Genomic DNA, 121,854 nt, shown 5'->3' on the forward strand with positions numbered 1-121,854 from the left:
GTTTGAGTGACCGCCATCAAACCTGGCCTACATGTTGTGTTACGATCCACCTCCAGCGGATCGGTGTAAATGTGCAGTTTACTTATTCTGTTTGCAGTTTGTATGTTTTCCCTGAATTCTGCTCCCTGGGTTCATCTCATCTTGTGTTTACTCGCTGGTGGCCTCCACTGGTCAGCCTGTGCCATTGCAGCTTTCTCAATAATGTGTCAGTTGGGCACAGGTGTGTCATTATCAGGCTGCTAGCTTGGAGTGCACAGCTGCGCTAATTACCAGAAGCCTTGATAAAGGATCTGGACCAGTGTAGCCCTGCCAGTTATACTGTCTTGTCAGCCCTCAGTCAGCCGTGTGCAAGCCTGTAGTTCAGAGCTCCCAGCCAGAGTCATGTGTGCTACTTGTGCTGTCCCAGCTTTCTGGACCCTGCTTAGCAATCCCTTGGTGTTCCTGGTTCCCGAGTCCTCCAGAGTCTTGCATCGTTGGTTCCTGCATCCTGCCCTGCTGCAGCTAAGTGTTCATTGGACTTTTGCCTTGTATTCCTCCTGTCTCCTGGTTTCCCTAATACCAGCCTGGGTGTCTGCATTGTGGGGCTTGCCCCTCGCAGTTGACAGTTGAGGTTTATTATTATTGCATACCATGTTCTGAGCATTGTTGCCATTGTTTATTATTGCATACCATGTTCTGAGCATTGTTGCCATTGTTTATTATTGCATACCATGTTCTGAGCATTGTTGCCATTGTTTATTATTGTTTATTCATACCATCTTTTGAGCATTGTTGCCATTGTGTATATATACCTCCGTCACGCATTGTTGCGTCCAGCCATAGATTACCTTGTCTCATCACCTGTGGGAGCATTCCCAATCTCCCTGTGTAGTCACCCCCTTGGGGTTCTGGGGGCCCCTTGCCTCATGTGGGCATTAGGTAGCTGGTCCCCTTGCTCTCTCCTGGCCTTGGTGGGCGCGTTGTCACTCTTAAGACCAGGTGGCATCGGGGTTGGAGCTAGACTAACTGGCTCCTTTGAACACGGCTATTATTGGCGAAGCCTAGTTCTGCACGTGCCCGCCAACCCTAGTCTGAGGCAACGGAGGTAGGGCAGGTGAGGTCGCCCCCAAATCATAACATGTTGCCGCACCAAATCTCTATTTGCATCTCAAATCAGCTTATGGGGCTCCCAGTGTGCAGAAGCCTTAATCAGACCAAGCTTTTTCATGGAGTATCAAGCGGATGGATTTTTAACTGGGCCATGGACACCCTGGCATCCTCCTCACCCTGTACATATCGCTTCTCAATATGTACTAAAAAGATTTTCTCTGCCTTCTGCCTGCTGGCGCTAATAGCAGGCTAGAATAACATGCTGCCACAGCCACCTATGCGTTACTAAGGGGAGAGGTCATTTACCATCAGATGAATTAAATAGGTTGGCTGATTAATGCAAGGTGAAATGCTGTATTGAAGTCAGCCAGTCACAGAAATTGTGTATTTCATGAGTGTCCCTGTTTAAAGGAAAGGGGCCCATTTATCCAGGGCCGGCACCACCACTAGGCAGCTCTAGGCATTTGCCTAGGGCGCCAGCCACTGGAGGGCAGCACTTGGGACGGAGCAGGTGTACCTGGAGCCAGGTGAGGTGAGCTGCAGCAGTGCCAGAACCCGCACCCCAGTAGAGTGACCCGGCGGCGGTCTCTCCTCACGAAGCTGGGTAGACTGTCACCCAGCCCCCCCCCCCCTGTGGAGTGACCCGGCGACGCAATGCGCTGCATCATATGATGCTATGATGGTGCCATGATCATCCGGCCGACGGCGGTCTCCCTTCACGGCCCCCCCCCCCCCCCCCGTGGAGTGACCCGGCAGCACTAACCCGGCGGCGCATGACCACCCCCCAGCGTGAGAGTGGCGGCGGGGCGCCCCTCCCCCCAGCGGGTGAGCAGCGCCTAGGGCACCGCAATGACTAGCACCGGCCCTACATTTATCATTCAATATTTGCGGCTAAATCCCGGAAAACACCCATTTTCTGGGGTTAGCCGCGAATATTAAGTATTACTGGAATGTATCAGGAGGGACCACAGCAGGAATCTCCAATCCCTGCTGCGATCTCTCCTGTATCTCCGCCGCCCGCATCCCCCATAGGTTTCTATGGGGGATGCGAAGTTGCCCGATGTATCAAAATTTGGGCAGCACTGCTTCTCATCCCTGGGCTACCACCATTTTGAGATGGCGGTAGCCCATTGTAGCCTATGGGCTACGGATGGCACTGCCGCCCGGGCAGTGGGGTTGGCGGGGGGGAGGGTGTCGGCATCAACCGCACATGCGCACACACCCCTTTTGGAGCCCTGTCCCTGCACGTCAGGCATCATGCATTCAGGTGACGGGTAATATTCCGCCCAGATCGCATTGTAACTGCGATCCTTGATAAATGGGCCCCATAGTGTGGTAAGCCTACTTGTAGGTTACTGTTATCAGCCTCTTCTCTCTGTAAAAGCAGGATGTGAGCTCTCTCTCACTTCATGAGTTGCCTTTAAAATGTTGAGAGCTGCAGCTCTTCGGGGGAGTGGTTAGTCCAAAGTCTCTGCTGCGGACTCCGCCGAGAAGATGACTTAACGCTCACTCTCCCCGCTAGCTGAGCATACTGGTAGGTTAGGGAAGGGATGCTAAGGAGTACAAAATAGGTCATCTCCCGAAAATCACCGATATCTGAGATTTTGTTTATTGCTGCTTCATAAATAGATTCTCAGTTTATTCTCTACATATTTCTCTTTATCTAATCTGGTCAGTACATTCGGTTATTTATGTGTTTGACTGTGTGTTCTTATGGAAGAGACCTGTAACAGATTTAAATGTACATAGATTTCAATCAGAATAAGAAGGCTCGCTGTATATATTTATTGTGACTCAGGGGCCAATGCTGCGTGTCTGCTTCTGTACAGCAAACACATGCAGTGTAATGGTGAAAGGTGTCGTTATTCCGCGCCACACGGGAATTAGAGCAGGTAGCAGGTTTCACTTCCTGATCCAGGAAGTCTCACTCCCTTCTCCCATTTCCTTAATAGCCCTTATTTTACCAATGAATATCATAGGTACTCATTGCTCCTCTATGGTGCCTATGTATTACGTTCAGTCCCCTGTGTGTGTTTAGAACATCTATATTAGTATTGTTACCCCGGTCACCGATCCTCTTGCCCCTAACACCTTCTCTGCGGCACTGCTCAAATATTTCAGGAAAGGAAACATCCGACCGGTGAAAAGCTACCATTCATTCTTATCGCTGGCTAAAAACTGATTTCCAGATAGGCAATGAATACCTGTATTTTATGGTTACAAGCAAACCTGTAAGAAAACGCAGTCAGGCCAATGAATACTTTGCATCATTTCTTTCCTGACAGAAACATATTTGTATTATTCATGTTTGCCTCTAGCCCATGAAAGAGAAGACTGTATGGTTTTGGTCTGGTGATCTAGTAATGGGAAGGTGTTATGTAAAGTAAAAGAGATGACTTCCCAGGACTCCAATGAGCTATATTCCAGGTTAACTCATGCAGTGCCACATAAATAAACTACAAAATGTCTTTTTTAGGACCAAGCTGTATAAATAACATGAAAATAGACAATATAATTGCTTAGTGTATACAATGACCGCTAGTTTACTGTGCCCCGATGCAGGACATTCACTGAAAAAGAGTTACACTAATCTTCACTAAACGTTTCTTAGAGGACTGTACATATAAGATATTATTATTGATTTGTAAGCTGCCGCGATGGTCTGCAGTGCTGAGCCGTGGCAGAAACAGAACCTATACAAAACAGGTTCATACAAAGCATACTTGCCTACTTTTGAAAACTAGTTTCAGGGAGATTATAGTTGGTAGTAGAATTTTGCACAGCGTCTCGTTGAGGGGGGTGTCATGCTCCGCCCAAAGGGCGTGTTTAGTTCCATATACAGGGGTGCCGGGAGGGGGGGGGAGCAGGTACACTTTACCCGGGCCCGAGCCTGTCAGGGAGGCCCTGGTCTGGACACACTGTTTTTTTTTTTATTTGGTGGGTCTGAGTGCTCAGCGACAGCATTGGGAGTGCAGATGTGGGGGCAGCAGCATCACAGAGGTCCTTTTGAGCATCGTTCCGCTCTCCGCTCTCCGACTCCAGGGCCTGCTGAGAGCCAGCCATGTGACTTGGGAGTTTACCGTGGCTCAGCGACAGGAGGATACTTAGTGTAGGTAGTCCCTGGGTGCCGGGAGGAACTGGGTCAGAGAGAGGCCATGCTGTTGGGGCTGAGATCCAACTCTGGAAATCAGCATGTAACCCCTGGCAGCGCATGTACTGTAACTCCATGACAACAAGCATGTTAACCCCTGGCAAAGCATGTAACCCATGTCAGAGCATGTCAATCCATGGAAACGAGCATGTTAACCCCTGGCAGAGCATGTAACTCCTGGCAGAGCAGGTTAATCCCATGCCAAAAAGCATGTTAACCCCTGGCAGAGAATGTTAACCCCTTGCAGAGCAGGTTAATCCTATGGCAACAAGAATGCTAACCCCCTAATATGCAATGAGCATTACGGTGTGTGGAATAACGTGTAATGGGCATTATGGCATGTGGTATAATATGTAATGGGTGTGGGACATGTGTAATAGGCATTACGGTGTAAATTTTTGTCCATGTATTGTTGTACCGGGGCCCAGGATTTATCTTGGCAGCCCTGACCATATATTGAGAGATTGTGACAAGAGATTGTGAACATGGCACCTAGAAGTGTGGGTGTGTACTGCTACATCTGAGAGGAATATTTTAAAATGACTTATCTCCAAATGTAGATGAGCCCCAAAGCAGGTAGTAAGAGCTACTATACTTGGTAAAGTGTTGTGAAAGGGTGCTGATGATTCAATGTAAATACAGGTTGAGTATCCATTATCCAAAATGCTCGGGACAGGAGAATTTTGGATAACGGATTATTCCGTATTTCAGAATATTTCAATGATGTATTTTGAAGTATCTTGCTGTATAAACATATCAACCACATGAAATACACAAATATTTGTGCATAAAACAAGGTTTCAAAACAAGAAACAAAGTTTCAGGCACTTAATTTAAATGCCAAGCAATCATTGTCTTGCACATATTTAGTGACAGTTACATATCATGTCCCCAGCAGTGCTGTTACAGATGTCCCCAGTAAGTTTTTAGCAAAAAAAATTTAATCTTTTTTTACTTTCTGGAATGTATGGTTTTTGGAATAATTCGGATAACGGATATTCAGATAAGGGATACTCAACCTGTATATCTATTGCTCATTCCTTTTTACACCAAAATATAACAGTGTAATGTGGGCTAGGTGAAATTAGGGAGATTGCTAGACTAATGAGGGAGATTGCGGCTATTTCAGGGAGTCTCCTGCAGAATGCAGGAGGGTAGGTAACTATGATACAAAGTGGACAAAACAAATGCAGACATGAAAACAAAGACATGAAGAAAAACTGAGCTATAATAACAGAGCTATTAGAAATCAATGTCCTATTAGAAAGTTCTCTGTCCTGAAGGGGAGGTAGTCCCCAAAACGTAGACAGCAGAATAAAACACATTTTCCTTTTGCTCTATGGCCCTTTATGTGTGGGACATAAAATGGTGTCAGCATCATAATTGTATGGCATAATATGTAATAGACATTAAGGTGTGTAGCATAATATGTAATAGGCGTTACTGTGTGTGGTACACTTCTAAAAAAGGACCAGTGCATCCGAAAGGTGTAAAGTAGGGGTACTTACCTGCATTTATCCGGAGTGGACTGCTGATGTTCCCTGCCTACTGTGCCTGACAAGAGGATCCTATACCAGTTTATTTGAGTCCTCCCCTTCCTCGTGGCTTTCCGTCATTATCAAGGTGGCCTGGACCCAGGGCCGGTGTAAGGCTTCTCAGCACCCTAGGCAAAATTTCAACCTACTCCCCCCCCCCCCCCAATACTGCCACCAGTACCCACTTTCCAACCCCTTAAGGCATACTTGCCTAACATTCTGGAAAAGCAGGGAGGCTCCCAAAAATCAGATGGTCCTCCCAGCCCCTGGGAAATGTGTGTAAGTGCTCTGCTTTCCCTGAAGAACCCCTTTGCCACCCACAACGGAGTACAAGGAGGAGGGCCAGCAAAGTAGGGAAGTATACCTGCATTAAGTACAACAAGGATCCTCATAGACATCTTTGATTTTTTGATTAGCAGATTGGTGGCACCCCCCAGATCCCAGTGCCCTAGGCAGCTGCCTAAAGCTGCCTAACGGTAGAGCCGGCCCTGCCTGGACCCAGAGGAACATACGCTACAGCAATATTGCATTTGTAACTTTGGTTTATGCGCTTTTAAACGTCAGCCTATTGTGAGTTTTATGTATAAAATTAAATTGTTTTTACACCTTAAATATGCTATGATGGCTTTCTGTTATTCACCCCTAATGTGAAACCCAAATATTTTAGGCTAAGGGTGTCTATTTTTTGTCTTTGCAGGCAAATCTGGTTTATTATTGATGGAAAACACCATACTTCCTGCTATACAAGTGATGTATACTTGAACTATTTGTCACTTAAAGGTGTCACTTACTGCATGTGAATATACACAAGTAGCACTAATCAGTCACAGACCTTTATACTGCACCAGTTATGCCCCTTTCCCACTGCAGCTCAAAAACGGTAAATTGCAGATTTTTTAGTGCAATTTACTGTTTAAGGCTGCAGTGGGAAAGTGCCAGAGTTGAAATACCGTTTAAAGCTAAATGGTATTTCAACCCGTTTTTAAAGCAGAGTCCTACACGTTAAAATAACGTTTAAGAGGCAGTGGGAATGCCTCTTAAACGTTATTTAGCCTCCAGGCAGTCCCTGTGCCTGATGAGACCTAGTAGTTCTCACTTTGTGCATGTGTAATGAGTGCACGTCCATAATAAAGAGCCGCTCATTACATATGCGCATAGTGAGAACTACTAGTTCTCATCAGGCACTGGGACTGCCTGGACCCCGCATGGACCCTGCATCCCCGCCTGGATCCCCGTGCAGGTAAGTACAAGGGGAGGGGAGGTGGGGGCACAGGGCAGGTACGGGGGGTTAGGCACTCTTTACACTGGGGGGGGGGGATTAGGCACTCTTTACACGGGGGGGGGGTGAGGCACTCTACATTTTACACGGTTCACTGCAATGGGAATGGTACTTAAATGGTATTTAAAACGGTAATCTGCTGCAGTGGGAATGCTAATACCGTTTTAAATACCATTTAAGATTACCAGTACTTTAAACTGCAGTGGGAAAGCAGCATTACTTTCCTTTTTGAGTGTTTTGACAAATACTAACAGTGTACTGATAGCTGCATGTCTTGTTACTTGCGCTATTTTTTAGCCTAATTTTATTGTATCCTTATCCATATTGGAGAGAAAGTTATTCCATGGGGAGTGATCATTCACAAAGGTGGCCCAGCATTGCGGGGTATGAAAAAAAATTCAATTAGACTAGTCAGTTATCAAAAGCCTGAGCGTCACATACACCCTGCATTAGTCCCTTAAAACAGCCAATACCAAGCTACAGCAGTTTTTCATCCAGGCATTTTCAACATATTAAAAGGAAGCTAGTGCTCAATGATGGAGCTGTTCCCAGGTTCCATAAAGCTCACCCAGTACCAAACGCTGTCAGGCAGAAAATGGAGCTTGGGCACCTCAAGTAGTTCAGATCGTGAAAAAAAAAAATGGCACAGTATGGCTGTGTGGGGATTTCAAGGTCACCATAAATCCAGTATTACAAACCGATCACTACCCATAAACAAGAATGTAACCATTTGGGTGCCAAGTGAATTTGTCAAAATTGGTGTAAAAATTTGCAAGCAAACATTTGTATTCATCATAATGACCTGTAATCGGAATCAGCTTTATTGGCCAGGTATACTTGCGTATACTAGGAATTTGTTTGCTGTGCAGCAGCCAGTTGGGTAACAAGTAAACAGCATACAGTATAAACAATGTCAGCAATTGTTAGCGGAGGAAGACCAACAGCCTTCTTCCTAAAGTCCACTACCATCTCAACGGTTTTGAGTGGGTTGTGCTCTAGATGTTTGCTGCTGGGGTAATCGGTCCACTTTTTGTCTGTAGGCCGATTCGTCCCCGTCCTTGATAAGGCCAATGATGGTAGTGTCATCGGCAAATTTGATTATCTCTACTGATTTTGCCTCTGAGGTGCAGTCGTTGGTGTACAGGGAGAAGAGCAGGGGTGAGAGAACACAGCCCTGGTGGGCTCCTGTGCTGAGGGACCGCACTTGGGAGGTGAATTCCCCTGCTTTCACAACTTGTTTTCTCTCAGTCAGAAAGTCCACAATCCAAGAACACGTAGCTTCAGGGACTCCTAATGTTACCTTATATAGGAAATATAATCTTTTCTTACACAACACTTTTTACTTGAAATTATATAACAAATGTGAGCAACGCTGGCATTTTTACTCAATATTCTATTCCTCTTTTACAGAAATGTTGCCATTTTTAGCAGATATTTTTCACATCTCTCACAGAGATGCTGGCACTCAAAGGGTGAAGATATATATGCAAATCTGGAAGGAGGGCAGAAGGGGTGCGGTATGGGAGCCCGACAGTCGGGATCCCGACTGCCCGGGCTCAGACGGCGGGGGGAGCACTACAAGGACCCTTGTGGGCTCACTGTGCTCGCAACGCTGCAAGCACAGTGGCTCACTACACTCACCACCTATTCTATTTTCCCTCTATGTGTTGCACGCCGCCGTCCGGGAGTCCCTGCACCCGGACGGACGGCGGATGCAGCATCGTGTGACGCGGCGGGGGACGTTGCCGGGCAGCGTCCCAAGCCTCAGTCTGAGGCCAGGCGTCGGGGCGTTGCTAGGCAACGTCCCCGAACTTCCGCCCGGCGGCCGGGTACGCGCGCGCCTGACGTTAGTCAGGCGGCGCGAATTTCAAATAAATAGCCGGCGTCTGCTGGGCACAGACGCCGGTTATAGCTTTTGGCTGTGAGCACCCAGTTTGCTCTCTCCGGTCCCCTTGGCATCCAGTCCTGTGGTCCTTGGTCCTGCAGTCCTGCTGCCTGTCCTCCCTCCTGTCCCAGCCTTCCGTGGAGTTCTTTGCCTGGGTCCTGCTTCTGCCTGAGCCTACGTTTGGCCCACCGCTTCCATCTTTCCGTGGGTCACGTAAGTGCTCCTGTGGAGCCTCAGTCTTTTCTTTGTATCTCCTGTGGCCCGCCGTGGCCGTGCCCCTCCGTGGGTTCTTTCTTTTCTCTCCCCTTCCATCTCCGGTGGCCAGCCGTGGCCGTGCCCCTCCGTGGACACATTATTCTCTTTTCAGCCATCTCCAGTGGCCCGCCGTGGCCGTACCCTTCCGTGGGTTCAGTCTTTATCATCTCGTATTGTATCCTCCTTGTCCTCTGGGTCTTTCTCTTTTTGTCCTGACTAGTATCTTTCTAGCAGGGAGTATCCTCTGGTTCTATCCTAGTTTTGAGGGGTCGCCGTTCCTGGGGCGTAGCCCGCTGGGGACTCCTCTTCCTATTTATTTGTGTCTGCGACTTGGTCGCATCCCGGCTTGGCCTGGTGCCAGCAGTCAGGGGTCCACTCCCAGCTAGGCCCTGTAGTTAGCGGTCCTCTTGGGTACCTTGTGGCGATCGTTTACCCCTTGTTATCACTTAAGACCTGGCTGCATCGGGGTCGGAGCGGGCCTAACTCGCTCCTTCGGACGCGGCGGCCACAGGTGAAGCCTAGCTCTGCAGGGGTTTACCATCTGCCTCAGGGACTCAACAGAGTTAGTGTAGCATCCGCTGTGGCCATCCTAACCGGCGGTCCCGGCTATGGGCTCATGCCTGACCACCAGCCTTCATCAGCCAGCTGTCACTCCCTGAGCCCCAGGGGGCATCATAACACTATGGGGGTCATGTTCCCTCACGAGGGAGAATAGCCGGTGGCCATCGGGACCCCGAGTGTCGGGGTTTTAACAGTCGGGATTCCGACGTCAGTGTAATGACAGTCGGAATCCTGACTGTCTGTCAGCCATCTGGCACCCGGGCAGAAGTTTAGCAAGATTGAGCTAGCTGATGCGTATCTACAAGTAGAGATAGAGGACGACTCATCACTCTCACCATTAACACACAAAGGTCTTTACAGGTACAATCGGTTAGTGTTTGGCGTTGCTTTTACCCCTGCCCTTTTGGAACAAGCCATGGACCAAGTGTTTTACAAGGGGTTCCTGGTACCCAATGCTATCTGGATGACATTATTGTGACAGGTTTGTCTGATGCAGAACACCTTCAAAACATTAAGCTGTTTTTGCAACTGCTTTAATAATAATATAGGCTCAGAGTCAAAAGAGAGAAGTGTGAGTTCTTCATGGACATGTCACATACTATGGGCACACTATTGATGCAAATGGATTGCACAAATGTCAAGAAAAAGTGGAAGCTGTGTTAAAGACTTCCCCCTGCCAAAAGACGTCTTCCAGCTTCGCTCATTCTTAGGGGTCCATTAATTATTACCACAGATTCTTGCCTAACTTAGCAACAGTTCTGCATCAATCACATCAGTTGCTCCAGCAGGGTCAGAATTGGCTATGGCCTACAAAATGTGATCATGATTTTACAAAGGCAGAACAATTGATTACATCAGACACTGTGTAAACCCATTATAACTCCTCACTTCCTGTTAGAGTGGTCTGTGATGCATCATCTTACAGCATTGGAGCTGTCATGTCACATACTATGCCAAATGGACAGGAGCGTCCAATAGCTTTTGGATCTTGGGCATTATCCAAGGCTGAACACAACTGTGCACAGATTGAGAGAGAAGCTTAAACCTGGTTTGGGGAGTAAAACAGTTCAATCAGTATTTATATGGCAAGAAATGTATGCTTGTAACTGACCACTAACTGCTTTTGTCCATCTTTACCCCCAGAAAGGGTGTTACGGTGGCTGCAAGGATGCAGTGCAGGGCCTATTTTAGGACTTGGTCTTAAAATTGCCGGGATTTGAATCCCTGGATTGGAGTTTCCAATCCCGGGATTTCGGAATCAACTGCGTATGTGCAGCCTAATGCCAGGCAGCACCTGAGCACTCCCTCAGACGCTGCCCGGCTGCTCCCGTATCCGGCTGTGCAGTGTGACATGGTCAGAGGTCATGCTGTGCAGCCAACCGTCCATGCTGCTGCACCACCGCTTTGCCACTACTGGCCAATCCCCGGAATCGAGCATTTTTTAATCCTGGAATTTAAAAGATGCCCTGGGATTGGCATCCCTAGCCCTGCTTTTAGGTGGACATTGCTATACTATAGAATTCAAGCGGACTGCACAACATGCTTCTGCAGACCGGTTGTCTTAATTCAGTGGTCAGGGAACTCGGTCCTCATTACCCCACACAGTGCATGTTTTGCTGGTAACCCAGCAGGTGCACAGGTGTATTAATTACTCACAGACACATTTTATAAGGTCCGCAGGTGGAGTTAATTATTTCACTTGTGATTCTGTGAGGCGACCTGCAAAACATGCACTGTGTGGGGTAATGAGGACCGAGTTCCCTGACCACTGTCTTAATTGCTTTTACAGACTGCCTCGAGAACCTATCCTGGCTCCAGGGGAGCTCTGCACCTGATGGGCTATGCGCTCCTCTATAGGCTTTCATGTTATGAATTTAACATGTAAGCCTATAGGCAGTTCGCACCGTAGGACTCTATATTAAAAGTTTAACATGAAGTCCCTTGGTGGGAACTGGCAAATGAGAATGACTGCAAAGTCAATTGAGGTCAACCACAAAGGTGATCCCAATTTACTTTTTGGTCAGCCTCATTTGCCGACCCCACACCATTTATTTTTTCTTATTTTTACACATAGAACCATGCATGGTCTGACTGATTGGCGCATGCTTCAGCAAAATATGCATGGAAATGTAGTCTATTTTCCAATTGAATTTTGAGCTGAATTCAATGACAAATTGAGCCATACGAATGATTGTAAATATACTGTCAGAAACTGCGGTGCACATTCGCATCTGCGTCCACGTTCCTTACCTGCTTGCTGGTGTGTCTTTCAGCACAGTCCCCTGTCCTGTTCCCTCCCTGGGAACTTTCCAAGGCAGGATCTGAATGGCATTACCCCGAACTCTTGCCAGCATCCCACGCTGGTCCTGGGCTGGGCCCACACCACATGGGCACCGCCATGACACCTGCAATCCTATGACTCTGTTGTCCAATGATTTCCCTGTGACCTTGATAATCTGACCTGTGCACTGACCCATGTGACCAAAGGTGTGCACAGGTACTTCCTGGACTTAATTGCTGCTGCGGTTTGCAGCCAATCACAGACCAGCAGGGGGGGATATAGCTGAGGCCTTTGGCCCATTTTGCCTGCCTTGAACAACTTGTTTGATCCCTGTGTGTAGTCAGTCCTCAGTGGTCCAAGGCTCCAGGATCCTGTCCAGAGGGGATACGGTCATTAGGTCCACAACAACTAGGTCGACAAGCATTGGGTCGACAGGGGTCAAGGTCAACATGACATTAGGTCGACACAAGCATTAGGTCAACATGGGCTAGGTCGACAGTCAAACGGTTGACATGGGGTTTCTCACTGTTTTTTGAGCTGACATGTGCCGAAAGGCATGACTTCGTAAAATGGGGGGTTGGTGGGGTTCCTGTTGCGCAAGATAGCAGCAGATATCAGTGAAGGCTTGGAGGAAACACAACACCTCCAATATGGAAAGGTAAAAAAGATATGGATGCCCTCCACCAAACAATAGCGCTAAACAGATAAATAATACTTCCCTGTTTAGGGGCCCGTTTGTGGGTTTAGATCAATTGCGGATGTTTTGTCGTGGGATATGAAAGACAAAAAGACAACAAGGACCTTCGTCCTCGTGTAATACTGTTACTTTAAAACACAATGTGCAATTCTATTGAATTGCACATTGTGTTTTAAAGTAACAGTATTACACGAGGACGGAGGTCTTTGTTGTCTTTTTGTCTTTCATATCCCACGACAAAACAGGCGGGATATCATGCCCTACCATCCACTAGGGCATGGTGGAAGAATAAAATAGTGTGCTCGAAGCGAATCGAGTGTTGCAAGGGCATGCGGTGCACTTCAAACTGTGTCCATGTTGACTGTGTCGACATTCGGGTAAAAAAAGGTGAAAAACCCCATGTCGACCTTTTGACTGTCGACCTAGCCCATGTCAACCTAATGCTTGTGTCGACCTAGACCCATGTCGACCTAATTGTTGTAGACCAAACGATCCACACCCATCCAGGGACCCTGTGGATACCCTGTGCAAAACCCTGAACAATCTTCTGCTGTCATGTGCTGCTGATACTAAAGCTCCCTGGCTCTCCTCACCTGCCAGGTTACCTTCCTTGCTGTCTGCCATCCCCAGCTCCCAAGGGAAGAGGATAGAGCACTCCAGCATCTTCCAGCAGAGTTTGCTATTGCCCTTAAAGGGCCATACCACTTTTTGACTCCCAAGTCAACACAGGTGTCAGCTCTCCAGTGTCCTGTCATCTCCCGTGTCGGCTCCCAGGCCATCAATACCCCTCCAGGACCCAGGCTGTCAACACTCTGTGTCGGCTCCCAGGCCGTCGACTACCCATTGGCTCCCAAGCCAATGTTATTTCTCCGGCCTACCAGGCCAGTATCCAGTTCCAAGCTCCAAGTTCACTGCCACTAGTCACCGTCCAGCTCCCATGACTGGCCAGTTAGCAGTTGGGAACTCAGGTCCGAACGCAGCGGAGTCCAAACCTCCTTGCGGGGGTCCCTGGTGAAAACCGTTTGGTCAACTCCCCCCACCTATCTGTGCCTGCAGTGCCAGTGATACTTCTATGAACTGTCCATATCTAAAGTCTCCAGTGTTCCAGTTCCCAGCATCCACCACTGGGCCACTGCTGCCACAGCCGGGAACACCAGAGACCGGAGCCCTGACATATACGATGTAATAGAACTCTATGGCCATTTGCTGCTAAGGTCTCTTCATTTGTACATCTGAATTTGTAAAAATGGCAAATCAGCCAAATTCTTCTGTTTGCAAATTTGCCGGTTACCGTGTCCCAGACGTGATTGAGATTGAAAGGGTACGAATGGATGCCAATTTGATCTTAGTAAATTTCCCCCTGTTTCTGGTGTTGGTAAATGCCTGTTCCAAATGGCCTGAAGTTTAAGTTACTTCTACTACAGCCACACACGGTGGATGTGTTGAGAATACTTTTTGCCAGAATGGGGTACCAGAGCAGTTGGTCAGCGATAATGGGCCTCAATTTACTGCTGAAGAATTTCAGACTTTTCTAAAGAAATATGGAATTTGTCACCATATCTGCCCCATATCACACCACCACAAATGGACTGGCTGAACGCTTCCTACAAACCTTAAGCAAGCTTGCCACCCCATACGCACAGACAAGTGTACATTACAGCAAAAGATATCCAATTTCTTGCTTGCATACAGGAATGCGGTTCATACCAGTGAATCAAACCCCAGCTATGCTGTTCCAGGGTACCAAAATGTGAGTTTTGTCTGTAGGCCAGATTGTGTGGGCACTTAGCTATCGTCGGGAACGGAAATGGGTAATCGCAGCTATAGTTACACAATGTAAAGGCCCGTTGTCTTTTATTGTGTAAATTGAGTACTGTGGCACAGACACCTGGATCAACTACGGTAGCATAATGGAGGACCTGCGCTTGATGGAGAAAAACCTGCAACAGAAGCTCTGGTGCCAATACCCACACCAGTAGACACAGCAGCTTGTTCAGGTCTCAAGTTGAGTTGCACAATTGTTAGAACCTAATGATAATGTTGAAGTGAACACTGAAACAGTTGAGTCCACAGACATTATAAGTGCTCCGCACTGCACCTAACTGCCACTACCCTTCCCATGTTAGACATGCACCACAAAGACTGAACGTGTAGAAAAGGATATAAGAGGCATTTATTTTCATGGGGAGAGAATTGCGATCATACCACTTTATGGGTCTGATTCTGCAAGGCTCGCTAAGCAGCGGTTGTTTGCGTCGATCTTTTGCTTGTGCCGGCCTTTTCACAATGATTTCCTTAGGTATGTCAACCTTTTTCATGTGTCAACCAATAGTGATCGACCTAATGACTGTTGACCTTATTAGTGTTCACCCTATGACCCAAACCCGATCTTACTGAGCAACAATGCTGAGGCAGAGCAGCAGGCACCAGGGGTGACTCCTACTTACATTTGGCAGGTGGGCTGCTATTACTTCTCTGTCAGCCCCACGATCCAGCACTTGCTCAATGGATCTGTGGTGCGACTGCGAATGAGCAACCCTCAGCTTCTATGGACTGTACTGATTGCAGCCCATAGAGGTTTGATTGGGCTTCACGGCAATATGATCATGATCCATGCCCCCGTTTTTTCCTCACTGTGGGGTGCATGGCCAGCGCTCTGTGAGATGCTGGCCATGCCCTCTGTCACCTGCTAGGCAGAGCAGAGACTGACAGGGGGACACATAACTGCCCTCAACTGGGACACAGTACAGTTGCAAAAAAAAAAAAAATGGTGACTCCTGCACTGAGTATTGATCTTCATTAGATAACCTGTAAGTCAGCAACCAGCATCAGCTGTGAGCAGCATGCAGAACTGATGTCGGTCCCAGTAATGTGGGCAGTGTCATTCCATCTATACTAGAACTCTTATGCAATCTGCATATCGGCATTCATACATAGTGTTGACATACAGGAGATCAGCAACATTATGCCGACGCCAGTATAAGACACAGTTTGCAGCTTAGAACATTTTAATGGTGTCAGCAGAATAGAGTAGCTGTATACATGTTACCATGTAGTGCCCTGCTTACTGTCTCACATCATTTGTCATGATATTAGGCTTTCTTATAATTGGCTTACCTAAGTCTCCTCTCTGGGGAGAGGCCGGTGCAACAAATGGTGGTGAGGGAGGCAACAGCTCCTCCAAGTAGCTGAGTTTATATTTCTCAACGCTGATAGTACAAATGGAACTGGTATTGCCTGAATCACTATATACAACACAACTGAACCTGAAATGAATGATCCTCCTTCCAACTGGAAAATGTGTTAAAATCTGGGACACATGGCGCTTTGTTAGACAGAAGAATGGTTGCCTAGAAGATGGTTACACTCCCTGCGTATCCAGAATTACCTTGAGAATGGGTGATTATCTCGGGTTCTGCATGGGAATAGGAGGCCACAGCAGCAAGCGTCAGCATTTTTGCTAGCTGACAGCATACAGTATGCATATGCCAATTTAGCAAACAGTCACTGAACTGAGCAACAATTTAAAGTTTGATGTCAAATTAAATAAAATATTTCAGAATGCCAAAGTCCTTTCTAATGCTGCATATTACAGATTATCATTCTGTGTGTGGTTTTCACGTCTATCAACCGCCGAATGCTTTAAAGTGTACTGAAAAGGCAAAGTAATTATATTCTGTAGTTAACACTTCATGGGATGTGCGGCAAGGTGCCTTACAGTTGTCTGACGTAAACCGTTATCAGAATGGGGCCAAGGAACACAACAAGGACTGATTGTGATTGGGGCAGGTAGGTGCTTGTAGACCATACACTGTGACACACACAGATGTTCTCTTACACAGACACACTCATACTAAAACATAATATTGTCTAGACTTATGTGGTGGCCTTGTGCCAGAGCAGCTGTTTGAGGGAAACCCAGCAAGACTGAGAACAATTCATGGTCAGATCATTTCATGTTACGGACTGCCACAGCAGGAATAGAGAAAGAATGCAGTGACTCACTGGGAATTCTTGTGTTTTTCATTGGTTTTAGCCAGGAAAAGTCCCAATAATAGAATTGTTAGTATACTATTGTAGAAATGCTCTCAGCAAACTGACAGAGCTGAAAACTGCAGCTAGAATACATTTTTGTTACTATGCAAAACAAAAGCAGAATAGCAATATCTAATAGCCTATGGACTTGGTTCAACATACATTTTTTCTTTCTTACCCAAAACAGCTTCGACCCCTAGCAACATCTACACAAACACACACGCAAACAGCACATCTTCTTTGTCCTTGTATGTTTCCTGTGCTGCTGGCCTTTTCACCGACACCTCTTGTTTGCATCACTTAGCTCTGAGATGTTCTCACCTTCTCTATAACCTCCTGTTTCTTATCTACCTCTATATTGTGTGTTACCACCCATCTGTAACCTACTGGTCTTTCTCCCCGACCATTAGACCGATTTTGGAATCCTGACTGTCGGGACTCCGACAGGGGAGGTGAGCGCTACGAAGCCCCTTGCGGGCCCCGCTGTGCTTGTCATGCTCGCCACAGGTTCCATTCTCCCTCTATAGGGGTTGTGGACCCCCAGGAGGTATAATAACCCCTGTAAGTCAGGATACCCGCTGCCGGGCATTTGACAGTCGGGAATCCGACATCGGTCTACTGACTGTTGGAATCCCGACTGCCGGTAGGACATCTGGCACCCTTCGGCCGCACACAACAGAGAACAAGTTAGAAAGGCCAAGGGGAAGCATTTGTCCATATATACAATATGCGATCTTATATTCTCCCAAATGGTTAATAAAACAGGTAAGATCCCAATCCTGTGGGATTCCACTGTCTGGGTAATGGACAAAAGGCCAATCATATGACATACTGTAGTTGCTGTGGGGTTAGAGCTAAATATCTGCATACACATTAAGGCTTTCTATACCTTAAACCTTTAAGTGCCAAGTGAATTTGTCAAAATTGGTGTTTATATTCATCATATAAGGTTTACCTTTTATAGAAAATATAATATTTTTTAACATTATATAACAAATGTGAGCGGCGCTGGCATTTTTAGCAGATATTTTGCACATCTCTCACAGAGAAGTTGGCACTCAAAGGGTTATATGCGAATTATACACACCGATAATTCCCTTTCTTCCTTAGATCCCATGGCAGCCAAGACAGTGCGATATTCCCCTCCTCCTACTAGTTTAGATAGGACTTTTTTCAGGGACCGCCCACCTTGGGTATAATAGCGTGCTCCTCCCTTCTCCCTGTGTCTTTCGAATGTCTCCATAATAAGGTCCCTGAAAAACACTGATGCATACACAAGGGTGGGATACAAATGGCTGCCATGGGATCTCTAGGAAGAAAAGGAATTATCAGTGATTATAATTCACATATTTCTTCTACGATCCCCATGGCAGCCATGACAGTGGGACATACCCAAGCTGAACAAAAAACTGGAGGGAGCCAATTTAATGCAAATAAGATCAATTTATTTTTCAGAGGAATTATCTTATGGATAATGCCTCATGTAATACAAAGTGGGCTGCTGAGACATATAAGGCATAATGGTTGGTAACAGTGGCGTAACTCCCGGAGGCAATGGAGACATTTGCCGCCGGGCGTTAGCCATGAGGGGGGCACAGTGCGCAGCTTACAAAGCGGAGCTTGCAGCGGGAGGGAGGGCTTCAGATGGACCGGGTGCGGAAGGTGGCTGGGCTGCTCACACAGCTGAGCCTGCCACAGAAGGGAACGGCGGGTGCAGAGCCGCCCACAACTCGCAGCAGTACAGAGGGTGGCTGCCGCTGCAGCGGATGGATGCCGCACGGGGGAGGAGGGGACATGCCCTGGGTCTGCCTCTCACCATCCCTAATCTGCTGCAGAAGGCTGGGAATAAGAGGCAGCAGACTTCAGCAACAGCCACCTACCACACCCCAGTCCCTGCGGCAGCCTGCGCCTCCTACTTCAGTGTCATTAGAATGGCTCCAAGGAGGCTTTTACAGAGGTTTAGGGCAGTGGTCACGGAACTCGATCCTCATTACCCCATGCAGTGCATGTTTTGTAGGTCTGTGCTTGTCACTCCCACATGTGGCCTCAGGGATGAAGTTTTTAGTCTCTCAGCCCCACTAGAGTCTCCCCATTCCTGCCCAAACAGCAGGCCATTCCTCTCAGTGACAGTCTGTGGGCCTCACACTCACCCTTTAACCCTCCATTGCACTAGCACAGGTCCAGGCTGTATTCTGGACCTACCCACCTCTTCCATCTATTGCAGATGCCCCTGGCCTTGGTTATGCATGAGTGTGCCTTAATTACTGTAGGTGGTACTTTGTCTTCCTGTTTGTAGGCAAACTCACTCTCGAATCCATCGTGAAATGGTTTGTTTTGATGGGGCCAATCCCTTCCTTGGCCCTTCAGGAATGACGAACAGATGATCTGTATTCCTCAGATCTTTGGTTCTGTCCATGCTCTTTGATCCTCATCTATTGGATCTGGAAAGTAGCTTGGTAAATATATTTCCTGATTAATGTGGAATGCAGATGTGACTTAAGAACACATCCAGATGTTATGCCTAAACACAACTCTATCAGGAAAAATAATTAGATAAGGTTATTTTATCCAAAGGGCTTGGATTCACTCACCCTCTTGGCTGATGTAATTGCAACAAGAAAATTTGACTTTCCATGTGAGGAACTTAAGCGCAATGTCTTCCATAGGTTCGAAGGGTTGTCTCACCAAGACTTTTAGCACTATTTTTTTTTTTTTTACTGGTGGACATATCCTTTTGATAGCTCTACAGAATTGCTTTACAAGTTTCTCTTCTGCTAGTCGTCTATCTAACAATACACTTAGTGCTGCAATCTGTGATTTAAATGTAGCAACAGCTAGGCCCAATTTGAAACCTTCATACATGAATTGTAAAACTTTAGCTGTATGAATCTTGAAGAAATCTTTCTCAAAGTTTCCCCAGGATATGAACTTGTTCCACGTTTTGTAATATGCAAGTGATGAAACATCCTTCCTTGCCTTCAAAAGCAGTTCCGTTACTTGACCAGACAGATTGTGGTGACTCAATGTAGACCGCTCAATCTCCATACCTTCAGACACAAGGATTTTGGATCTAGATGAAGCACAGGACCTTGCCTCAAAAGATCTGGTGTAACTGGCAATTCCCATGGTTGTTGAGTTGACATCCTCATCCCATTTGCAAACCAGGCTCTTCTCGGCCAGAATGGCAGGACTGCTAGGACCTCCACTTGATCCTCCCTGATCTTCTTGAGTATCTTATTTATCATGGGAACTGGAGGAAATATGTAACCTAGAGTGAATTCCCACTTCACTGAGAAGGCTAAAGCCAGAGGATGATAGAATTTCGCATAAAATCTGTTCACCTTCCTGTTGGCGTATGAAGACATCGTGGGCCAAATGTAATAGGGTGAGACTTCAGAAAGTGAGAGATTTTGGGAGAGTTTGCCCATGTTTTTTTAAATCAGCAATCAATTACATGGCAAAATTAACCTGGTTTTGCAGTGTAAGTGATTGCAGCTTTGAAAAAAAAAAAAAGGGAAAACTCTCCCAAAATCTCCCACTTTCTGAAACTCTCACCCTATTACATTTGGCCCCAGGTCTATCTCTGGACAGCCAAACCTTGCTGCTATCATGTCAAACACCCTTGTAGATAGTTCCCATTCTCCTGGAATATAAACAGCTGAGATTGATAGAAGATTTTTCACTGCCCAAGACATGAACTTCTCTGTCACCTTCAATACAGATAGACTCTTCGTTCCTCCCTGATAGTTTATATGAGCAACAACAGTCACGTTGCCCGACATCACTCTTAGGTTGGAGTTTCAAATTATGTTCTTCAAACAGCAAATTGCCTTCCACACAGCTTGTAATTCTCTTACATTTGATGATCTTGAGCTCTCTTCCCAGGACCATGTTCCTTGTACTGAACTGTCTCCTAGATGTGCTCCCCAACCTTGTAGACTCGCGTCTGTTGTAAGCACTAGGAACTCTGGGCTTGCTAGACTGGAAAATCTTGTCTCTAAATGCCCCCATACACTAGCCGATTTTGGTCAGATTTAGGCCAGATCAGTCGGATCTGGCCTAAATCGGACCAAAATCGGCTAGTTTTGATGTCCCCTCAGATCCGATGCGCGGTCCCGCGCGCATCGGATCTGCGTCGGGTGGTCGGACCTGCTGCACGTCCGACCACCCGACTTGGGACCTAGTGGGGCGGTGGAGGGAGCAGGGGGGGCTGGGGGACGCTGCGAAGGACACAGGCGGCATAGAGCTGGGCGGGGGGAGCCGGGAGCTGTCAGCACTGAATAAAAAAAAAAAAAGCCCATACAATGAATGGGCGGCCTGTGAATGGCTGAGCGCTCTCTCAGCCAGTCAGCAATTGGCTGAGAGAGCGCTCAGCCAATCACAGGCTGCCCATTCATTGTATACAGTAGGCTTTTTTTTCTAACACTGACAGCTCCCGGCTCCCTCTGCCCGGCTCTATGCCATCTGTGTCCCCCGCAGCATCTGTGTCCCCGCAGCGTCCCCAGCCCCCCTGGTCCCATCGAGACTATTTATCACATGTAAAAAATGGCACATCAAGTGCCAATCTAATCAAGCTCCCCCGGGGAGCAGCCGGGGAAGCTCAGGGGGAAGTCGGGGGCGACTTGTCCTAAGGACAAGTCGCCCTAGTGTATGGGGGCCTTAAGCCATTTCTCCACCATCTTAGGGATTCTTTTGTTTTGACATTCAACAAAATCTGCAGATTATCGCTGCTCTGGTTCTTCACATATGGCAAGATTTGCCACTGTAGACTTCTCATGTACCATTGAGCCCAGGGGATGATATGGATACAGGATGCCATCATTCCCAGAAGTTGAAGGTCTGTTTTTAGAGAACATTTTCCTTGGAATCCTCTGAGCCAAATTCTAGATTTTCAGACACCGGTCTCGACAATTTTACTGAAAACGTCTCTATCTATAAGGACCCCCAGGAATTTGATTGTTTGAGATGGTAATAATTGGCTCTTCTGGTTGATTACCCAGCCATGATCCTGCCGGAATTTTATTGTGTAAGTCACACTGCACTGAACTTCCTCTATCGACCTTCCTGAAAGTAATAGGGCCAAATCTGGATCCCTTGTTTCCTCAGTTCCGCTATCAGTGTTACCAGGATTTTTGTAAACACTCTGGGAGACGTTTTGAGTCCAAAAGGGAGACAAGTGAATTGACAGTGGAGACCTTGAAGAGCAAATCTCAGAAACTTTCTCTTTGACATATCGCGACGTGATAATAAGTGTCCTTTAAAATCAATGGAAGCTAGGAAGTCTCTCTGTTTTATTCCTGTGAGAATAGAACTTATTGTTTCCATTAGAAACCTTGTTCTTCTTATAAACATGTTTAGTTCTCGCAAGTCCAGAATGGTTCTGAAACCTCCCGTGCTTTTCTCAACGAAAAATAGGTTTGAATAAAACCCCTGACTTAATTGATCTTCTGGAACATGTTCCACTGCTCCTATATCTAGCAGTTGTTTAATCTTCATAAACAGGGTTTGCTTCACCACTATTTTCTGTGCAACCCGGGACTCGATGAATTTGCTTTTCCAGGGTCTTCTCAAAAATTCTATCTGGTAACCTTCTTCTACAATGTTGATTGCCCACCTGTCTGTGATTGATCTTCTCCAGAATTTTGAATCTATATGATTGTCGAAAGGAAAGGACTGACGAGTCAAATTAGGATTAAGACTACGGAAGTAAGGACGACCTGGGCGATAACCTTTAGCCTCCTTATACGACAGTCTGCTTGAAGTTGTTATGGGAAAACTGTTTCTTTTATCCTGAGGTAATCAAACAGATTTCCCTCCTGACATCCTCTGGATCATTGAATCTAATTTTGATCCAAACAGGAAATTCCCTTCAAATGGTAAGACCGTCAATCTGTTCTTTGAGCTGGCCTCAGCGCTTCAAGGTTTGAGCCAGAGTGCCTTCCTAGCGGTGACCCCAGCTGCCATGGTCTTTGCAGAAAAGGACACTGCATCAAGCGATGATTCAGAGATACTCTATGGCCTTCTGCATTATTTGTAGACTTCTTAACAGATACTGTTTTGAGATCCTATCATTAATATCTGTGTGAAGGTCAGAAGACCACAGTCTTAATGCTCTAGATACCGAGGCAATGGCCACAATAGACTTAAGTGACAAGGCCGATGCCTGATGTAATTTTCTAAGTGAATTTTCAATCTTTCTTTCCATCGGATCCTTAAATGCTGCCCCATCTTCCAATGGTATAGTCGTTCTGGAAGACAATTCCGCCATCGCAGCATCAACTTTCAGGACTAAACATAAAAGGATACATTTTATCCACTCTGGCCCAACCTCCCAACCTTTTATCGATGTTAGTCCATTCCTTGTTAATCATTTCTCGGACTACCTTTTGAACTGGAAAGGTTCTACCCTTCCTAGATCTTTCTTCAAATAACAGATCTTCCGCTGTATTAGATATCTCTTGGTAATTCATGGATATGTAGATATTCTTCAGCATACTCTCCACTAAATTAAGATTAAATGTTCTAACATCTTCCTCCAATTCTCCTGATTCAGCTGAATTTTCCTCCAAGAGATCTAAATCCTCAGAAGATCCTTCTCCTTCATAAACCATACCAGCCTGTTCCCTATATCTTTTAGGATGCTGGGACTGAAGGAATTCCTCCTTGGAAAAGATTGTTTCATCCAATCCATCAATTTCTTAAGCAGATCAGATTGTTCAGGATTATCTGCCACTTTATGTTGTGAGGTTTCACAGTCATCACACAAAGTTTTCTTAGCAGACCCCGCAAAAGTTTGATCACAAGCCATACAGATACATGTCAAAAACGTATTTTTAGACATCCTCTTCTTAAGAGAAAAGCCTAACTAGTATCACAAAATAAATAATCTAATGCCCATAAAACCAAAGGTCTTACCTCAAAGGGGCATTATCTGGCTGCTGGAAAGAAGGAACATCCATGCTGAACTCTGCAATCCACAGACTATCTGGTTGAACAGGTGCTCCTTTTTAAAGGGGATAATTTAACCCTTTAATTCCACCTCATAACTCAGTTTCCGCTTGCATATGATGAAAATTCAGCAAGTGGAACTACTTTGTCCAGCCCGGTTTCCGGGGGACACAACTCCGTTATGCACCATCTGTTCATAGTCAGCGGAAGTGGAACCTAGTCGCACTTCCGCCCATCCCGTCTCCGGACGTAAGAGACACTCTGCAGCCCTCCGGATCCATAAGCATTTCCCCGCACAGCAATGGATATACTCAGCGCTGCCAGGTTAGAGTTTGCTTGTACACAGATATGCATACACGCTGCCGGGTTTGTTTGCTGGCACTAAGCACAGACTGCACAACATATGACGCAAAATAGTGTAAGAGGCAGGTTTATAAAAGGCCCCACTCCTCTTCTTCCCGGGGTGCCACCCCAATCAGTTGCGCTGATAACTGAGGTAACCCTGTTTGAAAATAAAACAAAAAAGCCCTGTCTGTCCTATCTAGAAAAAGACACAGGGAGAAGGGAGGAGCACGCTATTATACCCAAGGTGGGCGGTCCCTGAAAAAAGTCCTGTCTAAACTAGTAGGAGGAGGGGTATATCCCACTGTCATGGCTGCCATGGGGATCGGAGAAGAAAAATATTGTAGCATTACATTTCTTCAAGTGCGCTGCCCGTTCCATATACTCCTGCCGTTCACATTCTAAAAGGAGATTGCAGAGTATTAAATGTTTCTGTGTGTGCTATTTTCATAAACTATTCCTATTATCCTCAAAGAATGATTTATCCCATAATTACTGTAGCAAAGCAGTATTATACACACATATATACATTTACCTGTAGCTCTAACATTGGCAGTATAGTTTGGTATCACAATAATACCAGAGACCAGTACTTATGATCCTTGTGGTGCACAATAACAATGGCTGATCATCCAACAGGGTGTGGATGGAAAGGTCTCTACAGTGTCTAGGTCTGGGGTAGCCAACTTGAGTCCTCAAGAGCTACCAACAGTTAATGTTTTCCAGATCTCCTCCTCACAGAATCACAAGTGACATAATTAGCTCCACCTGTAGATCTTTTAAAATGTGTCAGTGAGTAATGAGTTCACCTGCAAGGTGAGCTGGAAAATGTTAACTGTTGGTAGCTCTCGAGAACTGGACTTGGGTACCCCTGGTCTAGATTGACAGTCAATAAATAGGTTTAGCACCAAAAGGTCAACATTGACAAAAAAGTCGACATGAAATAGGGCAACACATGAAAAGATGGACATACGTTTGCGTTAATGTAGACAATTGTCGATATGGACCCCCAATGAGGAGTTGCATTGTTAATGACATTTAGTATACACACTTCTTACAATCACTATTCATATCGGCTCAAAGTTCTGTTTATAGGACAAGTTATTTATATGCAGAAACTCTAGTCTAGATCCATTGGTAGAGGGTAACCAACTTATGGGGCCTACACACATGCCGATATTAAGGTATTTTTTTAAGCGACTCAGCGCTGACAGCTCGCACTGTGTGCTGTAGAAGCGCCCAACCTAATACAGCTAGGAAGCCCTACACACATCGCTGTGTGTGTAGGGCCTAGAAGAGTGTCAGGGAAGTGGGGTCAGGAAATGGGGTGTCCTGCCACAGTCCCTCAGCTGTTTTGTCACTTTGATACTACTCCATGAATGTTACAGTCCTCATCTTTACAAGAGATAAATATTAAAACGCTATATAGAGCTTACATTTGCCAGTATGTAATCACTATATACAAGAATAATCTGGTAAATGCCTTAAGTGTGCATATACTTCTGGCACATTTTTTGTGGTAACTTACGATGCTACTGGTACAAAATACTATCGTACCAGCAAAATCATTTCCAGATTTCAGCTACACTTAATCCCGATTCCTTTTCTGACTGTGCTAGTAATGGTGGCAAAGCAGCTGATATTAAAAAAAACTGGATCGTGAGGCAGTACCTCAATGTGACAATGGAGCATGGTTGACTCAACAAAATGTTATACTTTGACAGATTTTATACCCTCCTGACATAGAAAAAGAGTGTTAAGTTTTATCGTAAATACCTAACCCTTTCATTGCCACGCTATCACAAGATACCCAATCAGATATTTTTCTAATCTTTAAGTCCACAGATTGGTACCTCTACCAGAAAATAAGACGTTTATTTACTATGTCCATTGGGAAACTTTTTATTATTGTCATTTTTTATGCACATGTTGTGATTACTTTGGAAGCGCGCTCTGATCCTTCCTCATAGGTCTCTTACATCTTTGACTGATTACCCAGACCTTTGAGTGCCACTCCCCTCCACCTCGCTTGTCGGATCACGCTATATACATATATACACACACACACACACACACACACACACACACACAGTATATGCAATCTAGTACAAAAAGTACGGTCTTCACACTTTTGGTAAAACACAACATGAATGGGAACCTTTACGGCGTGTAGGCATGGGTACAATCTACATTAAATTTGACAATATAGTCAAGATCACATAGGTTTTTTACCTTGCAATCCTGATGCGTGCTCCCGTGGCTGCAAAATCGAAAGCCAGATAGACAGGGCTGCAATGACTATTGTCCAAATCGCATGCATGTTGGGTGACTTGTCATGCGATTCGATCCCAATGCAATCTGATCACATCGGGATCGAATAGCAAGCCTAATCGACCAGGGGTACAAACCATTACTATTGTAGGTCAATCTAAAACCAATAAATACATTTTGAAAATAAACAGACAATTTGCAGGAGATCACATTTGGCCAAATGAAAGCTTCGGAGTTGGAAACAAACAAATGCAAGGGGAGTCAACACATTTATTTTTTTTGTATGCTCAATAATTCCTGGCTCCCTTTGCATGTAGCACACAAATACTGCTCATTTTTACATTGCAATTTAGATTTCAGTTTAGATACACCCCATCCAAACCAGTATCATTCTGTGCAGTTCCTTTTTTTTCTTTTGCGCCCAATGCAGATTCATCCCGTAATCTTCATACTATTTATATGATAGGCATGCCAAGGTCTCCATGCTCAACAGCTGGATGTTGATCTTTTATAATGAACAGAAATAAATTAACGATATTGCACTAATAAAAACATTTCTTTAGGGTATTTCCATCTTTCAGCAACACATGAAATATTAACAAATTTAGCTTTTTTTTATGACAACTGGAACCCATAATACATTCAATTTAGAGATACATTTTAATAGCTCAACCAAAACCACATCACTGTCATGATTTAATCACTAGCCCTCTTTGATGGTCGAGAAACTTTATTTTATTAAGCTGCTTAGATGCACAAGCGGCTTATAGACCCTGTGTAAAGCTTTAGAGAATATCCTATTTATAAGGGATATTCAAGGACAGTGGTTGATTTAATAGGTGAAATATAGCTGATGGACTCCCCTTGGGTAACTTCATTAGCTCACCTATAACGAGATATATGTGGATGAGTTCTTCAAAAGAAACATGTTGGAAAGAGGAATACAAAGTATATAGAATCAGGTTCTCCCAGCACTCCAGCGGTATTTCAATTTCATGCAAACAGGATCTGATCGTAACCAACATGTCTATTTATTAACAGTTTCTTGTACAGCACAGCAAATTGTGTTGCGCTTTACAATTTGAAATAAATTGGTGATAAAAACGAGTACAATGGAAACCCGTATTACAAACAGACATTTAATGAATATGTGCACACAAATTTGTACTACTCTTCATATTTATATAAAATAAAAAAATCCTTTTAATAGAATATTAAAACAATGTTAACTATCTGTACTGTGCCAATCTAAATTTATGAGAGTAGGGTACTCAGAAATGAAACGTCTAATTGAGGGGTATGGAAGAAGACCCAGCAAATTCCCACCTCTTAAGTCTAAAAGCAGCATTAGAGGCAAGACCCAACGAAAACCATGTATTATTCAAAACTGGAAATTAAATACAGAAGAATAAAAGACATGTCACCCAGGAAAAACAGGGTATCCAGAAGGTATGCACTGTACATCATAGAGGGAGAAAGAATGATTGTAAAGACTACCCCATTGCCATAAAGTAGCCCAGAGAGAGCAACGACAATGGTTGAGACAAAACTGAAGTAATACAGGACTACAACACCCAGGATAGGGGTCAGCTTGCATAGTATAAAATAATTTAGATTTTTTAGGTCAATCACGGCGGATCAAGCAGTGTGTGTGGAGAACACGCTGCCCGATCAGCCTGTAGATAGATCTGCAGATATATCTACTAGTATGTAACCAGCTTAACAGCGCACGTATTTCGCAGAATAGCAAAATAATCAGCACCACCTGGGGATCTTTTAAAATGCGTTAGTCCATAATGAATCCACCTGTGCTACAGCAAGGCAATATGGAATACACGCACTGCTAAGCCCCAGTACTGGTAGCTGGTCAGAGGAGCATGCTCCTGCAACCAGTGGCTCTCACCTGCAGTGACTCCATTTTCAGCAGTGGCCATCGCTGGTGAAAACGAGACACTCGCCCATTTGGTCGCTGAGCAATATTAACTCACCAGTATTGGATTTGAGAAGCAATGGCCTACACACCATGATTTAATGAAAAAAACATTTCTTAAATAATTTTAAATATCAATGTTATAATAAAAATGAAACTAAAATACTTAATTTACTAAAAATAATTTATAGTCTGGGGAGGTGATTTTTACCTATGTTGAATTATGGGAAAAGTCTGGTATGTTGTTTTAAAAGACTGAATACTTTTGTAAAGTGTGCGACAAAGTACTGGGAATACACAAACATACTGAAATATATAAAAAAAACAAAAAAACAGCCACACCACTTTATTTATAAACAATTTTTTATTTACAAATATTTTAAGTAATATAGAGCTTAATTATAATAGGATTTAAAGCAACAACCTGCAGACATTAGGTGTCAGATGTGGGATAATACAGTTTTGCCAAGGAAGACCTCACATGAAATGTGGGCTTTCAAGTGAACGATGGGAAATGAATATATATAAATAATAAAAGGGATGCAAATTAAATAAGCGGAACACTAAATGCATCCAAACTCAGTTGAAAGAGGCACGATCAACATTTCCATTGGCTGTGGACATTTTCATTGTCAATCCATTATCTCCAACAGGATCAGTCAATTGTGGAGGAGATGCTCTCATTGACTGTATCCGACTCTGAAAGTAAAGTGGGGAAAAAATAAAATAAAGTTAAGGAACTTTAAGATGGCCATGCACTTGGGCATGCACTTCACATGATTATTACGAATCAAAACGAGAAATTGGGTGAAAAGTGCCCAAATCGGATGTGCCTAAGTTCAGATTCTGATGCGCGATCCAGTGCACATCGGATCCGTAGATCCCAAGTGCTGCACATAAGATTTGTCGGATCCAGCAATATTTTCTCGGGGTCGCATACGATGTTGCTGAGGTATCGCACGCAAGGCTGCATGTGATATTTTGGATTAGTGTATGAATGCCTGTCTCTTTCAGATGAATTGGCTGGGTCACACAGATCACTTGCCCAGCCAACAGACCACAGGAAGAGGTTCATTTACGCTCCTGTTTGAAACCAGCAGCTACAGCAAGCTGCCAGCCTTGATTAAGGGCTGTAACAAAACTAGCAAACACCAGCTTGTATATATAATGGAACATCTAAATAGAACCACAAATAAGTATTGGAATTATTATCTTCCGTAATAGAGGAAAAGTATATTGCACACAAAGCATTTACCGGTCCTGGTGTTCCCATTAAGGAGTCTGCAGTCAGAAGAGAGTGGCTGGCACTGGTCTGCTCTGTTCCCGACATTATATCAAGTGGTGATCTCGAAACATCTTTCAGAGTCATATCGGCAGAAGGATCAAAAAGCAGGGGTGATGGAGGGCATTGCATGCCATCTCCTACTACATCAAGGTCCTAGCAGCAAAGAAGAAAGCATCTTACAATAAACAATTCGCTGTATTCAGGATGACCATCACGTGCTATATAGCTCTACACTCACGTCACTAAACTCCAGGGGTAAGTTTTCTGTAGGTTGTAACTCAGCTGCACTCAGGTACAGCTCCATAGGAGACACGTCCATTGGTTCTGCCGCAGGAAGTGCCGGCTCACACTTGTACATTGGTGAGGGTAACTGGTAGTGAAGAGGACAACATGGCTCTTCAGACAGACTAACTGGGACTGGCTTATTACAAGGAACCTCTTCAGAACCTGCACACATCTTGAAAAGAATCTGATTGCTGTCCTGACAGATATCTGGTCAGACTGAAGTTAAGGATTATTACATTCAGAATGAAACAAACAAATTAAAATTTTATGTATATATATATGTAGTTAGGGTGGCTAATCCCAGGATTTGGGCCTAAAATTGCCAGAGTTTCCAATCCTGGGATTTTGGGTTTACTAATGCTGGGTAATGTCTGCCTGGCTGTTACCCGATCACGACGTGTGGCTCTGCAAGGTGGTCAGAGGTCACACTGTGCAGGCCGTACCCGGTGCACAATGATGCCGCACACCCATTCTTGTCGGCACTGGGCAGTGCTGCCACCTGCCCTGATCCCAGCCACACCTTCCGAGTAAGCAAACTGACGGGGTGGCCGGTGAGGAAGGGGGGGGGGGGTGTTTGTTAGGGAGGCCAATTCGGGGATTGAACATTTTTCAATCCTGCAACCTGGATTGAAAAACATGCCCCTGGATTGGCATTCCTACATGTAGCCATATGTCCAATTCTCCATATAGCTAAACCATTGCCCTATTGTAATGTAAACATGGTTGGAACTGCAAGCAGAGTATGTGAGGCTAGAAATAGTGACTTCAAGTTAAAAACCAGTTAAAGAACATCAGTTGCCTAAGCATGTTATTTAGTGTATATTGACAGCACTCATTACAGGGATTATTAAATGTGCGTCAGAGATAATGATCTGCCTTTCGGAGACATAAAATAATTAGCAGTATCATAAAGGCTAAGGACAGTGACATTACGAAATAGCCAGATGGGGGCAGACTGAACAATCATATTAAATGACAAAGACACAGGAGGTTAATCCCACTTGCTATCAGTACTGAACACGTGTATATTGAGACTCAGGAGATCACTGGCAGCAATTTGAAAGAACACAAGATTGTGCAGCTCTATGGTGCGCTGGAGCAGATCAAGTTATTGTGTTCTGCCTGCTTCAACTTTGTCCATGAAACTTCAGCTTAATCATGAACTCATTTGTTGGATCAGAGATTCCTGCTGCAGTCCCTCCTGATACATTCAGGGGACACTTATTATTTGCGGCTAACCCCCTGGGGGATTTAGCCGCAAATATTGAATGATAAATGGGCCCCTAAGCCTCTACCACCTCTGATGGGAGTCTACTCCACTTGTTCACTACCATTTCTGTGAAGTAATTTTTCTTCAGATTTCCCCTTAACTTCCCTCCCTCCAGTGGATTGTCTATGTGTTCAAGTACTTCCCCTCCATTTGATGAATTGTTTCCCTCCTGGACCTTGTTCCTTAGATATATATCTGAAAGTCTCTATTATGTTCCCAGTCTCAATTCTCTGCTCCAAACTAAACATATTAAGATTTTTTTGTCTTTCCGGGTAAATTGTGATGTAGGCCATGTATCATTTTAGTTGCCTTTCTTTGTACAGTCTCTTATGTATTTATCTCTGATGGATATATGGCCTCCAGAACTGGACACAGTACTCTAGATGTGGCCATACCAATGACCGATACAGTGGCATTATTACGTCTTTCTTTCTGCTGCTGATTCCTCTCGCTTTGTGACCAAGCATTGCTTGGTTACGTTCCTGCCTGCATCAAGTAATTTGAAATAGTGACTCCTAAATCCCTTTCCTCCTCAGTAGTTTCCATTGTAGTTTCCTTGATACTATATAGCGTTTAGGTTCTTGAGACCCAAGTGCATGAATTTGGTTCCTTTATTTACTGTTACATGAAATTGTAGTTGCCGTGTTCTTGCTCATTCCTCAAGTCTACCTAGATCCTAAATCATTTCCTGCTGCATACTTTTAGGTCATCTGCAAAAAAGTAATTATTGCTTTAATGCCATTTCCAATGAATATGTTAAAAAGCACTGACATCAGTACAGATCCTGGGGACTCAATTGACAACCCTTCCCTTCCTGTGAATATAGTCGATTTACTACAACTGTTTCCTCTCCTGCAACCAATATCTTATCCATTCAACAGTCATTGGGGTCAATCCAATTCAGCACAAAGGGCAATGGAACTCTGCCAGTGTTTTACCCCCCACTTAACACAAACGTGTTCATAGCCCTATAGGGGAACCAACACTTTTGGAACCACAACTTTCATAAAGTATCAAGAAGCTGCATTTTAACCATGTCAACATAGTTTATGAAACATGCGGCATCAAATGCATTAAGACAGCATCACTTCAGTCAAAAATAAATGCAATGTAAAATCATTAAAATGTGTTTATTCCAATATATTATTTAGTGTATCTTGGAATAAGATTTACTCAGTACAGAACCCTGGGCTGCTAGATGTGTGAAAAATAACGGTGGTGCCCTGTATAAAGTCCTTACCTTGGTATAGCATTCAAAGAAAAAGTATGGGTGGCCCTGCCCTAACATTAAGTTATGATACAGAAAGTCTGGCCAACAAAAAGGGCACTTGCTGGTTATATACCAGATACAGCTGGTTATTGCTCTGACAGGAGTTGGGCCTAGGATTCCCATGTAATAAAACACAATTGTTCCTTCCAACTGAATAAGCTGGGCCTATAGTGTAACAGCACAGCTAACAGACCACAGGAAGAGGTTCTATAGGCTCCTGTTTGAAACCCTTGGCTACAATAAGCCAACAGTCTTGATTCAGGGCCATCAAGTCATGTCACTTGTAGGAGATATGCAGCATGTGTGAGTATATAAATATATGCATGCACAGAATATACGCATACATAAATATATACAAGAGGTATATTCTACCACTTTAGAGATTCTGGCCTATATTGACATTATAGCATCACATAGTTATTGAAGGGTCAGATGCACATTTATGCTATTCTCCCATTTCACCACTAAGGTGCTCTGCTGGATGAACTGGTCACAGTGGAGGCCAATGGAGTACACTGAACTCATTGTCATATGGGAGGAACCAGCCTTAGATGGTGTGTTCTTAGTGTCCTGCTGAAAGGGACCAACTACTAATGCGTGCACATACATCAATCCCCATACAGCCCAATTTGTTGTGTTACTGTCTGTGTGACTTAGCCACACCAAGCATTCTGCCAGAGACTTATCTGCATCACTAACGCAGCAGAAGCACAATGCTAGGGGTACCATGAACACTGGCTCTGGCATTTTATGTAGCTTCTGCGTTGGGACTTAATCTAGGCAAAAAGGTAAAGATGGAGAAATAAAATGGAACCCACCATTATGCTCAACTTGCAATTTTCAGGGATACTTGAAGTACAGGAATTGCTACCTGCGGCTCAAGTGTCTCAAGCTGGGCACACAGAGATTTATCTGTCCAATCTGTCTGGTGAGAACACAAATCTGGTATGTATGGAACATATGAGAACCAAACATTTGCACCCAAACATTGGAAAACACAGATAATGGACAAATGGGTTAAATCCATTTTTCCAAACAATCATTTTTGTCCATTTTCCAGTGGTTGATTGTCAACCATTTGTGTTACCATCAGACAAAACTTTATGCTGTGTACACAGCAGTCATATGGTGCAAAAGGACAGGTGTAGAAAGATACACAAGTATCTTGGGAAGCCATGTCTTACAGACTGATAAAGTAAACAATCATTTATGATGAACTACTAAGCATTTAGTTCAGCTACTACAAATAAATATAAAAAAATAACCCTTAGGGAACAGAATCCTCACTGGCTGATGACTTCTTGGTGACGAGATAAAAGGATACGGGTCAAGCAGTGTCTGGTCATAGGGAGGCTGGGGTTAGAGCAGCGTACATCCTCAACAAAAGCCAGGCAGCGTTGGCTGGATCTAGTGGTGTGAGCCTGTGTAAGGAGAATGGAATTTAAGTTATTCAGGTTCTAGAATAATAAATAAAATAGTTTTGTGAACTGTAATAGTGCTATGTCAATACACACACACACACACACACACACACACACACACACACACACACACACACACACACACACACACAATAGCATAATCTACATAGAGTATAATCTCAGAAGATTATACACTATGCCAGTGGTTCTCAAACTAGGTCCTCAGGACCCCACATAGTTCATGTTTTCCAGGTCACCGGCAGGTTCATTTATTACTCACCGACACATTTTAAAATATCCACAGGTGGAACTAATTTTACTTGATTCTGTGACGAGACCTGCAAAACATGCACTGTGTGTGGTCTTGAGAACAGAGCTTGAGAACCTGTGCACTGGGTCACCTCCCTTCACTCAGCCTTGCAAGCTCTCTTCTGACTCCCCGGCAAGCCAGCCGACCCCTCAAAAAACTATTTGTAAGCTACATTGTCGGTACAGGTATACCCCTTTCAGAAAAAAAAAACCTGGGTCTAAACTGGGTTATTGAAGTTTTGCCACAGATGTTTGAAACAGTGTTTACACTGCAGGCTAGACCATTGTTTTTGCTGGGTCGTCCTTTTGCCGGTGCTTGGAGAGGACATCTAAAAGCTTCAGCCTCTGCTACTTTTACCATATAACCTGTGTTGCGCTTTTGCATTGCAGACTACCCAGGTCAGTCACTGGTTTGTCCCTTGTCGCAACCCGGGTAGCGGACCCGGGACACAAAACATGGGTAGACTATTGCTCCGGCAATATACCTAGTCAGCGGCTTGGGGTATAAGGGGAATTAGCCACTGCATTTAGTGTCTCTGTATAAAAACAGACCACAAAGCAAAGATATATATGATTTGAGCCTATAGTTACCATATAATAAAACAATTGTTTCTTCCAACTGAATTAGCTGGGCCTATGGTGTAACAGCACAGCTAACAGACCACAGGAAGAGGTTCTATAGGTACCGGTTTGAAACCAAAGGCTACAACAAGCCGTCAGCCTTGATTTAGGACCATTACAACATTCTGTAAATATAACTTTCACATTTTTTGGTATGGTGGTTGGTGGACTCCATACCTGTTGGGATACCCCTTCTGTAGCCAACATACGCCGTTCCTTCAGCTGCCGGTGTAGGAGAGCTTCTACGCCATATCGCTTTCTGTATCTACGTAAAGCTTTCAGTTTCTTGAGATTCTCACGCTCTTTAGAGGCAAATCCCTCTGGACCAGTGAGAAGACTACTCCCTAAGGTAAGGGAGAGACAAGATACTGACCACCAGAAAAAGCTAAAAATAAATGTAAACAAAAATGTCATAAATGACATGTAGTCTTGAGTCAGCATTAGTTGTGGCCGACATGTAGCAGCACCAGTGTAAGGCAAAACTAGAAAAGGCATTCAAACATCAAGGCATCAGAAACTACTTTAGCTTAATACTATAGGGTCAATGCCAACAAGAAAAAAGTAACCCAGCTATACCTGCAAAGTCTCAAAGACATTAAGCAAAGACATTTCAAGAATGAGGGGCAGATTTATCAAGCTCGGTGAAGTGATAAAGTGTCTGGTTTTTATTACCAGCCAATCAGCTCCTAACTGACGTTACAGGCTTGGTTTGAAAAAATGATAGGTAGGAGCTGATTGGCCGGTGATAAAAACCAGACACTAATCACTTTACCAAGCTTAATAAATCTACCCCCGAGTCAGATCTGAAGATAATCTATAGGTGTATGGGCAGCTTTAGGTAGGCTCCCACAAACAGATTCACGGTCAGATTTGAACTTTCTGCCTGAACCATCTTCTAATTAGGTTAACGAAACAAAACATTTTCCTTTCTATAGGAAAATCCATCAAAGGTGGGGTATTCCCACTACCTATTATCTTCTGGGACATGGGGAAATAAAAAGAAAATCTAATTTTCTATGTGGTTTTACTCATGCCTGCCCCAATAAGTCTTGAAACGAAGAGGATGAAAAAAAAAATATGTTTAACCCTTTGAGTGACATCTGTAAGAGATGTGCAAAATATCCACCAAAAATGTTATACAAATTAAAAAATAAATAAATAAATGTGTAAAAAAAGATTATAATTCTTATATAAAAGGTCAACATTACGGGTCATTCTGATGAATTAAAAATGTTTGCTTGGCAATTATCACACCTATTTTGACAAATTCACTTGGTACTCAAAGGATTAAGTAAGAAAACCTTTGGGGAACACTAGTTCACCTTAAGTATGTGGTGCACAGCCCTCACTCAAGTCTTAATTTCTTCTTTTAAATTGAAAATGGCCACAACTTTCAACAAGCCGAAAAACTGACACTTTAATTGTATAACACGTGGTTCTTATCTGCCGTCATATTCTGTTTCTATACGCCCCTAAGTGTATATAAAAAAAAATAAAAAGATGAATTTTGCATTTGAACTTGGGTCACACACCAAGATCTCAACATGGTATGCAAATGATCCAAAATGCAGAAAAATTCTAATTACTTCTGTTCCCAAGCATTTTGAATATGGGAAACTCAACCTTTAAAGCGCACAAAGCTAATAAGGATTCAGGCAGCAGCAACGCCAGTAGCAGTGCTGACCACGTTCCCCTTCTACAGAGGCTTATATATAGTATGTGTATGGCAGCTGCCAATTGGCTGCCTAGCCTCAGTTGACAGCAAAATAATAGCCATGCAGCTGAATAAATTCTACAAAATACTAGAAATAATTATATATTACTACTTTAGGCAGCATCACAAAAAAAGCACAATACTTATTGGAAGCGTGAAAACTAGGGGGGGGAATCAGAGAGTCCATTTGTTATTTCTTCAAGTTCTCGAGCTCCAGCAAGCACCTCTGTACTCCATCTTTCTAGTGTCCCTTAATACATCTCAGAGAAATGATACATACCATTTGTTTCATGCTCTGGCTTTACACTGTGCAAAAAGTGCCTCTTCTTTTCTTTCAGTAAGTGCTGCAGTCGTTTGAACTGATCAATATAGAGAGATTGCAGGCGGATGAGCTTCTCCCGCATGATGAGAGTCACTTCTTCTGCGGTGTACACTCCAGCGTGTCTACAGTAAACATTAGTGGGGGTGAAATTACTGGTGTAGATACAAATTTGACTTGTTTATTGGGCAAGGCAACACAATCTAACAGGTAACGTAAATATTCTGCTTCATGGGAAATTAAATAACCACATACTTACAAACACTATGAACCTAAAGCGATTCCAAAACACAAGCGGACTCCACTATATTCTCTATGTAACCACCCCTAGTACACTCACACACAAGACCTATACTGGGATGTGACGGGAAAGGACTTGTGAATGTGTGACACTTGTCCAATCGGGACTTACAAGAAGGCAATCGGTGTGGTTTAACATAAAATACTGTAGGTCATAGAAAACTCCTTTAACTTCCTCTTCAAACACCATCCTAACAATATAACTACTCCCTAGTACTAGCAGCAGCCCTTTTACGTAAATAGTCTTGTATAAAGGTCTTGTAAAGTCAGCTGTTACAATCATATGGCAAGAGAAGTAACTGGAAGCCATGGTGTGTGTAAATGACCACGGGAGCAGGAAAGATAGCCAGCCACCAGAGGTTACAGTTATTGGCGGCATAAACTAAAATGGGATATATTTAATCAAATAACACGATTTACTGATTATACAAACTGACATTTTACATCCCTTGTGGGATCCCAACTGTTGGGCAGTAGAACATCCAGGATTTTGGCGTCTGTATACAGACCGTCGGTGAGTTATCGGGCACCCAATCTGACTTTACCCATTACTGCTGCTATTAAATGACAAATGCTTACTTCAAAGGGTCCTCTTGATCACTGTCCAGACTCTCTGCTTCACTGTCAAGATCACCCATCCAGGTCTGATCCACTGTTACACCATCGGGTTCACTATCACTGCAGCTGTTCTCATCTATTGGATTAACATTAATAAATGTATGTACAAAACAGTTGTCAGGAGGAAAAAAAAAAAAAAAACCACAAGCAGCAAAAATCCTATAAGAAGTCATGACTGTGGAAAATAAACCAAAACTGGATTTTTGTGTTTACATTGAAGCTGCTCCTTTTAGTCAAAATGTAGATACTGGATTACCACGGAGCTTAGAGGGTGACTGGACAAAGCTTGCACACAAATTTACCAGACACAAAAAGTTACAACTTCTTCCCACCAAACTTGATTGGTTTCCCCACAACATTCAACATTGGTTTTATCCAACAAAAAACAGAAGATAATAAAACTAAAAGAATTAAACAAGATCATAATGTAATGGGAGAGCATCCAGTGCCAGGCTACATACCAAGGATCCGACTTGATTCACTACGACTGCTCTCCTGTGCCTGAGTACCCAGCTCTCCACGGGCATATGAACTTAACTGGTACAACAGAGATTCATTGGCAGGCCCTGGGTTTGACTTCTTAATTTGGGCTTGAAGAGCTAGAGCATTTCTTCGTGCATGCTCAGCACAGAAAGAAACTCTGCAAAGAGTAAAACAAATTAAATACAATTACAGATGTTAGACATGGGACACACCCGGCAGTTTTACTATGGAAAAAAAACCCTACCGGAATCTCTGTTGACTCTTTAAGACAACCATTGTTGAGACTTAAGCCCAACAAAGGGTCTGATTCAGACCAGTGCAGAAATCTGTGACGATCGCTAGTTGGCGGATTTCACAGAAACCACCATCGCAAGAGATCAGAGTTTAAGTACTGGCTGGGGGCGGCAATGTACCATTTTGTGGGAGCGCTCCGGACAATGTAGGTGTGTCCGCACTGCCCAGGGGAGGGCCGCGATGGCATCACGCACATCTTTTGCGACCCCGAACGTTGACTGTAACTTGTGCGCGCTTCGCTATGTAGCAAAATCTTGAATTTTAGCAATTTTTCGGGCACATCACAGTACGAGAGCAAGTGTGCGGAGCAGTCCTGCCCTGGGCAGCCCCACTGCAACCAGTTAAAATACAACAGGGTCTGAATCAGGCCCAAAATTTGGGAATGAGGTCAAAACACCACAGGTTGCTGAAACAGCAATAATGTTAACAAGAACAATACAATTACATGTATAGGATACAGGCACACTGAAACAACTTTATGCATGGCGAGCAGACACGGATTACTTGACATGTATTTCGCATCCGCTCACCACGCTTCGGGCGCGGTGGCGGTGGCTCACGACACTTCAACTCCACACCGACGTGGATAGTGGGGATGTGAACAGGTTGGGAGGACGCGTACTGCATCCGCTCGCCACGCTTCGGGCTGACGTGGATAGTAGGGTAGTGCTACATCACATCGTAGATCGAATCTTATGCATATCGTATGCAAATATTGAATGCGATTTGCATACGATCCGCTGAGAAGTGCCGCCGTGAAACTACACAAGTACAATATGAACATCTAGTTAATAAATATCCAAGGCATGTACGTCCAATTTCTCATGCAGTATATAGCAGTTCCAAATTGATCTGCACTATGGTAACGCCACTCCTTATTCTGGAATAGGAAAAGTACAGGACTGCAGACAGAGCATTCAATGTGTGATTCGTCCAATGATTGCTTCCACCAAAAGGTTGACATTTGCATGTAAAAGTAATCTGAATGCCATTAAACATACCTCCCAACGTGACCCTCTCCAGGAGGGACACAATGCTCTGCTCCTGGACTTTCCTCTTAATGTATGATTGCTGTCACCTGTTTTGAACAGGTTAAGTGAAAAGAAAGGTTTTTCGGCACAGGTGATGGCAATCATTACTTAACAGGGAAGTCAAGAAATAGAGCATTCTGTCCCTCCTGGAGAGGGTCATGTTGGGAGGTATGATTAAGGTACACATTATTGTCTCTCCTTTTTTCCCCACATATACCCAGATATCCATTTGGAGAAATTCTTAATTATTCAGAGAAGAGAACACAAGAACAACCCCACTCCACCACCAAACTTCAATGACTACTAAAGGAGCACAGATGAAAGGCAGCAGCTGTTCCTGGCCACAGGTCCATATTCTCATTGTTCCCCAAGTACTATTTGGCGCCAGCCACTTACATTCCTACCAAAGGGACAGAACTAGTGTGCTATAAAACATTGTACAATGTCCATAGAATGTGGGCACAGTCAGCAGGTTTAATGGTCCCAATATCATTATTGCCGAAATGTTAACATCTGCAAAATGTGGATACATTCACAATGCCCGATGCTGTGAAGCTTTACAAATAAACAATGGGATTTTTCCTAAAAAAAGGTAAGAGCTATCCACTTTCTTATTTTATGGATACAAGTGTGAATTCATGTATCTAACCGTATTTGTGAATTATATATATAAAAAAAACAACGAAGAGTGTAAAACGTACCCATCCTTTTTCTCAGGCTTAGGAGCAGCAGAGGTGCAGCGTCTGCTGTTCTTAGTAGAAACATAGCTACACTGCTTGTAAGGGGCATTTCTGTCTTCTAGAATGTGTTTAATACAAAATTCAAAACCTTCCAGGCGAGGCTGGGAGCATGGCCGAAGTGTGTATGAGCAGGACAAGGCTTCATAGGTCCTTGGGACAGGAGTCAAACGGCCCCTACTGGGCAACACATGAATTCGAATTCTGTTCATCTCAAGAGCTGGAAATGAGGTAAAGAAAAGGAGAATTATTCACCATAATAAGAAGAATAAAGTAAGCGCTATTAATAAAATGTAATTTATAATTTAATGATCTGTATTCATACAAATATGACAACTTACAATAATTGCTAACGAAAAAGTATGAAAATCAAGAAAATACTGGTAATCAATATTACTATTATTCATTGCAAGTAAACGATAATACTGAAATTGGTGTCCTCCAAGGTTCTGCTCTTGGTCCTCTCCTTTACTGTCCCCATTATACAGTCTCTTTAGGGGAGCTCATTAGCTCTACTGACTTCCAATATCACCTCTATACTGATGTTCCTCAAATCTACATTCCTTCCCCTGCTCTCCTCACTCGTGCCACCAACTGTCTCAGCTATTTTTTCTTGGATGTCCCAGCAATTTCTTAAATTCAATGGTAATTTACTAAATCACTATCTATTGATGCCACAACTATCTCCTCTAGCCCCCAAGTACACTGCCTTAAGCCCCGTACACACGGGGCAATTTCAGACATAATCACCAGGGATTTGGTCACCGAGCGCCCCCATGACCATCCCTGGGATGGTCACTGGTCGGAGAAGCATGCTCCTGCGGCCAGCAACTTCCCTAGGCAGAGAGCTTTGTTTTTATCAGCGACCATCTCTGGTCGCTGATGAAAACAAGACACTGAGCAATATATTGCTGAGCAAACCGCTTTTTTCATTCAAAAAAAATATTTCCATGATAAGGCCTCGTCTCCCCAGGATACTACCAAGCCCCTTTTCCACTCTCTGGTCATCTCCAGACAGTGCTACTGTAATTTCCTATATGGAATCCTTCACAAATGCCTCTCTCCTCTGCAATCTATCCTTAAAGCTGCAGCCAAGCTCATCTTCCTCACTAAACACACTACCCCAGCTTCAACTCTCTTGCAAGCCATTCATTGGCTTACATTCCCTTTCAGAATCCAGTGCAATATTCTCACACTTGCTCACAAAGCCCTTGCCGACTCCTTTTCCTTCTCTGGGCCGTGCTCAAGTGTTTACGCACCAACAGCCTCTAGAGCAGGCATGTCCAACGTTGGCCCTCCAGATGTTGTGAAACTACACATCCCAGCATGCTTTGCCACAGTTTTGCTATAAGAGAATGCTAAATATAGTGCAAAGCATGCAGGGATGTGTAGTTTCACAATATCTGGAGGGCTAAGGTTGGACATGCCTGCTCTAGAGGGTGTCCAACGGAGCTATTCAAATATAGTTATGTTCAGTTATGGATGCCGGTGACTGTCAAACGGGACAGCGATACATTACACACTGCACAAATAACCCTGGTCCGACCTGGGTTGTTACTGGGTCACCGCGTGGTGTGAAAGGGCCTTTAGAAAATACCGGGTAATCAACAACCTGGCAATCTGACCGGGGTAAAAAGAGGGGTTTTACTAGTGTTGCTGGGCAGTGTGAACAAGTAACTCAGGCCCCGTTCACTTCTCTGGAGGGTGCAGCAGTTCCCTTAAGCAGCCCATACACGCTGCTATGAGGGCGTGCTTTCCGTGCTGTACTAGCACGGATCACATTGCATTGCATGTGCATCCGTTGTGCATGCAATGCGATGCAATTTGATGAAACCCAAGTACAAAAAGTATGTGCTTGCACATACTTTTTGTACTTAGGTTTCATCAAATTGCATGCACATGCAATGAGATCCGTGCTAGTACAGCACGCCCACAGAGCAGCATGTATGGGCTGCTTTAGTGCTGCCTCTTCCCCCATCCACCAGTCTGCCCAGTCTCCCAGATGATATCAGCAACATGGGTCACTGAGAGCCGCAGTTAGCGCAAATGCCAGGTCGCTCATGGGACGGACCCGTGCTCTAATCCCAGTGGGACCTGGCATTTGCAGTATGAAAGCAGTACCAGTTTGTGCTCATCTCAGGAAATTACAGACTTCATAAAGTGGTTTTCCATTGTTATATCACACTCGATCTCACGTCTAAAATTACTTTTTTTTTTTGCACATATCATGATCAAATTAAGGCATGCATTTGCACATTTCAGCTCACCACCCCAGAGCATAGTGATGGGAAAACAATTGATTACCATCCCATGTGTTGCATATATTACAATGTGTGTCACATACAGAACAATATATTCAAGATAAATTAAACATGAAGTTCCCTGTGTCCAGTTTTTGTTCTGCACAGTGGTGGTCAGCGGTGCTGAGCATATGTCTGCAACTGGGTCCACCACTCGCTAGTTCCAAGACTGGGGATGTTGTATTCATACAAAATTAATTATTATTAGAGACAGACTGAAAGAAGAGCTAGAGGAAGGTAAACTGGACAGAGCCCATAAATATCGCACAGCTTCCATAAACAGGGAAGTCCCTGAAGTCTTATGCACTATCCTTAGCGTCTGATATGCAGCTCTGTCCTGTACTTCAGCGCAGAACACACGGTACACAGTCGACCCTTAAGCAAGGGACACCCAGTGTGCATGTGCTGCAGTGACTCAGCGAAGCTCTCCAAAAAGAGCGCGGCCATCTTACCTGCTCCTGCACGACGGTGCCTCCGCTCACATGAGGCAGGAAATGGGGCGGGGCTGCTGACGTCTTCTAAGGGCGTGGCGCTAACGGAGGGCCGGACTCATGTCCTTTGTGGATTCCCCAACCAGTAACAGGACACGAGTAATAACAGGAAGCGCCGTCACGGGGGGGGGAAGGGTATCTCACCATTGGAGGAGAACGGGGGTGAGGGAGGATAGCGACACGCACGGGGGCGGTGACCTGACCTCCTTCACGGCTTGCGGCCCGGGGCTGCAGTCGCCATTGTTTTGTTATAGCGATTTATTTCTTATGCTGTGTACACACCGGGGCGATGGGGCTGAAATCGCTGGGAATATGGTCGCTGAGCGACCATATTGCCAGTGATTGGAGTGTGCACCAGCGATAAATCGCCGGGTGCACGCTCCCGTTTTCAGCCCCTGAATGGTCGCTGGTCGGAGGCGCATGCTCCTCCGACCAGCGACATCCCCTGCCTCTTCAACCAGCAGTGTTTAAATTTTCATCTGCGACCATCTCTGGTCGCAGATGAAAACGGGACACGGGGCAATGATTGCTGAGCAATATATTGCCAGCGATCATATTGCCCCGTGTGTACGCACCTTTACACACACAGCTCCCCCAGTTGGCGGCTCCCAGGCTGGATTGTAAAGATCACACTTGAGGTCATTGCATAAAATGTGCTCCTAATATAAACTCTCAGGAGTTTCTTTACTAAGAAGGGAGTTCTAGTGAATATGGGATGTTGCTATTAGCAACCAATCAGATTCTGGGCCAGATTATTTAAAGCCGTGTACACATGACAGCGATATGGCCTGATAACCCTGGCAATATGGTTGCTGGCAACCATATTGCCAGTGATGGGAGTGTGCCCCGGCCATAAATCACAGGGTGCGCGCTCCCGTTTTCAGCCCCATTATAATCGCTGGTCGCAGGAGCTTGTTGTTTAATAAATAACGCACCATGGCGTTAGCTGCAGAATACTGTATCTGCGATTGGCCAGCAATATTGTCCGGATTCCATTTTGTACTCATATCCTGCTGCAGTGGCAATGTTCCAGGATACAAGTATGTGAAACAAAGCAAGTGTAGTAGCTGCTCAGAAATGAAGACACATGCCATCGCAGCATCTCATTAACTGCATACACATTGGTCCTTATTCTGGTTCACTCGCAAAGGCAAATTCCTTCTCAAATGGACAAAACCATGTACACTGCAGGTAGGGCAGATGTAACTGGTGCAGAGAGAATTAGATTTGGTTGGGGTTTTACTTCAAAATGAGATCTATATTTATTGTAGTGTAAAAATAAAGCAGTTCATATTCCCTGCACAGAAACAAAATAACTCACACAAATCCCATAACTATTTTCCCCAGGGCCATTAACCTGCAGAACCCAGTTTGGGAACCACTGCATTAAAACATTTTTTGGACAAGGTACTTGGTATCTTCATGGCCAAACACTGTAGCAAGTACTGGTTAAATAACAATAACTTTTTTTTATTACTATTTGATGAGTATCAGAGTGAATTGTTTATATTTTTTTGAGGCAAATAGGGTTTGTCTTTGGCAGAATTTTTTGGTTATAGATAATGTCCTTAAATGTGTTCTCACTTTATTCTGACACGTAATAGTGTGCAAGCTTGATGGAGGTGCGGGATGCCAGCCAAATGTGGACATTTATTTAAAGCACCAATCATTTACAAGGGAAAACCATGCCTTGTAAATGATTGCACTTTTTAAATAAAAGAAAAAACCATCAGAGCTTGTGTGGCATTCTGCGCCTACCAGCAAACTCGGACGCTATTACGTTTGCCCCATGATATGTGCTTTTTTCTAGTTTAGTCAATGTAGGAGTACTTTAAACACTTTTTTTTCTACATTTTTGAATGTTACTATTAATAGACCTCTAAGGAGACAACAAATACTTTAATGTCCGCTAAAACCTGTAACTGTGCAGACATGATTATTTTCTTCATCTTTCTGGAGCCTGTGCGGTTACCTACAGTCTGGCATCAAGTGCATGACATCCGCAGACGCAGCTTGCACCATGCGGATGTAAAATTAGTGGGCAGTGATATAAGATGTGCGCAGGAATCTTTTCCATTTTCATAATAGTACATTTCTTTCATTTAAATTCTACAATGAGGATTAGCCGACTGCTGTGATATGCATGAATGCAACGTAAAAGGAACACAAGTGACAACGAACGCATTCTTAGATCTGCTTAAACATTTATTCAATGTGATGGATAGATAGAAATGTATTCATTGCAAGATATCAAACATTTCTTGGCTGGAATATAAAATTAATTTACAACATTCAAGCTGTAGTAGAAAGCCCTTGCTGTCATTGTCCTCGGTTATTTTCACCACAGATACAAGAAAAGGAGGGACTTTTGTTGGGCTCTGGATGCTCACAGCAGAGAATGTACTCCATGAGCAAAATGCCCATGTACCGTACCAGCACCATATCGCTTCTGTTCCTGAGACATTCCCCACCTCCCTACTCCCAGCAAAACCAATTTGCTCTTTGGTCTGATGAGAAAATAAAATAAATGTTTCACCATGATTCAGGGTGTTTTCATTAGTCAAACATGTAAAAGTGCAGGATGGTCTGATAGACTACAGCGTGACAATTCTGGGGTGTAAGCCACCATCCTGCATGGCATAAGTGGTTGGCATCTCTGGCAATACAGAGGCTCTAGCTAATGGCAAATTAGATGTACGAATTCTAACTACAGGATAAAGTGGTAGGGTACATGCAAAGTTCCTTAACACCGATAGTACTTAGCAATTATTCTGTTGCGCATAAGTTAGAACTGCAAAGCTTTGAATGAATTAAATGTGTCTTTTACATAATTCCTTGCTGCCCTTTGACAAAAAGGCCTTTTATTAATTATAGCATAGATTTACTAAAGTTTCTAAAATTGAAAGTGGTGGTGTTTATCACTGCAACCAGATTCTGTTGTAATGGTAGACAAAATATGATTGTTTGCTAAGGGGAACAGTTTTTACTTTTAGAAGCTTTAATAAATCTCCTCCTAACACTTCAACTCCGCCACATCTACAGCCAGGGACAATTAGTGCAGTCCACAGTTTGTTTCCTTGGCTACAGATAGAGCTAAGGAAAGTGCAAAAAGGCCCCCATCCACTAGTGCGAGATATTGCATGCGATACCCCAACTCACCCAGGAGCAGGATAGCATATGATACATCGTATGCGGTCCTTTTGCAAACAATATATCTTATGCTATCCCAGTCGTGGCTTCGGGATGCAAAAAATATTCATGGCAGCCTGTGAGATCTGCGACTGCGATGTGCAAGGGAACGCGCCTCATATCGCAATTGCAGGAAAAGGACATGCTATTTGACACTTTTCATGCGATCCATCGCAACAATTTGTCGGAATCACATGAAAAGTGCCAATTTGGCACTAGTGGATGGGGGCCTTTAGAAGTAAGTTGTACCACCCTGCATAATGTGGCAACATTATGTTTTAGTGGAAATATTCTTCAGAGTAGGATCTTTTGTTGGTACCGTAAAGTCAGGTGAAATAAAACATTACATTTTCTTTGTACCTCTGACCTATTAAAGCAAATTTAAACTTGTACGATGAAACATTTTTGGCCAGTGGACAAAATTACTGTTTAAAAGACAATTAAAAATACAACACAGAGTACAGTGTGACCGGATAAGGATACAGAAACAACTACTAGATTAGTTTGTATAGAATTAAGTTACATTCAGCAATTCCTTCTAAACATAAAATGCATTAATACAAAATAAAACCGTTCAATCAAGAGAATAACTGAAGTTGCCCCATGGTAACCAAATCATAACTTACCAACCACAACGCATTGATATATTAGACCCAATTAGCATAGATTAAAGAACATTTATTTCAAAACATTTTTTGTGTGGAAAAAAAGCAGTCATCAAAATAAAATAAAACCATTGACCAAAAATGCTCCACATACTGTACATCAAAACTTTTGTCACAAACATGTAACTTTCAATTCTTCCCTGTGATGGCAAAATACATAATCAAACATTTCCTAGCCAAGCATTACTTATACAGTGTCCCATTATAAAACCCCACCCTGGAAATAAAGACATATTGGTGTCATTATACTGTAAATATACCACTGTTAATTGGTTTACATTTTTATTTCTATAGAAATCTGTACCTAAAACCTGCAAATGTGGATGATTTAGTTAGTGTGTGTGTAACTGTATGAATGATTACTCTGCTTATTATGTAGACTGTGACACAGGAAGTGGGGCTCTACATTTACATTTCCTCCAATCACAGAAGGCCTGATTTAGAGTCGTACACAAAACAGCTAAATTGTGTTCTTGAAACTAGCTTGTGTGTATTCAAAGTTGGCTGGATGTTTGTGGCTGCACCGCTTATAAATCTGGTTGTGAGACGTCACCATCACTATCATCAAGAATCTGTACCAACCTTTTCCTGACTGTTCGAGATCACTGGATCTTTGTGTATGCTTCACACTGAATAGGAACAAATTCCGGGTACACACCCAGAACAAATTATACTGAATGCGAACGCCCAGTTACAAAAACTTAGCAGCAATAGGGGAACTGGCTGACTTCAGTGCTATTGTGAAAAGCTCCTCAGATCTGCAAAGATACCGTAAGTGTTCTTCAATCAGCCTAGTGAGGAAGTGCAGCGTAAAAAATTGTAGATAGAGCAGATCTACATACAAGTCTAAATCCAGCCCAGTGAGTTACATCATGTGTACATATTAACAGATTATGTCAATTATAAAGGCTTAGCCTGGCAAAAATATTAAAAAGGTTTTTTTTTTTTTTTTTTTTTTCTTGGGAGAGCAATCTATGTAGCCAAAACAATTCCACATACTAAATGCAGCAGAATTCTCCATCTCTAAATATTGTTTCCTGATTACCTGCTTCATTTTAAAATGCTTGGGGATAAAATGTTACGGCTTTAACTATTCATTAAAAAAAATCTGTCAAACAAAGCACTTCCAAAAATACATGGTTACATGCCTGATTACTTTGCTTAATCTGCTTTTCTGGGAGTAAGAGTTCAATTCTATAACTACACAATAATGTGTCAAAACAAGCCACAATTTGTTATCACACGCACTCAAACAGACATATACACAATACTGTAGAACAGGATTTCTCAACATTTAGCCCATTACCCCAACTAAGGGGTCTGTCAGACAGATTCAAGGGGTACTTCAACTGATTAAATTTAACTCAAAAGTTTAATGTACTGCTTAAAATAAGTTAGAACGTAACAACTAAGAAGGGTACTTCCAAACATTCAATAGACGTATGGGGTCAATGTTACAGATTGTAGGGAGGGCTTCGTACAAATTTACACATCATAGGAAGTCATTGGTATAAACCAACACACGTTAAGGGTATTTGGAAAATACCTTCATAAGGGCATATAAGGTAGAAGAAAAAAATGATTTGCCTGGCCAGAATAACTAACGAGGCAAATTTTCAATTATTAGCACTATATTATATTACAATGACAGTTACCTGTTATTCAATCTATACAACTTAATTTGCAGCATGCTCCCCTGCCCATATCTAAAATATCAACCAGAGCCACAGTGCCAGATACCCTTGTTCCTTCACTATAGGAAAAAAATACTTGTGAAATATATTACAAAAATAAATAATACCCAATAGGCTAGGCATTTATTAGCTATGATATATATATGTGATCTTCAGGTTTAGTTTTTAGGTCCATTTCAGATGCAATAACAGAGTTGGTAGGAACACAATACTATACACTAAAGCACATAACACGGTCTGTATATTATGATCAAACACCTCCCTACCCAAACCCATACAGTTCTTTTCAATTCATTGCATAGACTGAATGTAAGTTTACATAAATCCAGTTATGCACTCGCTGAATTAATGATTGTTTTTAAGTTAATTTGACAATAATCAAAAGTAATATTCACAAAAGTAAGCTTACCACTCATTAACATCAGAATGCAAATCCCTAAAGAGAGCAGGTTAACAATTTCGTTTTTTCATACTTTAAGTTTATTTTCATATTTTTCTTTATATTTTATTTACTTTTGGATTTTTTTTTTTATTGCTTTTGCTTTGTTTTCTGTGAACAGAACATATTTACTGTGTAGCTTACTGGACATGTGTCCAGTAGTGTGGATCGGCTAACTGTTGCTGTAACATTTAAAATACAAATTGTATTAGACTAATTAGCAATTCCAAATTCATAACAAATAAACAATATTGGCACCCGAAAAAGCTAATAAATTGCAATGCTGAATGGCTCTTCAGTAGCAAAACTCCAGCAACTTTCAGAACATATTCATGTAGATCAATAGGCAAGAGACTAGGATATCCATATTAGAATAAGGCTTTTGTGTTTCTCTTTTCCATTCATGGGAAAATACAATAAAAACTAGGGATGTGCTAAACTCACGATTCTGTTTAAACTTTGGAGCAAGATTTAGGTTCTGTTAGGATGCTACAAAAATTCCAGAGTATCTGAACCCTGATATTATCAACTGCACTGGGCATACCCTACACAATTATCTGGCAGATCTGATGATGCACATCAGTGGATTGCCCAGATAATTGTACAGTGTATTGCCATAATCGTCAAACTAATTATCGGCAGATTTACTGATTAGTCTGCAACATCTGGCAGTGTATATGCTGCAGAGGCCAAACCCCTCAACATTTCCCCTATTTCTTCACAAGGGGCTATGGGAAATATTTCCACCCCTGTGAAGCAACGAAGATATTATGGCCACACACTGTGAAATATCAGCTGGTTTCAACTTGTCAGATAAAATGTTGGTTGATCCAGCATTAGACTGTTTCCCTGTAGCATGGAAATTAATTAAATTGATATTAAGCAAAATCTTTTTATGAAATTGTATTAGTCTGAATCCTTAAAATTAAATAAATAGACTAGGCTCATCCCTACTAAAACACAAAGCAGACACATTTTGTGTACAGTACTTTGTCCAGGATGCTGTGATACAGGAAATCTAATGTGGCCTACACACAGAGCGATTTCAGGGCATTTTCTAAGCGATCTAACCAGAAAATTCCCCTACAACGCTTTGTGTGTAGAGGCCAAGCGATAGCGATGTGTGGCCCCATGTGCCACAATTGCCCGGCGATTAATATCCAGCATGCTGGATAAATCTAATAATATCTCAATGGAGACATTGGCCCTGACAGATCGCTCAGCTCACAGCGCTGATACATCACTCAGCAAATCTCCCCATTTGTAGGCCCCTTAACATGTACACCAAAAACACTGCCTATTGCATTAGCTTTGCCAAGAGAAGTGAGTTTTATGCAGGTTATCTGTAAGAATTACTGATCAGTGTGAAGGCGATCTACAGTTATCAGTCAGTAAACGCCACACTGAATGATATTCCTACATTCTAAAATTGTCACTGGTTTTAGAATGACTATCTCAAACACCCTTATGCTCTAACCCATAACAGACTTTCCTGCCATCACTTAGAACATGAGTAGACACAAGATGTTAGTAAATGACAATAAGTATGAACATACGAAGTCTATAAAATGCCTTACATACTGTATATTATACATTAATTTACCCTTTGTCCAATATACAAATGACTTTTACATCTACACTTTTTAAGGAAATTATCAAAAAAGTACTATTTGTTATTTGAAAATAACATTGACCAATAAAGAATGAAAAAAAAATTCCTATTGCACAAAAACTGTAATATATTATAGTTTTCCCAGTTATTCAGAATTCATTTCTCCCATCAAAACAGATGTAATTCTGGCCGCACCCAGACAGATCCTATCCCTCCCATAAGTAACCAGATCCATTTTCTGTTTGATCAGTATTGTAACTGGGTACACTGGATAAATCTGGTTATACATAGCTCATGCCAAGTGGCCAATTAACTCGAAACTCTATAAGGTGGGGCTGGCGGATACACACAAAGCATAACAGCAGCAGTTATTTGTTGGACGGATATACATGTGCATGCCCAATGCAGGACATTCCTGGGCATCACACTGATTTTGAGGTGTTATCTTGACAAATTGAAAGAGACAGTTAGATAGGTCAATAGCATCTTAGTATCCATGTCTTAATAGATACAAGAGCCTGTATAACGGATTCTATAGAGTTGATCCAATTATCTGCCAAGTGTGTGAGTTGGCATTGCCGCAGCTTAAAAATCCCGGCAATGGCACCAAATACTGTGGGCCGATCGCACCCCTATAGAACTGGGAGCAGTATTGTGCAATTTCAGGCTGCATTAAAGTGTGGCTGTGGCCACGGTAACGATACTCAATGTGTTCACAGGTAATTGGATTAACCCCTATGTGCAGTATTTAATCAGACCCCAGTAGAGCGAGCAGCCACTTGGCTACAATTATCACTCACACATTGCATAGACATGTAATCTATATATACTAAGAAATATAGTTCTCCCACTATACTTAGTCTAATCTCATCTTCCATAAACATATATTTCTTGTAAAATTTTCCATATTGAATTGCTGCTCAGAAAGGAAAGATAAAGAAAGAACTAGACAAAATGTAAGCAGAATGATAATTAGAATAAGGATTATCTCTCCTACAAGGGAAATAAAAATATATACAATTTTTGGTGATGGAAATGTATGATCAAGTTAAATAAAGCTAAACTCTTAAGCATATTTATTTCTTTGCATTTTCTATACTGGGATTTGGTTCAAATTAAAATGTTAAAAAAGTATTTTGTTTATGGTGGAATGGAGTCCTTCGTTTCCCTGCTGCCCCTCCCACAATTTAACATTTACTCTTCACTCAGTGGTTTTCATCAATTATGAATTTGACCTCATACCCTTGTACACAACCATAAAAGATATGCAGTGTTACAGCGTTGGGCAGTACATCGATTTAAAAAGCAAATGCTATGATACTCAGCAAAAATAAATAAAACCCGGACCCGTTTCACCCCAATAATCCTGGTCCAACATATTTTACAGAACGCTGTTCAAATGTTGTTCCAATTACAGGCTGGATCCAGATAACTGATGGTGATCGGTATACTTTTAGTGAGACCCGGGTCACACTTTCACACTGAAGACTACCTGGGTCTGGGTCAAATTCTACAGTACTGATCCCAGGTGGTAGACCCTTTCTCACCAAGCAAGGATCCGGGTTGCCCTGGTAATATGAACCGTGTGAAAGGGGTATAGGCAAATTATATTTTAGCTTACACATGGCATTTATGTATCCATGTAGAGTGTCTTGGATGATACAGGGCCAAGATTATAAAAAATGTAATACCCCTAAATGGTACATGGAGGGTGATCTCTAAACATCAGGTACAGCAGACAATGGTATCTCCTATCTAAAGGCTGATATTATGTAACAACACAACATTCAGCAACACAAGGGCTAATCTGACTATTTTCCATTATTATATTAAGGTCTGCGTCTATATGCTTATGAAAACTTCTCCTTATAGAACCTGGATGTAGTTTAGGAATAGAGAATAATGAATGGGCAGTAAATGAGAGTCCAGTCAACATAGACTGAAGACATAATACAAAAGACAGGTGAGTGCAGGAATAGGATAATATTGGGTACTTATGTATTATCTGGGCGCCCGATTTTTTCATTGCATGCCACTACTTAAGGCATGCGATGCAATGCGATTTTTCATTGTAAAGACCCGATTTTTAATTGTATAGTCAACCATGGGTGACTTCATACCCCCACTATCCAACTACGCATGGAGTTGATTTTATATAGTGTGGCTAGCGCAGCGAGCCCCGCGAGGGGACACGGATTACTTTACATGTATTCTGCGTCCGCTCACCACGCTTCGGGCTCGGTGGCTCGCTGCACTATATAAAATCAACTCCATGCGTAGTTGGATAGTGGGGGTATGAAATCACCCATGGGTGAATATACAATTAAAAATCGGGTCTTTACAATGAAAAATCGCATCGCATGAATTGTATGCCACTATATTGCATGCAATGAAAAAATCGGGCGCCCAGATATTACATAAGTACCTAATATTGTAATCTGTAAATAAAAAAGTTGTACAAGGAAGACGTTCATATTAAGGTAAATTTGCAGCATGAATTTTTTTTTTTTTTATAAAAGCCTGATGGTTAATTCTAGTTATCCAATTACAGCCCATTTGTTTTGAGTGGAGAATTACTCTTATCCATGCAAAAAAACACACCGGTCTGCAAAAATTCCTGGAGCTATGTGTTTTTGTGGAAGCTACTGTGAAAAAAATGGTTACTTTATAAGGGATTTGGTTTGCCTGCCAAAATTATGATAAGCACCTGCATCAGCACTAATAGGATAGACCTGTCGGCAGTAGTTAGCTGCAGTCAATTACGGCGGATAATAGAATACCTCCAAAAGCGCATTTAACAACTGAGGGATCCATTAATGTTCCTTATACAAGAATCACACAACAAAATTCGAAATGACAGCAAATTAACAACTTTTAAGTAAAGCCACTCATACTACCATATAGGAGAATGTGTCTTACTGAATAAAATAACATATCTAAAATATCACTGTTATGTAGGGTACACACCAGAATGACCATGATAGTGCGACGATCGTGAAACAATTTCCTGAAATCGTACGATGGTCGCACGATTGGATTGGAGCACATGATCTGCACACGATCTGCACCCAATCCAGTGTAGATGACTAATCTTTAGTGCAGCAGGTAAAATCTTCAAAGCAACCAAACGACCGGCGAGGAAGCGCATCGGATCGGAATCACATTGAAAACATGTACAATTTTCCTTTTTTTTTTTACATATAATCGGTTGTTAGATGCGTCGAAATTGTGGGAATCGAGCCCAAATCGTTCTGGTGTGTACCCAGCATTAGGGGCCCATTTATTATTAATCTCATGTCCAATGCAATCTGTGAGTGATATTAGCGCCTATAATTGCATTGCAGTATGCTATGTGTTCATAGTGGTTGCGGGACTCATATGCAGTCCACTGACCACGTATGCATGGTGCCCATTACCTCTGCCAGCTAAGTTTCCAATACCCCATTACACTTTGGGCCAGACATGTACTACAAGGTGTACTTGACACAAGCAGCAAAGCAGGTGTTTTAGAATTAGGGAGAAAATTCACTTTTTATTGGCCAATTAATTAGAAAGCCTGATACAAAACATTGGTGAAACATCTGGAAAAATAGTGAAATACCGATGTTTATCACTCCCTTTTTTTTTGGGGGGGGGGGGGGGGGGGGGGGGTAACTGCATACCCACTTTGTCATGTTATCACAAGATGAAGCTACTGTAGACTAACATGGCCATTTCGGGAAATTAGATTGTATTACCAGTGATTCTACAGTGCAAATGAGAGACTGTGTAATAACATTTAATTATACTGTATATGTATCAATTTCAACACTGTCCAAAAGCAGTAGGGATAGCAATAACTGAATGGGGGAGGGGGTGATATATTTAACATTAACAAAGCAACAATAGCAATTATGGTTACCATTTAACACTGTATTCTAGCATATTTTAATTAAGTATTTTAATCCATTAAACTGATGCTCTGAAAACAGCAGAATGATGAAGCAATCTTATTTGGGACCTATCATTAACATATAGTCTTTTATGGGACTAGCATTTCACTGATTAGTTAATCAGGCAATAACTGATGCTGGAAGGAAAATGTTCCATATCAAGAAGGGGAGGGGCAAACCATGCTAGAAAAGTGAAAGTTTAGCCATTGGCAACTGTAATGGAAATATAAGCTTCTAGATTTATCCCTTGGTGATGCAAAAGTGGTCATTTCTCAGTATGTATAATTGTTTTTCCCTGGTGAAGAGATAAAGTGGAGGGTGATAACACACTAGCCAGTCAACTCCTAACTGCCATTTTTCAAACAGAAGATTGGCTGGTGCATTATCACCTTCTACTTTGTACATTGTTCTCTAACTTTATATTATATCCCCTTTTGATTAGGCATATGCAGAAGATGATAACAGATCAGCCATACAAGAAATGGCCCCCACGCCTCAATACAGCAAATGTTCAGTATGAACATTAAAATACAAGGAAATCAACAGTGCAAAAAAAAAAATCCCCTCATTGAAACATAAGCAATCACCAAATATGCCAACCAATCCGATGCAGAGTAGAAAAGAAGCCAAAGAACAGCAATGGTAAACTTGCTTAATTACACTATGGATCTATTCAAAGCACACTACCTTCATAATGCTCTGAAACCTCTCTAGGAAGTGGCATATGTAAACACTCATCCTACATGATAACACAGTGATGCCACCTGGCATGCAGAGGAGATTTTCAGATAAATCCTGAGATGAGAAAATGACACACATCAAATACTGTTACATGCCAAGAATTCAAGACAAACGGTACCTCTAATCTGCTGCTTAGAAATACTCTAGAACACAGCATATTGATCTCTGCTTCAACATCGCTTCCAAGGCATATTTGTTTGAAACCTACAACCCGTTTGAAGAGCAGCAGCAAAGAAAAGTCAACGACATAAATAAAATACGAAGCCATGGTGATTCCAACAGACCAGTTATAGAGAAAATACAACAGGCATACTTTGAAAAGAAACATGGAAATGACAAGGAATAGGATAATTATTTAAAATGTAACCTAAGACATGATATACTTGATCAGAAAGTACATGGAAGAGCACAGGAAAAAACAATATGCTGGTAATAGTGCTGAGAAAGTGGCTACATAACTCCTTTAAGCTAGTCTTACAGGGTAAACCTGCACAGCTAGCAATTATTTGGGGAGTGGAGGCAGAGGTGGAGGGGGCTCAGCAGGAAGCGGTGGAGGTCTGGGTTTGTCTGTGCTGCTAGGTTTAGGCCTGCGATACTCCCCATACTGATGTAAATACTGAGGGGGTTGCATTGGCTGCATTCCCTGTGCACTCAGAAGTGAATTTAACATGTTTACAGTGTCTTGGTAATCGATGACTTTTGGTGCACCGTGCCCATTGGCACCAGAGGGCTCCCTGTCTGTTTTGTCATGACTGCTCCGTACTCTGTGCAGTGCCTGAGCCACTGGAAAGTTGGCTGAGGGAAGTTTCGAAGTCCTGCTTGCTTTGTGAGGAGGGAGGTCGTGACTGGTGATTTCTTCTGTTGGAGGCCTTTTTCGTGAAGGTGCTGATGATTTGTGAGAAGCTGCTAGAGAAATAGAAGACCGTTTGCTAGTTGAGCTGCTGGATATGTCCTGATTATGTTGCCGGTGGGATTGGCTATTGTGGTGATGATGGTGGTGAGAAGATGAAGAGCCGCTCCTGTGCTTGTCCCTACTCTTACTGCTGCTGCTGCTACTACCACTGCTCTCCTCATTTGGCACCTTAATGCGGATTTTGCCCTCTTCTGGTTTCTCCCTGTTGGACACAGGGAGGCGCAATTTCAGGCTGGTAGACTTCTCTGTCCGTTCATGGCTTACTTCATGCAAAGGTATCTTGAGAATGATAGGGGAGGTGTGACTCTCCCTGTCCCGATCTCTCTGCTGCTGAATCAGAAGGTTCTGCGCAGCACATGCATACTGCTCCTTTAGGCTGGCTCCCATATGTTCCAGCTGGCGTTTCTGTGCAGCTAGCTCTTCAGCGTGTTTTGCACGATACTCCTTTAATGAGACTTTTGCAATGGGTGCTGGTTTGTTAGCCGGTAGCTGAGACTGGTCTATGCATGCATTGTGCTCACTAGTCCTATTTTGCTCAAGCTGGTTATTTAGCGGGACGCCCCATGATCCTCCATATATTCCAGAATCCAGGTTTGCTATGGAGAATGACTGAGAAGAAGCATCTGAAAAGGGGGAGGTGCTCATGACACCGCTGCGGGAGATCATTCGCAGTATTGTCTGCTCAGAGATGCTGTCATTACCATCCTCATCTTCACAGCCATCCTCTTTGGGCTTCTTGTTTGCCTGATTGATCTGCATGACAGAAAAGGATTATTGAAAAACTACAAGTAACATGAAACAACGTAAAAATACATTTAATAATTACTTAGTTCATTTTGCGTCTGTTTTGTTAAATTCTATTAAGCTAGATTCAATATTGTGGCTTGTTATTAATATTTACCCTTGCAAACAATTATATTTCAGAAACAATTCAATATGAACAAATGTGGTCATTTACACGCTCAGTCTTTAAGTGTCTGGATGACCAAATGCTTTTAGAAACTGCAATGAATATGTTGATTCTGAATTTGTGTCTTCTTCTGAACATCTCAAAGGATAACATATCTACCAGTATGTAGGAAAGTAAATGTGCCAATGTCCACCCCCACCCACACACAGGTTGTAGAAATAGCACTTACTAAATGTACGGCTCCTCCCCCTCTAACTACCCATCAGCCCCCGGTTAGAAAAATGTGTCCTTGGGAGCTAGTCATGTACGTGGCCAAGTTGTTGGTCAAATGTTTTTATTATAGTGAGCTAAGTGCATTCAGATAGGCCTAATTCTGTGTGCAGCCCATGCATTTGGCAAAATACTTTATTAGCAATGTTTTCCTCAATTTGGTCAAGTGTGTCAAGATTACAATCAATGCATACAGATTTACAGAGAAACATGGTCCTAGGTCTGTACCAAAAAGAGAAGTGGGACAGAGTGGGCACATTACTTGCTAAGTACAGTATAGGTCTATCAGGTTTCCAATGTTTGTGGAGACTTAATTCTGTAGGTGAGACTGTTGGCCTGAGATAACGGGGTGGGAAAAACACATATTAGGGGTGTGCCTTGTCCTGCTAAATGGCAAACAGGAATTTTTCACTCTGCAGCAGAGACTGTGCTGCACCCTAAACATTTAAATGGGGAGCATTTTTAAACAGGTAAGTGATTTTACAGTTAAAAAAATTATATATTAACAAAATAAAGTGCCACATGTAGTAAAGTGCTGATGAAAGTTCACAATATTCACAGGAGGCTAAACCAGGCAATATTTGATAAAATTGTCCTACATGTGCGGGCTACATGCAGGACAGATATTTACCCTGCATGCAAATATAAATGTATGTGCACCCCTTGCATTGCAATGTGTTTTGTCCAGGTACAAAGTTACTTGCTCTTTTTGGTATACTCCCACCTCAAAATCAGCCATGTGTGCTTTGTAAAGTCTCTTTGTGCTTTGTTGTTTTATGCTAAAAACACAGGGCAATGAGAACTAAGTCAGCTGACCTGTACCAGGTACCCAGCACAGCACAGCTGGTCCTCCTTCAGTGTGGATCACCAGTACACTGCGACAGTAATTATTATTATTAATTATGTGGTCATACACTATAACACTATTACTGGCCACACAGAAGGGAAAGTGAGCATCAGGGTGGGTGCCGGACGGGGTCCCGACAGTCGGGATCCCGACAGGCATTTACACGACATTGGGATCCGACTGCCAAAACACCGACAGCCGGGTTCCCGACGGCCACCTGCTATTTTCCCTTGTGGGGGTCCACGACCCCCATAGAGGGAGAATAGAATAGGTGGCTAGCGTAGCGTAGCGAGCCACCGCGCCCGCAAGGGGCTTAATTGCGCTCACCATGCTGTCTGGGTCCGGCCAGTCGGGATACCGACGTCGGGCTTATGACTGTCGGACCCCTGTACCACACCCCATCAGGGCTGCTACAAGACAGGAGAACGCCAACTACCACCATCAGACACGCCTCAAGAAGGTTACCCTTTCTTATAGCACCAGTAGAAAGGAGTCAGCTTCCTAAATAACTGTGCACACTGGATTCTGATTTCAAATAAAGTGTAAGGGTACAGTGAAACAGTTAGAACGATCAGGGTAGCGTTACATAACAATGAATAAAAGTCCGTATCTTTTGTAGTTAGACAAGCATCACATGCAATATTGCTGTTAGTGATTCACTTTAGGAGATGTTTTATTTGCTGTACTGCTCTCAAGTGGAAAATCCAATCCTTCCCAACCTTTTAGTTTGGAGGTAAATTAGTAAATGATAAAAGGCTATCAAGTTAAATACAAAAAAAATAATGGTTCTGAAGTTTGACAATGTAGTGACCACTGTGTCAATTGATCTGGATGCTACCATGAGAACCCATCGGCATTCTGGTTAATTATCACTTGTTTCCTTTACCTTGGGGTTCAATTAATAAAAATGCCTTTGATTTGTGACTCCTTTTCTCCACCTTCTGCCTTTTTATTTCTTCTTTCTTTTGAAAGAATTGTTGTTTCTTTTATTTTCAGCTTAGCTTTGCTGAAGTTATTGCTAGTTATGTGCTCTGTGCATTATTGTTGTATTTATTTAGCATTTTTAGCACTGCTATTTAGACGCTATGATAAAATACACAGAGTAACATAATAGTGAGAGTATGTTTTATGCCAATGTATATGCTCCCAATAGTGGACATACCTTTTTGGAGAATTACCAATATCCAGGGTAAATATGTGTAATATTAAATAATATAAGCGTAATATAAATACACATGATTTCCAAAATGCATACTGAATTGTCATAATGCTCCTTCGTGCAGGTAATGCACAAACATAAGAAACCGCTTTATTCTATTATGCATCCTCCATCTATATTAAACATATCATTTAGCAGGCTTACTCTCCAGTTTCTTATGCCCTTCAAACGATTGGGAGTTTTCTCAAGAATTTGAAGAAACTCATGTGTCAGTTCTGTAATAAAAAAATAATATAATTAGATCAAGGCAGATAAATATTATATGCAAACTACCATTACTAGTGTTCATTCTAGCACCCTGAACCTTCCAAAACTCGTGCAGTTCCTCTTCCAGGCCTAGGGTGACGCTCTCTGTTGTGGTGCTTTTAGCACAGGTCTGATCTGCATATCAGTGCTAAAATACAGACCACACTACCCCAAGAAGCACCACAGCAGAGAGTGACACCCCAGGCAGGGAAGAGGAACTGCACGGGTTTTGGAAGATGCAGGATGCTAGAATAAACACTACATGACTGTAAATAGCAAATTATCTACCAATAAAGCTAAGAAACTAAATGTAATCAACTCTTCTAGGTAAGATCTTTAAATAATCATTTCTGCAGTCAAAATATTTGGCATCAACAAATGCAGTTATTTGGCTACATCTATATATTATTGGTGTTAATTAAGTAAACAAGGAGCATTTGTCTTAAGGTGCATACACACCAAGTGATTTTCACCTGTCTAAGCGACTTTCCCGGAGGTGGGCAACTTACCATAGCTGGGCGCTATAGAAAGCCATCCACCCTGTCCCTCATCTGCTGGTAACACCAGCACATGAGTGCCGGCGGCCGCCGATTATGCGGGAGCGGGTATCAGTGCTCATCACTAGGCGGCTTTTGAGGTGAAACCAGCTCAAACAACAAAACAGCTGCTTTCAGCTCAGAGTCGCCCAGTGTGTATGGGCCTTTACTCTAGAAAGCTTAGTTCTACAACGAAGCAAAGCCATTTTATTACCCATTGTTACTCTTCTCTCCTAAACTAGTAATGCAGATAAGCACATAATTCTCAAATCTGTCTTCTCGCGTCATAGCTGACAAGGAAGCTGAATAAGAGCAACCCTGGTACCAGGATACTGTACAGAAAGGGACAACTCTCAGGTATCTGCATTTGTACTCTACGCTCTCTCCACGGAAGACAAGGTGCTCAAGTTATATGCAAAACGTGACGTGCTCTCTATAATGGCTCAGTGTAAGGCTGCTGGCTGCAGTTTTTAACGCCATCGTTTCCAGGGTAGTAAAGTTATTATAGTCAGAATCAAATTTATTATCACAAAAAACACTTTTCTTCTAACAAATCTATAACCATCTTTTTAAATACTGTAGATGGCAACCATTATATACATAAAAAGTGTGTATTTTTAACAATTAAACTAGCTGTTTTGCACAAGCATAAAAAGTTATTTTGCCAACACCTGAACCAAGGAGGTTATATTCTGCAAACCCTGATGGCCAGGAGAGTTTTACACCCAACAAACATTCTGAAAGTAGTTATTGCGGGTGACGTGGATGATTATGGTTTCCCCGAATAGATTTTCCTGCACACCTCTATGGAATGGCAGCGGTTACCAGAGAAATGGCCGTACATACAGTACCTCATGGCCATCGCCACTTATTGATATATTTTACTATTTGTTCAACACATAAAAATCACATGAAAAGACAAAAGGGCAGTTCATAGTTTACATTACATTGAGCAGTCAAAGAATACACTATGATTTGATTACATTTGCTCATCTGCTGTAGCAATTAATGGCACAATAAACATTTACCAATTCAATCTTTGTTCACTGCCACCTACTACTTGCTGACTTAACCTACAAAGGCTGATATTCAATTACCAGCAAAAAAATCTTTGAGTATATTTTCCCAATGTTTTTGCGCTTTTTCTTTTTCGTCTAAAAATAAAAGTTATTTTTCATCCGGAAATACACGGTTTCAGCTAAACCTGTGTTTTCACTCGAAAAAGATCCTTCTTCAGACAAAAACAGAGATGTTTTCAGGGAATTTTGCTTCATCATTGATTGGCTGATATTCAATTACCCAATGTGTTTTCAACAAAAAACACATTGGTCTGGAATACGTTACTCCGTGCAGGAGTCTTATCTGAAATACTTACACCGCCGAAAAATCCGGGTCAGCGGCGGGTCAGACCCGGATCTTCGGCGGTGTAAATCCCTAACGCCGTGTCCCTTTACACGGGACTTCTACCCAGGTCCTGACCTGGGTAGAACACGGCTAGGACCTGGGTAGAGGGCGGTGTAAATGGGAACGCCGGGTCGGATGACCCGGCTCCCATTTACATGAATGGGGAACGTCCAACCTGCGGACCGCAGCGTCCGCAGGTTGGACGGATTGTCAGTCTGACACTGACAGCCGGCGCTGCTGTCTGCTATACTCTGCAGACAGCAGCGGCGGCGGGGGAGGGAGGTGAAAGGATGCCTGTGTGCGGCATCCATTCACCTCCTGTCCAATGGCGGGGGGGTGCGCGCGGGGACTGGGGGCAGCCTAGCAGCTTACCTTAGTGCTGGGCTGCCCCCAGCAGCGTTCCGGGTACGGCGGCGTCGATCGGCGCTTGAAGATGACATCGCGCTGTCATCTTCAAGCGCCGGGGAGGGGGGTGCGGGCTTTTAAGCCCGTCCGGTGTAAATGCCCCTAAACGCCGGGTCGCACCCGGCTTCAACCAGGGTCCAAAAAGTCGGGTGTGACCCGGCGTTTTGGTCTAAAAGGGGTATAAGTTTCATTTCACAAAGGCAGGGTAATATGTCACTGACTTTAAAACGTGTCCATATGTATTCACTAACATGGTGTACAGTAACTACTATCAAATATTGTCTTTATCTGACCAGTGCATGCATTATTTCTACTCCTGCAATGTTATATAGATATGTATATTATTGGAACAGACATACTGTTTGAGAAACCATATAGAAAACATACAATATAAATACGAACCATCCAAAAGTTTCAATGTTACTGTCACATCCACATACTCCCACCACGGCTTTCCGTCTGTTGATACAGGGATCTCCCAGTTAGACCACTTACAGGCCAAATGGATGCAGACACAAGCCACTACCGGAGGGGTGTACTGAAGGCTGAACGTGGTTAAATGCAGGCTATAGGAAATAGCAAATTAAGTATTAGAGGTGATAACAACACCTTCCCTAGTCTTCATTTGACAAGGAGCTCATCTCAATATCAATATGTGTGAACAGAAGGTGGATGTGGCAATCTTTCTTCATACAGAGGGAAGTTAAACAACATAATCTTCTAACATGTTGTGCCTAACACACAATTTAGTGTTGTTTACACATTAGCATCACTTGTTCCCCGTCTCAACGCCGATATCAATGGCAGCACGCACCCGACGGGGTGCCGGCAGCTCTAATAGCATACACACTTGCCGATGCCGGCAGGAAGGGAACAACGGGGAGAGGAGGAGTTATGCTGCCCACTTTGTATTAGTGTGAAAGTAGCTACTTCTGAGTCTATGTCAGTCTGTGACTATCAGCTTCCATCCTTTCTCATTATCAAATCATAACACTTCCCTTGTAAGACATTATGCAGCAATGTCCACAATAACAAACACTGGAGTGCACAGGTCCCTGGCTCCCCAGGGTCAGCACACTCCTCTCCAATAGGGCCAACACTCTCATCTCCAGCTGCTGTGATGGGTCACAGGCTTTTCTACACCCACCCACTATAAAACTGGGAAACCATGAGTGAATATAATAGACAGTAATACTAGACACTTATTATAAATCTGGAGTTTCTATCTGCAGACCTATGCAAGTTTATATTGGTGAATTTAGTTATAAATGTGTATTTAACACCAATATTCCTAAGTGGGGCCATGTGTCTCACACCCCATGTTACCACTCAGTTCCTTGTCGCCTGTACCTTAAAGAAAGCACTTTCCTTCACCCCACACCCTCAGAAACACATTCATAAATTAACCTGTTGGTTGCCATGAAGTAGGATGTCTGGGCCAGGTCCTTGCTCGCTGAAAAGAGAGAAAGAAATGATTAAAGTGCTGTAATTACACAGATTTTCATGACTGAACAATATATCACTGGAAACAAATAACAAGGGAAACATTACTTACATATCTGTGTAACATAAATGTATGTACATACACATAACTACACCTATAGATTGATCAAAAATCCATGTCCCACAAAGCCACCAACTGAGCAAGGGTATAGTGGTCAAGACAATAAACAATAGTAATTCTAGAATGAAGAATAGAATTAAAGTACAAAAGCAAGGATTTTCTAACTATAGTTAAATCCATTTCCCAGATTTTCTCCTGTAGTCAGAGGTTCAGTGTCCTTGCTATAGATCCTTGCAGGCTGCCATAGCTCGTTATGATGGTCTAATTACAGATGGAGCAAGTCCTGGTGAAAGTTTGCCTCTTCGGCCACCACAGAAAGAACCGTCAAGTCAGCGACAAACGTGAAGACGCCACAAGAGCGTCCGACTTAGACCACTTGACTACAATTTTGCTTTGGACAGTCCAAGTAGGGAAGTGTAAACTGCACCACTTTAAAACAGGATACCATTCCTTCACAAGTGTTCTGAACAGCCGCAACCTACTTCCTCTGGCACAAGACTCAAACAGAAGACCTACATATATATGGTCCACTTGGCTGGGACAAGGCTGAACCTATGCAAAGTTTTTTAGCTAGCCATGTGATTCCTAAAAATTCGCTGTCCTTTGCAAATGTGTTAGGAGAAGAGAGGGAGAACTCACTTATATGAGAAGGCCATTTTGGTACAGTACGAGTTCCGCCTTTTGTCCTCAAGAGAGCTGCCGTTCTCTACATAGCTTTTTTGAATAATTACGTTTTGTCACCAAACTGGAGGACAGAGCTCTGGCACTTTACCCCTGCAAATCTGTGGAGACTGTGATAAATGTTCATGGATTTCAAATTCAGAATGAGTTAAAACTGACATCCAGCGATAGCAGTGACTGGATGGCGCCAGGAAGAGACAAATTTCTGGCCCCATCCCTCAAAAGCAGTACGGAAAAGAATCGCCTGAGTAGAAACCCTAAGTCACGCAAGACATAACCTCTTTCTTTAACGGTTCTGACTCACAAATTTGAGGAAAATCTGATCCACTGGTCCCAAAATTGGAAAGAAACTAGCTCCCACCACAGATTTATCTAAGTAGGGAGAAATCTCCTCATACGTCTGTTTGAAGGAAGGCTTAGGACCTGCAAGTCTTTTTGGCCATGTCTGCTTACTCCTTTGGTGTCCACAAGGGGAAATGGAACGGCCCCTAAAAGATGATCCTTTAAATTTGCCTGAAGAACAAAAGGACCAAAATCTATTTAATTTAGGATTGTATAAGTGATAAATATGGGAGTGGAATTATGGGAGTGGAAAAGACAGTCCCTCAAAGAGTAAAACATCCAGTGTCCTTTGGACTCCATACTCTAAGCCAGAATGTGTGTCTGGCTGACATGCCAAGGCCAAAGACTAATCTAAAGGACTGAATTTCCCTCTGATGCTTCCTTTACATGGTCTAATAAGGGCAAAGTTACTATTTGGGTGTCCGTCCCCGATTGTAAACCCTTCATTACTTGCTCAGCCCACTTTTCCAACCGTTTTACCTAAGTGGCTCTTAGAATTGGCCCTTTAGTAGTCCTTTCAAATTTCCCATTTGTGCTGTCCTTCAAAGGCGGAGCAATCACAATTAGGAATAGTGTGGAATAGGGGCATTCATTCTAAGTGGGATTTCCCATTTACCAGTATCTTCTTCCGAGAAGGGGTGGTTGAACTGAAACCTCCGCGGAACCTGAATCTCGTATCCAGTCTCTACCAGGCCTCTCTCAAGATTTCTGTCAACTGTTGGGAGAATGGAAAGAAAATAGTTTATAGGGAAACTTTGGGGACTCAGGCTCTACTGGATCCAGAAAATTAAGGGATTGCAGAATGGCTAACTCCAGCAGTTCCAAACCCTTGTCTGTTGGAAGAGCATCACAGTCAAGGTTCCCATGAACCACGCCATGAATAATTTGCCATAAAGGGATCAACATGGTCAACAGCAGTACTCAGACAGGCTGTGGCATTTCAATGATTTTCAAATGGTATTGAAAATGTGTGCCAAGTAAACCTTCCTTGCATCATTACACCACCACCAGCCAGAACTGATCACGAACTGCGTAATGAATCCAATGATTCAGGTGCTTTTCTCAATTTCTGTTACTTCAATTACCAGCTGGTAACTTATTAGTAAAAGCAAAAATTGCCCAATATTCAAAGCAGAATATGGAGCAGCAGCGTTTGGTGGCGCTGAGGATCAGTAGTCTGTGATCTCTGGTGGGCTTTTCATTAACAAAAAGCCTTTTAAGGGGGACACATTGCTACCGGAAAAGAGCATGCCCCCTTTATGGTCTAGTAAAACCATGGAGCTTCCCTAGGGACTAATTCCCTTTAGCCCTGCTTGTCTCTAGTGTGGGGCTGGCATTATGTAGCTCCCCCATCTGACAATCTTGCCTCGTTAACCTAAGGAATGAAGTAACTACTTAACTCTTTTTCAGGCTCCACTGCCCGGGCGGCTAATGTAGTCACCAGGTTCACGGTCTTGTTTTGGTCGTTTTTTATTAAAATCAGATATTTTTGTTGTGAATTTTTCAAAATGATGGTCACTGTTTCTTATAGTGGACTGAGCGATCCCTCTGGTCACCTATAACTAAGGAGTGACACCTAGTAGCCAGGGAGGATATGTAACCAGTGACAGCAGTAGGAATGTACCACTAAATTAAGCAGACAGCAATCATATTTGCAGTGTATTAGCTAAGATGTTTAAGGATTTTTTCCTGGGAAAGAGTATATTACGCACACTGCATACTGGGCCTGAGTCATAGGCAAGTGGGTTAGCAGACAGTTCTCGCAAATTTCAGCATATTGCGCATGCGCTGTAGAAAGAAATCTGCAAGCACTCTTTCCATGAAATAGGCATTTTAGAGGTTAACCATGTGGACACACGGAACTCTTCCATTTAATGGGATTGCCATGGGCGTGTAAGCCAGATTTTGTAGTGTGCTAACAGAGATCAGACGGACCTATCACACCCAACATTTCCAATACTAATGATGACGTTTGTGAGGGGGACAACATTCCACATGCAGACGCATGGATGTACTACTGTATCCAAGAGCAAATTCCTGCATTATGGAGAAATAGAAAAGTAGTGTTCTCGGTAGGCTTCTTTAAGATACACCCTGCCTTTAATTGTGGAGCCCCACTGACCTACAACAAAACTGCCTCCCTTTGCTAGCTGACACGCTGACCTCTGAAAAGATAAGAGGTGGTGATCTATGGAGTCTCCTCTCCCACAATCCGATTGGTTTCGTGTTGCCTACCTCATAGTCGTATTGTGAAAAATACTGGACAACCCCCCCCCCCCCCAAACACACACAGTCTTGTATCCTTCTGAGATATGCAATCTCTTAAAAATAACAGACACTAATTTCGTTTAGAAACTGTTTGCGGTTTGTAAGGATGGATGCCCCCTGAAACGATATATGCCCGATTTGCCATTTCAGAACGTCTGGTTGGTCGCATGAATATTGCCCTTGTTGCTGGTAATTGACAAATCGGCAGAAACTGGCTAACGGTGCCCACATACTAGAAAGAACAGCGATATAAAGATGTGTCCATAAATTTACTGGGAGATCTTTTGTCCATCCTGGAAACGCACATTTTCACCAAAGATTTATCTTATGATCTGATGTGTGTTTCTATTGATCTTTTGCTAAATCTTCTGATCTTTCATGCAGCATGTAAGATCAGAAGATTTAGAAAAAGATCCGTGGAAGCGCGCTTCCGATCGAGGTCGGCTGATTTCCCGCCTTTTTGCAGTAAAAATCTGTAAAATCGGTCAAGCTGGTCGGCTGATCGGTCGGAAATTCGCAGATTGGCCAAAAAATTGTTCTAGTGTGTGGGCACCTTAAGTGTTAAACTGCACATAGTGATAGCAGCCATTTTGTGATCTCACTCCATATTGAGACTGTTTGTGGCATGTGTCAATAAGATTTCTATATGCTTAAATGATGGTTACACATATGGGTCTATGCTTCTACTAAACCTGCTTCTCTTTATCGGATACTTTATTCTGGCTCCTTCCAATATGTGGTATATTCCTTCATTTGCTGGTAATTATGGATATGCATGTGCCCTACACTAGCTGACTCAATCTCTAGCTTAGACCTTTTACTACCACATTAATGCGGCTGACAACCTCTGTAACAAATACAGCAGAAACTTCTGGTCTTGTACCTAAATACAATTCTTTGATTCTGTAAGTAAAAAAAGAGTTGCCTTATTACAGCTAAACACCTGTCCTGTGATGTTTTGCTGTGGGCTGATTTTGAGTCACAGGTACATTACTACATAAATAAGTTAAATGAAAGGCTTACAGTATTACATATAACAATAGAATTGTACGTTTTAACCTTAGCAACACATCCAAAATGTTATCTCCTCCTCGGTGATCAGCGCCCTACCAAAAAAATCCTACAGTGAACACTAGAATAAGGGTGCATTGTGTGTCTGTAGCTGCAACTGTGGGGGTATAGACAGATATCCAGCTGATTTTCTCTTGCACACGGTATAGCGATGCTGCATATTTATTCACAGTTTCTTATATAGCGCACACATATTCCACAGCGCTTTACCAAGAGAATATTTGAACATTCACATCAGTCCCTGCCCCAGTGGAGCTTACAATCTAACTAGTACATGCACACTGTAACTAGTACATAACACTAGTACATGCACACTGTAACTAGTACATAACACTAGTACATGCACACACTAGGGTTACATTATTTTTGTTAGGAGCCAAATACCCTACCAGAATAGTTTGGGAATATATGTGCACCAATAGCAATAACAGCTTTCACTAGCAAATTGATAAGGGAAATGCCGACACAAAGATTCACACTGTTTCTGGGAATGTAATGCAGCTGACTTGCCTGGAAAGCTGAATCAGGGCTCTAAAATGGTCTTTTCAAGAAACTGTTCAAGGTACAAAGTTATGCATAAACTAAACTCTAACAAATCAAATAATGTAATGAAATGAATGTTTTGGTAGTAGAAATATTGATAATTTCAAAACTCAAGTCTTACCTCTAACTAGCTGTGTGCATTTCACTACATGAGTATGAGGGTGATCAATTGTAATTTCAAAACCTGAAAAACAAAAAGACATGTCACATATATTCCAGAGAACAAACTGAGAAATGTAGACCAGTGATTCCCAAAATATGTGCCATAGCACCCCCGGGTACCTGTGGGCCACTTGCTGGGATGCCCAGAACCAATTGTATGGTCAATACAATAGGCAAAACCAGAGCTGGTTGTTGCCAATTATACAATATGTGGACAAACAGAAGCAAATCCGGTCTGTCACCAAATCACTGAACCGAAGGAGGACATATAAAACACAATTTTCTTAATTTAATATATTTTTTTTCTAAATTTCTCAATAAGAAACCTTTGGCCTAGGAGTGATTGAAATTCTTTGTGAATCACAGTTATAGACTATACATTAGTTTTAAAGATTTAGGGCGAGATGTACTAAACTTTGAAAAGTGATAAAACGGTGAGTGTTAAACCACCAATCAATCAGCTCCTACCTATAATTTTTCAAACACAGTCTGTGACATGGCAGGTAGGAGCTGATTTGCTGGTGGTTTATCACTCTCCATTTTATCGCTTTTCAAGCTTAGTACATCTGGCCCTTAGTTCTCTCCCATATTATCTCTCCCCATGTTCCACTTTTATTCCTACAATAGTAAACTCTGTATCTACGTTACAATATGTTTGTATTAAATTATATAACACAAGTATCTAGAGTAAGATTACAGTACTATATCAAGAAACAAAAAATATATATTGATTTCACAACAACGCTACTAGATGAATGAAGAGTATACTGAAATTGCACACAACTGTCACTAAAGCATGACAATCAGACACTATTATATTGCAGCATATAAAAGCTGCTGATTGGCTGATTTTACTACTCCTGAATAAAGTTAGCTACATAGATTTTGTTTTCACATGCACATCATATGTGTTGCACCAAAGTGCATTTTTTTTTAACATTCATTCTAATTCAGTACACATATTAACGTAGTTGAAAACTTGCAATCATGTGACTGTAGATACCAGGAGATGTGGGTATGAAATGCTTACATATGCATTCCCACATACATTTGATCTGAACAAGTACTAAATTGAACACGTGTATATACATTGGCTAATTGAGAGCTGGAGGGAGATGTTGCCACGTCTACTGGGGGTAGGTCATCTGAGTTTATACAGCTACCGTTACAAAGCCCTTCCGTGATGTACATCTGTGCACCCACATGTGCAGGGACTGAGAAATACACTTTCGCCATCTGTAGATGCTGAAATACCGATTGGTGCATCATATACACCATACAAGCCTGAACCAGCCCTATGTCAGGTGCAGTTTCTCCATCCATGGATGGCCTATTATGCATGGATTTTAGCCCCTGTATGTATGACCACTTTCACTGACACACAATATCTGGGACAATTCTTTAACACACCCATAAGGTGGGCTCCCCCATCAGGTTTCCTAGACAATTCTGTCTCCTAATCACAACAGTGCCTATTGCGTACACTCTGTGTAACGCATGCGCCATAGGAGTTCAAAGGGATTTTCAAGCATGCCCAGTAGGGAAAAAAAATCACTCAGCTCAGTGAGTCAGCATTGTGCATTGTTCTAAATCTGGTCCAAAGTGTATACATATTAAGTATGATTACTACGGCATGTTGAATAAAGCCTAACATGAAGGATAAAGAAAAGTTATCAATCCTTCCGCCCTTTTATTTTTTTCATTATCGCAGTCTGTCTATTGGTATTCAGCCGCGGTAAATTACCATGGCTAATGACTTTGCCTGGGGCTATCCAATGAACCCCCGATAGCCATCACTTATCAGGGATTATGCTTTGTTTGCCTCAGGTATGCAAAGCATGATCCCAAATTAACAGCCCTCAGGCCGCGATAACACATGGTTCCTGATATTTATCCCGGTGTTATTGCCTACAAATGGGACATTTATCTCCAGGGAAAACGGCCTATAATTGGATTGCCTGATAACGATTGGTAAGCCCATTTTATTCGGGAGAAAAATGATCGCAGCTAATAGGATCTCCCACTAAATGTATTTCCAGTATGTTATTACCTATTATAAAGATAAAATGTTCTGATAACCTGAGTAACTTGAATTGCCGTGTATTGCACCTGTGTCTGTTCGTTTTGTTAATGTATAGGATTTGTTCTTGGCTACTTAAATAGAAAATGCATTAATAAGAAGAAAAAAAACGGAGTCAGCGTAACTCTTTGTGTGCCAACAATACTGTGAGCGATCCTCAAAATCCTCACTACAAATGCCGGCTCATTGCGACCGTTCTTTTAGTACAACTAAATACACACACACACACAGCCAAGTCAATTAACTGAAGTATCGTTAAATATTGCACCCAAAAAAAGAACAGCCGCTGTGAACGATGCTGCCATTTTTAGCGGATATTTTGAGGATCTCTCACAGCAACGTTGGCACTCGAAAGGTTAATAAAGTTTTTGTGGCAATGTTCACACCTATTTTGACAAATTCCCTTGGCACGCAAAGGGTTAAGCCTTTGTGCAAACTGTTCTTCGCAATTATTACTTTAAACACATACTGTTGTGTATTTGTGTGTTTATAAGTGCATTCAATCTGCTGATTTCAGATATATCTAGTTCAAGCCAAATGTATGTGAAATGCTTATGTAAGCACTCCCTAACCGTATCTTGCTGCATTTACAATGTGTGGCTTATACATAACTGTAAATGGAATGGTAATGAAAGAAGCTTTGACAACAAGCACACCAGAGAAACATAAGTTAAATACACATAAAAACACCAATACAGCATCATTTGGAACAATTCATTTTCATGCGGTAGAAATGCATCTTAAACACAGATTTTAGCACCAGTGAGTATGTAGCCTGACAAAGAAGAAAGATTGTACATGACAATACAACCATGCTGTAAATGCATTGACTAGCAAGACCATCATCCAGCACATATTCCTATTCTGCAGTATACTTCAGGTCAGTCTTGCTCCAGGGCTGAGACCAAGGCTTTCTCAGGGCTTCCGAGGCTCCCCATTTCCAGCCATTCTGGAACACTTACCCAGGGTCTGCAGTATAATGCTCTCTAGAATGACCAGGTCTTGGGCTTGTTGCAGGTATGCCTGTTGTTGAGAGGACAGGCAAATTACTCACTGGGAAGCACTCTGCACAAAACAACCAGGTATACAGGCAGGTAGTGTTCATCCATCCTGCATCTTTGAAAACCTGTGCAGTTCCTCTTCCCTGAATGGGGTGTCCCTCTCTGCTGTAGTGCTTCTAGCACAGTGTGATCTGTATTTCAGCACTGATATGCAGACTAGACATGTGCTCGTAGCACAACAGAAAAGAGCCACAAACCTGTCAGGGAAGAGGAACTGCACAGGTTTTCAAAGATGCAGGGTGCTAGAACACTAGGCAGGGCCACCTACTGGTCATGGTTCTGCATAACCTGGAAGTGTTCCGAATAAATGCAGTGAAACAGCAACAAATTTGGAGAGATATATGGTTCTATTTAGTGCTGAATACACTGAAATATCAGGAAGAACAGACCATGGAGCTAATTCAGAGCTGATCGCAAAGCACATTTATTCTCAAATGGACAAAACCATGCTGCACTGCATGTGGGGCAGATGTAACATGTGCAGAGAGAGTTAGATTTGGGTGAGTTATTTTGTTTCTGTGCAGGGTAAATACTGGCTGCTTTATTGTTGCACTGCAATTTAAATTTCAGTTTGAACACACCCCACCCAAATCGAATTCTCTCTGCACATGTTACATCTGCCCCATCTGCATTGCATGTGCTTTGCGATCAAGTCTGAATTAAGCCCCATATCCAGTTGGTGAACCTGCATGTCAGTCCTTAACAACAGAGGCAAAAGATCCAGTGACAGACATTGCTACATGCAAACAAGAAGGTAATACATTATCCTCTCTTTTGAATGATGATACACTATAAAACATATGATTTGACCTCTGGATATGCTGACAACTCATTTGTACATATGTTAAGATAGAGAAAAGCATGACTAGTGTATGTTTATAAGACTGCCATTTCAATCCAGAAGCATTCATTCAGGAACTTGTTAGAGGGCCCATAACAAGGTCAACACTGACCTTATCACTGCTAAATCTATCATCAGATTTCCTAATTTATCCGTCAGCTGCCTTTGATCCAGTTAACCTTGATCAAACGCTCTTATACTCCCCACTGGAGCTCTGTGATCCTGTCCACATACTGTTCTAACCATTCTTTCTTTGTCTCCACCTCCCCTTCTTCCTGATGGTGTTCCTCAATACTATGTCCTTAGTCCCCTGCTCTGTTGTTCTACAATACTAGCTTTATGCTGACGTTGCACTGATCTACTTTTCCACCACTGACCAATCCCCTCCACCTAACTATGCTTACACTTTTCTGCTTGGGTGCCATCCCTGATTCCTCCGTCTTGTTTACTTCCCACATTCATGCTCTCTCCAAACTGAGACACTTTCACCCATTTCACATATGCAAGTTTGGCCCAGACCCTTCCTCACCCGGTAGGCTACCAAAACTCTTATTCATGTGTTGTAATCTCCCTCCTGCCCTATTGCAAGCACCCTATCTTTGGGCTTTCTTTCTCCCCATTTATATCTATCCTCAATGATGCTGCCTGTCTCTTCTTCCTTTGTCATTGCTTTTATTTGATCTCTTTCCTCTTTGTAAACTCCTTTAAATGTTCCAATTCACATACAGAATCTAAATTAAATCTTCTTATCTTCACTTTCAAAGGCTCCTTATGAGTAACTGATTTGACTTGTGCTTTACACCAAATAATAACAACCTAAGCTACTAACAATCCAAATGACAAGAAGCATTCCCTACTCTGTAGTGAACAGCAGTAACAGCCATAGGAAATATTCTTATACACTAGACAAGAGTATGTAGCTGCCTTCTAGAAATTATAAATGAACAATGTGCAGATGTAAACTACTTAAAAGACTGTGGGGCTGATTCAGATTGAATTGTATATGCTGAGCTACTCACAGCAGCTTTGTATATGCGATCCTTAGCAATGCAAATGCAGGAGGAGGCTCCTACCGCCTCCATCCTACATTTACTAAAACTGCGATGTGATCTAGATGCTCATCGCAACCAACGATCGTGATATTCAGCGGTGACTGCAGCCTATGTAAGTCTCACCTTACTCAGACTTGCAGTCGCAGAGGGCATTGCGAAGCCAAGGAAACCGCATTGCAACGCTGTCCTTAGCCAGTGCTTCCTCCAATGCCAGCCACCTCCACCCTAGTCTCTCGTGAACACCTCTGCCTGAAATTTCTGAGATGCAACCACAGGACCCGTTGTGCACATGCGCAGAATGATTTCTGTGTGTGCAATGTTTCCTGATAATCGAGAAACTGTGTTTTGGATCGCAATCCATATAAGCAATCCAACCAGAATAAGGCCTATACATTGCTTTTAAACACATAATTTAACCTCCAATATAATAGATCTGGAGAAAACAACCTTTAACCTTTTCCTAGCGTTTAGTCATAAACCCATATTAATCCTTACTTGTAATATCTAGGCTTCAGCTATGATTGCTCTATCTAGCTCTCCCTAGCCAAACAAATGGCTATTGCACTAACAATGCCTGTGCCATAAAGGTAAAATATAGGTGTTTAATATCTCAGGTATAATGTGATGCCAAGCTTCCACTGGTGTCATATGGGGTCTATGAACAAAGCCTTGGAATAGGATTTCTTTCAATTCTACCGCCGCGGCCCTGGTCTCTGCATCTGCGGTCCCCGCTCCCTGCCTGCCACTACATCTCATGCCGCTCCCCCAGACGGGTCCCCACTCCCAGCCTGCTCCTGCCGCTCCCCCGGACCGGTCCCCACTCCTAGCCTGCTACGGCCCCCCCCGAACCGGTCCCCGCTCCCACGGACCGCTAGCTCTCCTGCAGCTCCCCGGATTTTTACATGTGATAAATCGCAACCGATTTATCACATGCAAAAAATGGCACATCAAGTGCTAAATCTTATCAAGCTCCCCCAGGGGGCTGCCGGGGAAGCTCAGGGGTAAACAGGGCTGACTTGTCACCCTAGTGTATGGGGGCCTTAAGGTACTGATTCATAGGGGGTTATTCAGACCTGATCGCAAGGCTGTTTTTTTCTCAAATGGACAAAAACATGCTGCACAACAGATGGGGCAGATGTAACAAGTACAGAGAGAGTTAGATTTGGGTGCGTTATTTTGTTTCTATGCAGGGTAAATACTGGCTGCTTTATTTTTACACTGCAATTTAGATATCAGTTTCAGCACACCCCACCCAAATCTAACTCTCTCTGCACGTTACATCTGCCCCACCTGGAGCGCAGCATGGTTTTGTCCATTTGAGATAAAATTGTAATCAGTTCTAAATAACCCTCATAGTTAGAAACATCTTCGCAAAACCGTGTTGCAAAATTAAAACATGCAGAGATTTATATTTGGGTTTCTTTTAGCGAATATCTAAATTTCATTGTAAAAATAATGCTGTTCAGTATTTTGGGCTACCTTCAAAAGCATTCAATATTTACTATGCATGCAAAAACGAAACAAAAACTGTAAAAAAAATAAATAAATAAAGATTTTCCTTTTTTTAGCATTGCTTCCATCCCGGAATCAGACCCTTATTAGATATGTAATTATCAGTTATTATGAAGTTGGACTGTACAAACATGATTCCTACATACGCAATGCTAGCAACATGAGAGCTTCAATGACCTCCAGACTACCATGATGCTAGACTTTTTCATACTCAAAACAACAAGCTGATTACAGTCCAAGTTTATAATCCATTCAGAAGAGGGCAGTACATGGCTTGTGCGTACAATTGTATTATGAGAGTTCTGAAAGGCTGGACTCTTTCACTTAGGCCACCTATGTGTGTAGCTACGTTGTACATCAATCAGATCACCCAGCGCTCAGGCTAAACTGGACAGCCAGCCCATGTGTAACAACCACATTTTATTGCTTTCTATTCTAAAAACTCTCTCAGTAAAAATGTCATCAATTGTGGTATACATTGAATGAGTAACACTATATATAAATTGAAATGATTCTGTATATATTATTATTACATACTGTATGACGTCACTTGACAAACTGAAATGATTATGTGCCTTCAGCCACTGGAGCTATTCAAATGTAGCTTTTTTGGGCACATATGTCTGCCGATGCCACAATTCAGCTCGCACCCCCTGGGGTGGGGAGCTGATATGCGAGAAAAGTCACCCATTTAAGTACACAAATAGAACTTTTCACATTGCGTCCATTAGTTTGGTTGGGTTTAGCCACTGCGCACGGCAAACCCGACCTTAGTGAGTGCGATATGTAAAATAAAAATGAATATCACTTTAGATGGGAGATCGGGAGCGATTAAACAATTGAATACGCCCCACAGAGGCACGAAACCGCAATATAATTAAACATGGAACACTCTTGGATACTGCTGCATCCCAATTTGTCTTCTTGTATAGTCTAATATCTATACCAGACTTCCTAATGCAACTTTTTGGAAACCTTTGAAAACTATATAAAAAAATATATTAAAAAGCATGATCAGATGTACTCAATGCAAAGTGTCTGGGAATGAAGTGTAACTCATACATACCTCACTTCGGGTGTCAGGTGCAGGTTCCTGAGGATTGAGGCAAGCATGGGAGACCTTGATGACGTACTCTAACTTCCGAGGCTGTTCCTCCACCTTCGCTGCCAAAAACAAAGCAGCAGGTGCTACAGTCTGTGATGAAACAAAAGACAACTGAGAATATGTTCAGTTCTTACCTATAACAACATGTTGGTTTATTTGGCTACATCCAGACCGATGCTTATTATAGCAGTGTAGGGTGTGTGCTGCAGGGGGTAGGAGTTATGGTTGTATCATCTTGTACACATATATACAAAAAGGAGAGGATGAGGCAACGATATTTTGGTGTGCCACATATAACTTTTATTCATTTTATATTGTCCCACTAGTGCACCAATATCTTGCTGTTTCCTCTCCTTTTCATTTAGCTCTCTATGAAGGGTATTCAATCTGGGTCCCGACAGTTGGAATCAGAGGATTTCGCTGTCTTCCGACGTCAACTCGACAGTCTGTATTCAATGTTCCGACTGTTGGAATGGCTGCGTTTTCTCGAAAATCCATGGCCATTTCCAACAATGCAGATTTGCCGCCATAGGGAGGGGAATCTGTAGCTATGACATTGAATACACTCACTCTCAGACAACCAATTATTTGATAGTATATAGCAGTGATGGCTAACCTTTTACTCCAGCTGTTGTTGAACTACATATCCCAGCATGCCCTGCTACAGTTTTACTATTTGGCCATGCTATAACTGATTAAGGGCATGCTGGGATTTGTAGTTCAACAACAGCTGGAGTGTCAAGTTCAGCCATCATTGGTGTAGAGCAATGCCAGACAATTAGTCCGCATCAAAATGCCAACATCGATGAGGATGCCTGAGATCAAAACCGACTGCTGGCCTCCTGAAAGTAAAGATGGGTACATACTAGACTATTTCTACAGCTGCCAATAGTTATTGTATAGGCGGTGCCGCGGGAGAACAACATTGACTGTAAACACTGGGGGATATTGTTAACGATATGGGTCAGTGATGCCAACCACCCCTGCCCTGTACATGGAGTTGCTGACGATATTGTCAGACAATGGGGTGGGGGGGGGGGTGGGGGGGGAAGGCTGCAGGTGGGGAGGGTTAGGCACTATGTGGGGTGGGGGGTTAGGCTGCGGGGTATAGGTTAGTCACTACCAGAGGGTTGGACTGTTAAACGTATCCGGATTCCCTCCATCGAAATACCAGCATTGGTATTCTATCCACCAACACTCCAGCCACTGGTCATCCATATGTATTCTCTCGTGCCAACATTACCATCAAATGCTAGTTTTCAACAAAATCATCCTATGAGCTGCTGCATAAACGTTCTCACTGATGGAATGTCATTTGGAGAAAACAAACACAATCACTTACATTACGGTGAAACCGCGTGAATGACTGCACCATGTAGAAACGATGCATGTAAACAATAGCTGTATTAATTGTCAGTTGAGATCTGCATGATTAAAACTAAGGAAAATCATATATCCATAAATAAACCAAAACCATTGTTAATTAAAGCAAAAACACTACTTATAATTCTGATCTCCCGGCAAGTGAACGAGCAGATTAATGTCACCAGTAATAGCAGTCTGAATTGTTAGGATAAGCTGTAATGCTACAGTTCTGACCCCAACTATCATTGGGTGGTGTGAAAGAAGCCAAGATGGGGAAACAGAGGGTGGAACCTTGTTGATGAGTTTGAATTAACAAGGAATCTAACTTCACTTTGTAGCTTTAAGACTATACTAGACTTAGGGGCCCATTTATTATTAAATATTTGTGTCTTATCTTTGGGGGGGATAAATATTTAGTGTAACCCCACGAATGTGCAGAAGACCCGGCACTGAAGCCAACACATCACAGAGTCCCTCTGCCTGCATGTTCCGCTTCATACAGCTCAACACTGTAATCACATTATGCTATATGATTTGGGGCATTAATATCACACCCGATTGCACTGCAAATGCCTTTTTTAAGAAATGGTCTCCTTAGGGAGAAACATTTATAAAAAAAAAAAAAAATAAAGCTAAATATTAAACTTTATAGAAAGTTTATGTGTTTCAGATATTTCCCATCTCTATTAACAGATAACATAGTTCTTGGTAAACAAAAAAAAAAAAACAATTTTACGTCTAATGGGTATAACAGTAAGCATTGAGAAACATACAGTACAAATCTCATTTGAGCATTTTTCAGGCAAAGAGACTCATTTTAATGTACTTCACTCTGCATATCCATATATATTATACATACACTTTGATGCAATTACAAATTTAACATTGCATTTGCTGTATAAATGTCTGATAGTTAATTACAGTATATGGACTATTTTACAGTATATTGGTTTGCTTATATCTTAAAATTGGTCATCCTGTGATTGAACAATTGTAATATATACAGTATAAGGGTACAGGTTTAAATCTGGTGCATAAATTGTTCTCAAAGACTTTTCAATATTAAGTGACCATTTTCAGAAACAGGAATTCCATATCTTTAAAATTAAGGAGCACACTTTAATATCCTATTTATATATAAGTTATGAGGGTATTTTTGATTATAGAAGCAAGGTACCTATACATTTTGCTGATCAAAACCAAAGTAGGGGAAAGTCATGGCTGATGAAATTATAAACTCCCCGGGACAGCTTGATAAGATTTGGCAAATGATGTGCAATTATTACATGCGATAAATCGGATGTGTTTTATAATATGTAACCCGGGGAGCTGCAGGTGGGGTAGCGGTGAGAGAATAGAAAAAAAATCTATTTGAAAGACAGGGCGGCCGCTACCCTGGACCCTGCTCTATGATCCACGCCTGCTGCTACACCGGACCCTGCTCTCCTGCCGCTACCCTGCCTGCAGCTCCCTTGGACCCTGCTCTCCGGTACCAGCTCGCCGTACCAGGGCCTCTGGATCTGATCCGATGCGCACGGGACCAGGCATCAGATCGGATGTCATTCACTATGCAATTTGGGCTATTTCACCCGATTTCTTGTCCCAATACTCCAGAATCAGGTGAAATCGGCCCACTAATCGCGTAGTGTATGGGGGCCTTAAGTATAAGTTCCCACAAGGTCACCGTGTCATGTTAGAGGAGCATCCAGTCTGATCATTGTTCATTCAAGATCAAAGAATTTAAATTAAGTTTAATATATATATATTCTTTTTTTTTGTTTTAGTGGTGTATCTTAGGTTGTATATTGTACTTTTATTCACAAACACACAATGACTACACACAAACACATATATATATATATATATATATCAGAAAAAAGGGGGGTTGTGACCTTGTCCTGCGCTCTTTAGGGAGCAGCACTACTCTGGGGCCTCGTTGTTAATAGAGGCCAAATAGAAAGAGATAGAATCTTTCATTCTGAGACCAACTACATCTACGGTGAAACCAGGAATTAATACACCTTTGTGAAGACAATCATCGGAAAACTTCTGTTTGTTGTATTTTATACGTTTTATTGTTTGGAATAAATATTTTCAATTTTAATGTGTTGTTGGTGAAACACATCGAAGCGCACCTCTACACCTTTCATTATATATATATATATATATATATATATATATATATATACACACACACACACTGTATATATAAACAGCGAAGGAGCAGGAACTCCTCTGTCCTTTCAAATGACCCCCGATGCCTGCAACAACCGTCGTACGGCCACACACACTCTCCATAAAGCGGCAGTCAGAGGGATAAAATATAAATAAGACACCAGAAACTTTGCTAAGTAATCAACGTTTCAATGACCGTTGCATTGTCATACTTAGCTAATTGTCTGGTGTCTATTTTTTATCCCACTAAGTCAGGGGTGGCCAACCTGTGGCTCTAGAGCCACATGCGGCTCTCCCCCTGCTATTGTGTGGCTCCTGCTCCCACTGCTGCCCGCCGCCCACCGTCTGTCCCTGTCCCCATCACCCGCTGCCAGTTCCTCGAATCCCTTCTCCTTCTGAGGGGAGGAGAGCGCGCATCGCCTATCTCTCCTACCCCTCACTGTGCATCCTTGTGACTGGGTCATCCGCAAATCAGAGCTCACGGGCCAGAAGCCAATCAGGAGCTGGCCCGCGAGCTTTGATTGGTGGACGGCCCAGTCACAGGGAAGTGAGGGGGGGAAGGAGACATTTGACTGGTTATACAACCGGCGTCATTCGAGTGGCAGTTTTCAGGCAGTTTAGGTGCATGCAATCGATTGTCCTCTCCACGCCCAGCAGCAGCAACAACGGTGAGTGCTGTGGGGGGGATAGCATATTGTAGCACTGTGGGGGCATAGCAGTTTGTGGCACTGTGGGGGCATAGCAGTTTGTGGCATTGTGGGGGCATAGCAGTTTGTGGCACTGTGGGGGCATAGCAGTTGTGGCACTGTGGGGGCATAGCAGTTTGTGGCGATGTGGGGTCATAGCAGTTTGTGGCACTGTGGGGGCATAGCAGTTTGTGGCACTGTGGGGGCATAGCAGTTTGTGGCACTGTGGGGGAATACCAGCTTTTTGGCACTGTGGGGGCATACCAGCTTTTTGGCACTGTGGGGGCATAGCAGTTTGTGGTACCGTGTGGCATACCCAGCACCGTGGGGGGCATACCTGGCACCGTGGGAGCATATGTGTATCTGGCACTATTGGGGGGCATATGTATATATGGCATTGCACTATTGGAGGCATATGTGTATAACACCCACCCAAGGGGTCCAAATAGACCATGCCCCTTTTTTGGCACGCGCGTCGAAGGCGCGTACATGTTGTTGGCTCTTTAGCTTGACTACAGATATTTTTCAGCTCTTTGCCTCTGACCGGTTGGCCACCCCTGCACTAAGTGCTGCTTTTGGAGAGTATATGTGTATATTTATCATCTATCTATGTCTAGTGTCTGAGATCTGAAACACTGCCATCTGTTAGCAGTGAGTGGAACCACATCTTACTTTCTCATACATGCACACAGAGGCAATCAGAAGGTAACAGACTTGCTTTCGAAGCATTTGCTTCAAGCAGGCGTACTAGTATTATATATTTGATCTCTCAACCAAAAACATGTGCAGAATGAACTGTTAATTTTGAGACATGCGATGCAGCACATACTGTACAAATACATGGGGAGATTATGAAGACTTGGTGATAACTGCAGAGACCTTAAAGGACAATTGTAATGTGTTTTTTTTTTTGTGTAGCACATGTTCATGGGAAACTCCTGAAGTGGGGAGATGTGGGAATTGGACCGACAGGAAGTTCGAATGAGCCATGAAAGGTCACGCCAGGCACATACACAAAAAAAAGCAGCGCAGTACAGGGACCGGTGATACAGCTGCCTGCAGCACAGGGCAGCTTTGGATAGCGTTGTGCACAGCGCACTCTATCGAATGAAGGACACACCACACACTACTGCCCTGATTTTATTACACACTCATGCTCTGCGCCCGGCACGGTGACTCAGTGTTGCACACTCCGCTCCACTCCATGCAGCGGGACACAGGCCGGGAAGCCGGGTCGCCCCAGTTGCCAGGCACAGCCCGCTCAGGGTTATATAACATGAAGATATGTGTATCATTGCACATAGAGCGCGCTGTGCGGGGGGGTGACGCGCTTCCCTCGTGCGGAGGGCACAGCCACCCAAGCTCCAGGCCTCCCTCCATCCCCAAGGCCCGGGCGGCAGGCCTAGGAAGGATACACGTTGAGGCGTTGCCCCATGTCTTGGAGAAGATTGGCCGCCTGCTGCCGGTACGAGAGCTCCTTGTCCGGGTCCAATCCGGCGCGGCGGGAAGGGCTGCGCTCTAGCTGTTCCCGGGTGAAATACCAGCGGCTCGGCGGCGCCATGACGGTGCAGGTGGGGACGCGCACGTACGGAAACCGGAAAGGCGGCAGCGCCGTCCATGGTAGGTGAGCGCGCACGCCGGAAGTCATGTGCCGCTAGGGGGCGAGGCCCTGTGGGAAACCCAAGTTCCCTATTTTTTTTGTCCATAGTCTGTTACTGTTTCTGCGGCACCTAGTGGTGGTGTCATATGCGCTAATACCAATAATCATTAGTGCTGGTAGAACACACTAGCACACCGGCCTCATTTAAATAAAATACTATCACTTCCACCATACCTTCCAACATGCGATGCCCAATCCAGGAGGAACAAAATGTTTTGTACTCAAAATCCGTAACTGGAGATTTTGGTGACTTGTGGTAAAAAAAATGGAGACATCATGTGAAAACAGCATGTGTGGTTTCTTGGGGAAGTGTTGTGGCCACACAATGGAACCCCAAGTTAAAATTACGCTGCAGTAGTGACCCTTATGCCCCCCATACACGGTCCGTTAATAGGATCCATTGTGTGCTTAAACAGTACACATCGGATCAGATCGCATCCCTAGTGCATGCAGTGTGCATGCACTGCGATCCGATGTGTACCTAGTACAAAAAGTATGTGCAGCACATACTTTTTGTACCATACTATGTGAAGCACGGGAGCACGCATCGCATAGTACAGAACGGTGCCATACACAACGGACCGTGTATGGGCTCCTTAACTCACATTACACCATACCTCCCAACTTTCCTGATTACAGTGGGACAGTTCTGCTATTTGGAGACTGTTTCTCTGTTCCTCATGTCGATCTTTTGGCTGTCATCCTAGACCATGTCAACCTAATGCTTGTGTTGACTTAATGACCTGTCGACCTTGTCCCATGTCGAACTAGACCCCTGTCGACCTTGCAGTATGTCGACCTAGTGGTGTTGACCTAATGACTGTCGACCATCTTTAGGTTGACCATACAATCCATACCCCCTGCAAAGCCCTGCCCACTAATTTTGATTGGCCAGTAGCTTAGTATGGCATAAAAGCAGGGATGCCCATTGTGGGTGACTGATGGCCAAACTAAAGCTCCTTACACACGGAGCAATATATTGCTCAGTGTCCCATTTTCATTAGAAGCATGCTCCTGCGACCAGTGCAGTGATGGTCGCGGGAGCACGCTCCCGGTGACAGTCACCCTGTACGCACAGGGATATGGTCGCTGAGCGTGCACTTTATAAATAACTAATTATAAATAAAAATATGACACTTGAATGCTGTTGGAAGCTGACGTCTCTGCATGCCTTCTTTCCACTTGAGCCACATGGGAAGGTTTGGAGACCATGAAGGGGAGAAGAGGCAGGTAGTCCCTGCAGGATGGAGATGCACCAGAATATACATTATGTTTGCTCTCAAAAATAACTACCAAGATTTCAACCCCGTGTTCCCAACAAATTCTATCCAGGGGCGTAACTAGAACTTTGTGGGCCCCATAGCAAAATGTTTAGGGGGCCCCTCTAATCAGGTTTCCATTAGAGTGGCTATGGCTCAATGACCTATGACTGCACGGGCACATGAGTCACGGTATTAGTAAAAACAGAGAGAGTGACAGCACAGTGACATGGAGACAGACTGAGAGGCAGCAGGGATGTGGAGACAGACTGAGAGGCAGCAGGGATGTAGAGACAGACTAAGGCAGTGGGGAGCATGGAGTTGGGTGAAGAGGGGGCTATGGAGATAGGCAGAGGGGGCATGGGCATGGAGACAGGTGCATAGAGGGCATATAGACAGAAACCGAGGGGACATTGCGACAGATGCAGAGATTCAGAGAACTGTCTGTTAAATGGGGGTGGACATTTTGTGGTGGTCCTCATAGCAGAAGAAAGGAGCCGGGACCAGCGCGTACTGAAGACAGGTAAAGACTGTGGGGGATGGCGGCGGGGCGGCAGGGTGTAACTATAGCACAGCAGCGGTGCAGGCTGCGGTGCTATAGTTACGCCCCTGCAGGCGGCGACCATTTGCCCTTGTTGTTTGAGCAGGCAGTAGCAAATGCCCAGGCATTTTTCGGGTGGGTCTCTGACATCAGCAATGACCAAGTCCAGCCTGGATTTTAGCAGGTATGGGGAAGCCCTAGACTGGTTCGGGTATGGTACAGGGTTCCGACAGTCGGGATCCCGACAGTCATTAGCCCGTCGGGATCCCGACAGGCCCAGACTCAGACAGCGTGGCAAGCGCAACAAAGCCCCTTGCGGGCTTGCTGCGCTCTCCATGCTGCAGGCACGGTGGCTCGCTACGCTCGCCACCTATTCTATTCTCTCTCTATGGGGGTCGTCGACCCCTTCAAGGGAGAATAGCCGGTGGCCCGTGCGTCGGTATTTTAACAGTCGGGATCCCGACGTCGGGTAAATGCCTGTCAGGACCCCGTCCGGCACCCACTGGTTCAGATGGGAAAAAACCTGTTTGAGGGTTTGGTTATTGAGAATTGATCGCTATAGGTACAGCTAGTGAACTAGTGACTCTTTCGGATGTAACTGCCATTGCCCCAGTCCACGTTGGTGCTGCTCACCCACCTGCCGCTTGCAATATTTAGGAGCGCTAGTGGCATACTTGCCTACCTGACCCTCTCCATGTGGGAGAAAATGCTCTGTTCCTGGACTTCCCTGGTAATGTATGATTGCCATCACCTGTAGTGAAACGCCTTTACCTAGCTCCCCACAGGTGATGGCAATCATACATTACCAGGGAAGTCCAGAAACAGAGCATTTTCTCCCGCATGTAGAGGGTCAGGTAGGTATGGCTAGTGGTGGGTGTGGTTTAAGTGTTGGAGCCGGTGTTTGAAACTTTGAATTGTTGCAGCAGGATAGTACAGTACACAATGGATAACGCCATCTTAAGATGGGCCACTGGGGGCAGCAGCGCTCTCTCCTACAGTAGCTGTAAGTAACCCAGCCTCCGCTCCTCCGCCCTGTATCGCCATGGTAACGACGGACGCTGCATGCGCTGCCTAATGGCTTTCTTCGGGATCACAGCACTCGGTTATCAGGCTCCTCTACGAGCCGCCCAAACGGCAGGGGATCCCCCTGACAGAGCGGGTGAGAGGCGGCTCGGATCAGTAGTAGGGCAACTGCACAGTGCACCGCAGGGATCTTCTGTGTATACACTGTGTAATCCCCGCCTGTGCTATGTATACATTATCCCCGCCGGGCCGACCTGGGGATTGAGTCCTGACATCATTAAACCACCACCGTATTGCCTTCTTGTTAAATGTGTTTTTGCTTTGTGTGTGTTTCTTAAATAATGTGATCGTGGATTTGCTGTAATATATTACTAATTTTATTCCTGATTTTTAGGGGAAAATGTACAAAATGCCATAAAGCTTCCTGAGCTCGTTCCCCTGTCTTCGTATGTCAGTTGTGGGAAGTATCAGGAGAAAGTGAGACGCCAACAAGACCTGAGGAGTGAGTATCTGAACTATGTTGTCTGGAAGTGTCCGAAAAGAGGGCCTAATTCAGCATGGATCGCTAACAGGGGCAAACACAGAATTTTCATGGTTTGGGGGTTTCCGTACGGGATACAGTCAGCATCCTGATGGTCAGGATGCTGGCTGTCAGTATACTGGCAGTCAGTATACAGACACCAGCATCGTCCCCCGTGCGCCCGGTATCTCCCGGCTCCTGCTGCTAATGAAAAGTGACACTCGGAAAATGGCTGCCCCCAGGGCCGCCGACAGGGGGGTGCCGTGAGTACAGCTATCCTGGGCCCCGGCCAGCTGCCCAAAGTGGCACAGCGCCACCCCCCGCACAACGCCTCCCCCACCCGGTGGCCCCCCAGCAAGGCACACACAATACACAATGCAGCCTGCAGAGCGCCAAGCCTAGGATACAGAGGTATCCTGCTGGTAAGTAATGGTAATTGGGGGGGTAGGGGGAGGCGGATTGTGTGCATGCGAGCACGGGGGGGTTTACTGCTGTGCCGCTGGGGGGCCGGGGGCCTGGACTGAGGGTCAGTCCCGGGCCCCAACATTTCTAGTGGCGTCCCTGGCTGCCCCCATACAGCAGACCGTTTTTACGATTTTTGGAAGGGTCAGAGCTACTCCATTTTGCACTGATTATTGATAATTATTGAGTTGGGTGGAAGGTATGTTGTTTAAAGTGTGTTTACAATGAACAGAGAAGCACACTGAAATTATCATTCTTGAACTACTGCTTGCATATTGTGCTTGGAAGTGGGTATAGATCAGAGGTTTTAAGGATATTAATGGTTGAGGACAGGGCCATGTTTTTTCTTCTTTCTCATAAAATATATGGCTCTGTCATTATGCACAAAAAAAATAACTCTCTCTCCTTTCTCCTGAAATACGCAATACTTGTCACTTTGTGTTTTTTTTTTTCCTCGAGACATGATCTTACAAAGTTAAGCCCCGCACACACACGTATAAGCAGGACCGCTCGGCACACATCACAGAATACAAGCGATAGATATCGCAATATGCGCTGAGCAATCTGTGCAGAGAGGGGCTTTGCCTATTGTTTATAGGCAAAGCCCTGCAATCTAGCAGGATAGACAGTGCAAGCACTGTCTATCTCTGCGGGTGATATTGGCATGTTGGATAGCGTATTGGCGTTGCCCAGGGCAATACATTACACATGCTTCATTTATAAGCGCTCTAGTCAGATCGCGTATAAATGGGGTGAAAATCACCTTGTCTGTATGTCCCTTTACAACGGGGATGGGGAACCTCCGGCTGTTGTGGAACTACAGATCCTGGCATGCCTTGTTACAGTTTTGCTATGTGGCCATACTACAACTGTTGCGGGGCATGCTGGGATGTGTAGTTTAACGACAGCTGGAGGGCCGAAGGTTCCTCATCCCTGCTTTACAACATAAATAAATCATGTTGAGCAGGTCTAAACTTAATAGTGTACTAAAATCACAGAATGGATGCGTACAAGGTCGGGCTGTTTGTTCATGTTCCCCTCTGACAACTTATATTATGAGGTCACTCGCTGCATGGAAAAAATTATTTCAGTTTGTCCACTTATAGGTATGGATTGTTATTCTCAGCTGTGAGTGGAAAAGGTAATGCAGTTAATGTTGACTATAATGTAGCTCTTGGCAATCTTGGCTTTACACATTAAAAATAAAAAGAATAATCATGGCTCAACTCAGTCTTTCCCCTATATTCCCACTCATTTCTGTTATGTGAAGTACAGTATATTGCTGGAGTACAACACAATCAGTGTAAATTTGCAAATTCATCTCAATCGCAAGTTGGTGCCCCACCCAAAATATTGTGAGTGTCAACATTCACCTATGCGTATCATCCAGCGGCATTGCTTGCTGCAGCACAGGCTGAGTGGTACCCTGTCACCTACTGCAGATGTTATCAGGGCTCCTGGTATAGAGCCAATTAACTACAGGTGCTCTGCAGAGCTCCATTGCAAGAGCAGAGGTCACACTTGGATCCTGCTGTGAACCACAGAGGTGCTGCTTTACATAGACGTGCCCCTTTAAGGCTTGGAGCCCAGAGGCTGGAGCCTCCATTGCCTCTGGGAGTTACACTCTTGATCACACTTATTGGCTGCTGTGCCACTGTATCTCAAAGCAGAATGGTGGTGTTTCATTGGCATTCCAGTCTATAGTATTGAAAGGGTAAAAGTGGTAACCTTGCCAGTTGACATGATATTGATGCAATAATCCACAGCATAAAAAGATACAGTTGCACAAAAATATGTATATGCATCATGAAACAACATTTGTACTATGGGACAGCAATTCTGAAGCTTCGTAAATGAACCCTTTTATTTAAATGGTATAATTCTAGTTTAAATATAGCATACAGCGAGTATTATTTTATACTCAGAAAACAGTGCTTTCCCTTGTAGTGAATGTGTTAAATTATTTATGTTGTGTTTTAGCTCCGAAGCAGACTCAGCGAATTCCTGTGACGGCAGCCCAGCAGTATGGTTGGTGGCTGCCACAGGAGCCCAAGGTGAAAGTTGACAACGTGTATCCTTGGACTCAGAACATACGACACCCTATGATTAATAGTCCCATGACCAGGTGAGTGATTATTTATCCTTTCAAACAGTATAGTGGTTAGAAAAGTTGATATGAGGCACAAAATAACTATACCCCGACGGGGGATATTCAATTAGTTCCGCTTTTTCCACATAGCTGGAAAAACTGAACTAATTTGATCCCCGACTATTCAATTGCAGCCGTATTCGCCGCTATTGAAGGCATTTCTAACCAATGCCTTTACACTTCTTTTCTTTCAGCGAAAATACTTTAATTTTTGGTACTTGTTTAGTTTCACGGCGGCAGTTACGTAGTTTACGTATTACTGTATTGAGAATACTAATACAGCACAATGCTGCCTACGTAAACTATGTAAATGCTTCTGGAGCCCTGAAACTACACAATGGTTAATATCCCCACTATCCACGTCATACCCCAAGTATCCACGCCGGCGTGTAGTTGATTTTATAAAGTGTGGCGAGCAGACGCGGATACGCGGGGCTCGCTACGCTCGCCACGCTTCGGGCTCGGTGGCTCGCAGCACTCACCACACTTGTTAAAATCAACTCCAAGCCGACGTGGATACTGTGGGTATGACGTGGATTGTGGGGATATGACGTGGATAGTGGGGGAAATGTGTGTGTTTTGTGCTTTATACTTACCCTCCTCCGGCCCGGCCACTGCGTCCATCAAGTCCACCGATGGGCAGTGTTCAGTCCCCCTAATCCGGCAGTCACTCCCCTGCGCCACCGTTCAGTCGCCCTCCTCCAGCACTGGCAGTGGACAATGTACGCAATTAGCGTAGTGCTGCTGGGGGAGCAGGGAAACCATGTGATGCTCCCACAGGGGCAATATGCTGAATTACATACATTGCTGGCACCGGGGAGTGACTGCTGGAGGAGGGGGACTGAAAGCTGCCGCCGGGGAGTGACTGTCACCCGCGGGGATCACAGACCGGAGGACGGTAAGTATAAAACAAATCACCCACCACCCTGCTCCCTCTGCCACCCAGCACCCTGCTCCCCCTGCTCCCAGTGTAGTTTGACGGCGGCGGCTACGTTGAAAACGTAGCGTAGAGCTGCCGCCGCCAAACTAAACAAGTACCAATTTTTTCAAAAGTGTCAAACTGAGGTAATTTGGTGAAAACATGTAGAATGGCAGCTAATTTGCCGATCCAGGAGTTTTTCGACACTGCATAATTTTTCTTAGGGAAAAATTTGTCCTACAAGTGAAAATGGTGAATTCCCATTTGCCCTAAAAAAAAAAACACAGAAAAGTGCAATTTTAAGCCTAGGTAAAAAATCATACCTAATTGAATACCCCTATAAGTGTATAGCATTGAGAAATACTATTTTACTATTAATGTAAAAAATGTATCAACATTCAGTTTACAATGGAACTTGAAATAAAACCTCACACTGTATTACATCCTCATGTATAAAGCCTTCAATCGCTCCACTCCCTGATACGTCTCAGACCTCATTTCTGCCCACATGCTCTCCCATCCCCTGCCCTTCTCCACTGAGCACTGCCTCACCTCTTACTTCCTCTCTTTCCTCCTCCATAGGGGTACTCTCTAGGGGGGACCCTCTGCTGGCATCCAGGATGTGGATTGTACACCCTGCACCCTTTATGTATATGCCACTGCCGTCTTTGGTCTGAGTAATTCATACCTCAGGGCAGCGGCGTAACTATAGCACCGCAGCCCCCGCCAACGCGGGGGGGGCGCTGTGCACGTGGGGGCGCCGGGGGCTGCGGTGCTATAGTTACACCCAATCCCCCGCAGACTTACCTATCTCGCTGGTCCCGGCGGCTCCGTTCTTCTGCTGAGGACCACCACAAAATGGCCGCCCCCATATAGCACACGGTTCTTTGAAACTGTCTGCTGTATAGGGGCGGCCATTTTGTGGTGGTCCTCAGCAGAAGAAGAACGGAGCCGCCGGGACCAGCGCGATAGGTAAGGCTGCAGGGGATTGGGGGGGGGGGGTTTGCATGGGCGGCGGGGGATTGGGGGTGCTTGGCGGGGTGGGGGGGGCGCCCAAAACTTAGTTACGCCACTGCCTCCGGGGTCAGCTGCACATAACTTTTGCCAATAACACTTTGCTGACAGGAAATATCTGTGTGCTACTTTCTTACAGTATGTGGTACTTATATGTTAGTTGGGCACCCAATTAGCATACGTACGGTTACTTTGGGAAATCGCATAGCATGGGCCATTTTAAGGGCCATGCGATGCGATTTTCCTTTGTAATTTCTCTTAGCCCCAGGGGGATCGCATCGCATCGCACCTCCCGCAAAATCGCATGCGATGTGATTTTATAGGGTGTACAATGCCATGACATTAGGTATACAATAATAGCATTGTATGACATACAATGATGTTTTAGGCACCCCCCATCTATCCACGCCACCATGAAGCTTGGCGAGCGGTGGCGGAACGCGTCCTCCAACCTTTTCATACCCCCACTATCCACGTCGGCGTGGAGTTGATTTTATATAGTGTGGCGAGCGCAGCGAGGGGACGCGGAATAAATGTAAAGTAATCTGCATCCCCTCGCGGGGCTTGGTGGCTCGCTGCGCTCGACAAACTATATAAAATTAACTCCACGTCGACGTGGATAGTGGGGGTATGAAAAGGTCAGAGGACGCGTTCTGCCGCCGCTCGCCACACTTTGGGGTGGCGTGGATAGTGGTGGGGTGCCTAAAACATCATCGTGGACACCCACAGAGGAACAAAGTGCCGGGATTTTGGCGGTCGGGATTTGAACTGCATCCCAGTTACTTGTAAGGTAGTGAAATTAACATATTCCAATGCCAACAGGTCTCTTCTATGGGATACGATCTTTTATTAGGCAGTAACATTCGTAATATGACAACAAGCTGCAAGCTTAAGTGTTTTGATGAAATGATGACCAATGTTTTATTTGCTAGATGCAGCTGGTATGGGTAAATGCAAGCAATGGGCATTTTTCTTTTTCAGCAAAGTGGAGCTGACTACTCCTTAGCAGAATATGTAATCATTAATGGCTGTCTGCACTCTTCAGCTCTGCCACCCAGAACAATAAATAATTCATTCCCAGTGAACTATATTCATGAATTATAGAACAACTTTGTGGGTTATTGCCTCATGCGAGGATGCTTGCAGTCAAGTGAAGATCATTTGAATGCAATATTCTCCTCAAAGATACCTTTATCTGAAACTTGTAAATGTAAGACAGAAAATAGAAGAAAAATACAATTGAAATTGAAAATAACATTTTCGTGCTGGGCGGCCTGGGCTGGGCTGGGCAGCCCCAGTTTATGGAAGTATTCAGTTGCAGTTTTGCTATTTCAGGGCTCCATGCAGGGCCGGTGCTTCCACTAGGCAGCTTTAGGCAGCTGCCCAGGGCGCCAGGGACCTGAGGGCGGTCCTCTGTCAGATGGGAAATTGAATTAGACAGTAGTGGCCATAACACCTGCCACTGCTTCTAGTACTGCCGCCCGCCTGCCCGGCACCCTGCTGACGCCTCCAGGATCCACAGCGGCAGCTGCAACACAACCGGAGGGGAGAAGCCAGTGAAGCTGTTTGACGCTGGGTTCACCAGCCACGGGCAGTTACTCTAGGGCTGCCCACTGACTGCAGCTGCGCGCTGTTTCCAGGGGTGGAACTATCGGCGGCACAGTGCATTGGGGCCCAAGAAGATCATGTGGCCCGTCCGCTGCCCGTCAGCACCGCATGCTGTTTCTGTGGGGGGTTTTTTTATCTTAAAAGGGCACAGCGGCAGCGTGTGCGGGAGGTACGCGGACCAGACAGGATGCCACAGGGGGAGAGGTACCCTGCCTCTGCCGGGTGGGCACGGCTTACATCACTGCGCCGTTGGAACTGTCCCTTTTGCTGCCGGGGCGCCCACCTGGGGTGCGCCTGACTATCATTACTGCACCGCTCTCTCCCTGCATCCGCTGGGGTCCCACCTGGGGTGTGCCCGGCCACCAGGGACCATGAAGCAGCCGCCCGGGGCCATCAGCTGCCTGGTGTCCATTAAAGTAGCAAGTGGCCGCACAGGCAGAGTCATAGGAGCAGCTGACATCTGAGGATTATCAGAGCAGCAAGAGGCCGCCCTTGCAGCTGTAGAGGAGCAGTAAGCAGCCTTATGACAAGCAGAGAAGAAGCAGCAGCCCGGGGACCAAGCAGCCGCAGTAGAGCCAATCACAGTGGTAAGAATGACACCTGGAGCCTCTCCTTACCCCCTACTCGCTCCCTCTCACCTCATAACTTCACTCCCTGTCGCCTCTGCCCCTCTCGCTTCCCATCACCTCTGGCCCCTCCATCGCTTCTGGCCCTCTCGCCCTACTGTCACCTCAGTCCCTCTTGCCCCCCATTGCCTCATCCCTCTTGCCTCCCCCTGTCGCCTCATGCCTCTTCACCCCCCCCCCTGTCGCCTCATCCCTCTCTCCCCTCCTTCGCATCATCCCTTCTCACCCCCCCAGTCACCTCAGCCCCTTTAGCTCCCTATCGCCTCAACCTCTCGCCACCATCACCTCAGCCACGTCGTTTGACACCCTCTTGCCCCCCGTTGCCTCACACTTTCTCACCCCCATAGCCTCAACCACATTACCTCACACTCTCTCAACCCCCCATTGCCTCAGCCCGTCCCTCCACTTTTTTGCTCTCTTCCAGTACCCTTTTCCCTCTCCCCCACCCCCTGTCTGTCATCATCTGCTGTCACCATTTTTTCTTCCCTTACCCTCCTCTCTCCCCTGCCCCCTCACCTCTCTCTGCCCCTAGTTGTTCTTCCCTCTCTCTCCTCTCTATGCTTCCGCTCTTTCCTCTCTCTGACAATCTCTCCCTCATGTCTTACCCCTATCTCTCCCTGACACACATTTTTCATTCTCCTTTCCTGACACCCCTGCCCACTCTGACACTCACTCTTGTTTTCTCCCATCTTTTTATCTCTCCCTGAAATTCTCTTACTCTTGCTCGCATCCTTCCCTCTCTTCCTCATCCCCCTTTCTCTATCGGTTACCCTCTCTCTCACCTATTTCTCTCATTCCCTCTTTTTCCATGAAGCTCTCTTTTCCTGAGTACCCTCTCTACCTCTTTCTTACTCCTCTCTCTTTTTCGCTCACTTTCCCGACACTCTCTTTGTCTCTCATACCAATCTTCTGTCACTGTAAGGGGCATTGTAGTGACAATCTGGGTGTGGGGTAGCTAAAAAACATACTATGTGAGAGGGACCCAGAAACAGCGGAGTAGGACCCCAACTTTATAAATTGAGGTGTCCCCAGGATTTACATATTTTTACACTGACCGTGATCACTGTGTCACTCTCCCTGTCCCCATATTTCCCGCTGTCACACTCCCTTTCTGTGTCTCCCGCTGTCATTGTTCCTGTCCCCGTGTCTTCCGCTGCCACTCTTCCTGTCCCTTCTGTCTCTCTTTCTGTTCTTGCTGTATCTCTGTCTCTGCCCTACCTCTCACTGCCCCTGCTGCCAGTCTCTCTGTCCCTGCCATCATTTTCCATGTCGCTGCTGTCACTCTCTGTTCCTGTCGTCCCTCTCCCTGTCACTATGGCCCTGCAGTCCCTCTATCTGTCCCTATGTTCCTGCTGCCATTCTCTCTGTCCATGAATTGTGGCTCTTACTGTGTTGCATAATGTGATTTTTGGCTCATTCCATAGTAATTTTAGCTCATACTGTGCGACATGGGAATTTTGGTTCATTTCGTGTGCCATAATGTGAATAATGGCTCATACTGTGTGACATAATGTGAATTTTAGCTCATTCCGTGTGGCATAATGTGTAAACGGCATTAAATGTGTTTAAGGGGGTTGGCCAAAACCGCAGTTTGGTACATTATGCTTAAGAACACATCCCATTTTGGGTGGCTGCACCCCCTTTCCCAGAGCGCAGGTATCGGTGGGTATGTTTGTGGGGGGGGGAGCAGGCAGAAAGTTTGCCTAGGGCGCTGAGGAACCTTGCACCGGCCCTGGCTCCATGTTTGCTGCTGGGAGCAAGTTCCCCTTTGTGGCAGCATTAAGACATGGAGCCATTGCTGAAGCATTTTAATGCCGACAAGGGCACCTGAATTCGCAACTCTTGGGGCTGAAATCAGCCCAACTTTACACAAAAGTGTTTGGAGCTCTATGGGGCAGTAGACACTTTTGAGCGAATCTCAGCCGCTGTAAAGTACAATAGAATTGACCCCATGATGAAATGATCCACACACCAAAGCGGCTGAGAGACACACCAAAGCGGCTGAGAGACACACCAAAGCGGCTGAGAGACACACCAAAGCGGCTGAGAGACACACCAAAGCGGCTGAGAGACAGTTGGCCAAAGAGGATCTCCAGGACCAGCATATACCTCCTGGTCACAGCCCAGAAGCTAGCCAGGACTAAGGTGCATATCAGCCGGTTGGTCTGTATAGCGGTGCGGCTGGGAGATCACTGTCAGATAAATCAGCAACTTATCTACATTTTCATGCTGCCATAGGAAAGATGGCCTAACAGGGTTTCTTTGACAATGCATAGTAAAGCCCAGAAGATGGCTGAGCCCAAGCAACACTGCATACGCCATGCATCTCAGCTGCCTGCACAGAGGTGGATCTGCATAGCAGTGAAGCTCTAAAGGTGCCCATACACTAGTAAGATTTGGGCCGATTTTACCTTATCCCGGGGGATCGGTCTGAGAATTTGGCTCAAATTGGATGTTTTTAACATCCCATCTGACCCAATGCACGGTCCTGTGTGTATCGGGTTGGACACTGTACATAACATTTATCTCATCGTACCCATCAGCAGCACATCGTGCGGGCTTTTTAGCACCCACAATGTATTGTGTCCAATCCATAGGTGTGTGCTAGCCGTGAAGCATCGTTGGCACACACCTATGTGCAGGGGCTGACAGTATTGATCGGCGGGTGCTGGGCAGAGGAGATCGGTGGGTGCCGCGCAGCAGTGAGCGACAGGTGTTCAGTGACGGGTGCCAGGCAGCATTGAGCAGCAGGGGCGGGAAGCAGCAGAATAAAAAAAACACTTTCAAAAGACTGTCTGACAGCTGATTGGCTGTGAGAATTTTCTCAGCCAATCAATGGCCACCCAGATGGGAGGCCACTGATTGGCTGAGAGTGCTGGCCGGCCAGTCTTTTGACATATATATTTTTATTTTGCTTTCCACTCCGCCACCCTGCACCTGCCACTTAACGCGCCTTGCACCTGCCACTGTCCACCCTGCTGCTCACTGCTACCTGGCTCTCCTGCCCCCGGGCACTGCTGCAGCTCCCAGGGAGTTTTACATGCAATATTGATTTATCGCATGTAAAAATGGCACATCGAGTGCAAATTCGTAAGTGAGTCTCTCGGGGAGCTCGGGGAATTTGCTCCAATTGTGCCAATCCACCATCTCACCCACAAAGTGGTAAATATAACAATTTGGATTATATGTTTGATGTACTAGATTCATTACACTCTGTTTCAATATCTCTCTGGAGAAACAGTACTAATTAGGGCCTATTTATCATTCAATATTTGTGGAATATTCTCAGAAAACACCCATTTTAGAGGGATACCCACAAGTATCATCCCAATGTACCATGAAGGGACCCCAGCAAATTTCTCCAGTTTCTGCTGTGGTTTCTACAGCAGCTGTAACCCACATAGGTACATATGGTGTTCATTTCACTATGAGCAAATTGCAGGGACAGGCTCCTTAGAGTACCTCGTGGGAAGTTCACCAGAGGTGCGGGATGCCAGGGGTCAAGAGGATGGAAAGTGTAAAAAAATAAAAAATAAAGAGGGGATGTGATTGGATAGGGACGGTATATGAAGATTATGGGCGGTATTCAATGTGCATTTTGGCGATGTGCAGCGAATCCTGTTTAGGATTCGCTGCACATTCGCCACTGCCCGCCGCGTTCCGGAGCCTCGCCGGCTCCAGTATTCAACGAGTCAGGGGCTTGCTGCCCCTCTGCCCCTGACCAGCGAATTTTGACTCCTGCGGCGAATGCCGCAGGAAGCCTGAGGACGGCGGCAGGCAGGGAGATGGAAGTCTCCCTGCCTGCCCCAGAACGTTTGTGGGGGGGAGGTGGGCTCCCCGGGTGCCAGGCAGCACAGGCTGCCCCCCGGGGGTGCCAGCAGGGGACCGGGTGTATTCACTACACCCGATCGTGCATATGTAATGATCGGGTGAAGTGAATATATGAATATCTAATGAGCGGCTCGGCTCCAGCCCCCTGCTGGCTGGTCTGTGTAAAAAAATAAAATAAAATATTTTTTTTTTTTATTAAATATATATTCATGTGCTTACAGCACATGAATAAAAATAGCATGCCCCTCCTCAGAATAAAATTCCTGATTTTTGGACACCAAATGTAAAAAACAAAACACTTTATTGAAAAAGTTCACATTCCACTTCACCATAAAAAGATAGCGATTGCTACTCGGTGAATCATGGCGAAAAAAACCTATGTGGTTGGTTCTGGAATTTGATAAGCTGCCTGAAGAGATGAGTTTTCAGGGAACGCTTGAAGGATTGGAGACTGCAGGAGAGTCTTTTTTGCGTGGGGGAGCATTTCACAAAGTGGGTGCAGCCTGAAGAAAGTCCTGCAATCGTGAATGGGAGCTAGTAATGCATGTGGATGAGAGAGAGGTTGAGTATGGAGATATTTCGTGATAAGAGATGAGATGTATGTTGGTGTAGTTTGGTTTCTGGCCTTGTGTGTAATTAAAAGTATTTTGTATTGAGTACCATAGAATACAGGTAACCAATGGAAGCCCTGTTAGAGTAGTTTTGCAGACGAATATCTGGCGAGGAAGATTAGCCTTGCAGCTGCATTCATGATAGATTGTAGTGGTGAAGGCCAGTAAGGAGGAGACTATTGCAATAATCAATTTCTTTTAAAGATACAAATGTATAACTCTCTGTTTTAATTGTCTTTCAGGTTTGTGGACAAAATGGCAATAACTAACAAAGAATTCCGATTGTTCTGACTTGTGCCACAATTCCTCCAGTCTGATGTGCCATCTAGTTAAATCACCAACCAGAAATGTCTGTTGTGCATAATTAGCATTTAAAAAATAAACTAATGAAAACTGAAAAAAGAAGGAAACTTAGTTTTGTTTTGGACATTTAAAAATAATGGGACAAAATAAAATGTAATCTACAGCAGACTAGTTTTATACATTTAAAAAAAAAAAAGAAACCATATATGAAACGGCTAGTTTTAAAAATTCTTGAAAATATAAGCCGTGTTCATCAGTGCGACATCATTATTGATGTGGTCATAGAAGACCAGGCCAGATTCACAGATTCACAGCTGTCTGATGGTTTCTTTGCTGTGTTGGAGCAGCAGTGTGCATGTTCCACACCGATGTTGCGGCTTTGGTCTCAAAGTAGCAAACCTGCAGCGGGTATGGTTCATAGGATCGATTATATTAAGGTTGACGGTCATTAGGTTGACCACTATTGCTCGACACATTAAACACTCGACATGGCTTAGGTCCAAAGGGTTGAAAGGTCGACACAAGTAATAGGTCGACATTAGCTGCACATTCTTGTTTGACTTGCGATATGCAATGCACTGGAGCCCAAATAAACATGGATTGCATGGCAAGGCCAAATAAACACAGCGCGATGTGATTTACTTAAGTTCAAAATGCATGCGATCATGGCACTGTGTGTGGGCACCTTTAGGTGAACATACTCTTCAAGAAGTAGAAATCAGAAATCCTGGTAGCTGACCTCCGCTAGTCATGGTTGGATGTATCTGGTTGTATAACTCATAGCATGCTCCAGCTGTGAGCAGCACTTCCACATTGGAACAAATGGTTGACAGCAAGAAAAGAAGATGACTCCAGTAAAAGTGTAATAACTTCTATACTGCAGGATCACCAATTCTGCTCTCCTCAGTTGACCACCCGTGAAATAGTAAATATGTGATTTCAGACACCTTCCCTTGAGCGCTCCACTTGGTCGAGCCGCCCCGGTACCTTACTTGGTGTCCCTTCCACCAAAGAGAAATTTGGAAGCAAAAAAGATGTAAGGACCACAGGCGCTCTCGTGCTCACATAAATAAAAGATAGATAGATAGATAGATAGATAGATAGAATTCCTTTATTCGTCTCACAATGGAGAAATTTACAATTGTTACAGCAAGGTTCAAGTACAGATAAGGGTGAAAATAGCAAATAAGATAAGAAGTCCAAACAATATAAATCTAGAATCTAAGAACATGTAGGTCTCTACAGACCACGACAGTTGTACATTCTGATTGCAGCAGGTAGAAAATACCTAAAAACTATTTATTTGTATAAAAAAACATCAAACAAGACAGAAAGGACAAGATATAAAAATATCCAGTCAAGTCAGTGATAAAGAGTCAGGGATGCCCCTTACCCAGGCCTGGTGATGGAGCCACAGGTGGAATATATGCAGAGTGCCTCCGGATTAAGCATGCTTGAGGAAGAGCTAGCGAGCTCGAAACGCGTTAGAACGACTGCAGTCTGAACTAGATCAGGGACCTACCCAGCCTCAATCCTTTGGAGCCTAGCAGGGTGCATACTTAATCCGGAGGCACTCTGCATATATTCCACCTGTGGCTCCATCGCCAGGCCTGGGTAAGGGACATCCCTGACTCAGATGGCAGTTTTTCGGAGCCGCATGGACACTAGACATATATATAGATCAAACTGTGGGCTGGGGCACACATGTTGGGCCTCGATCACAGTTCAGCTGGGTACACACTATGCAATATTTGCAAACAAAATGCAAGATAACAATATTGTTGTGTATATCATCTACTGTAAAAAAAACTTTGGGGGTTATTCTGGTTGATTTTCTCAGCCTTGCGAATCCACCAAAACCCGCCTTGCGAATGGTGGGCTGGTGCCACCCATTCGCAAGGGCGACTTGCCCGCAGGGGGCTTGCAAATGGATGTTACACAGTGGCACTATAATGGCACTATAATGGAAACTACTGAGGAAGAGAGGGATCTAGGTGTCACTATTTCAGGGGACTTAAAAGCAGGTAGGCAATGTAACAAAGCAATGAAGAAGGCAAGTCAGATGCTTGGTTGCATAGGGAGAGGTACAGTATCAGCAGTAGAAAGAAAGAAGTAATGCTGGGGCAGATGTATTAAGCCTTAACAAGGGAACTATCTCCTGCGGGGGGCGTGACCTCAGACGTGATGACGTAACACGCTGGTGAGCAAGAGGCGGCGGGGAGCGTGTGAGATGGAGGCCGTGACTATCGCTGAATGCTGTAACGGCTCTACTGCCTGAGACCAGCCGAGACTGCTGAATGCTGCGACGGCGCTATTATTTGAGCCCAGCTGAGATAGTGCGATCACCCGGCACTTCACAATAGATGCACCTTCTCTTAAATCAAGCCGAGCGAGGAACAGCGGACGCAGCATGCAGCAAGCCAAGAACGACTACAAGCGGGAACGGTGACCTGATACCCTAAGTCCCTTCACCCCCCCATATACCAGGTGAAGACATCAATCGGCAGCAGGACGGGAGGCTGGGAACCGAGGAAGGGAAGGAGCTGGAGCCTGCGCCACGCCATACCGGCTAGCGCTGTGGCTATACACCTGCCGTAGGGCTCGCTCCAGACGCCGACAAGCACGAGGCTACAAGCGGGCACAAGAGAAACACGCAGCAGCAGTAAGAGCCCGGGGGGCACGTGAGTAGCTGCAAACGCAGCGGAGCACTATTTTTGCCTTCACAATAATATATAAAATGGCAGCATGAAAGGAACTGTACCCAATAGACTAGCTCTGTGCTGAAACCCTCTTTTTTCTCTCACTCTGAACGTGGAACTGTGCGGAAAACGCTCACTCTCAGCCCGGAGTGAATTTAGTATAGCCCCAGTGCAGAGAGGAGTGGTAGGCTAAGACCTGGAGATATTGGTGATTGTACCCCAGGAGGGGGGGGGATACCTGGATAGAGTGCCGTTAGTAAATTCCCACGTTTACAGGTGTGGCGTGTGCACTATAAGCTGCATAATCGATTCTCTAGCAGCTTCACAAAAGTGTTTTCACCTAATTAATCAATCACCTGCCAAATTAAAATATGGGGAAAACAACGCAGACGACAGCAGCTGCAAAGCTGGCACGCTTTGCCAGCGGAACGAGTGCTCAAACTAGAAACAAGGAGACGCGGGAATCTTTATCCCCAAACACCTCGGCTATGGGTAATCAGGTAGAAACATCTGGAGAACCTACCTTACAACAGTTATTAGAGGCAATAACGGGAAGTGAGACCAGAATTGGGGAAAAAATCTCCCAAACACAGGCAGAGATTGGCCTGATTAGACAGGATCTACAAAAGATTCAACTCAGGGTGGAGGAGACCGAAAAGAGGATCTCAACAATAGAGGACAGACAAATTAAGATGGAGACACAATTCAACAATAACATGCATATAATAAAAGGTCTACAGAGCCAGCTGACAGAAGTTGAAGGTCGGGCTCGTAGAAACAATATAAGAATTGTCGGGATCCCCGAGAAAACTGAAGGTGTAGACCCGCAAAAATGGTTAGAGAATTGGTTAACTACTCAATTTGGAAAAGAGGCCTTCTCCAATGTGTTCTGTGTTGAACGGGCCCATAGAATCCCCTTACGACCAGGTCCCCCAGGTGCTCCTCCCAGGGCCATGATTGCAAAGATTCTTAACTTACGCGATAGGGATGCTATTCTACGGCTTGCCCGGGGAAAAAACCCAATAGAGATCCATGGGTCCAACATCATGTTCTTTCCTGACTTTGCAAAGGAGGTTCAGAAGGAGAGGCAAAAATTCATAAATGTTAAAAAAAGGCTCCGTGAGCAAGAATTACAGTATGCCATGTAGTACCCGGCAAAGATGCGAGTCATTGTGGACGGTATAAGTAAATTCTTCATTACCCCAGAAGAAGTGTCAAGTTGGCTGGATGGCCGGAGGAAATAGTATATCAGCTTGAAATTAGGGGGACACTGTTTTTTATTATGAGGACTTGGTCTTTATAAGTCTGGGGGTCCGGGAATGTATATATCAGCTACGTGACCTAGGTATAGGGGGGGGACTGGGGGAAAAAGGGGAAAAAAAAAAAAAGAAAAAAAAAAAACCATTAAAAAAAAAAAAAAAAAAAAAAAAAAAAATCAGAAATAATATAAGATAGGGAAAGGTCTTCGTAACTAGATAAATATGAGATACTAGGTGGTCTACCAAAAGAAAATTGGCGGCTAATGATGTCCACATGCTATATCAGTCAATGTAAACAAAAATTAAGCAGAAAGCCGCTTCATGGGAACCAGCTAGTCATCAATGAGGTTATGGGGGTAAATACGCCCCATCTGGGAGGGTTCGGGGAGGGGGGGGGGGGAAGGGGGAAGGGGAGAGTGCTGGGGGGCGGGGGGCTGGTGGGGGAGGGATAGGGGGATTTAAGTGTGCTATTGGGGTGATGGCATACAGGGAGGGGGGGAAGAAGATGGGCAATTTACGGAAAATAACGAATAGAGGTATTGGATACACCGGTATGAATTTTTTGAATAGAACACAATATTTAAGAGTTTCAGAGAAAATACTTAAAGTTAGTTATGGTTAAATTGATATATTGGAACACGCGGGGTTTAAATGATAAACTGAAAAGATCTATTGTTATGAATCAGGTTAAGAAATATAGTGCACAAATTATTTGTTTAGCAGAAACACATCTCACACACCAAAGAGTTGGAATGTTAAAAAGGACATGGATTGGACAGTCCTATCACTCATGTTTCACAAATGATTCACGAGGGGTTTCAGTATTGTTCCACAGGAACACACCCTTCCATTGCGTCAGGCAAGATATTGACGCATATGGAAGGTATGTGTTCCTGCAGGGAAATATAAAGCATAAGTCAATATGTATTTTGGCAATCTATATCCCCCCTCCGTTTCAATATGAAATATTGATAAAAGCGGTTGCATTTGCCTCCAAATCTATAAATAAAGAATTGCTTTGTGTAGGAGATCTAAACAATGTTATGAATCCCACAATTGATCGCTGGTCAAAAAATTCGAGATCTGGAAAGGGAAATAATAAAGGGTTGCATAATTTTATGGAAAATATAGGCTGGTTGGACATATGGCGAGAGAAGCATGGGGACGAGATTGCATATTCATGCTATTCACAATCCCACGAGGCACTATCCCGGATCGACATTGCCTTTGCAGATAATAATACACTAGGGCGGGTGGAAAAAATCAACTACCTCCCACGTGGGATTTCAGATCACTCACCAGTCATGCTGCAATTAGCGGATAACGTAGAAGTAGGGAATAGACTCTGGAAATGCCACCCTAATTGGCTGCTGCAAATGGGCCCGGATGTTGATCTTGGTACAGAATGGTTAGAGTACTTTCAGAGAAATATGGATTCTGCCGAAATGAGTATAGTATGGGATACGGGAAAAGCGGTGATGAGAGGAGCCTTGATCAAACAAATAGCCCAAATAAAAAAACTGACCAGGGAAAAAAATAATACTCTAGAACTAGAAAGTAAAAAGTTAGAAATAAAATACTGGCAGAGTAAGTCTGAAATAGATAAATCGACATGGTGGGCAGCCAAATCAGCTTGGGTTCGGGAAAGCCAAGAAAACGCTATAAAACAAGCCCAGTTCAGCTCAAAATATAGATATTTCCATGGAGATAGGGCCGGTAGATATATGGCTTACCTGATCAACAGTGAATTACCTCAAAAGAAAAATAATATAAGTAACATAATTAATAAACAGGGGGTCCTAATAGAGGATACACGTGGTATTGCCCGGGCTTTTTCCCAATATTACGAAGAATTATATTCTTCCCGTATTAAGAGAAATGCAGAGGAAATAAGTCAATACCTGGAGGATATTCCAATACCCAAGGTAGAAATGGAGGATATGGTGGCGCTCGAGGGTGATATACAGTTGAATGAAATCAAGGAGGCGATTCAAGCGTTGCCAGGGAGTAAAGCGGCGGGTAGCGATGGTCTACCGGCTGAATTGTATAAGAATTATATTGATGTGTGTGCCCCTATATTATTGCAGACATTTGGGAAATGTTTGGAAGCTGGTAGTTTGCCAAACTCTATGGGGGAGGCACTAATTGTGGTGATACACAAGGAAGGAAAGGACCCACGACGGACAGAATCATATAGGCCAATTTCTCTTATAAATATGGATGCCAAAATATTGGCAAAAATTATAGCGAAAAGAATTGAGGGAGCAGTTGATCAGCTCCTAGACGAGGATCAAGTGGGATTCCGAAAGGGGAGAAGCACGGCAATTAACATCCGCCGCTTCTTCACAAATGTCCAACTGGAGGCACCCCAATCGGAGATGGATCGGGTGGTCACACTCGACGCAGCCAAAGCTTTTGACTGCGTCGAGTGGGAGTACCTATGGGCCGTGTTGAGCAGATTCGGATTTGGACCAAAAATCATTGGATGGATCAAAATGTTATATCAATCTCCAATGGCTAGGGTCGTGGTGAACGGTTACACTACGGAACCGTTTGGCTTAAGCCGGGGGACTCGTCAGGGGTGTCCACTGTCCCCGATCCTGTTCAACCTGGCCCTAGAGCCCCTTGCTTGTAAAATTAGAGAAATAGATAGGAGGGAAGTTCCGGAGTCAGAGGGTTTAGATAAAAAGGAGATTATCTCTCTATATGCCGATGATATGATGATATTTGCCGGGCATCGCACTCGGGCGCTACCAATATTACTCCAAACTATTGAAAAACATGGGCAGTACTCAGGTTTAGTGATTAATTGGGAAAAATCAAATATAATACCAAAAAAAGGTTTAGCCATTCACCAAGTAATAAATAAGGAGCTTAAATGGACTGACCAGGTGGAATACTTGGGAGTAACGATCTCTAATAACCCCAAGGAATATATCAATAATAATTTGATACCTGGGATTAAGTGGTATCGGTAAAAAGCTCGGGCATGGCAAAAACTACCATTAACGGTAACAGGGAAAGTTAATCTAGTGAAAATGACGGTATTACCGAAACTATTGTATATTCTCCAGAATACTCCTTGCCATATTCCAGGGAAAATATACGGACAAATAGACACTATAACCACGTCATTTATATGGGGGGAAAAAAGGGCCAGATTAGGATTAACCACCCTCACAAAAACAAAACAACTTGGGGGTTTAAGTCTTCCAAATTTCCGGTTATATTATATGGCATCTCAAATTTCCCAACTCCAGGGGTGGATAAATGGCCAAATGGAGGGACACAGTAAAAATATGGTCTTACAATCCTATGGAAACATAGATCCAAAACAGCTTTTATTAGTATGTGATAAAATGAAACCAGCAAACATGATTATGTGTTTGATCTTTAAGACCTGGATTGCAGTCCATAAACTCTTGGGCTACGAATGGATAGACCCAGAAAGCCCAATATGGGTTAGTAGAATTAATAACAAGGATAAAAATAATATGGCCAATATGATCGAGACCAAGGAAACCTGGGAAAAAGTAGGCATAAAGAATATTGATCAGATATACCATGAAGGTAATTTAAAAAGCTTTGCCCAGCTTCAAAGGGAATATAATCTCCCCCAGGAATATAATTTTCGACATATACAATTAAGAAATAGATTAAAAGAAGCCCTAGGAACCAAGGAAATAATTATTCAGGATTCACCAATTAAAAAATTATTAAGCAGGGAGAGGAAAGTAAAAATAGCCGAGCTCTATAAAATATTTATCACTGCTTTACCAGTCCCACAGATAGAAAATATTAGATCTAAATGGGAGCAAGATATGGGTAGATTTACCGATATGGAATGGGCCCAAGCAATATCATCACTTAATCGAGCTACCAAGTCCATAAAATTTCAACAAATTCAGTACTTCATTACTCATCGGGCATACGTCACTCCAGTTCAAATTAACCTCTATGACGGGAACAGGAGTGCCATATGCCCTAAATGTAAGAACAGCCCTGGAACGTTTTTTCATATGATTTGGCAATGCAACGCAATAAAAAAACTTTGGAAGGAGGTAATAGATATATTAAAGGAAATAGGCTGTAGGGAACAGGATATAGACTGTAGGCTATGTACAGGGGAGCCGAGAGAGGGGGGGAGCGGGTACTAATTACCCGGGCCCACACTTGCTGAAGGGGCCCCGCAGGGGCCCTGGTCTGACCCCTCCCTTCCCCCTCCATCCCTCCCGGGTAGCAACAGTAGCACACACTTCTACAGCATGTGCTGTGCTGACAGCAGGCTCAGCATGAGTGTCTCACTGACAGCATGAGAGGTCATGCTGAGCCTGCAGTCAGCACAGCACATGCTGTAGGTGTGTGCTGCTTCTGAGATTACAGTTTTTAGAGTTTTCTTTCACCCTCCTCTAAACATTTTGGGGCGTAGCCTAAGTGTGGGAGGTTCCCACAACACACACTTAGGCCACGCCCCCAAAATTTTACCGGGGCCCGGCATTCCTCTCGGCTGCCCTGGCTATGTATTTTGGGTATAAAAATGAACCACTTAAGAGGGATGGAGGGAGATATGATTGAATGTTTGATTACACTTGTCAAGGTTTTAATGGCAAGGAAATGGATGGCAAATGATTGCCCGAAAAAAGCAGAATGGATTAAATTGGTGAATGACACTATTATACACGAAAAACATATGCACTTTAATAATAAGGATAAGCTGAGTACATTTTTGAAGAAGTGGGATAAATGGATGAAATCGAAATACTATTGCACTTTAATATAATTTGTGAAAAAAAAAAAAAAAAAAAAAGGATCAGACACGGTGTAGATTTAAGGACTAACATTGCCAACAATTCGCTATTCTATAATATAAATTGTAAAAAGCCCAAGGGATTAGGGAGGGAGGGGGGGGGGTCGGGGGGGTAAATGCAAGCAGATAAGTAATAGATATGCCTAGATACAAATTAAATAAAAAGTGTCAATTTGTGATGAATTTTCAGAAAGAAAGTATATATGTAAAAAATGTGCTGGAATACTATATCTATGAAGATGTCTGTAAAGTATCCTATGTTTTATATATTGCAAATGTCATGTATGTAAATTTTAATGGGAAAAAAAAAAAAAATCTTTTTCAATAAAGAAATACTGAATTAAAAAAAAAAAGCCTTAACAAGAGATAAAGCCAAGGGTTATAAGGAGAGATAAACGCCCAGCCAATCACCTGCTAACTGTCATGTTACAGGCTGTGTTTGAAATAAGTCAGTAAGGAGCTGATTGGCTGGACATTTATCTCTCCTTATCACCCTTGTATTTATCTCTTGTTAAGGCTTAATACATCTGCCCCAATGCCACTGTATAGGTCATTGGTACGACCCTCACCTAGAGTCTTGTGTTCAGTTCTGGAGGCCATATCTCCAGAAGGATATAAATACATTAGAGACTGTACAAAGAAGAGTAACTAAAATGGTGCATGGTCTACATCACAAAACGTACCAGGAAAGACTAATACCCCTTTTACACCGCCGAAAAATCCGGGTCAGCGGCGGGTCAGACCCGGATCTTCGGCGGTGTAAATCCCTAACGCCGTGTCCCTTTACACGGGACTTCTACCCAGGTCCTGACCTGGGTAGAACTCGGCTAGGACCTGGGTAGAGGGCGGTGTAAATGGGAACGCCGGGTCGGATGACCCGGCTCCCATTTACATGAATGGGGAACGTCCAACCTGCGGACCGCAGCATCCGCAGGTTGGACGGATTGTCAGTCTGACACTTGACAGCCGGCGCTGCTGTCTGCTATACTCTGCAGACAGCAGCGGCGGCGGGGGAGGGAGGTGAACGGATGCCTGTGTGCGGCATCCATTCACATCCTGTCCAATGGTGGGGGGTGCGCGCGGGGACTGGGGGCAGCCTAGCAGCTTACCTTAGTGCTGGGCTGCCCCCAGCAGCGTTCAGGGTACGGCAGCGTCGATCGGCGCTTGAAGATGACATCGCGCTGTCATCTTCAAGCGCCGGGAGGGGGCGGGAGGGGGGTGCGGGCGTTTAAGCCCGTCCGGTGTAAATGCCCCTAAACGCCGGGTCGCACCCGGCTTCAACCAGGGTCCAAAAAGCCGGGTGCGACCCGGCGTTTTGGTCTAAAAGGGGTATAAAAGATCTTAATATGTATACTTTAGAGCAGAGAAGGGAAAGGGGGGACATGATAGAAACTTTCAATATATCAAGGGTTTTAACAAGGTACAGGTGGGAGACATTCTTCACAGGAAGAGGAGCAACAGAACACGAGGACATGCACTGAAACTAGAGGGAGGAAGATTCAGGGGAAACGTGAGGAAGAATTACTTCACAGAAAGAGTAGTAGATAAGTGGAATAGCCTCCCAACAGAGGTGGTAGAGGCAAATACAGTAGTACAATTTAAACATGCTTGGGATAAGCATATTGATATCCTTACATAAAAATAAGGATCAAATATGGTTTGAGGTAACATGTTTAAAAAAAGGGGCAGACTAGATGGGCCAAGTGGTTCTTATCTGCCGTCGAATTCTATGTTTCTATGTAACATCCATTCGCAGGGCAGAGACCAGTGGCTTATTGGTTGTCCTTAGGTAAAGGTGGTAGTGTATGGTTATGGTCCTGGCTGATGTCAAGGATCTGGCTGTGCATCATTTCTGAAGCTTTCTAGCCCTCCTAATGGGTTATTACACCATCATTTATGGTTTGACAGGCAGACAGGAGGTCACATGAATAGCTGGATTGACATGGCATGCGTGTGTCTTGTATTTGTTGTTGTTGGGCACCATTTTGTGGCCCTCTTTAAGGTCATGGTAGTGTAATGTGGCCGTATTTCCTCCACTGCTTGTTGTTCCATTATTAAAAATGTTACATTATATTGTGAATCTGTGGGATGGGGGGACATACTGTATTGCTTCACCGTCTAAGGTGAGGTCACAAACCAATTCATTCCTTTCAAAGAATGTAGGCATACCTCCGAACTGTCCCGATTTTTGCAGGACAGTCCACCTTTATTGGGACTGTCTTGCGTCCCACCCGGGGCCAACAGTGTCCCGCGGTGGAGGGCAGTTGAGAGTCCCACCCGCATGCTTCTGGGAATATATGCTGTGCACATAAGCACAGCATATATACAGTAAAATAGAGGGGCTGGGGGCAAGGCCAGCCGCTCACACAGTGTCCCAATCTCCGAAATTAAAATGTTGGGCGGTCTTACGGTCTTATTCAGCGATGTATGCTAATGCAGTGTCTAGGTCTACAATCATATGGTCAACAGTCACAAGGTCGACAGGGTCCAATGGTCGACATTGAAAAGCTTGACAGGGTTCAAAGGTCGACATTGGAAAGGCCGACATGGCCAAAATGTCAACATTGTAAAGGTCGACATAAGTTTTCATGTTTTCTAGTGTGTCTATGTTGACATAGGTCAACATGGACACTGTGTAAGTGTACCGAGCTCGGCACACTATTATATTCCCCCTCCCAGCCATAGTGGATGGTAGAGCATTAAATCTTGCCTGTTGGCACATGTCGGTTTAAAATTTAGTAAAAAAAAAAATGCATGTCCACCTTTTGACCATGTCAACCTTTTGGCTGTTGACCTATTGACCCTGTCCACCTATTGTCTGTCGACTTTTAAACCCTGTCGACCTTTGGACCCTATTGACCTTTTGACTGTCGAGCTTTGGACCGTCTTGACCTTTTGATTGTTGACCTTATGACTGTTGACCTAGAGTCAATCTATGATCTGTCCGGATACCCTAAAAAGCACCCGCCATGTGCCACTGATGGGTGTAATGTGCAGCCCGTCCGACCTCCCCACTCCGATCCGGTGCGCACGGGACCGCGCATCGGTCGGAGGGGATGTCACATCCATTTTGGGCTGATTTCTCGGTCAGATCCGTCGGAATCAGGCAAAATCATCCCAAATTGGATAAGTGTACCTTGTATGGGCACCTTTAGATGCATGAGCAGGTTGACACTCATCTGCAAAAATATAACCATAGCATGCAATTCTCAATCAGACCTCGTCAAATCAAGTCCATAAAAAAAATACACTATAACTGCATTAATAGTGCTACAAACAGCTAAACTGCAACCTCAGTTATAAATAAGTAGAAGAAAGGGCTTTCATCTGCTGTAAGAAACAAAATCTATATTGCAATACACTAGAAGCACACAAATTGCAGCTTTCATAATAAGGTCACTGTTGTTGACTAGAATGATGTTGAGTAATCTAATTACACCAGCTGTTGTACATGTGTAATAATAATCAGAGTTTATAAATAAACTGATACAATGCATTGTGTTTGTCACCAAAAACACAAAGGTGTAATTGAAAAGGTTCTCTACTGACGTATTTCTACACAAACTCAGCTGTACTGTCGTCATTTAAGTTTCACTCAATTTTACTTACGTATTAAATAATGTTTCCTGGCTTTGATATATGTTTTCATTTTATTTACATAGCCTGTTTACATTGGCATCCAGTTTCTACAGTGTTTCCCAGACGAGCCAGGGCTTTTGTCACTAGTATTCTCTAAAGGCCCGCATACATTACTGCAATATATTGGGCGTTCATTTGGCTGATATATCAATGGACCATCGGTCAATGTGTATCAACGATATGTCTGTGTCCGATTTTGTTCACAGACATATCACGTTGGCTGTGCAAAATGGCCAAAGGCATATATATCAGCACATCGGGCTGTGTTCACGGACGATCTGCCGACAGCCGGCTGCATGAGTCGGCGGTGACTGACAGCGCAATTAGGTAGGCATACAGTATGTGAATGCCCACCCAGTTGTAATGCCAGTCACAGTGGATCAATCAGTGTGAATGGATCAGTTTATCTGCAGATATATTGTCTAGTGCAGGGGTCAGGTAACTTTTTTACCTTTTACCCCAAAATATATTTAGATACGCCGACGTTACCCCCTTGATTTGAAAGAAAGGAAACCATATAATTGTAATATACACTGTACCCCAGAAATTTATGATATATCTTGCTAATACGGTACAGCGCCTGGCAGACATTAATGATGATTACCATGTATGGCTGTGTGCGGTACAACATCTGTACCAGGCAACTATTAGTGTCAATATTTCAAGATGATATAGTGCAAATTTTTCCCCTAGACTAGAGATGGGTATACCTTGACAGGAGCCTATAACCAGGCAAAGAAACTCAGCGCCGCAGCGGCAATACAGAATGCATGCTGCCAAGATGGCACAGCAACTAGTCAACTGTACTGAAGAAGCGGGCGGACTTGGAGGCGGGGCTCGGGGCATCATGCAGGGAAGCGTGTTATACGCAAGGGCGTAACTACCATAAGTGCAAGGGGTGCAGCTGCTATGGGGCCCAGAGCTGAAGGGGGCCCATCTTTGCTGTCTAGCTAATATGTTTTACATACATTTATCACCATCAGTTGCTAAATAGGGGCCCTTACAAACTTTTGCTATGGGGCCTACGAATATCTAGGTACGCCTCTGAGCGTGACACAATGCACTGCGTTGGGTCCTTGTACACTACAGCACGGTAACACATACAACCGGACATGCATATAAAATCTATATATTGTTAGTTCCATACAGGGGCGCTGGAACGTTTTTAGGTTGGGGGGGGGGGCAAGATATAATCTCAATTTGGCGCCCCCTAAATTGCTATATGTTACCCCCGGGCACTATACACACTGGCAGCGGCATATACACGTGGGCATTATACACAAGCAGCGGCATATATGCATGGGCATTATACACAGGGCAGCGTCATATATGCGTGGGCATTATACACAAGGCAGCGGAATTTACGCATGGGCATTATACACAGGGCAGCGGCATATACACGTGGGCATTATACACCGGGCAGCGGCATATACATGTGGCCAGAGACACCAGGACTGACATTAATCCATGGGTTGTCATTTACTCGTAAAAAGTGGAAAAAGTGGCAGTGTCACCCCCAAACAGATTTATGTGATTATGTCTGACATAATTACATAAACCTGTTTGGGTGTGAATCCAGGGGTAAATGACAACCCCTGGATCTGTCAGTCACTGGGGAAGGGAGGGTGAGAGGAGCAGCATTTACCTTTAAGTTTTAGTTGTGGCAGCACAGCGTGATGGCTGCTGCTGCGGCTGTTGTAGGATGCTCCCGCCCATGCACTGATCCACGCGACCAGTCTCCCTCCCTACGGCCCGCATCACGCCCGCCAATCACTGTGGACGCATCACATCCACAGCCACTGTGATTGGCGGGCGCTGGTTCTCAACATCTCCCCGCAGCAGTCATCCATGTGGGCGGACGGCTGCGAATAGGAATCGGATTCTTGCTGAGGCGCTAAAGCAGCTGTGCGGGCGGGCGGCTGCGATTAATCAGTAATATAGGCGGACGGGCGGGAGGCTGGATCAAGCTTAATCAGCCCACCGCCCGCCTGCCTATATTACTGATTAATCAGCCGCCCGCCCGCACAGCTGCTTTAGCGCCTCAGTAATTTTGGGGGGGGGGGGCAAGCTGCCCCCTCGCCCCCCCCCCCCCCCCCCGTTCCGGCGCCACTGGTTCCATACACATTGGGACATCGACACAATTCTCGATTGAGCATGCATTTCACTCGATGAACACAAAACTGAAGGGAAAATGCCCCAAGGACAAGCAGGAACTGTAGACATTTGCAGTAGAGGCCTGGCAGAGCATCACCAGGGATGAAATCAGCTTCTATGCGGTCCAGACTTCAGGCTGTAATTGGCTGCAAAGGATTTCCAACAAAGTATTAAAAAGTGAAAGTTTGATTTAGGATTTAGTTTGTCCCATTACTTTTGGTCCCTTAAAAGTGGGAGGCACATATAGAAACCATTGTAATTCCTACACCGTTCACCTGATTTGGATATAAATACCCTCAAATTAAAGCTGAAAGTCTGCAGTTAAAGCACATCGTGTATGGTTCATTTCAAATCCATTGTGGTGGTGTATAGAGACCAAAATATGAGAATTGTGTTGAGGTCCCAATATTTACCTGACTGTAGATTCTAAATGCAATGAAATGAGATTCCTGGTGGTAATAGACGGTAGCGCTGCCAAGACACAGGTCGGCTGTGTCACAGCAGTGCGACCGTCCATTACCCCCAGGAATTTCTTTTTTACCCCATTTGGTGTAATATACCCCTGTTCCCTGACCACTGGTCTAGTGTGTACCCAGCCTTATGGGGCATACACACAGGGTGACGCTGCCGAGCGGTGAGCACACGGCGCTGTACAGTGATGGATGTGCCAGCAATGTGTGCTGAGCGATCAGTCAGGGCCTGTGTTCTCCGGTGATAACCCTAGACCTGACCAGGGATCTCACTAGATTTAACCTGCAGGCAGGATTTTAATCACCGGGCGATAGTGACACGCGGGGTCGCAAATTGCTATAGCGATGGCCCCTACACACAGAGTTATGTAGGGGTATTTTATAAGCCATCTAGTGAGATCACTTAGAAAATGCCCTGAAATCATCCTGTGTGTAGGTCCTGCTGAGCAGTGCTGGATGCAGCCAGATCACACATGCAAAGCGAATGCATACCTCCCAACATGACCCTCTCCAGGAGGGACAGAATGATCTATACCTGGACTTCCCTCTTAATATATTATTACCATGAATGGGTCATGTTGGGAGGTATGCAGACGTTCCTATGGACTTGGCTTTCCACAACAAAAAATAATATAGAAAAAAAGGTAAAACAGAATAAACATAATCATATCATCTATATATGTCTAGTGTCCGTGAGTCTCCGAAACACTGCCATCTGCTGTCAGAGAGTGAACCTACATCTCTTTCTCACACATGCACAAATACAGAAGGCAGCAGACTAGCATTCGCTGCCCTTTCGTTGCCCTTGTTAGGGAAAAGCTTTTGCCATAAAGAACCAACAAAAGTAATTGGCACAGGCACCCAGCTATAGCTATCACTCCCTGGAGATCTGCACATTTTGGCATTTGTCACTGCAGGGAATGGGGGTGCGAGAGCCCTGGAGAGCATACGGGAGGCTTGTCCACCTTCCCAGGTGGGCTGGGAGGGGGACACAGTTTTGTGGAGTCTTCCGGCCATTGCTGGAGGGTAGGCAAGTATGTAATGAATGTACCTGTAGTCCAGCTATGGTGACCTGAAAAACGTGAGCTGTGTGGGGTCCCAAGGACCGGGTTTGAGAACCACGGCCTTAAAATGTGAAAACACCTGTTGTTTCCTAGAAAAACAAGGGTTATCTCCCTATAATAAATGATATACCAAAGAACAGGGCACTTCAACGTCTCTTCTCTATGTGTACCACCTGTGAGCCATGCCCCTGTTTCCAGGATAGCCCACTACAGCTTTCTTGGTATTAATTATCCAATATGCAGTACAGGTTGAGTATCCCCTATCCGAAATGCTCGGGATCACGAGCATTCCGGATAGGGGAATTTTCCGGTTTTTGGAATAAATTTTTGTAGCCATACTTACCTGTCCCCTGAAGGTGTCCGGTGGTCCCTCGGTGTCCGCGCAGTCCCCGGGCATCCACAGCAGGCCTCCGGCATCTTCTCCTGGTCTCCAGCGGTCCCAGGAATGCATTGCGCGAGTGTGCGCGCGCACCGGTGACGTCACCGGCGCGCGCGCACACTCACGCAATGCATTCCTGGGACCGCTGGAGACCCTGGAGAAGATGCCGGAGGCCTGCTGTGGACGCCCTGGGACTTGGTAAGTATGAAAAGAGGGTTAGGGGGGGTTAAAAAAAAAAAAAAAAAAATCGAATGATTCCAAAAACCACGGTTTTTGGAATAATTCGGATAGGGGATGCACGGATAGGGGATACTCAACCTGTAATTACACTTTCTAAAGTTAAAGCTGTAATGGTACTAAATCCTCAACATATTAATTAAGTCAATTAGTCATGTGATGTTGGGTAGACGTAGCATGCTATGAGGCATATTAAATTAGCTGCAGTAATCAGCATGCACCATCGGCCAGTGAGTACTATTGATATATCTGTGAACTGCACTGTTCACAGATATATCATATCACATCGGCTGTGCAACACAGCCGATGCATGATATATCAAAAGATCTACCGACTGCCCGTAAAGCCGCACCAGGAGCCGCCGGTGATTGACAGCTCAGTGGACGGGCGCATGCAAATGCACCCGCCCATTTGTGATGTCAGTCTTGATGGATCAGGCAGCGTGTACAGGGCCACCGAGTGGGGGGGGGGGTGGATACTAATTCCCCGCCATTAGGCCACACCACCCGCGATTAGGCCATGACCCCAAAATGTACCTACCAGCGATCCTGAGCATCTATGGAGAGCATGCTTCTCAATCTGTGTACCCAGCTTAAAGGCCAATTTTGACCGATTTTGATGTCTCAGGCCGATATATCGTCTGAAAAGTGCCACATCATTTGTGTTTTCCATCTGATCTGATGCGATGCACTGCCCCATGAGAGTCAGATAGAAGCCTCTAGGTTGGTCGTACCGCACCTCTGATATATCAAAATCGGATGGAAAAATTGAGTGCTTTTTGCGCATGCGATATATTGTATATATTGTATATATTGCAGAAAGTTTGACTGACAGTTTCCAGTCCCTCTAGCCCTTAATCCAGCCCATCAGATATATTGTATGGTACAATGGTACCATATCTCATGTGATTTATCTCGGCTTGATCAATCACATGAGATATCTTAGTGATGTTACTAATAGCCTTGCAAATGTGTAGAGGTAAGAGCACCTGTGCACACTGTGATTCTAAAGGTGCCCATACATGGTGCAATGCGCACTGTGCATTTTGAACTAGATCGCATTGCATTTAGTTAAAAAAGTACATGCAGCACATACGTTTTGTGCTTTGCGATGTGCCAGCGCCACACCTTGCAAAGCAGGATTCCACCGTTAGGCTTTCCATGAAGTGATAAATCTATTGGTTTGGCCAAATCGTGGGTCTCATGACAATGTGCTTCGAGGCTCATGGAGTGAGGAACCTGACAAACTCTGGAGTAAGCCATACTTGCCTACTTTTGAAAACTAGTTTCAGGGAGATTATAGTTGGCAATAGAATTTTGCACAGTGCCACATTGAGGGGGTGTGTCATGCTCCACCCAAAGAGCGTGTCTAGTTCCATATATAGGCCCTTATTCAGATCTGATTGCAGTACAAATTTGTTCTCAAAATGGGAAAAACCATGTGCACTGTAGGTGGGGCAGATGTAACATGTGCAGAGAGAGTTAAATTTGGGTGGGGTGTGTTGAAACTGAAATCTAAATTGCAGTGTAAAAATAATGCAGCCAGTATTTACCCTGCACTGAAACAAAATAACTCACACAAATCTAACTCTCTCTGCACTTGTTACATCTGCCCCACCTGCAGTGCACATGGTTTTGCCCATTTTCCAAACAAATTTGTACTGCTATCAGATCTGAATAAAGGCCATAGAGAGATTGTGAAGAGAGATTGTGAACGTGGAACCTAGAAGCGTGGGTGTGTACTACTACATCTGAGAGGAATCTTTTAAAATGACTTACTGTATATCCAAATTTAGATGAGCCCCAAAGCAGTTAGTAAGAGCTACTATACTTGGTAAAGTGCTGGGAAATGGTGCTGATGATTCAATGTAAATGTATCTGTCTCTCTTTCCTTTTTTTCCTCAAAAATGTAACAGTGTAATGTGGGCTAGGTGAAATGAGGGAGATTGCTAGACTAATGAGGGAGAGAGTGAGATTGCTGTTATTTCAGGGAGTCTCCTGCACAAGGGAAGGCAACTATGGAGTAAACTATGTACTGTACTCAGGGCTATTTTTCAGCAGGCTCCAGCAGGAACTGAGGCCCTTATTCTAGTTCACTCTTTCTGACAAAATCTTTCTTAGATGGACAAAACCATGTGCACTGCAGGGGGGCAGATTTAAAATGTGCAGAGAGAATTAGATTTGGGTGAGTCATTTTGTTTCTGTGCAGGGTAAATACTGGCTGCTTTATTTTTACACTGCAATATAGATCTCACTGTGAAGTAAAACCCCACCCAAATCTAATTATCATTGCACAAGTAACACCTGCCTCACCTGCAGTGCACATGGTTTTGTCCATCTAAAGCTGTGTACACACGGGGCGATAGGGGCTTAAATCGCTGGAAATACGGTTGCAGACGACCATATTGCCAGTGATGGGAGTGTGCCCCAGCGATAAATCACCGGGTGCGCGCTCCCGTTTTTAGCCCCGTTCTAATCGCTGGCCTGCGACCAGCTGATTACCTCTGCGGCACCGCCGACAGAGGTTCCCTTTCATCAGCGACCATCTCTGGTCGCTGATGAAAAGGAGAAACTGAGCAATATATGCCATATATTGCTCAGCCATATATGGCTGAGCAATATATCTCCCCCGTGTGTACGGGGCCTAAGAAAGATTTTGACAGAAAGAGTGAACTAGAATAAGGGCCTCAGTTCCAGCTGGAGCCAGGAGAAAAATAGCCCTGACTGTACTATAGATTTAAAAAAAGTTACAGCTCCCCTTTATTCTCTGCAAACACCTGCTTTGCAAAATGACTGCTGCTTAACGCCTATTTTATTATTTTTGCATTTCTTTTAGGTGATATAAATCCCTACATTTATGATTTGCCTTATATTTTCTGGGAGTGACTAATCTAGAAGTTTCTGATTCTGACCATTAGGGGGCAGTGTGCTCTCATGTTATCTAATAATTAGTATATCACTCAGACACAACAAACAAGTGAGAGGTTTACATCCCATTAATAGTGTTAGCAGATTTCACAGATGTCCATTAAAACATTGCAATTGTGGGTTTTAAATTATTATAAATCTTTTTATCCCCTGAACACAATAAGTGGCTTATTGGGGAAAATTTTCGCAATGTCAGGTTTCAGTGTCAATGATAATGAATGTGCTAAAAGTGTCAAACTGTTGTGGAACTACACATCCCAGCATGCCCTGCCACAGATTTTATATAATGGATTGTTAAAACTGTGGCAGGGCATGCTGGGGCATGTAGTTCCATAATAGCTGGAGGGCCATGAGTTTGACACCACTATGCTAAATAATAGGTTTAAAGAACAGCTAACTCTGACAGCTGTAAAAAAAAATAATTGTGTTTTTTACCATGGTTAATATCATACGGAATGGCCAGGAGGGTCCCGCAAATCGGGTCCCCCTCCCGGCCCCCCCGGGAAGGGGTCAAGGCTCCCGCATTTTCTCCACAGCCCCGGTTCCCCCCCTTCCCCGCATTATAAACCCCCAAAGGGGTGGGTCTAAAATGAAGCGATTCACGTCATTTTGCGTCATTTTAGCCCCTCCCACCATCCATGGACCCGCAAATTGTTGCAGCTGCCAGTCATGGGTGTGGGGCTTAGTGGCGTCAGCCTCGTCCTGCCCCCAAAACGTAGCCTCTTCCCGCCACCCTCTCACTCCTCTCCGGATTTCTCCCGGAGAGGAGTTTGAAGAAGTCGGCAAGTATGGTTAATATTTGCTTATTGTCAGGGTTCCCAATTTCGGGACTCGAAGCACCATAACAATCCAGAGTTTAAGCATATCAATTGGTGTGCACAGATGGAAATCATGTTTACATGGGGGCATTACTAGTTTCACTGTGCAGCTGCCATTTTGTTTGATTTCCGAGAGGCATTGCTGGGACCTGTATTTAGGGAACTTACTGGTCATAAGAGTCGACTGTATGAAGGTCCACATACATTAGGCCAACCACTAAAGTTCGACAGGCCTTAGGTTGACACACACATTAGTACGACAATGGGAAGGTCGACAGTCAAAAGGTTGACATGATTTTTTCACTTTTCTTGTCCCGAATTTCGACATAATTCGACATGGACACCATATCAGTGCACTGCGTCCCCTCGCATGGCTCATTGCGCTCACCATGCTTTGAGCACGGTGCCTCGCGGCGCAGGGCACATTATTATATTCTGCCCCCAGGCCCTAGTGGATGGTAGGGTACAAAATACCACCTGTCGACACAAGTCGGTTCTAAAAAACATGTTGACATTTTGACTGTCGACCTAATGCTTGTGTTGACATTCTGATTTCATGTGTGGACCTAATGTATGCCTAGCTTTATAGTGTCGACCTAGTGGCCGTATATTGCTGGTCCATTTTATATCACAAGGAGCATCTAGGGGTCACTCCTGTAATACCCCTTTTAGACATACTACCCGGGATTTTGGCCAGGTTTACCCGGGATTTTCAACCCAGGTCACTCCCAGGATTTTAGTAACAGACCCCCTTTCACACTACACCTCAAATCCGGGAAAAACCCGGGTATACCCCTTTCACACATAAGCCAGGCTTTTCAAGCATTTCAGTGTTTCATCATTCAAATGGGACACGCCCCAGCAGCAAAAAAAAAGCAACATCACATGTTTAAAACTGAAAAACCCGGGTAAACCCATTCAGACATAAGCCGGGTATTATACCCGGGAGTTAAATACCGGGAAAAACCCTGGTCAATTGCAGGTGCTCAGTATCCGGGAGTGAAATCCCGGGTATACCCTTTCAGACATACACTAGTCCCGGGTTTGGGCGCGTTCATGTGAAAAAACGCAGGATTTTCGCGTATGTATGAAATGGGTATTAGCTGGCTCTCATTATAGATATATATGTATGTTCTATAATCATGTAGTCTTCAGTAGACAAATATATTACCCAAAGTAGATTCAGACAGGGAAAGAAGGGCCCATCGGGGAATGCAGTGATAGGGGCCCTTGTTCAGGATTTGGCTAATCTTCAGCATGGTGTTGCCAACAAAGGGGGTTAGGTAACTGCGCTATGTTTTGAGCAGCCTTAATGGTATAATCTGGGGTAAAGGGTAAATTTAAGGCGCTTGTGGAGAAATAAATAATAATAATGCTAAAACAATAAAACAATGGAAAAATATAATATAAGTAAATGGTATGACTAAACAATGTGCTTGCCTGTTGGAAAAAAAAAAAGGGGGTGGGGGTTAGTAAAAATGTTTACAGTCCTTTTAAGAGAATATTTGGTGGTAGCGTTTCTGTGAAGTGAAAACGGCTCCAAGGGAACACGTGGATGAGATTTTTAGCGATCTACAATGTCCCTACAATACCTTCCTCCGTTGTACAGATTGGGCAAAGCAGGTTTGCAGTGTAGCGCTGTCTCTGATGTTGTTCTCCGTGTCCCGTGGAGCTCCGTGTGGCTTAAGCAAAAAACGGAAGTTAGGGGCAGCGTGTTTCCGGATCACGCTCCCGGCATGGTGTTGCCAGCTGCCACAGAGGCAAACCCTGAAGCCCCCATCGACTACGCATACATATCTGAAGATACAAATCTCTTCAGATTTCCCTTGAAATATCTGATATGGACTAATTTTTCACTCTATTCCCTTCAGTTACATCTGATTATTTCTATGTTAAACCCCTGACAGCTTTAGATCAGATGGATTTTTGGTGCAGCTCCAAGAATTTTTTCGTCAGATGGATCTGAGGAAGCTCAGATTTGGCCTTTTTTCTTCAGATCAGTCTGTCAGATCCCTCTGAATCTGCCGAAAACAGGCCAAATCTGACTAGTGGATGTGGGCCTTTAGCGAGTGCAATATCAATGTATATACTGTATAGTAAATACTGCTTGATAATAGCAGTGTACTGTAGAAAATACACCATAGCCCCCAGAGAAGGTACTGGGGCCCATCAGGGGATTCTCTATACCCCTGAGGGACAGTCCAATCCTGGTCCAGAGTGGTTATAGTTATGATGCAGTGTAGGGACCTCCAGTATCGGAGATGCCTTGAAGCGGGCTGGAGGCTTTAACATATCTTTGCAAACATATGTAAAGGGGCATAAACATGGTGCCATATAAACCACAGTACCAATATGGACTACTGTATGCAGTGATTACTCCCATTCTGTAAAAAAAAAATTCTGACCCTAACACTCTCTCTAACTACCGTCCTATCTCTCAGCTCTCATGCCTCTCAAAGCTACTCGAAAGACTTGTCTACTCTCGCCTCACACACTTTCTTAACTCTCATGCCCTATTAGACCCACTTCAGTCAGGCTTTCATTCCTAACACTCCACGGAGACAGCACTGACTAAAGTGGTGAATGATCTGGTAACTGCTACATCTAAAGGCCATTACTCGCTACTTATTCTTCTAGATCTTTCTGGTGCGTTTGACACTGTGGACCACACTCTTCTCTTAAAAAACACTACACTCCCTAGGTCTAAATGATACAGCCCTTTTCTGGTTCTCATCTTACCTATCTGATCGCTCTTTCAGTGTTTGCTTCTCTGACTCTTCCTCTTCACTACCTCTGTCAGTTGGAGTTCCGCAAGGCTCAGTCTTAGGTCATCTGCTTTTCTTAATCTATACTTCCTCTCTTGGCAAACTAATCAGCTCTTTCGGATTTCAGTATCACTTTTATGCGGATGATACTCAAATCTATCTATCAACCTTAGAGTTGTCACCAGTGGTTTTGGGTCGAGTCTCTGAATGTCTCTCTGCCATCTCATCTTGGATGTCTTCTCGCCAACTCAAACTCAATATTTCCAAAACAGAATTACTTATATTCCCACTAACCAAGAACAGTTACCATCCTGATATCTCCATAACTGTTGACAACTCGAAAATCTACCCTACCCCACAAGCTCGTTGCCTAGGGGTCATCCTCGACTCTGAACCCCACATTCAATCTGTCTCCAAATCATGTTACATGCATCTAAAAAAACATATCTAAATTACGACTGTATCTCACACAAGACACTACTAAATCTCTTATCCATGCACTCATTATATCCCGCATTGATTACTGCAATAGTCTCCTAACTGGTCTTCCCAAGAACAGACTCCCACCACTGCAATCAATTTTAAATGCTGCTGCTAGGCTGATCTTCCTTGCAAGACGCTCATCGTTTGCTGATCCACTCTGCCAGTCCCTTCATTGGTTGCCTGTATCTTACCATATTCAATATAAAACACATCTACTCGCATATAAAGCTATTAACCATACTGCACCAGCATATAGCTCTTTACTTATCACAAAATATCTCCCATCCTGACCGTTACGCTCTACACAAGATCTGCGTCTCTCTTCTGCACAGATCACTAGCTCCCATTCACTATTACAGGACTTTCATCGGGCTGCTCCCATCCTATGGAATGCCCTACCACACGCAATAAGACTCTCCACTAGCCTCCAAACTTTCAAGCGTTCCCTGAAAACTCACCTCTTCAGGCAAGCCTATCATATTTAAGTACCACACGCATAACCCTCTGAGGCACTTATGTATTATAAAGCTTTTCTTCTGGACTTGCAACTTGGTGGGACTGCTATGCTATTACTGATGCCTGTCCTTGTGTTTCCCTCCTATGTCCCTATAGACTGTAAGCTTGCAGCAGGGCCCTTCTACCTCCAAGTCTGTCTGTTGTTACCCAGTTTGTTTTATCACTGTCTACTATTGTAAAGCGCAACGGAATCTGCTGCGCTATATAAGAAACTGTAAATAAATAAATATCAGTAGAAAACATAGTAGATTTTGCATCATGTGTATACAGGGCAAAGAGGGCCTTTTATACAGGTCAGTAACGTATATATTCTGCATGTGAAGACTTGAGGTGACAGCAGGATTAGAACGGACATTGTCGTTTGAAAAATATAAAGATACCTTTATGTGCATATAGGGACCCCTATAGAGGTCAGTAGGAGTCCTTAAATTCCATTCAGACTACACTTGGACATCAGTCGGTCCAGGGGACTACAAGCAAGTTTGATGTGCTGTAGCTTAATTCTATTGGGATAGCGGTGAAGTGTATCTTCAATTCTTGTTTGATGTGTATACAGCTTACAATGCCAATGCAT

At 44.0% G+C, this 121,854-nt stretch overlaps 3 protein-coding genes, 1 long non-coding RNA gene and 3 other non-coding genes across 8 annotated transcripts; 1 reads left to right on the top strand and 6 right to left on the bottom strand.

Annotated features, from left to right (window-relative positions):
- Positions 1-28,604: 28,604 nt before the first annotated feature.
- On the bottom strand, positions 28,605-43,126 carry KANSL2 (KAT8 regulatory NSL complex subunit 2). The gene is made up of 10 exons (XM_083169047.1): positions 42,969-43,126; positions 40,181-40,436; positions 38,133-38,311; positions 37,633-37,747; positions 36,715-36,878; positions 34,898-35,064; positions 33,694-33,790; positions 29,783-30,036; positions 29,515-29,697; positions 28,605-28,958 (listed from the first exon to the last, which is right to left on the bottom strand). The coding sequence occupies exons 2-10, from the start codon at positions 40,426-40,428 to the stop codon at positions 28,839-28,841; spliced, it is 1,527 nt and encodes a 508-aa protein (XP_083025173.1). The 5' UTR covers positions 40,429-40,436; positions 42,969-43,126; the 3' UTR covers positions 28,605-28,838.
- Positions 29,259-29,393, bottom strand: LOC146061847 (small nucleolar RNA SNORA2/SNORA34 family). Its single transcript, XR_014471292.1, has one exon. It is a non-coding gene; the product is annotated as a small nucleolar RNA SNORA2/SNORA34 family (small nucleolar RNA).
- Positions 32,505-32,637, bottom strand: LOC146061849 (small nucleolar RNA SNORA2/SNORA34 family). The gene has a single exon (XR_014471294.1). It is a non-coding gene; the product is annotated as a small nucleolar RNA SNORA2/SNORA34 family (small nucleolar RNA).
- Positions 34,704-34,836, bottom strand: LOC146061848 (small nucleolar RNA SNORA2/SNORA34 family). The gene has a single exon (XR_014471293.1). It is a non-coding gene; the product is annotated as a small nucleolar RNA SNORA2/SNORA34 family (small nucleolar RNA).
- Positions 43,127-45,191: 2,065 nt separating the features above from the next.
- Positions 45,192-52,713, bottom strand: LOC146057608 (uncharacterized). The gene is made up of 2 exons (XR_014469753.1): positions 50,082-52,713; positions 45,192-50,051 (listed from the first exon to the last, which is right to left on the bottom strand). It is a non-coding gene; the product is annotated as an uncharacterized LOC146057608 (long non-coding RNA).
- Positions 52,714-54,253: 1,540 nt separating this feature from the next.
- CCNT1 (cyclin T1) lies at positions 54,254-82,141 on the bottom strand. 2 transcript variants are annotated; one of them, XM_083169048.1, is made up of 10 exons: positions 81,953-82,141; positions 77,654-77,735; positions 76,273-76,401; positions 71,703-71,763; positions 68,620-68,682; positions 65,233-65,331; positions 63,437-63,482; positions 62,432-62,595; positions 59,583-59,653; positions 54,254-56,945 (listed from the first exon to the last, which is right to left on the bottom strand). In XM_083169048.1, exons 1-10 carry the CDS (start codon positions 82,096-82,098, stop codon positions 55,782-55,784), a joined length of 2,025 nt encoding a protein of 674 aa, XP_083025174.1. In that variant the 5' UTR covers positions 82,099-82,141; the 3' UTR covers positions 54,254-55,781. The 2 variants fall into 2 exon arrangements, with proteins under 2 accessions (XP_083025174.1, XP_083025176.1); XM_083169050.1 differs by lacking the exon at positions 65,233-65,331 and having other exon boundaries at positions 81,953-82,140.
- A 2,874-nt stretch (positions 82,142-85,015) lies between these two features.
- Positions 85,016-97,170, top strand: SPMIP11 (sperm microtubule inner protein 11). Its single transcript, XM_083169051.1, has 4 exons — positions 85,016-85,156; positions 85,415-85,522; positions 87,983-88,127; positions 97,003-97,170. Exons 1-4 carry the CDS (start codon positions 85,060-85,062, stop codon positions 97,049-97,051), a joined length of 399 nt encoding a protein of 132 aa, XP_083025177.1. The 5' UTR covers positions 85,016-85,059; the 3' UTR covers positions 97,052-97,170.
- Positions 97,171-121,854: the final 24,684 nt, after the last annotated feature.

Source organism: Crinia signifera, chromosome 2 (genome assembly GCF_055691185.1).
Source record: "Crinia signifera chromosome 2, ASM5569118v1, whole genome shotgun sequence".
Lineage (NCBI taxonomy): Eukaryota > Metazoa > Chordata > Amphibia > Anura > Myobatrachidae > Crinia > Crinia signifera.

Bases quoted from the DNA above. Each gene is read 5' to 3' on its own strand.
- KANSL2 (XM_083169047.1), bottom strand. From the start codon at position 40,428: ATGAACAGAATTCGAATTCATGTGTTGCCCAGTAGGGGCCGTTTGACT. The intron at 33,791-34,897 runs GTATGGAGTCCA...CTCCTTACACAG, and splicing joins CAGAAGGGGTATCCCAACAG to GCTCACACCACTAGATCCAG. The intron at 29,698-29,782 runs GTGAGTGTAGAG...CTTTGCTGCTAG, and splicing joins TACCCCTGGAGTTTAGTGAC to GACCTTGATGTAGTAGGAGA.
- CCNT1 (XM_083169048.1), bottom strand. From the start codon at position 82,098: ATGGCGCCGCCGAGCCGCTGGTATTTCACCCGGGAACAGCTAGAGCGC. The intron at 76,402-77,653 runs GTAAGTGATTGT...GTTTCATCACAG, and splicing joins TCACGCGGTTTCACCGTAAT to ACTGTAGCACCTGCTGCTTT. The intron at 62,596-63,436 runs GTTAATTTATGA...TATTTCCTATAG, and splicing joins TACTTCATGGCAACCAACAG to CCTGCATTTAACCACGTTCA.
- SPMIP11 (XM_083169051.1), top strand. From the start codon at position 85,060: ATGCGCTGCCTAATGGCTTTCTTCGGGATCACAGCACTCGGTTATCAG. The intron at 85,157-85,414 runs GTGAGAGGCGGC...CCTGATTTTTAG, and splicing joins GGATCCCCCTGACAGAGCGG to GGGAAAATGTACAAAATGCC. The intron at 85,523-87,982 runs GTGAGTATCTGA...GTTGTGTTTTAG, and splicing joins ACGCCAACAAGACCTGAGGA to CTCCGAAGCAGACTCAGCGA.